This window comes from Balaenoptera physalus, assembly GCF_965194825.1.
Source record: "Balaenoptera physalus genome assembly, chromosome: 8".
NCBI lineage: Eukaryota > Metazoa > Chordata > Mammalia > Artiodactyla > Balaenopteridae > Balaenoptera > Balaenoptera physalus.
The window spans coordinates 91319733-91438964 of NC_138887.1; the positions used below are offsets into that span (position 1 = coordinate 91319733).

Below are 119232 nucleotides of genomic sequence, written 5' to 3' on the forward strand. Positions count from 1 at the left end.
TGCATGTGGCTGTCTAGTTTTCCCAACACCATTATTGAAGAGACTATCCTTTCCCCATTTTATATTCTTGGCTCCTTTGTGGCAAAGTAATTGACCATATGTGCATGGGCTTATTTCTGGGCTGTCTATTCTGTTCCATTGGTCTATGTGTCTGTTTTTATGACAGTACTATACTGTTTTGATTAGTATATCTTTGTAGTATAGTTTGAAATCAGGAAGTGTGACGCCTCCAGCTTTTTCTTTCTCAAGATTGCCTTGGCTATTCAGTGCCTTTGTGGTTCCATACAAATTTTAGGATTGTATGTTCTATTTTTGTGAAAAATGCCATTGAAATTATGATAGGGGTTACATTGAATCTATCAATTGCTTTGGGTAGTAGAGACATTTTAACAATGTTAATTCTTCCAATTAATGAGCATGGAATATCTTTCCATTTATTTGTGTCTTCAAATTCTTTCATCAATGTCTTACAGTTTTCAGTGTGTATGTATTTCACCTCCTTGGTTAAATTTATTTCTAGGTATTTTATTCTTTTGCAATTGTAAATGTGACTGTTTTCTTAATTTCTCTTTCTTTTTTTTTTTTTTTTTTAAAACTTTTTATTTTTTTTTTTAATTTTTATTTATTTATTTATTTTTAATTTATGGCTATGTTGGGTCTTCGTTTCTGTGCGAGGGCCTTCACCAGTTGTGGCAAGTGGGGGTCACTCTTCATCGCTGTGCGCGGGCCTCTCACTATCGCGGCCTCTCTTGTTGCGGAGCACAGGCTCCAGACACGCAGGCTCAGTAATTGTGGCTCACGGGCCCAGCCGCTCCGCGGCATGTGGGATCCTCCCAGACCAGGGCTCGAACCCGTGTTCCCTGCATTAGCAGGCAGATTCTCAACCACTGCGCCACCAGGGAAGCCCAAATTTCTCTTTCTGATAGTTCATTATTAGTGTATAGAAATGCAACTAACTTTTGTATATTGATTTTATATCCTTCAAGTTTACTGAACTCATTTATTAGTTCTAACAGTTGTTTTTTTTGGTGGAGTTTTTAGGGTTTTCTATATATAATATCATGTCACCTGCAAATAGATGCAAATGTCATGTTCCTTTTCAATTTGGATGCCTTTTTTTTTTCTTGACTATTACTCTGGCTAGCACTTTCACTGTTGAGTAAAAGTGGCAAGAGTTGGCATCTTTGTCTTGTTCCTGATCTTAGAAGCAAAGCTTTCTTTCTTTCTTTCTTTTTTTAAACCATTGAGTACAGTGTTTGCTGTGGGCTTGTAATATATGGCCTTTATTGTGTTGAGGTACATTCCCTTTATACTCAGTTTGTTGAGCATTTTTATCAGGGATAGATGTTAAATTTTGTCAAGTGCTTTTTCTGCATCTATTGAGACGATCATATGATTTTATCCTTCATTTTGTTAATGTGGTGTATCACACATTGATTTGAAGGCATTGAACCATCATTACATGCCTGGAATAAATCATACTTGATCATGGTATAAGTTTATGATAACAGTATACTTAATCATGTATTGTTGAATTTGGTTAGCTAATATTTGTTGAGGAGTTTTTGTTTGTTTTTAAAGCAGCAGAGTATTTTATTTTTTTTAAATCATCATTCAGTAAATGTTGTTACACTATGAAATATTACATTTTAATCTCTTTTTCAATAGAAAGGTTTTCTAAAGAAATGACTTGGAGCCTTCCACATTTATCAGATGTCTTTTCATTATTCTTTTCCATTTTTGCAATTCTGGATCCAAATTGCATGCCCCATTTTGGCAGAAGAGCAGAGGTTGTAAGACTGAGTTCCACTGCTGCAAGATGCAAAACTAGTTTTTCACCAATTCTATGGGATAAAGTCAAATTTGCCCTTTCCCAAACTGGTAGGAAATTTAGAAAGGAGACATTTTCATGCGGGAAAGGAAATCTTCCTTCTTTTCCATGATCACCAATAACTGTCATCACGACCAAGATTTCTAGAAGAAATTCAACCCAGTTCCATCTCAATTTCCTTATTCATTCCTCTGGCCCGTGTGTTCTTGAAGCAGGCACGATGACGAGAATAACCTGCAAGCTGCTCATCTGCACCGATTCCAGTAAGGACTACCTTTGCACTGCTCTAATATGGTTTTGCTTCATCCTGGGTCACTAACCAACCAAATCCTCCAGAAGCAAACCAGACTGCACAGCCAATGCTATCATCCAACACTGTATCCAAAGGCTGAATGAAGTGGGATATTCGAGTTCTTCTTAATCTTTGCAGTTCTTCTAGAGAAACATTAATTTCAACAAAATTCCACATCCGAAAAGGGTTGGCAGCTTGTAGTTCCTTTAGTCCTGTTCTTCCTGTGATTCGATCTGGTATGTTGAATTGTTCACCAGGAGTAGCAGCAGCAACGACATTTTTAGAGGATTCTTCAGAGGGTATTTCACAATGATTTTCCGTTTTCTCCCTTTTTTGTTAAAACTAGCTGGTATGGTCTTTTCTTTAGTCATGAAAGCCACATTAAAAAGATCAATTGGTTCATCTAAGGGAATGTGATGGTCAGCAAGGGCTGCAATAACCATGGACTCAATCCCCCCAGAAAATAGGATTGCAACATTTGCTTTTCTATTACTAGTTTTCAAAACTTTGTTTGATGTCAGGTTTTCATCCCTAGGTAAACACAAGACACGTCTGTTGACTGCAACACTCAGGACATCGATGAACTGCTGAACTACTTCCTTCATGTGTCCATCAATAAGAAAGACCTGAAGGGTCTCTCTTGTCAGTGGGACGCTGGAAATTCTACTGCAATGGATCTCAAATGCAGCTTGTGGCAACGTCATATTTAAAGGGACAACAGGTTCTTTAAGATACAGTTTGGCTTCTTTTGCTACCACTGATACAAATGTTGACAAGTCTGCTGAAATTTGAGTCAGGCTATTAACACATTCTTTGATAGCATCCTCCCTAGAGTTATTTCCAAGGATACAAATTTAAAACAACAGATTTGGAAATGGAAGTATTCTTGAGATCAATTCTGAAAATTCCAGATACTGGAACTTCTTGCCACTGATTGGCCACTCCAAATGATTGGGTGCCAACTGAAGAGAGAACGGAATTCTTGCCCAAATTACTAAAATGCCAAAGGAAGCTAGAACGACCAAAAAAAATCCCTACCAAACCATAAAGAATGACTAGATGCTTGATAATATATAAAAGACCAAGGACCTTGGACTTCTGAGAAGACTGACAAAATATCAGATTCATTCTTACAAGAGGAAAGATAATTAAACATTATTTGAGTATCATTCTCTTCAGCTTCAACCTTTATTCCACTAAAGACTTCTCCATTCCACAGGAATACATAGCCTCTTTCATCTTTCACAGGCTGGGTGGTCAACACACCTCTTAAGTGAAGGACATGACCAGAAAATAAACACTGGTAATTAACATTAGACTTTAACAACTGTTTACTACTATTGGGTCCCCACCGTTTAAGATTACACAGTAAATCCACTTTCAAATCGTTGCTGAAATGCTCAACAGAAAAGCTTACTGCACAACAAATGCCACACATTTCTATGCAAAATTAAGTTTACTATTTCTTGATTTGGTCTTCTCTGAGTTTACTATTTCTTGGTATTCTTTCCTCAGCTCATCCAATATATTTTTGCTTTCAGAAAGCATTTCTGTTCAATATGCAAGAAAATATGTTGCTGTTCTGTTGCTGCCTATATACTTTCCTGTTCTTCTACAGGTTAGAAAGTTCATCCACAACAATTTTTTGTTCTGTAACCTCGCCGCCGAGGTCTTCCTTGTGCACAGCCGAGTTGTTGGTAAGGACCAGCCCCTCACCGTCCTTGGGTTGTACACCCTGGCTGGGCATCTCCACAGAGCATCAAATATGCAGTGTTGAGGATTTTTGCCTCTATGTTTATCAAGAATATTGGCCTGTAATTTCTTTTCTTGTTGTGTTCCTGTCTAGTTTTGATATCAGAGTAATGCTGGCCTTGTAAAATGAGTTTGGAAGTGTTCCCTCCTCGTCTATATTTTTTGGAAGAGTTTGAGATGGATTGTTATTAATTCTTCTTTAAATGTTTGGTAGAATTCACCAGTGAAGCCATCTGTTCCTGACTTTTGTTTGTTGGGAGATTTTTTTTATTACTAATTCCACCTCCTTCCTAGTAATAGATCTACTCAGATTTTCTATTTCTTCATGATTCAGTCTTGGTAGGTTGTATGTTTCTAGAAATGTATACATTTCTTCTAAGTTGTCCAATTTTTTGGTGTATAATTGTTCATAGTAGTCTCTTATGATCCTTTGTATTTCTTTTTTTTTTATTTAAAGATTTACTTATTAATTTATTTTTGGCTGTGTCAGATCTTAGTTGCGGCACACGGGATCTTTGTTGAGGCATGCGGGATCTTTCATTGTGGCATGCGGGCTCTTTGTTGTGGTGCGCAGGCTTCTCTCTAGTTGTGGCATGTGGGTTTTCTCTTCTCTAGTTGTGGTGTGCAGGCTCCAGGGCGCATAGGCTCTGTAGTTGTGGCGCGTGAGTTCCAGAGCACGTGGGCTCTGTAGTTTGCAGCATGTGGGCTCTAGTTGAGGCACACAAGCTCAGTAGTTGTGGCATGCGGGCTTAGTTGCCCCGCAGCATCTCAGTTCCCTGACCAGGGATGGAACCCATGTCCCCTGCACTGTAAGGCGGATTCTTTACCACTGGACCACAAGGGAAGCCCAGATCCTTTGTATTTCTGCTGTATAAGTTACCATGTCTCCTCTTTCATTTCTGATTTTGTTTGAGTCTTCTCTCTTTTATTCTTGGTGAGTCCAGCTAAAGGTTTGTCAATTTCGTTTATCTTTTCAAAGAACCAACTCTTAGTTTCATTGATTTTTTCTATTGTCTTTTTAGTCTCCAATCATTTATTTCCATTGTAATCTTTGTTATTTCTTTCTTTCTACGAACTTTGGATTTTATTTGTTCTTTTTCTGGTTTCTTGAGGTATAAAGTTATGTTGTTTATTTGAGGTTTTTCTTGTTTCTTAATGTAGGCATTTATCACCATGAACTTGTCTCAGAACTGTTTTTGCTGCATCCCATAAGTTTTGATATATTGTATTTCCATTTTCATTTATCTCAAGATATTTACTTTGCTTTTAATTTCTTCTTTGACCCATCAGTTTTTCAGTAGGATGATGTTTAATATCCATATATTTGTGTATTTTCAAGTTTTCTTATTGTAATTAATCTCTACTTTTATACCATTGTGGCTGGAAAAGATGCTTGATATGATTTCATATTTCAAACTTCTTATATTTATCAAGACTTGTTTTGTGGCTAACATATGATGTATCTTGGAGAATGTTCCATGTGTGTTGGAGAAGAATGTGTATTATACTGCTTTTGGATGGAATGTTCTGGAAATGTCTATTAAGTCCATCTGGTCTAACATGTTATTTAAATCCAGTGTTTTCTCATCAATTTTCTGTCTGAATGCTCTATCTACTGATGAAAGTGTGGTATTGAAATCTCCTACTATTACTGTTTTGCTGTCTATTTCTCCCTTTAAGTTTGTTAATATCTACTTTATATATTTAAGTGCTCATATTGGGGGTGAATAAATATTTACAGATGTTATACCCTGTTGGATTGACCCTTTTGTCATTATACAGTGACCTTCTTTGTCTCTTATTGCAGTCTTGTCTTAAAGTCTATTTTGTCTGATGTAACTATAGGTACCCCAGAATTTTTTTTTTGGTTTGCATTGCATCCATTCCTTCATTTGCAGTCTTTGTGTGTCCTTAAGCATGAAGTGAATTTTTTCTAAGCAGCATATAGTTGGGTCTTTTTCTTTTTCTTTTCTTTTTTAAATTAATTTTTATTGGTGTATAGTTGCTTTACAATGTTGTGTTAGTTTCTGCTGTACAGCAGAGTGAATCAGCTATACATATACATATATCCCCTCTTTTTGGGATTTCCTTCCCAATTAGGTCACCACAAAGCACTGAGTAGAGTTCCCTGTGCTATACAGTATGTTCTCATTAGGTATCTATTTTATACATAGCATCAGTAGTGTATATATGTCAATCCCAATCTCCTAATTCATCCCACTCCCCCTTTCCCCCTGGGTATCCATACTTTTGTTCTCTACGTCTGTGTCTGTATTTCTGCTTTGCAAGTAAGATCATCTATACTATGTTTCTAGGTTCCACATATATGTGTTAATATACAATATTTGTTTTTCTCTTTCTGACTTACTTCACTCTGTATGACAGACTCTAGGTCCATCCACCTCACTACAAATAACTCAATTTCGTTTCTTTTTATTGCTGAGTAACATTCCATTGTATATATGTGCCACATCTTCTTTATTCATTCATCTGTCGATGAGCACTTAGGTTGCTTCTATGTCCGGTCTATTGTAAATAGTACTGCAGTGAACATTGTGGTACATGTCTCTATTTGAATTATGGTTTTCTCAGGGTATATGCCCAGTAGTGGGATTGCTGGTTGTATGGTAGTTCTATTTTTAGTTTTTTAAGGAACCTCCATACTGTTCTCCATAGTGTTCTCCATGTATCAATTTACATCCCCACCAACAGTGAAAGAGGGTTCCCTTTTCTCCACACCCTCTCCAGCATTTATTGTTTGTAGATTTTTTGATGATGGCCATTCTGACTGGTGTGAGCTGATACCTCATTGTAGTTTTGATTTGCATTTCTCTAATAATTAGTGATGTTGAGCATCTTTTCATGTATTTGTTGGCCATCTGTATGTCTTCTTTGGAGAAATGTCTATTTAGGTCTTCTGCCCATTCTTTGATTGGGTTGTTTGGGGTTTTTTTTTTTTTTGATATTGAGCTGCATGAGCTGTTTGTATATTTTGGAGATTAATCCTTTGTCAGTTGCTTCGTTTGCAAATATTTTCTCCCACTTTGGGGGTTGTCTTTTTGTCTTGTTTATGGTTTCCTTTTCTGTGCAAAAGCTTTGAAGTTTCATTAGGTCCCATTTGTTTATTTTTGTTTTAATTTTCATTACTCTAGGAGGTGGGTCAAAAAAGATGTTGCTGTGCTTTATGTCATAGAGTGTTCTGCCTGTGTTTTCCTCTAAGAGTTTTATAGTATCTGGCCTTACATTTAGGTCTTTAAGCCATTTTGAGTTTATTTTTGTGTATGGTGTTAGGGAGTGTTCTAATTTCATTCTTTTACATGTAGCTGTCCAGTTCTCCCAGCACCACTTATTGAAGAGACTGTCTTTTCTCCATTGTATATTATTGCCTCCTTTGTCATTGATTAGGTGACCATAGGTGCATGGATTTATCTCTGGGCTTTCTATCCTGGTTCATTGATCTATATTTCTGTTTTTGTACCAGTACCTTACTGTCTTGATTACTGTAGCTTTGTAGTATAGTGTGAAGCCAGGGAGCCTCATTCTTCCAGCTCCACTTTTCTTTCTCAAAATTGCTTTGGCTATTTGAGGTCTTTTGTGTTTCTGTACAAATTGTAAAATTTTTTGTTCTAATTCTTTGAAAAATGCCATTGGTAATTTGATAGGGATTGCATTGAATCTGTAGATTGCTTTGGGTAGTATAGTCATTTTCACAATATTGATTCTTGCAATCCAAGAACATGGATTGGAACATCTATCTGTTTGTGTCATCTTTTATTTCTTTCATCAATATCTTACAGTTTTCTGCATACAGATCTTTTGCCTCCTTAGGTAGATTTATTCCTAGGTATTTTATTCTTTTTATTGCAATGGTAAATGGGATTTTTTTCCCTTAACTTCTGTTTCTGTTCTTTTGTTGTTTGTGTATAGGAATGCAAGAAATTTCTGTGTATAAATTTTGTATCCTGCAACTTTACTAAATTCATTGATTAGCTTTAGTAGTTTTCTGGTGGCATCTTTAGGATTTTCTATGTATAGTATCATGTCATCTGCAGACAGTGACAGCTTTACTTCTTATTTTCTGATTTGGATTCCTTTTATTTCTTTTTCTTCTCTGATTGCCATGGCTAGGACTTCCAAAACTATGTTGAATAATAATGATGAGAGTGGACACTTTTATCTTGTTCTTAATCTTAGAAGAAATGCTTTCAGTTTTTCACCATTGAGAATGATGTTTGCTGTGGGTTTGTTGTATATGGTCTTTATTATCTTGAGGTAGGTTCCCTCTATACCCATTTTCTGGAGAGTTTTTTTATCATAAATGGGTGTAGTTGGGTCTTTTTCTTTAAATCCATTCAGCCACTCTGTTTCTTTTGATTGGAGAATTTAGCCCATTTACATTAAAAGTAATTATTGATAGATATATATTTATTGCCATTTTGTTCATTGTTTTCTGGCTGTTTTTAAATTTTTTTGTTTTTTCTTCTCTTGCTCTCTTCCTTTGTGACTTAATGATTTTCTGAAGTTACATGCTTAGATTCCTTTCTCTTTCTTTTTTGTGTATCTACTATAGGTTTTTGCTTTGTGGTTACCATGAAGTGTACATAATACCTCTTATATTTTTAAAAGTCTATTTTTAGTTGATACCAACTTAAGTACAAATGCATTCTAAAGCTCTACATTTTTACTCTCCCCTCCCCGTTTTATGTTTCTGATATCATGATTTATATCTTTTTATCTTCTGTACTCATTAAAAAATTATTGTAGGTGTAGTTTTTTTTACTACTTTGCTTTAACCTTCATACTAGATTTATAACTAATTAACCCACCAATATTACATTATTCTAAATTTAACTGTATACAAAACTTTACCTGTGATATTTATACTTTCATGTTTTCCTGTTACTAATTAGCACCCTTTCATTTCAGCTTCAAGAAGTCCCTTTAACATTTCTGGTAAGGCCAGTCTAGTGGTACAGAACTCCTTCAGATTTGCTTGTCTGGGAAACCTTCTCTCCTCCAATTGTGAAGGACAGCTTTGCTGGGGAGATAATTTTGGTTGGCCATGTTTATCTTTCAGCATTTTGAATATATTGTACTCCCTTCTGGCCTGCAAAGTGTCTGCTGAAAAATCTGCTGATAGTCCTCTAAGGGCTACCTTGTATGTAACACATTATTTCTTTCTTGCTGCTATTTATTTATTTATTATTAGTTATAAAAAATACTTATTTATTATTAGTTTGATAAATATACTTTTTATTCATGTATAGTTGATTTACAATATTATATTAGTTTTAGGTGTAAAACATGATTCAAAAGTTTTATAGGTTATAGACCATTTATTGTTATTATAAAATATTGGCTATATTGCCTGTGGTATACAATATACCCCTGTAGCTTATTTATTTTATACGTAGTAGTCTGTACCTCTTAATCCCCTTCTCCTATCTTTCTACACACTCCTCCCCTCTCCCCATTGGTAACCACTAGTTTGTGCTCTATATCTGTAAGTCTGTTTCTTTTTGTTGTATTCACTAGTTTGTTTTATTGTTTAGATTCCACATGTAAGTGATAATATACAGTTCTTGTATTTTTCTGTCTGACTTATTTCACTAAGCATAATACCCTCCAGGTCCATCCATGTTGCTGCAAAATGGCAAAATTTCATTCATTTTTATGGCTGAGTAGTATTCCATTGTGTGTGGATATATATATGTGTGTGTGTGTGTGTGTGGGTGTGTATGCCACATCTTATTTATCCATTCAACTGTTGATGGACACCTAGGTTGCTTCCGCATCTTGGCTATTGTAAATAATGCTGCTATGAACATTGGGGTTCATGAATCTTTTCAACTTAGTGTTTTCGTTTTCTTCAGATGTATGGACTGGAATTGCTGGATCATATGGTAATTCTATTTTTAGTTTTTTGAGAAACACCCATACCGTCTTCCAGAGTGGCTACACCAACTTACCTTTCCACCAATAGGGACCTAGGGTTCCCTTATCTCCACATACTCACCAACATTTATTATTTGTTGTCTTTCTGATGATACCCATTCTGACAGGTGTGTGGTGATACCTCATTGTGGTTTTATTTGTATTTCCTGGATGTAGTGATGTGGAGCATCTTTTCATGTGCCTGTTGGCCATCTGTATATCTTCTTTGGAAAAATATCTATTCATGTATCCTGCCCATTTTTTAATTGGATTTTTTCACATTGAGTTGTATGAACTGTTTATATTTTTTGGATATTAACTCCTTGGTCATATCATTTGCAAATATTTTCTCCCATTCAGCAGGTTGCCTTTTCATTTTGTTGATGGTTTCCTGTGCTGTTCAAAAGCTTTAAGGTTAGTTAGGTCCCATTTGTTTATTTTTGCTTTTGTTTCCTTTGCCTTAGGAGACAGATCCGAAAAAATATTGCTACAATTTATGTCAAAGAGTGTTCCACCTATGTATTCTTCTAGGAGTTTTATGGTTTCCAGTGTTACATTTAGGTCTTTAATCTATTTTGAGTTTATTGTTGTATGTAAGAAAATGTTCTAATATCGTTCTTTTACATGTAACTGTACAGTTTTCCCAGCACCACTTATTGAAGAGACTGTCTTTTCTCCATTGTATATTCTTGCCTCCTTTGTCATAGATTAATTGACCATAAATGTGTGGGTTTATTTCTGGGCTCTCTATTCTGTTCCATTAATATATGTGTCTGTTTTTGTGCCAGTATGATACTGTTTTGATAACTGTAGCTTTGTAGTATCATCTGAAGTTGGGGAGCATGATACCTCCAGCTATGTTTTTCATTCTCAAGATTATTTTTGCTTTTCAGGGTCTTTTATGTTTCCATACAAATTTTAAAATTATTTGTTCTAGTTCTGTGAAAAATGCCATTGGTCATTTTAACAATATGAATTCCTCCAATTCGTGAACACAATGTATCCTTCCATCTGTTGATGTTATCTTTAGTTTCTTTCATCAGCATCCTATAGTTGTCCTAGTACAGGTCTTTTACCTCCTTAGGCAGGTTAATTTTTAGGTATTTTATTCTTTTTGATGCAATCGTGAATGGAATTGTTTCCTTAATTTCTCTTTCTGAGAATTCTTCCTTAGAATATAGAAATGCAACAGACTGCTTATTAATTTTGTATCCTGCAACTTTACTGAATTCATTGATGAACTCTAGTATATTTTTATTGGCATCTTTAGGATTTTCTATGTATAGTAATCATGTCATCTGCAAATAGTAACAGTTTTACTTTTTCATTTCCAATTTGAATTACTTTTAATTCTTTTCTTGTCTGATTGCTATGGATAGGACTTCCGATACTATGTTCAGTAAAAGTGGTGAGAGTAGGCATCCTTGTCTTGTTCCTGGTCTTAGAGGAAATGCTTTCAGCTTTTCACCATTGAGTATGATGTTAGCTCTGGACTTAACATGTATGGCCTTTATTGTGTTGAGGTATATTCCCTCTATACCCACTTTCTGGAGAGTTTTTATCATAAATGGTTGTTAAATTTTGTCTGAAGCTTTTTTTTTTTTTTTTTTTTGCAGCTATTGAAATGATCATTTGATTTTTACTCTTCAGTTTGGTGTATGACATTGATTGATTCGTGGATATTGAACCATCCTTGTATCCCTGGGATAAATCCCACATGATTACGGTGTATGATCCTTTTAATGTATGGTTGGATTTAGTTTGCTAATATTTTGTCGAGGATTTTTGCATCTTTGTTCATTAGTGATATTGTGATATTGGCCTGTAATTTTCTTCTTCTGTGATATCTTTGTCTGGTTTTGGTAGAAGGGTGATGCTGGCCTCATAGAATCAGTTTGGAAGTATTCCTTCTGCAATTTTTTGGAATAGTTTGAGAAGGATAGGTGTTAACTCTTCTCTAAATGTTTCATAGAATTCACCTGTGAAGCCATCTGGTCCTGAACTTTTGTTTGTTGGGAGTTTTTATTACTGATTCAATTTCATCACTGGTACTTGGTCTGTTCATATTTTTTATTTCTTCTTGCTTCAGTCTTGAGAAATTGTACCTTTCTAAGAATTTGTCCATTTCTTCTAGGTTGTCCATTTTATTGGTATATAATTATTCATAGAAATCATTGTGTTTCTGTGGTGCTGGTTGTAATTCTCCTTTTTCACTTCTGATTTTATTGTGCTGTCAATTTCTTTCTTTATGCATGTTAATATTTGCTTTATGTATTTAGGTAGTACTATGTTGGGTGCATATATATTTATAATTGTTATATCTTTTTCTTGGATTTATCCCTTGATCATTATGTAATATCCTTCTTTGTTTCTCGTAACAGTCTTTGTTTTAAAGTCTATTTTTGTCTGATATAAGTATTGCTACCCCAGCTTTCTTTTGATTTCTATTTGCATGGAATACCTTTTTCTATCCTCTCATTTTTAGTCTGTGTGTCTTTAGATCTTAAATGAGTCTCTTGTATATAGCATATATACAGTTCTTTTTCTTTTTTTTTTATTCATTTAGCCACTCTCTGTCTTTTGATTGGAACATTTAGTTCATTTACATTTAGGGTATTTATTGATATGTATTTTGTTAATTGCTTGTTGGGTTGTTTTTATAGTTCTGTTTTGTTCATTTCTTCTTTTGTTCTCTTCCTTGGTGACTTGATTGGTATCTTTAGTGGTATGTTTGGATTCCTTTTTCTTTTTCATACGTGTATCTATTTGAGATTTTTAATTTGTGGTTACCATGAGGTGTGTGTGTGTGTGTGTGTGTGAGACCAGAGTTATATGCTCTAGGGGTGCCCCCTGTGTGGGCTTTGTGGGTCCTTCTGTTGTGGTGAGCTGAGTACTGTGGGCAGTGTGGTAGGCATGGCTGGCCCCCAGTCTGGTTGTTGTCAGGCCATGCCTTGTGTAGAGGCTACTGGCCACTGGTGGCAGGGCCAGGTCACGAGGTGGCTGGCTACAGAACCACTGGTGCCTGGTTCACTGGTGGGTGGAGTCAGGGTCCAGGATATCATGGGGCTGGTTCCCGCCCACCAGTAGGTGAAGCTAGGTCCTGGGGCTAGTGCCACCTCACTGGCAGGCAGAGCTGGGTCCTGGGGTCTGGCTGCATGGTCCTGGGGGTCTTGGGTCTAGTGTGTGTGCATTGGTGAGTGGGGCCAGGGCCATGTCCAGGGGCAGCTGTGGGCTCAGGTGATCTTAAGGCAGCCTATCTGCTGATGGATGGGGCTGTGTCCCCCCCAGTTAATTGTGTGGCCTGAGGTATCCCAGCACTGGTGCCTACAGGCTGGTGGTCTGTGGCAGGACTTGGTCCTGAGGCTAATAAACTAGAGGAAGGATTCAAAAATGGTGCGTGCCAGCACCACTGTCCACGTAGTAGAATGAACTCCCCAAAATGGCTGCTGCCAGTGTCTATGTCCTCAGCGTGAGCTGCAGTTTCCTCCTGCCTCTTTGGAAGACTCTCTAAGATCAGCAGGTAGGTCTCACCTAGGCTCCTTTCAAATTAGTGCTTCTGCCCTGGGTCCCAGAGCATGTGAAATTTTGTGTGCACTGTTTAAGAGTGGAGTCTCTATTTCCCACAGCCCTCTGGGTCTCCTGGAAGTAAACCCCACTGGCCCTCAAAGCCAAACATTCTGGGGGCTTGTCTTCATGGCATGGTACTTCCAAGCTGAGGATCCCAATGTGGGGCTCAGACCCCTCATTCCTTGGGGAGAACCTCTGCAATTGTAATTAATCTCTCAATTGTGTGTCACCCACCTGGGGGTGTAGGTCTTAACTATACTGTGATTCTGAACCTCCAACCCATCTCTTTTTGTAGTTCCTTCTTTATATCTTTAGTTGTACAAAGTCTTTTCTGGAAGCTCTGGTCTTTTTCATTGATAGCAGTTCTGTAAATACTTGTAATTTTGGTGTGCCCATGAGAGGAGGTGAGCTCAGGGTCTTTCTACTCTGTTGTATTGGCAGTGTCCCTCTCTTGCTGCATTTTAGAATCTCTCCTTGTCTTTAACTTTTGACAGTTTAGTTATAATATGTCTTGGTGTGGGTCTTTTGGGATTCTTCTTATTTGAAACATTCTAGTCTTCCTCGATCTGGATGTCTGTCTCCTTCCCCAGGTTAGGCAAGTTTTCAGTAAATATTTCTTCAAAAAGTGTTCTGCCCCTTTCTCTTTCATTTCTCCTTCTCAGATTCCTATAATGTGAACATTGGTCCTCTTGATGTTGTCCCACAGGTCCTTTGAGCTATCTCCACTCTTTTTGTTTTTTTCTTTATGTTCCTCTAACTGGATGAATTAGAAGCCTATCCCTCAGGCTGAAGGTTTTAAAATAAGCAAATAAGCCTCTTTTAGTGAAAGACTGGGTGTTTCAGTCTACTGCCTCTGCTCTGTGCTCTGAGGGGTAGCCACAGTGAGTCTGAGTGAGCCCTTTAAGAATCGTCTCTTCATTCACTATAGTCTTGTAGATCTCATGGATGCAAGCCCTGTTGGCTTTCAAAGCTAGATGTTTTGGGGGCTCATCTTGAGGGTAACAAGGTAATGCAGAAAAACATGTAACATAGGAGATATAGTTGTGGCCATCTCTGGAAAATATAATCTCCCACAGTCTTCCCTCTGGACACAACAACTCACATTCCTTCTGCATGCACAAAACCTTCACTCTCTCCCACACTTGTCTTATTCCAATATGGTATTGGCTTGAAGTCTAGGACCTTGTTATCTAAATTAGTTCTAGTATAGATAAGTCTCCTCAGGTAATGATTCTAAAATGTATATGAAAATGCAGCAGGCTTAGAACAGTCATGATTATTTTGAAGAAGAGCCAAGTTGAAAGATTTATACTATGGGCTATCAAGCTTACTTAATATAAAGCTATAATAATTAGGGCAAGGTGATATAGTGCAAGAATAGTCAAGTAGACAAATTAAAAATAATAGAGCCCCAAAATAGGGCCCTACATATAGAACCAACTTGTTTTTCAGCAAAGGTGCAAAGCAATTTAATGCGGAAGAAAGCTTCTTTAAATATTTGGTAATAGAGGAAATGGATTGCTGAATGACAAAATTAATCTTTAGCCCTACCTCCTATAATACAAAAAAATATTGATATGGATCATAAATCTCGATCTGAAAGCTAAAAACAATCAAGCTTCAAGAATAAAACACAGGACACCTTAATGACTTTTGTATAAGCACAGATTTCTTAAACAGAACATAAAAAGCAGTGTGAGGGAAAAGAGAAAGATGTTGAACTTAATTAAAATTAAGAACTTCTGTTCATCAAAATATGCCATTAAGAAAGATTGAAAAGCAAACCCCAGACTGAGAGAAGATATTTGCAATACATATATCTAATAAAGGACTTTTCTTCTGAATATTAAAAGAATTCCTACCAGTCAAAAAGAAAAAGGTAGACAATTCAATTATAAAATGGGCTAAAAACTTGAATAGTCATTTCACAAAGAAGATAGCCAAACGTCTAACAAGTATATGAACAAGGCCAAGTAAAACAAAAGGAGAATGATCAGAGTTAAAGTTTTCTGGTTTATAATTTTAAGGGGAAGGGAGAGTTACTGGTTCTCCTTAGACTTTCCATCTGTTGTTAAGTTAAAAATTTAAGGATAATTGCTAAAAGGAATAAAAAAGAATATATAATTTACAGTATGGTTGGAAAAAGAGGGGGGTTAAAAAAACTTCATAAATCAGTGTGAAGTAGGAAGGAGAAAAGCTTAATAAAAGCCGAAGGGACAGTGGAAATAAATACAAATACAAGTACACCAATAATCACAATAGATGTAAATTAGCTAAACTTTCCATCTCTTTTTAAGGACAGGATTGGCAGATTTATTTCCTTTTAGGACACAGAAAGAATGAAAGCATAAGAATGGTAAAGGGCATACCAGGAAAATAATCTTTTTTTAAAAAGTATACCTCTATTAGTATCAGACAAATTATATTTTAAGGCAGAAACATTAGTTAGGGATAAAAAAGGTTAATCGCATAATGATAAAAGATACAATCCACCTGTAAAACAACAATAATTTTAAGGTTAAATTCATCTAACATTACAGTCTCAAATCTTCATAGCAAAAACTAACAGAAGTACTAGGTTAAACTGAAAATCTTAGCAAGAGATTTTAACCCATCTCTCTCAATTGACTATATCAATTTGCTTTTGCCACATAACACATAGCTTAAAACCACCACCAAAATTTCGACACTTAAAATAACAGCCATGTATTAGCTATTTTGTGGATCAGAAATTTAAACAGTGTTCAGCTGGACAATTTTTCTGCTGGTCTCAACTGGGGTCACACATGTTTGATGGCCTCACTCACATGTCTATGAGTTTGCTAGAGTGAAGGATAACTGGGCCGTGATTATCTCATTATATTAAGTTATCCTGAACTTGTTAATGTAATGGAAGATCAGAAAAGCAGCGAGAGTGAAAACCCTAATGCACAAGCACCATTCAAGCCTTTGCTTCCATCCCTTTTGCTAATGTCCCATTGGCCGAAAAAAGTCAAATGGCCAATATGGATACTGGGGGTTAGGAAAGAGACTCCACATATTGCAAGGGCATGGATGCAAGGAATAAATATTAGAAATAGTCCCCAAAGTAACAAGAACATCCATTATCACCACTATTATTAACTATGGGACTGAGGTCCTAAAATGTTCTGGTAAGATAAAGAAATAAGAAGTACAAGAAATAGAAAGAAAGAGGTAAAACTTTCATTATTTGCAGATCTACATAGAAAACCTAAAACAATCAATGGACAAAACTATTAGGATGAATAAGACAGTTCAGATTCTTGTTCTGGATTCAAGATCAAATACAGAAGTAACTTACATTTCTCAGCTAGCAATAAACAAATTAAAATGTAGTAGTAAATTACTGTTGTGCTACTAGATGTTAAGACATATTATAAAAGCCTTAGTATCAATTCTTATAACAGTGTGGTATTGGCAGCAAATAGATGAATGGAATAAAACATAAAATTCAGACCCGTAAGTCATTAAAAATTAGGCATGGAAGTAGGCACCATTTCAAATCAAGGAGGAAAAGACAGATTATTTAATAATGGTGGTGTGAAAATTGGCTCACTATGAGGAAAAAAATGTTATTAGATTTCTATTTCACACTGTGCACAAAAATAATTTTCAGCTATGTTAAAGTCCGAAACATGAAAAGTAAAACTTTAAGACAGAAGAAAATACAGGTAGATTTTTAAAATGTTTGGGCAACAAAGAACATCATAAGCAAGAGATAAACAGTAGATAGAAGAAAGTCCAGCACATGTTACAGATAAAGGATTAATATTTCAAATATTTAAAGGATTAAAAGCCAACAAGAAACAGTCCAGTAGACAGATAGGCAAATGATAGTAGAAAGTAATTTATAGGGAGAAAAATGGCCTATAAACCTAAAGAGATGCTCAATTTCACTAGTAATCAGAGAAGCACAAAATAAAACAAAAACAATCAACTTTATTGAATCTATAAGATAGGAGAAAACGTAAGTCAGTTAATATTAAGTGTCGGTGTGGCTGTGGGGTAACGAACACTCTCCTGCACTGCTGGTAGGTCTGTAAATTAACACGGGCTCCTTGAAGAGCAGTACAGGAGGGATGCAGTCATGTTCTCACCTGGAAACAGATGGCAGAATGATTTGAGATTTGCTTTACAAAGAGACTATTTTTGAAGGTGTGGGCAGAGGAGCTGTTACCAGCCCCCAGACCAGAAAGGATGTGGGAGGGAGTCAAGGTTCCAGGAACCCAGAAGGAGTGAATCTTGTAGAGGTTGTCTTGAGAGGAAGCCTTCAGTTGAGGGGCAAAGGTAGCAATCTCACAGGGAGTACAGCCAGGTGGATGAATATCTAGATTTACCCTCCCTCAGATATTCTGCCATTGGAAAAGCCCCATCAGGAGTTGAAAGGTCCTTTGATGTATTTTGTATTGATAGACTCAGCTTCCCAGGGTAGGGTGGAGTAGAGGGAGGATTGTGAGGGGCAAACAGAAATACCTGGCAACATCAATAGTTAATGAAATAGAAATTGAAAATATTTGTGCCCTACAACTAGCTATTCCACTGCTAAATGTAGTTAAAGAAACTTTGTCTTATTTACACAGGGACACATGTACAAGTACGTACAGTACAGTACTGTTGAGAAGAATAAGTTAGATATAACTCAAAATTTTATCAGTAGGGGAACAAGTAGAAAATGTGGGATGGACATATGATGGAATACTATAGGGCAGTTTAAAGGAATTAATTACATCTTTACTTTTTAACATGGATGCATCTGAAATGAAATGTTGATGGAAAAAGCAAATTGCAGAATGAGGCAACACAGGCATAACCCTGTATTATTTGGGAATGCCTTTGGCACCATTAACAGAAAACCCACACAGTGGTTTAATAAAAGATGGGTTTCTTTTTCTCACATCCAGAGCTGGTGCACCTGCTCCAGGATCTATACAAGGAGAGTTCTTGCACCGTTCTTAGTGTGGGGCTCCATCTTATGCCTTTCAGGTATTTGGTAATAGCCCCACATCTGTGCTTAAAATGGAATCATTTAATGTTATTTATCAATGCAGTTAGCCCAGATTTTACCATGTCTTTAGTATTCGTTTTCAAGTAGACATAAAGTGGGTAAATATTTTAAAAATCAAGCGAAGTTAATAAAAAGCTGAGAAAATGTGTACCTCTCAGGTGGATAAACTGGTGCCCTCATGGTGTACAAAACACTTCAGGGAGAAGAGGTCCTCTCTGTGGCTTGAGGAGGTGAAAGTGTATTAGGGTGTCATTATCAAGCTGACAGTCTGAGCGGGATTGAATTACACACCTTCTCACACCACCACCAGTCCTCATCTATGGAACGATAAGAATGCAGATTCTAGCTCTCGCCATCATCACAAGAGGGTTTAATAAACTTGGTTTTATAGACAAATGGTCTCTGCTTTTGAATACAGTACCACCTGTTAAAAACGGAGAGGGGAAATAGAGGGAGTCTTCTCTGATAATTTATTATCTGCTTGGCCTATTAACTGTTGTCTTGTGGATTGTGAATATATCTGTGTTAGCTTAGACGATTTAAGTATTTTTAATTCTATGTCACTACATGATAGAAAATATTTCTCTCAAACAAAAATATGGTCCTGGCAATTATAAAAATCTGATTTTTGGTACAAGTCACTGTAATAAATGCTTTATGATGAATTATAACAGTAGAAATTATACTGGCTACCATTTATTTATGTATGCTATAAACGCACGCATTGGAGAAAACTCTCTATTGCCTTAGTTCACTTAATCCTTACAACAACCTTATAGGTTTAATTAAATACATTTATTAAAATATAGGTTTTTAAAAATTAGCTGAATGACTGGCATATAGTAAATGCTGAATTAAAGCAATGATTTTAAGTCTGACTATTACTGTTATTCTCATGTTATAGATGAGAATAAATGCTGAATTAATGCAATATTTTAAGTCTGATTATTACTGTTACATGCATGTTATAGCCAGAGACTTGGAGACCTTTGGTAGTGTTCTAAAAGTTGCATGGCTAGTAAGAGGCAGAGCTGAAATTGGAACTCATGTCTGTTTGGCCACAAGTCTGCATTAGTTATAAAACTCTACAACCACTTGTATGTTACTCCATTTAACACTCCAACAACAACCCTAGTTCAGGATGATCTTTATTTTTCAGATTAGGAAACTAAGTTCTGGAGAAGATAATTATTAATAATGACCATATATTTCATGACTTATGCAAGGCTCTGCTGGTCAGTGACAAAATTGGGTTCCCTGGAAAGTGAACACTGAGGTCAAGATTAGCATACAGGACATTTATTAGGAAGGGCTCTGGAGAGCAACACCTGTGCAAGGGAAGGGAAAGAAGCAGCACGGGACAGAGGGAGAAGATGGGCTGTGATACACTCTTAATGAAAGCCTCGGCCAGCCCCACCAGGAGCTCTGAAAGTGGGATGGTCCTTCAGAGTTATCTTGATTTGGGATGAGGGCCCTTGAAATTGGGGCCTTTAAATCCCTATGTTGATTAGTCATTCCTGGGACTAGGACATGCTTTTGGGAATGCATCTTTCTTTAGCAGAGAAAACTCCTAAAGAGGCCTTTCTGCTAGCTACATTCCCAGCAGCTGTGGGAATAAGTTCTTTATTCCTAAAGGGAGATCTGGGAGCCACATAACAGCATATATTTCAGGAAACCAAACCTTATTAAGAACAAAATCCACAATTTTTCTTTCATTCTATGATGCTATTCCTATTTTATCTAGAAACTGAAGAACTTTGCATAATAACTCTAATCTTTCGTTTCTACATTTTAAGTTCAATTTTCATTCGCCACAGGTAACCACAGTGTTAATGTAATATTGCCACTATTTTAGTTCTACCACTAACTACAGTTAATTGTTATATTACCACGAACTGGATAGTTAATAGTATTACTACTGAAGATTCTAGGTGTCTTATTTTAATACCTTACACTGAGGGCAGGGGAAATTGTACATAGGCAACTCCAAAAATTGGTTTAGCACTAAGGTACCTTGAATCCACAATGAATAGAAACTTACTTTAAATCTAGTCTAAATCTCTTCTAAAAGATTTCACACGCTGGGACTTCACCGATTTTCCCTCTGTAGCTGTTTTTTTGTAGGAAGGCATTGATTGAGGTTGAGCCCTTCTCCCATAAGGAAAGATAAGTCTATCACACCACATTCTCAACTGTGGAAATTTAAAACAAAACAAAACGCTCAACCACACCCTTTCCTATGAAACAGTTTTACAAAGTGGGTTTGTAAAACATCCATAAAACAGCAGTAACGGGGCTTCCCTAGTGGCGCAGTTGTTGAGAATCTGCCTGCTAATGCAGGGGACACGGGTTTGAGCCCTGGTCTGGGAAGATCCCACATGCCGTGGAGCAACTAGGCCCGTGAGCCACAACTACTGAGCCTGCACGTCTGGAGCCTGTGCTCCGCAACAAGAGAGGCCGCGATAGTGAGAGGCCCGCGCACCGCGATGAGGAGTGGCCCCCGCTTGCCGCAACTAGAGAAAGCCCTTGCACAGAAACGAAGACCCAACACAGCCAAAAATAAAATAAATTAATTAAAAAAAAAAACAAAAAAACCCCCAAACATTGGTCAGCAGATCATTTAACTGAGTTGCACAATCATAATATTCATTTAAAAAAAACAAAAAAACAGTAACCTCAATGTCTCTCTTAATAATAGCAAACATATTTAGGTTTTCTGATCTCATATAAAATATGTAATGTATGGGTGTATTGTTTTACACATACTAAGCACTCAGTAATTATATAATGAATTGAAATGTAATTACTAGTAATTTTCCCCAAAATATTATAAAATATTGGCAACAACCAAATGTTAAGATCAATTCTCATATCAGATCCCTGGATGTGAGCTCAAAAAGCAAAACCACTTATGAGGGGTTCACTTAGTCTAGGAAGCATTGATTCTCTTACATAAAGCCCCTAAGATTTAGTTCTAATTTCAGAACTCCAAATTGGACCTATTAACAAGGAGGCATTGTTCTGATTCATTTAGTCTTTAGAATCTATTTTACAGATGAGAAAACCAAGACTCGGAGAATGTACTAGATAAAGTGACAGGGCTAGGAACCTGGGCTACCTTCTGCTTTATCTGTCAACAGAAAAGTGAAGGTTAGGGGTTGAGAGGGAAGAGGGAGCATGTCACAGTAGACATGGACTTCAAAAGGAAAGAAAATACAGAAGATTAAAGTGTTAGAAAGATTCCAGGAAGGAAGAAAATTCATGGAAACAGTTATGAAAGATCAGTTGGGAAGAGAAACGTGAATAATACTGCCTTACAGAGATAAGTCCAGAGATGGTGACACTTCTGAAAATGTCATTTTATTTACTCTCTCTCCAAGATTGTTATGCAGTATAAAAATTTATTCATTTTGTTTAGAATATTGATAAGATAATCTGAATTTACAGATAGAGGAATATAATAGAACGTCGCTCAAATAGTTTTGAATTAGTTCCTCTAATAATGAACAAATGTGTCACGTACGTCCAGTATACCGTTTTTATTGGCACTTGAAATAAACGTACTACTCACTAGTTGAAGTGCCAGAAAGAACCCCACCCTATGTCCACCCCCCCAGAGCTACAAACGATTATTTACGAAGCAGTGACAGAGTGACCTGGAGTACAAAACAGAAGTCATTGTGGTAACCTGTGTTCTTAAAGATTAACTTCTGCATAATGTTAAGATCAAAAAAGGCTGGCAGTGTAAAAAGTCCCATTAAAAAATCAACTCAGTTTCAATTCTGGGGCTTGCAATTGTAGCTGGTTTCTTTATACTTTTACATATCCTGTTTCCCATATTTAATACATATAATTACTTTAGATTAGGTATTAGCTTAAATACCTTCCGCAGGATTTTTAATTTTTTTTTTTTTTTAAGATTGATTGATTGATTGAGTGATTGAGTGATTGCTATGTTGGGTCTTCGTTTCTGTGCGAGGGCTTTCTCTAGTTGCGGCAAGCGGGAGCCTCTCTTCATCGCGGTGCGCGGGCCTCTCACTATCGCGGCCTCTCTTCTTGCGGAGCACAGGCTCCAGACATGCAGGCTCAGTAATTGTGGCTCACGGGCCTAGTTGCTCCGCGGCATGTGGGATCTTCCTAGACCAGGGCTCGAACCCATGTCCCGTGCATTGGCAGGCAGACTCTCAACCACTGCGCCACCAGGGAAGCCCCAGGATTTTTAATTTTTAATTTCAATTTTTAATTTCAAAATTGAGAGTGTAGTCTTGCTCTGCCCATCATTTATCTAGTCCTAATGTATCCTGGTCAAACCAAGGTGGTCTTTCCCTTTTGCTTCCAACAGAAGTGCTCTTTAGGTGCCCTTAGAATTTTCAGCATCCTATGATATTACCCTAGGGCTAGGTAAACCTTACGTGAGAATTATTTAGCTAATGTTTCTGGCTTAAAAAAAAATTCTTTCACACTGTTCTGGGCCATATTTCTAGGGTATCTGCTATATTAAAGGACTTGGCAGATACCCTAGAAATACCGGTTTAGGAGTTTCACTGCCAGGATGGAAGTGTGAAGAGCAGCATGGACATACACCCCAAAGAAACAAGCAAAGTTAGACTAGAAAGCTATAAACATACAACCTTTATTTAAAGTCTTTGCAGAGTCCTAAGAGCTCAGAACAAGTGAAAAAACATTTATTCAAGAAAACCTACTAAAACTCAGTAAGAACACTGAGCCACTGATCCAGTCTCTCCCTTACCACCTGCCTCCCGGCAACCCCAAGTCATCTCAGCTTAGCAAAAGCTCCACTCTGGGTGGATGTGGCCAAGAAGATGGGGCTCCCTCTCCCCTCAGCTCCCAAATAAGAGTTATCATATCTCATCTGAAGGGCAATCCTCCAGCTTTTCTAATGCCCTCCAACTCCAGGCTTGAGCAACTAAATTCTGATGAGTGTAGCTGAGAGGTAGAGGGCTCTCTCCTTCCGTCGAGCCTCACAGGATGAGAACTCTACCCCAGGAATGGCAGGCCAGAACACTAAGGCTGCCATCTTCCTTTTGCCAGCTCACTTATAGGGCAGAAGTGTAAGAAGCAAACGCAGAAGACCAGAGGCTACTGCCCCACCCAGCACTCAGAGGAGTGGCTCAGAGATTTTGTCCAGGGGGGAGAAGCAGTCCATAAGAAAGAGAGTTTCAAAGTTCTCCCCAAAGGAACTGACTTCATTTGAAAGAGAATGTGGAGAAAATCAAGCCTAAGGGCACTCCTGAAGACAACAGCTCCTGTTAATTAGGAGCAAGAAGCTAAACTGTAGGCCAGCTAGTTCACCAGAGAGAACCAGGGCAAGAGACAGCTGAGAAGGACCCTTCCCTGATCAGAATAAGCCTCAAAAGCTGGCCTCAAAAATTACCCCTGTCCAAATTTAATTCTATCAGACTGCTGAGCAATTCATGCCCCAGGGCAGGTCAAAACAGTAGAGCAATCAACCAGTAATTAGTGGCGCCTAAGGGTTGGGTGTAATACCAAATGAGGCAGACAGCCTATGGGAGAGATTAGAGAGAGACAGTCAAAAAGAGCACTGCTAAAACCACTGTTATCCCAGTTTTAGATCAACTGCATCTGTTCTAAGTATGGTACTAAGTCAAGCAAGATTTAACTACTATATTGCCTGCTAAATTAGGCCTGCCTTTTTATTACCCTCACTTTTAAAATCTGAATATCATTATTTTGATTTTGAAAAAAAAAAAACCCACAAAGAAATCGTGCATTACTTCTTTAGATTGGTGTAAGAAATTACACGCCAAATGCCATTCACTTTCATACCATCCTCAAGAATGTTACACATACTACATGTCATATGTTCCCAAAAGTATATTACATAAAAAATTCTAATGTGCTTTAGGCTTTCCACACTACTCTCTGAATTTTCTGCTTTTAAAAATTTACATTTAAAATATTTTTCCTAGGTTTTAATCCATAATTCAAAAATTTTACTTTTTTTTTTTAATTATTAGCACCTTTAATTATTTATTTATTTATTTATTTATTTGGCTGTGTTGGGTCTTCGTTTCTGTGCGAGGGTTTCCGCTAGTTGTGGCAAGCGGGGGCCACTCTTCATTGCGGTGCGTGGGCCTCTCACTATCGTGGCCTCTCTTGTTGCGGAGCACAGGCTCCAGAGGTGCAGGCTCAGTAGTTGTGGCCCACGGGCCCAGTTGCTCCACGGCATGTGGGATCTTCCCAGACCAGGGCTCGAACCCGTGTCCCCTGCATTAGCAGGCAGATTCTCAACCACTGCGCCACCAGGGAAGCCCCAAAATTTTACATTTTATCTTTATACTTTGCATTCTCTAAACTACTCTCATGTTAATAATTTCCTTATAATAATATATAACTATAAAAACTAAATGACAAATTCCTTATTACATAATAATGGAAGGGAAAAATAAGAACTAAAAGAAAGCTACTGATTTATGAACACTTTACAGATAGTGTAAGATTCACTGTGACAAATGAACACACTTTTATAAATGTCAGAGAATATTAGATAAAACTTTTATTTATTTTAAATGTGATTTATTAGAGTCATAGGATAGGATGAAACTTAAGAATCACTTATAATTTACTGCTTGATCAAAGTTAACATAAAAATATAACAAACTATATTGTCAACTCAAACTGACAAAACATTTTCTAAAGAAAAACATTCTGCAGTAAGCTATCATAATTTTTCCTATGGAGTGTTGGCAAAGAATGTAGTTATACTGTGCCACAAACAGTTAAAAGCAACATTTTTAGGTAATTTGAGTAAGATATACATAATTACTCAAAACAAATATTAGGGTTATTTCCTCTGAAAAGTTAGCTTGCAAATGAAAAGAAGAAACCCAAATCCGCATACTGTAATAGCCGTCCTCTTCAAAATTCTACTATTCCATGTAGATACTTCTTCCATTAACGGTATACGAGTTGGATCATTTTCTCGTTCATTTTGCAACTAATGTTTAGTATGGGAAAAAGGAAAAAGTTAATGTGCAGTACAGTGAAAATAAAAATATCTTTGATTTTAAAGAATATCAAAATATCCATGTTAATCACTTGATTTAGATGTAGCCTAAATGCAAGATTCCCATGGAAGATTTAAAGTAAGGATTCAAAATCTTAAAAGACAGTCTTTCTTTCAACCAGGATCCCACTGTAGTAGATTATTAGTTTTACATTAAAAATAAATGCTTCTATAGATTATTACATTTTAAAAACATGTTTTTATGTCAGGAGATAAAGTTCCTTTAATGTTAAAGTTTCTATTTCTACCTATAAGGAACGAGAGTCATTGTTTCCTTTGTATTAAATATCAACTGATTTCTTACAAAAAAAGTGAACCTTATAAAAAAAAGTATTGTTATGGCATACCTACAGTACATGAAATTCAACAAAAACTAGAAGATTCGATGCTAACACTAGAAGTATAATCCTTTATTTAAATATATTTGCAGGAACAAATGTTAACAAAAATTTCAGTGGTTCTTTTTGCACTTCTCAACAATGAAAGTACATGACCCAGTCAGTTTCTAAATTCCTATACATAGAACTTTCTTGCTAAAGAAGGCCTCTCAACTCGTGTGTGTGTGTGTGTGTGTGTGTGTGTGTGTGTGTGTGTGTGTGTGTGTGTGTGTGAGAGAGAGAGAGAGAGAGGGAGAGGGGGAGGAGGGAGGGAGAGGGAGGAGATAGTTGCTGGGGAGAGGCAGAAGAGGGAGAACCAGCAGAAACCAAAAGATCCTTGAAAGATAAAAAGAATCAGGCACATTTACAGAGTGATATTTACTAGAAACATCCTGTGCTGGAGTGGTGACATACTTTCAACATTAGCAAAAATAACTACTTCTCAAATCTACAGTGTAAATATTTAATTAAAAAACCCTGCAAAATTAATTTCAAATTTATAGTAGAAGATGGACTTCAATGCCAATCTCATTAATACTGTATTCTTGGTCTAACTTCCAAATGGCTTCATTCAGCAACAGATTCCTTTTTGACACTGATGCTCCATTTACTGAATCCTGAGACAGTCATTCCTTTTATTAACCAATTACTTAGAATGACCCTTTCTGACAGGAGCCTGTCAGTGTGTTGGTTTGAAAGAGAATGATGTGGTGTTAGAGTCTGGCCTTGACCTCTCCCACCCTCTCTCTTTGTTACCTCCATATACTTATCTATGATAGCTCATATGTTTCTTTTAAAAAATCCCTTCTGTTATTATTGGTAAACTCTAAAATATCATAAGCTTAAGAGGCATGATACCATACTCCCAAATCTGGAAGCCTCATAGTTCTCTAAATAAAATCTTATTTGGTGATTATTACTTGTTTAAGACTAATCCAAAGAAAACCCAATGCACAGGCTTGCTGCAAAATTAAGATGTTCCTGCCCAAAAAACTATATCTGCTGTTATTATGAACCAATAAATATGTTTTCAAGGCCAGTCTTTACATAGAAATATATAGATTCAAGGTAGAAAAGACCAAAGAAAAACAACCTTCCATTTAGCTAAAGAAAGCTGAAATTTTTCTCTATAGGTATACTTTATTAAAATAAATATTATGGTACCTGATTGAATTGTTCATGTTTTCGAGTCAAAGTTACACTCTGAAAGCAGTGTTTCTTAATTTCATCTCTTTAAGAAAAATCTGGGTGTTCTCTCTAATTTCATCTTAATCCTCCACCCCACCTCCCCAAATGTTTTTAGTTCATCTTGGAGAAAACAAATAATTACCAATCCTGAGACAAAGATGTCTTAGGGAATTTCTTACACTAAACATTAAAGGTTGATGCTTTGCAGGAAGTATCTTTACACAAATCCTTCCAAATTTCTCTTGCATCCCCATGAAAAACACCATGCTAATAAGTAAAATCAATACCATTTCCCTTCAATTCTTCTAGATGATGGATATAGTGAAGATGAATGGTGCTATAATTTTCATGTTGTCAGCAAGTTCAGAAAGTATAAAATCATATTTTTGCATGAGAAAGTTCATTTGGGGAGTGGTGTGTATTAAAGGAACACAAAGTGGAAGTAGAGAGAATAGTTAGGAAACTAATGTGTAGCACAGTTGCCTGACATACAGGAGGCACTCTTAGGTTTGTTGAATGAATAAATGTCAGAGATAATACAACTTCTAAGACGCCTTTCTCTGGAAAGGAGTTATCGTCTACAAAAAATGTGAAATATATTGCTCATTTGCCCTATTTTAAATGTCTTTATCCCCCTATAATTTTGTAGAATTTGCTTCACAATTTTCTGCTCATTTTAAAAAAGACTCCTTTTGACTGAACATATGTTAATAGCTAGAATGACAAATTACCTGGAACATGTATAAAGTTTATTTTGAAGAAAATAACTTTTTTGATAAAATACTAATGAAAATATTAAATGACATATGGGTTGATGCTATAAAAATTTAACGCCTAATCTAATGTTCACATCAGATATTTCACAAAAACTTTATCGATATCAAATATATTTATTAGACGTGGAGACTCATAAATGAGTTCTTTAGTCAAGTGAAAGTGTTGCCCTTTATTATCTACCTTCAACAGAGTTCTCTATTTTAGCAGCTTAGATTTTGTTATAGCCAGTTTTCTTGAGGGAAAAAATCACCTGTCCTTAAACCAAATACATACTTCTATATGAGTATAGGAACAAGAACCAAAAAAGCCCATACTCTTTTAAAAAGTTAAATTATAAAAGATACTATAAAAAGTCTAGAAGGGGCTTCCTTGGTGGCGCATTGGTTAAGAATCCACCTGCCAATGCAGGGGACACAGGTTCGAGCCCTGGTCTGGGAAGATCCCACATGACGCAGAGCAACTAAATCCGTGTGCCACAACTATTGAAGCCCACGCACCTAGAGCCCGTGCTCTGCAACAAGAGAAGCCACCACAATGAGAAGCCCGTGCACCACAACGAAGAGTAGCCCCCGCTCGTCGCAACTAAAGAAAGCCCGTGTGCCCCAACGAAGACCCAATGCAGCCAAAAAAAAAAAAAAAAAAAAGTCAAAAAATAGAAAGAATATTTTATCCACAACCCTACCTCATTAACAGAGCTAATCACATTTCATTTTTGGTAGTTTTTTTATATTCACATTTATATATGTAAATAAAAATTAGAAATAGAACTTCTTATCTTTAACAAGTTGATATATACTTTTCATTATATTTTTCAACTGGCTGCATATCATTATACGAAACGGTTATACCATAATTTATTAAATCATTCTCGTATAGGACATTTATGTACATATAATTTTGGAATCATTAAACTAGTACTATTAAAGATACAAATATTTTTATGGTCCTTGACAAACTGTTTTTGAAAGTGGTTTAGACATCACTCTCACATGAAAATACTAGTTTGGTGAATATAACCAGTGATGGGTAGGCTAATACACTCCCTGCTAATTTATAGGATGAAAATGATACATCACTGTTCTTTCAGTATGCATTTCATTAATGACCAACAAAGTTTGTTTCCTATGTATATTTCTTCCTTTGGAAACTGTCCTTTCTCCACCTGTCTAGTGGGAGCTTAAGTTGCTCTTGTCAGAACTGCTTCATTGTCTAACATATTATGCTGTAAATAATCTTCCCCCTTTTTAATTTTAAATATTTAAATACCTTCTGAATTAAGTCTTTTAGTTTGCAGACCTCTTCATTCAAGTCTTCAACATTACTAACCAGGTCTTCACAAACTGAAGTAAAATTCCGGGGAGAAGCCCATTCTAGTACTATCTGTTAATATTTTCAAAAGTTACATTTTAAAGAATGGAAAGCAACTTTTCACAACTTTATATCCACAAAAAGTATACAACATTATCAAACATTAAATTAAATTATATAACTGAAAAGCATTTTTTTATTCAGGATAAATCCTGACACCAAAAGAACTCAGTATTTTTATATAAATAGTCAAATCAGTTTCCTGAATGCATTTATTAAATATACATATATATCACTATGGAGACTAATATTAGTAATAAAAATATTTATGGTGAATAAAGTCATGAAGGTTTTAAGAATGACATGATTCCCATATTAGTGTTATATAAAAATCATAGGAAAACAAGTGCATTAAATATTTTTCACTGTATACAAATAGCTAAAACCAAATCACATGAAAAACTTTACAAAACAAGTTTGCTTTTACAGGTCACTTACACTTTCTCTATTTAAAATTTCCTTCATTAAAAAATCCTTATATTGATATGGTTTTTAATAACACTCAACACACTGTTTTGTTTCAGCTTTCACTTGGTTCTCCTGTCACTTTATATTTTAAACAATTAAATTCCCTTTAAGAACAAATGGTAAGTTCAATACACAGATCAGTTTAACTTTTGGTCTGACTCATTTTCCTTTTCTTGAGGGCTAGAACACAAAGTTTTTCAATTAATTAGTATAAAAAAGTAATATTAAATAAGTTGACTTATTTAGATCTTAGGTGATTTTACAGAAGATATAGTTTTACCGGATCATTACAGTTTATTGAGTTATCATTAACTTATCTGGAATGTTCTCCAGCATTCATACTTTTCTTCATTTAATAACTTTTGTAGAATACCTTCTGAGAATTTGCAGGCAACTCAGTAATAATGTTCTGTACAGCTGTTATTAAATGGCCACACTGTTTGTTTAATTTCAGAAGAAAGCTGAGGAACTCATCACCACTAAAGAGAGGAAATAAAAAGGAATCACTAATATGAACAATTTACTCCATTTTACTTGGCTAGTTATTCAATGTCTAGTCATAACATTTATTAGATTCTTTAAAAAAATATTTGTAGAATAGTTAATTTGTATTAGCAAGTGAAATAGACTTTGAGCATACAAAGAAAACAAAGCGTCCAATCTTGAGGATCTCCAAGTTCAGGATGAGAAGCAGACATAGAATTATAACATTGTTATTCACAGAGACATATGAAGAAGGAACATAAAAGTGCCAATATTTGAATGTCTATTATGCGAAGGCACTGCACTAGTTATTTTACATTTATTATTTTTTATATTCTTCCCAACAACTCCTGTAAGGTAGATGTTATTAACAGTAGTTTATAGTTGAGACATCTAAAACTCAGACATAATGAACCTAGTATAATGGGAGTTCATACTTGAACTGAGTTCATACTTGAACTGAGTCTGGAGCTTAAAAATAAGTTTGTCAAGTAGGTAAGGAAGAAAAGAGATTCTGGACAGAGAGAATAGCAGGTGCGAAAGAACAGGGGTAGGAGGTCTCCAAGGTATAACTAAAGCACAATTATGTGAAAGTCGTAAGAAAAGAGGCTGTACGGGATCACTTGTTTAAGGAACTTTTGTGACATGCTAAGGAATGGAATATTATCTTTTGGATAATGTACAGTTACTAAAGAATTTTAAACAGGAAAGTAGAAAATCAGATTTTCGTATGAGAAAGTTTATTTGGGGAGTGGTGTGGATTAAAGGAAAACAAAAAGTGGAAATAGAATAATTAGGAGACTAGTTTAAGAAATGTTTAGGAGAATAAACTGAAAAAGTTGGTGATGGATTGTACGGAAAAGAAAAGGAAAGGTCTACGGTTATTCTAAGTTCTTTGGTTTCAGTGGAAGATGGCACTACCAAGCAGGGAAGTGAATTTGGGGGTGGGTGGTGGAGAAAGAAGTGGGGTGAAGGGAAAGCAATATAGCATAATAATTAAGAACACAGACTCTAGTGTCAGGAAGACCTGAGTCTGAATTCAGCTTCCACAGCTTTATGATCTTGGGCAAACCTAATCTTCAGCCAAATATTTCCGTATCTCTAGAACTGAGGTAACAGGAGTGTCAGGAGGACTGAAGGAGATAACATATGAAAAGCACCTAGCATTTTGTCTAGTACATATATGGCATTTAAACAAACTTAATAATGATGATGATGGCAATGATATGAGACATGGAGGTGGCAATGACCAGTAAGTAGTAGAAAATGTCAGTCTTGTAGGTACTTATCCTGGTGTCCACAGCCTCATGAGGCTACACAGAATTTGGGGAGTTGGTGAACTTACATGGGGAAAAATTACATCTTTATTTTCACTAACCTCTAACAGAATTTCAGTCTTTCCTTCAATTGTGAATATAGGCACAAACCACAGAAGTATTAGAAATGTTTATAATTTTGGTCACCAGTAGAAATCAAAACAATGGTCATGGAGAGGACCACAAAGAAAAAAGATACATATTGTGAAGAGGGGAGAGTTGATAGGGGTAGAAGAAAAAAGCTATCAAAGGAAAAGTAGCCTGAGAAAAAGAAAAGCAGGAGTTAAGGTCTGTTATGAAAGGTAATGAAGGGAATAGATTCAAGAAGGAGGAAAAAAGTCAAGCATGTTAAATAATTAGGATTAGTCCAGTGATTCCGACAATGAAGAGATACTGCTGACTAGATTAGTTTCAAAGACAGAAGCCAATTTACTGTGAAAGCTACAAAGAAACTAACACAGCCAAATAGAAAAGGGGACCAAGGATAAGAATAGGTAACTCAGAGGAAAAGAAAAAAGAAAATTTTAAATGGATAATAAACATGGGATTAAAATAAGACATTATATTCTAGTGGAATGACAAAAATTAGGTAGATCATTAGTATCAAGAATTGACAAATTTGTGAGATGACCTTTCTGGAGAGTTATTTAGCAGTATCTATTATAATAAAAATTCACACAAAAACTAATACAATGGGACCAAAAGCTACTTCTGAGTCCAAATGAAATTCTTATAGGTAGAAGTTTTGACTATACACTGTACAAAGTTTCTTTCATGCTGTTTCTAGGAGGAAAGGTTATAAAAAGCAAGCAAGGACAACCTCTAATGAAACTTAATAGCAAACTTTTCTCTAAGACATGACTTTAATATAGTATTTTAATTTAAAAGAAATCTTTTTTCTTAGCTATTAGATTGAAAAATAAAGTTTATATAAAATAAAGACTTTAAACTTTACAAATATAATATAATCAAGTCACCAACTATGAAAAGTATCTGATGACTGCTTTATAAAAGCAAATTGAAATAAAAAAATTTAGATAAGCTCTTGTTCTATCTAGCAAAAGCGGTATTTATAAAAACATTTCCAAATAAATATAATTCTTCTTTATTACATTTTCTTTCTGCTCTTTGCTCGAGAAAGAACAGAACTTGAACATATTTTTCTGTCGAAACAACAGCAGTCATTACTTGTATTAATTTTTCTGTTTCCATGTAGTGTTTATATAAGGTATACTTAAAACTTATATTTTAGTGCTCTTTACTCAAATTTTATTTATTATCAATGAAAGAATAGGTACTTGAATGAGTAATTCATTAATGCCCTATATATTTTTCATGTAATGATTCTTAAGGAAATTAAGATCCATTGAGAACTGTCATTCAAAATGACAGCAGGTATATTATTCTAGATAGTCAAAGCACACATATATATGTGGAATATAAACTTATAAGCTCTTATTCTCAAGGAAGACTAAGTTAACAACTCAGTTCGATTAAGCAAATACTATTATTAACAAAATTAACTAGTCTTAATGGATGAAAGGAAAATATATACCTTTCTTGTGATGTATAATTTTCAGGGCCACTGAATATGGATAGGCAAGTTGTAAAAAACACAACTCAAAAGTGTGCCTTTCATCATACACTGTGTGACTGGCTGCCCAGCCCCCACCCCAGAGCTGTACAACCTACATACCTTTACATGGCAGCCCTGATAATTTTGTACTTATTTAAGGATTTCAAAATAAGCAAATATGGCATAGGTATGGTAGACTATATTATTTGATCAAATTGTCATGTCTTTTCTACTGAGCCAAATACTACCAGGCCTCTCTCTGCCAGAGGATTACACTTCATGCCCCAAAGACAAGAGGCTTGGCCATATGACTTGCTTTGGCAAATAAAATATGACTGGAAGTGACTATGTAACTTTTGAACAGTCCGAGGTGGGGCTATTTCTCCAGCCTGTTTTCAGAATAATAAGGAGGAGATTCACTGCAGCTGATCCATGATACAGGCGATCAAGAAATAAACTTTGTTTCTGTAAGTCATTTAGATTTAGAAGTTATTTGTTACTGCAGCACAACATAGTGTAAGTTGACTGAAACAACAGGCCATATTTTAAAAATGTGAAGTTAAGTATTAGGATAAAATTTATACTTTAAATAAAGGTACTCCAAACAGAAGTACTATGTGCTCACTGTAGACTATCTGGAAAAACTAAAATTACCAATACTTTTATCACCCAAAGATAATGACTGGTACTATTTTCTTACAGAATATTTTCTTATAGTACACATTTTCTTCTAGTATTTTTCATATGCATATATACAACTGGCATTATACCTCACACTCCGTTTTATATTTGCCTTTTATATTATTATGAGTATTTTTCCATGACATTAAGTCTCAAAATAATTTAAACGACAGAATAAAATAATTATACTGATGTAATATAATCCAACCATTCACCTTAAGTTAAATATTCAGAGTTTCCAAGTTTAGAATATTTATAAATAGTAGATGTGAACAATGTATTTTTTATGTGAAAATTTGCATCTATACAGATTTCTTTTGGAGGAGAAATCATTTCCTAAGTAGACATAATTTTGAGATGCTTTTGATACATTTAAGTAGATATCAGAGAGGCTCAGAGAAAAGGTCTGGGCAGAAACTGCTGAAAATGTCAAGACATGGGTGAAACTTAATATTTGTGTTCAAAATATCTCAAAGTAGTAATGAAATGGTTATTAGTATTTTTAGATTGCATTCTCTAATTCTGAAAACATACTAAGGCTAACTGTAGAAAAAAGTAAATGTACTGTGCATGTGTGTTCCTGTAACAGACTACTTTATAAAACTGAACACATAGAAGAAAAGTTTCTTAAAATAAATCAGTAGCAAAATTTTTGAAGTCACATTACCAGAAGATTATAATCAATCAGTTCAACTTTTCCTGCTGTTAGTTTTCTTATGACTTAATGACTAATTTCTTCTTTAAAGAATGACTTTGAACAAATGGGAAGTAAAACCTTTTCCATAACAGCATGTAAACAAAGTCTGTGATTTAATAATAAGGTCAAATTCCTGAAATATATGTCTGCCAGTTTTATTTTTTAAAAAATTCAGCAGTTTTAATAAGTGAACCATTGAGGATTCTGTACATTCTTTAAGCCTATTAAATCTCAACAATGAAAATTCATAGAGGCAACTCTGACATCATACAAATAAGTTATATTAAAAAATTTAATTTGCAATTCAGTCATGTAGAACTCAGAATATTCTTTCATAGAAGCAATAAATTAGAAAAGTAAAGAAAATGAACAAAGAGACTCAAAGTTTGCTGATTTAAGTCCTCACAACTGAAATCCTTTACAATGTACTTAAATATTTAAGAGATGCAATGTTATTTTGAAACAATGATGAGGCATTATTTTGAATATAGATCATCTTGTTAAAAGGAGATATTGTTAGAGAAAGGGAAATAATTTTGCAATAACATTTTTAAAGAAATCTGGATCATCTAAATTATCCCCTAGAAGACTTATCTAAATTTTAAAATGGTGTGGAAACTTATTATTCCTATGTTTAATTAATGTTTCTCATAGTTGCAATGTTAGTGTTAGGCAGGCTACACTATACTACTGCACTTGTAAGTATTATATTTTATAGACTATAACTTGGATGAACTTCAAGGAAATTAGGCTGACTGAAAAAAGCCAATCAAAAATGGATACATACTGTACGACTGCATTTATGTAACATTCATGAAATAACATTATAAAGATGGATAGCAAATTATCGATTGCTAGTTTTAGAGATGGGGGAGGGGTGGTGGGAGCTATGAAGGGGTAGTATGTGGTAGCATTGTGGTGATGGTATGTTAAGTATATTGATTGTGGCAGTGGTTATGAGAAGCTACACACATGACAAAATTGCATAGAGCTATACACACACAGACAAATGAGCACATGTATAACTGATGAAATACAAATACAAACCAGAAAAATGTCAGTTTTCTGGTTTTGATATTGTACTATAGTTATGCAAGATAACTGGGTACACTGGGTGAAGGGTACATAGAACCTTTCTGTACGTCTCTGCAATTTCTTGTGAATCTAAAATTATTTCAAATAAAAAGTTAAAAAAATCATTTACTGTTCCACAATATGTTTAAAAAATCAAATACCATTATTTTCAAAATAAATTTTAGATTACTAATATTGCTACTAATCAGTGTTTGACAAGTTTATAATATTGAAAATGAACTTTATATATTGATAACATAATTTCATAAAGAATAAGGCTGAAAATAGAGCTGAGCTACATGAGAAATGCTTTCTTATTGCCCTAAGCAAAAATATTACCCTTTGAATCTTCAATCTGACATTTATATGATTTAAAGAGTAAGAGCTACACTATGAAAAGCATAGGATCTTTTAATTAACTCATTTAACAAAATGCAATGAAAAAATAAAACAAAAATATTTCTATGTGAGTTAAGAAGATGCATTGTTTTGCTTCTTGGTAAAAACTGACTTTATAAAGTACTTTCTATTTCAGAACACAGTATATTGCAAAATGAACTATCTATATCCCTGGCAAAATGATGGTATTAAGTAAAATAACTTGGACATTATCAAAATTCAACTAAAAAAGAAAGTTGGTTCTAAACAGTATTAATGTAAACCAGTAAGTTAATTTTACCTGATTTCCACCTTTGCCACTTCAGGTAATTCTCCAAATTTTATCTCTTCTACCTCTAGTTCTTTAAGAGCAGCCATAATTTTCTGCTGATCTCTACTGGTAATTCCATTCTAAGTAGAAATGATTTTAAAGTACAATAAGGTAGTCATACTTGAATAATATTCAAAATTACTGAAGAAGTTTTCTACTTGATTAATTCACATCTTGAAAAAAATAGATACATATTAGAAAAAAACCATACTGAAAAATATACAAGTTTGCTTGTAACTGGACTGACAAGGTTACATCACTAAAATATTTAGATATATAGTGACTATAGTCAATTTTCATTATATAACAATTGTGATGGATTCTAAAAACAAATTACTAGATTTTAATATATAATCTTTCCAGAAAACCAGAGTAAAACAATTTTTCCTTCAAAATATTATTTAAAATGTTATCACTGATTAAGTGAGAATTAAGTCTTCTTTTTGTCTATGTTCTACCTTTAGTATTAACTAAATTTTCTATCCTGGATTTAGCTAAGTAGTAGTATGGTTTGATTTTCAGTGATGCTAAAGATTTCAAGTTTCCAATGTGCTCATACAGGAAGATCATTCCTTTTTATGTATCCTGCTTATTAAAGTATCTCTGATATTTCCCACAGCTATTTTCAAATTGTTACTTAATAATACTCATTAGCAAAATAATAAGTTTTGGTCATTTTGAGAACCTAGTAAAAGGCAATATTTGAAGAACACGTTTATACCCACATGTACAAAAAACCACCACTTATTTCTAAGTAACCTGTTTTATGCTGTTTTATAAATCTATTTCATATTTAGAAATAAACCACCAGTTTTAGTTGAGATGTCATAACTAATCTGAAGGAACAAAAACCAACTCTAAGTCTTTAAGTATTCTTTTTTTTTTTTTAACATCTTTACTGGAGTATAGTTGCTTTACAATGGTGTGTTAGTTTCTGCTTTATAACAAAGTGAATCAGCTATACATATACATATATCCCCATATCTCTTCCCTCTTGGGTCTCCCTCCCTCCCACACTCCTTATCCCACCCCTCTAGGTGGTCACAAAGCACTGAGCTGATCTCCCTGTGCTATGTGGCTGCTTCCCACTAGCTATCTATTTTACATTTGGTAGTGTATATATGTCCATGCCACTCTCTCACTTTGTCCCAGCTTACCCTTCCGCCTCCCCGTGTCCTCAAGTCCATTCTCTAGTAGGTCTGTGTCTTTATTCCCATCCTGCCCCTAGGTTCTTCATAACCATTTTTTTTTTTTAGATTCCATATATATGTGTTAGCATACGGTATTTGTTTTTCTCTTTCTGACTTACTTCACTCTGAATGACAGACTCTAGGTCCATCCACCTCACTACAAATAACTCAATTTCGTTTCTTTTTATGGCTGAGTAATATTCCATTGTATATATGTGCCACATCTTCTTTATCCATTCATCTGTCGATGGACACTTAGGTTGCTTCCATGTCCTGGATATTGTAAATAGAGCTGCAATGAACATTGTGGTACATGACTCTTTCTGAATTATGGTTTTCTCAGGGTATATGCCCTGTAGTGGGATTGCTGGGTCATATGGTAGTTCTATTTTTAGTTTTTTAAGGAACCTCCATACTGTTGTCCATAGTGGCTGTATCAATTTACATCCCCACCACCAGTGCAAGAGGGTTCCCTTTTCTCCACACCCTCTCCAGCATTTATTGTCTGTAGATTTTTTGATGATGGCCATTCTGAATGGTGTGAGCTGGTATGTCATTGTAGTTTTGATTTGCATTTCTCTAATGATTAATGATGTTGAGCATTCTTTCATGTGTTTGTTGGCAATCTGTATATCTTCTTTGGAGAAATGTCTATTTAGGTCTTCTGCCCATTTTTGGATTGGTTTGTTTGTTTTTTTGATATTGAGCTGTATGAGCTGCTTGTAAATTTTGGAGATTAATCCTTGGTCAGTTGCTTCATTTGCAAATATTTTCTCCCATTCTGAGGGGTGTCTTTTCGTCTTGTTTATGGTTTCCTTTGCTGTGCAAAAGCTTTTAAGTAAGTCTTTAAATATTCTTAAGGCAACTGAATATTGTAATGGAAGATTTCAGATGTGGTTATCCATAATCATATCTAATGAGGAACCTAGCAAAAGATCACTCACAGTCTATAGCTGTAGGATTTTTAAAATAGAAAATAAAAGCATTCAAAATATTAAAAATATGAAAGATAATGTCTGGAGTTTTTGAAACTGATACTAACCTTTGTAAACTCATCTTTCCTCATGGTCAAAAGATGTCTTAAAGTTATATCCCTTTCCTGTAGAAAAGAAAAAAATGCCACCTTTCAATATAAATGAAATAGTAGAAGCGGAAGGAGGCAACTGTACATATATAGTCAGTTATATGCTACCCTCCTAAAAACTTTCAACTACTGGGTAGATAGTAATGAGTATAATAATATGTATAATTACCTAAAAAAATATACACATAGCTAGTTTCCCAGATTCAAAGAAAAGTATTACAACTTATATTTGCTTACATAAAAAGAAAACAGCTCTATAAAATTTGACAGAAATTGTTTTATGAATTTTTAAAATTTATAATTGTATAATATTAATAACATTTGGTTTTACTGAATATTTCTCAAATAGGAAGTTTCACGATTGTACAATGAAACCCAATTCTAAACTGCCTAAACGAATGTGCATGTTCCTAAGGAGAGCCTGTCTTAAATAGTGCTTTACTGCTGCAGTATCAGCTAAATGGCTGATAACTGTCATCTGCTCAAATCCCATAATGCATGCCTAAAATACCTACAACAGTGCTTCACATATGATCTAATTTAATATTTATGACAATCCTACACTAGGTATTACCATCCTTATGAGAAAAAAGGAGATTTAAGTGACATATTTCAGTTAATAATTATTAGAGCAAGAATCTGATACCTGGTTTGTTTGGTTTAAAATCATGCTTCTCCTAATATTCTATACAGGAAGATCAGCAACTGCAAAAACACACTAAGGGCTTAGATGTACAAGGAGTTCTGTGATGTTTTGGGCAGTGGGTAAAAGCCAGATTCTAATTTATGTAAATTTCTATAATAATAAATTTTCAAAATGCTTATAATTTTAAAATGGGATGTATCAATACTACAAATTATGGAGAAAAGTGCATCTGTCACCCCTTCATAAGCATGCTTATGAGTTAATATTTAATGTTATGTTAACCAACAAATAAACATGCATACATAACTCACCATAGCTTAAACAAAAGCTTACCTTCAGTAAATCTGTCATATGTTCAAGTCCAAGACCATGTAAAAATATTTCCAGATCTCCAAATGCTGTATATGAACTATACATATTTATAGCAATGTCAATTTCAGAACAGACTATCAGTGCACAAATAATAAATATATATTTATGATGCAGAGAGAGAATGAGAATAAGAATGAGTAAGAATGAGTCTATGTAGAATATACAGGCATACATCATTTTACTGTGCTTTACTTTATTGCTTTATCTGCAGACATTGTTTTTTACAAATTGAAGGTTTGTGACAACCCTATGTCAACCAAGTCTATTGGTGTCATTTCTCCAACGGTATCTGCTCACTTCGTGTCTCTGTGTCACACTTTGGTAATTCTTGAAATATTTCAAACTTTCTCATTATTATATTTGTTATGGTGATTCTTGATGTTGCTATTACAACTTGCTGAAGGCTCAGATGATGGCTACCATTTTTTAGCAATAAAGTATTTTTTAGTTAATATATGTACATTGTTTTTGTAGACAGAATGCTATTGCACACTTAATAGACTACAGTATGGTGTAAACATAACTTTTAAATTTGCATAACTCACTTTATTGTGATATTTGCTTTATTGTGGTGGTCTGGAACTGAACACCAATATCTCTGAGGTATGCCTATATTTGCAAATTTACCCACTAGACCTATGTTATACAAAGGAATAAGAAAGGTTTCCTGAGTGAAGATTTAAGTAAACAGAGAAAATGGTGATAGTAAAATGAAGCTCATTTTTCCTAAGAAGGAAAATATTTGCCAATATTTATACAACTGACCCCTGAACAACACAGTTTGAACTGTGCAGGTCCACTTACACATGGGTTTTTTTCAATAGTAAATACTATAGTACTACACAATCGTGGTTAGTTGAATCCACAGATGTGGAACAGCAGAGATGGAGGAACCTTGGACAGAGATTTTCCAAGGGCAGGGTCAGCGCCCCTAACCCCCGGAATTGTTCAAGGGTCAACTGTATTCCTTCTGAGAGGTCTGTACGTGAACATCTCTTTAATTGCAGGAAGTAAAAATTTACTAACTATTTTAAATGTAGGTAAGTAGAGGATAATGTTGTGGTCATGTACTGAACAACTGTGTTCAGGGGAAGAAATGTATTTTTATTTTTAGCTTATAAAATCAGAAATCTGCTATAAAGAATTAGAGAGCAAGATGCAATCTAGTTTGAACACTAACAAAAATATAATCTTAGAACCTTTTAGAAATAAACTGTATTGTTGATATTTTATTTAAAGTAAAAAATTATTCTCATTACTGTTAGTACATGTATATCAAATTTTTCTAAAATTCTGGAGAACAAAGCACTTAAAATTCAGACATTTCTAAGTAATATTTTTAAATGCTCGTAAAAGTTTAAAATATATATTTTAAATAAGTCATCACATTTACTATAAGTAATAAAAAACATGCACAATTTTTACTCATTTATAGGTATTGTGTTGAACAGAAACATGCTATGTTACCTAAATATGTGATCTTTTTCTTGATCAGAATCTGTTCTCAGTAGTTTACAAATAGTCTCTTCTTTAGTTAGCTGTTGAAGCTTTCCTCCCCAAGGATTTAAAGTCAAGGAAAGAAAGTTGAAGATCTGAAAAAAGTTACAGTAAAAATTAAAGCAAGATAGTAATTAATAATATTTTCAACAAGATATAAAACAAAACTAAAAATTCCATTTTGGTAAGTGAATCAGAAAAACTAAGTTAGTATTTTAAATACATTTTTAAATAGAGAAAGAGTAAGAAGCATGACTAAGGTATACAAATCTCAACTGTACACCTTAAAGAGATGTGAAATTTCTTAGTTTTCAAACTTCCTAGTTCTAACTTTTTAGCAACTCAAGTTTAAGTCATATAATCAGCCAAGATACAAAATCAAATCTCACTTCAAGAAACAATTTATGACTCAAAATAATCTTTGATGTTCATAAATTTCTTAGTATGTCAACTACCCTAAATTTAATGATGCAGTATATTAATTAAACATTTTCAAATTTCCAAAGCTTAGGAGAAAAACTGTTAATTTCTTTTTAAAGTTTCACAGGGCTTCAGGGATTAGCATTTACACTAGAATAATTTTGGAAATGTAGATCTGAGTTATAAAATGATAGGCATGTTTATAGGCTGCTTAAAAATAGAGGAAGTTATTTTACATGCAACAGAAATGGCATGGTCTGAGTATTATATGATGGAACCTTCGGAATGTTACAAGTTTTCAAATTCAGAAACTCAGTTTTAGAAGATCTTGAACTATGTAACTTAGATTTACAGTTGTACTATATTTGATCCTTGCTTAGAAATTACACACCTTTGGCTGAAAGCTTTAATATTCAGACCAAAAGTTTATATCAATAAAATAATTTAATGTATGGCAAATATTTATTATTGACCTTAACATCTGAATGATAGTAAATCATATACCCAAGCATGTTATCAATTTATTACATACCTTGTCAAATGTACAGAGGTAAATGTAGCTTAAAGGATTTAATTTTTAAATTAATATGTATTAATTAAAATTTAAAAACAGTAGTTTAATTACATGTGCAAATTTTGAAATTTTACTAGCTATGTCAATACACTAATTAATTTTTGAAAATCTGAACCAGTTGGAAATGTTTAAACAGTCTATTACAATTTTATTTCTAGGGCTAGATAAGACTTTATTATCCCTTTATATAGTTTTTAAATTACCATATTATAAATGCCTCTTATTTAGTGAAAGATAAATACTCTAGTAAAATAAAGTTTTCATTACCTGGCTGGAAGAAAATTACACATTGAAACATTTAATAATAGCCAGATATACTATTATTTTAGTAGTGAGTTCTAACAAAACAAAAGTTTTACAAACAATAATGTAGACTAAGAAAAATTAGTTTAATAACAGGATACCTCTAGATGTTTATTTCTTTTTGCAATCTCACTTGGTGTCTTTCCATCTTTGGTTTGTATCATTTTATTAGCTCCAAGTTCAAGCAACTTCAAAACTACATTTTTATGACCCTGACATGCTGCCCATGTTAAAGCCTGTAAGTGGGGGAAAAAGAAGACTGTTTAAAGAGAGGGAGTGTATATGACACAGAGGGGAAAACTTTTCAACAGTATTTATGGCACAATAAAAAAGTGAACATGGTTAATTAATGGAATGATGCAATCTCATCATTTCACAGTATAATGTAAACCTATCTCCAAAGTTGTAATTGCAAAGCAGACTGCCGTGTTCACTGATTTTATAAGACCAAATAATGTTTTACACAGACAAGTGATGTTAAAGAATAAAACGATTTATCTGCCAATCACAGAACTGTTTTCTACAAAAAAGAATTCTATTTGTATTCCAGAATCCAGGCTTTGTTGTGTGTTACAATTTCTTGTGTCAAGGGTGAGGACCAAGAGAAGCAGATAATTTCTTTTTTCCCATTTAAGCTGTTGCTTTTCTTCACTGAACAGCAATTACATCCCAGCCCTTCTATAATTTTACTTATTAAAAAACCTTCCTTGTGGACTACTGATAATAAGATATCAATGTCCTAGAGATAAAAAGGAACACTGTACAATCGGTTCTCACAGTATAGCCATTCTCATCCTGGGTATTAACTTCTGCTCCATGAGCAACAAGGAGAGCAACAACCTGAGGGTGACCATTCCGTGCAGCATACATGATGGGAGTCATAAGTCTCCTACAGAGGAGGAAGAAAAGAAACTGTGTCAATGCTGCCCTTAACAGTTCTTCAAAGCCATGAACTTTACCATACACAATACCATCAGTGTTGTTTTGAAAGTAAAGAAACATGAAAGCTTTTCATAAATCAGGGGATCTGAAAATCCAATTTTCCAGCAAATAAATAAATATAAGGGAGATTACACTCTTAAAAGTATTGAATGCTTACACAGCACCCTCTAGTGAAGAAATGTGGGGTTTTTAAAAAATTCTTCAATTTTTATACAGCAGATTCTTATTAGTCATCAATTTTATACACATCAGTGTATACATGTCAATCCCAATCGCTCAATTCATACCACCACCACCACCACCTCACCGCCGCTTTCCCCACTTGGTGTCCATACGTTTGTTCTCTACATCTGTGTCTCAATTTCTGCTCTGCAAACTGGTTCATCTGTACCATTTTTCTAGGTTCCACATATATGCGTTAATATATGATATTTCTTTTTCTCCTCCTGACTTACTTCACTCTGTATGATAGTCTCTAGATCCATCCACGTCTCAACAAATGACCCAATTTCGTTCCTTTTTATGGCTGAGTAATATTCCATTGTATATATGTACCACAACTTCTTTATCCATTCGCCTGTTGATGGGCATTTAGGTTGCTTCCATGACCTGGCTATTGTAAATAGTGCTGCAATGAACATTGGGGTGCATGTGTCTTTTGGAATTATGGTTTTCTCTGGGTATATGCCCAGTAGTGGGATTACTGGGTCATATGGTAGTTCTATTTTTAGTTTTTTAAGGAACCTCCATACTGTTGTCCATAGTGGCTGCATCAATTTACATTCCCACCAACAGTGCAAGAGGGTTCCCTTTTCTCCACAGCCTCTCCAGCGTTTGTTGTTTGTAGATTTTCTGATGCTGCCCATTCTTACTGGTGTGAGGTGATACCTCATTGTAGTTTTGATTTGCATTTCTCTAATGATCAGTGATGTTGAGCAGCTTTTCATGTGCTTCTTGGCCATCTGTATGTCTTCTTTGGAGAAATGTCTATTTAGGTCTTGCCCATTTTTGGATTGGGTTGTTTGTTTTTTTAATATTGAGCTGCATGAGCTGTTTATATATTTTGGAGATTAATCCTTTGTCCATTGATTCGTTTGCAACTATTTTCTCCCATTCTGAGGGTTGTCTTTTCGTCTTGTTTATGGTTTCCTTTGCTGTGCAAAAGCTTTGAAGTTTCATTAGGTCCCATTTGTTTATTTTTGTTTTTATTTCCATTACTCTAGGAGGTGGATCAAAAAAGATCTTGCTGTGATTTATGTCAAGGAGTGTTGTTCCTATGTTTTCCTCTAAGAGTTTTATAGTGTCTGGTCTTATATTTAGGTCTCTAATCCATTTTGACTTTATTTTTGTGTATGGTGTTAGGGAATGTTCTAATTTCATTCTTTTACATGTACCTGTCCAGTTTTCCCAGCACCACTTATTGAAGAGGCTGTCTTTTCTCCATTGTATATCCTTGCCTCCTTTGTCATAGATTAGTTGACCATAGGTGCGTGGGTTTATCTCTGGGCTTTCTATCTTGTTCCATTGATCTATATTTCGGTTTTTGCGCCAGTACCATATTGTCTTGATTACTGTAGCTTTGTAGTATATTTTGAAGTTAGGGAGTCTGATTCCTCCAGCTCCGTTCTTTGCCCTCAAGACTGCTTTGGCTATCTGGGGTCTTTTGTGTCTCCATACAAATTTTAAGATTTTTTGTTCTAGTTCTGTAAAAAATGCCATTGGTAATTTGATAGGGATTGCATTGAATCTGTAGATTGCTTTGGGTAGTACAGGCATTTTCACAATGTTGATTCTTCCAATCCAAGAACATGGTATATCTCTCCATCTGTTGGTATCATCTTTAATTTCTTTCATCAGTGTCTTATAGTTTTCTGCATACTGGTCTTTTGTCTCCCTAGGTAGGTTTATTCCTAGGTATTTTATTCTTTTTGTTGCAGTGGTAAATGGGAGTGTTTCCTTAATTTCTCTTTCAGGTATTTCATCATTAGTGTATAGGAATGCAAGAGATTTCTGTGCATTAATTTTGTATCCTGCAACTTTACCAAATTCATTGTTTAGCTCTAGTAGTTTTCTGGTGGCATCTTTAGGATTCTCTATGTATAGTATCATGTCATCTGCAAACAATGACAGTTTTACCTTTTCTTTTCCAATTTGTATTCCTTTTATTTTTTTCTTCTCTGATTGCCGTGGCTAGGACTTCCAAAACTATGTTGAATAATAGTGGTGAGAGTGGACATCCTTGTCTTGTTCCTGATTTTAGAGGAAATGCTTTCAGTTATTCACCATTGAGAATGATGTTTGCTGTGGCTTTGTCATATATGGCATTTATTACGTTGAGGTAGGTTCCCTCTATGCCCACTTTCTGGAGAGTTTTTATCATAAATCGGTGTTGAATTTTGTCAAAAGCTTCTTCTGCATCTATTGAGATGATCATACAGTTTTTATTCTTCAGTTTGTTAACATGGTGTATCACATTGATTGATTTGCTATACTGAAGAATCCTTGCATCCCTGGGATAAATCCCACTTGATTATCGTGTATGATCCTTTTAATGTGTTTTTGGATTCTGTTTGCTAGTATTTTGTTGAGGATTTTTGCATCTATATTCATCAGTGATATTGGTCTGTAATTTTCTTTTTTTGTAGTATCTTTGTCTGGTTTTGGTATCAGGGTGATGGTGGCCTCATAGAATGAGTTTCAGAGTGTTCCTTCCTCCACAATTTTTTGGAAGAGTTTGAGAAGGATGGATGTTAGCTCTTCTCTAAATGTTTGATAGAATTCACCTGTGAAGCCATCTGGTCCTGGACTTTTGTTTGTCGGAAGATTTTTAATCACAATTTCAATTTCATTACTTGTGACTGGTCTGTTCATATTTTCTATATCTTCCTGGTTCAGTCTTGGAAGGTTATACCTTTCTAAGAATTTGTCCATTTCTTCCAGGTTGTCCATTTTATTGGCATAGAGTTGCTTGTAGTAGTCTCTTCGGATGCTTTGTGTTTCTGCAGTGTCTGTTGTAACTTCTCCTTTTTCATTTCTAATTTTATTGATTTGAGTCCTCTCCCTCTTTTTCTTGATGAGTCTGGCTAATGGTTTGTCAATTTTGTTTATCTTCTCAAAGAACCAGCTTTTAGTTTTACTGAGCTTTGCTATCGTTTTCTTTGTTTCTATTTCATTTTTTTCTGCTCTGATCTTTATGATTTCCTTCCTTCTGCTAACTTTGGGTTTTGTTTGTTCTTCTTTCTCTAGTTCCTCTGGGTGTAAGGTTAGATTGTTTGAGATTTTTCTTGTTCCTTGAGGTAGGCTTGTATAGCTATAAACTTTCCTCTTAGAACTGCTTTTGCTGCATCCCATAGGTTTTGGATCATCGTGTTTTCATTGTCATTCGTCTCTATGTATTTTTTGATTTCCTCTTTGATTTCTTCAGTGATCTCTTGGTTATTTAGTAACATACTGTTTAGCCTCCATCTGTTTTCGTTTCTTACGTTTTTTTCCCTGTAATTCATTTCTAATCTCATAGCATTGTGGTCGGAAAAGATACTTCATACGATTTCAATTTTATTAAATTTACCAAGGCTTGATTTGTGACCCAAGATATGATCTATCCTGGAGAATGTTCCATGAGCACTTGAGAAAAATGTGTATTCTGTTGTTTTTGCGTGGAATGTCCTATAAATATCAATTAAGTCCATCTTGTTTAATGTATCATTTAAAGCTTGTGTTTCCTTATTTATTTTCATTTTGGATGATCTGTCCATTGGTGAAAGTGGGGTGTTAAAGTCCCCTACTATGATTGTGTTACTGTCCATTTCCCCTTTTATGGCTGTTAGTATTTGCCTTATGTATTGAGGTGCTCCTATGTTGGGTGAATAAATATTTACAATTGTTATACCTTCTTCTTGAATCGATCCCTTGATCATTATATAGTGTCTTTCTTTGTCTCTTGTAATAGTCTGTATTTTAAAGTCTATTTTTTCTGATATGAGAATTGCTACTCCAGCTTTCTTTTGATTTCCATTTGCATGGAATATCTTTTTCCATCCCCTCACTTTCAGTCTGTATGTGTTCCTAGGTCTGAAGTGGGTCTCTTGTAGACAGCATATACACAGGTCTTGTTTTTGTATCCATTCAGTCACTCTGTGTTTTTTGGTGGGAGCATTTAATCCATTTACATTTAAGGTAATTATCGATATGTATGTTCCTATTCCCATTTTCTTAAATGTTTTGAGTTTGTTATTGTAGGTGTATTCCTTCTCTTGTGTTTCTTGCCTAGAGAAGTTCCTTTAGCATTTGTTGTAAAGCTGTTTGGTGGTGCTGAACTCTCTCAGCCTTTGATTGTCTGTAAATGTTTTAATTTCTCCATCAAATCTGAATGAGATCCTTGCTGGGTAGAGTAATCTTGGTTGCAGGTTTTTCTTTTTCATCACTTTAAATATGTCCTGCCACTCCCTTCTGGCTTGCAGAGTTTGTGCTGAAAGATCAGCTGTTAACCTTATGGGGATTCCCTTGTGTGTTATTTGTTGTTTTTCCCTTGCTGCTTTTAATATGTTTTCTTTATATTTAATTTTTGATAGTTTGATTAATATGTGTCTTGGCGTGTTTCTCCTTGGATTTATCCTGTATGGGACTCTCTGTGCTTCCTGGACCTGACTGACTATTTCCTTTCCCATATTAGGGAAGTTTTCAACTATAATCTCTTCAAATATTTTCTCAGTCCCTTTCTTTTTCTCTTCGTCTTCTGGGACCCCTATAATTAGAATGTTGGTGCGTTTAATGTTGTCCCAGAGGTCTCTGAGATTGTCCTCAGTTCTTTTCATTCTTTTTTCTTTATTCTGCTCTGCAGTAGTTATTTCCACTATTTTATCTTCCAGGTCACTTATCCGTTCTTCTGCCTCAGTTATTCTGCTATTGATCCCTTCTAGAGTATTTTTAATTTCATTTATTGTGTTGTTCATCGTTGCTTGGTTCCTCTTTAGTTCTTCTAGGTCCTTGTTAAATGTTTCTTGCATTTTGTCTATTCTATTTCCAAGATTTTGGATCATCTTTACTATAATTATTCTGAATTGTTTTTCAGGTAGACTGCCTATTTCCTCTTCATTTGTTAGGTCTGGTGTGTTTTTACCTTGCTCCTTCATCTGCTGTGTGTTTTTCTGTCTTCTCATTTTGCTTATCTTACTGTGTTTGGGGTCTCCTTTTCGCAGGCTGCAGGTTCGTAGTTCCTGTTGTTTTTGGTATCTGTCCCCAGTGGCTAAGGTTGGTTCAGTGGGTTGTGTAGGCTTCCTGGTGGAGGGGACTAGTGCCTGTGTTCTGGTGGATGAGGCTGGATCTTGTCTTTCTGGTGGGCAGGTCCACGTCTGGTGGTGGATTTGGGGTGTCTGTGGCCTTATTATGATTTTAGGTAGCCTCCTTGCTAATGGATGGGGCTGTGTTCCTGTCTTGGTAGTTGTTTGGTATAGGGTGTCCAGCACTATAGCTTGCTGGTCGTTGAGTGAAGCTGGGTCTTGGTGTTGAGATGGAGATCTCTGGGAGATTTTCATCATTTGGTATTACGTGGAGCTGGGAGGTCTCTTGTGGACCAGTGTCCTGAAGTTGGCTCTCCCACCTCAGAGGCACAGCCCTGATGCCTGGCTGGAGCACCAAGAGCCTTCCATCCACACGGCTGCTAGTGTTGGAAGGTCTCCTGCAGAGGCAGGGGGTGGCTCTGTTTCACCATGGGGACAAGGACACTGGCAGCAGAAGTTTTGGGAAGTACTCCTTGGCGTGAGCCCTCCCAGAGTCTGTCATTAGCCACACCAAAGAGCCCAGGTAGGCTCCAGTGCTGGGTTGCCTCAGGCAAAACAACCTGGCTCTATTTTCATCGTAGTTTTTTAAAGATTTTTTTTTTGATGTGGGCCATTTTTAAAGTCTTTATTGAATTTGTTATATATTGCTTCTGTTTTATGCCTTTGTTTTTTGGCCACGAGGCATGTGGGATCCTAGCTCCCTGACCAGGGATCGAACCCACACCCCCTGCGTTGGAAGGTGAGATCTCAACCACTGGACCTCCAGGGAAGTCCCTCATATTTTGAATCTAACCACTTCTCACAACCTTGTTAGCCACTGTAAGCAGTTCAAACCATCATTATATTTCTCTGATTTATATTTTTGCAATAGCCTCATAACTGCTCTCCATGCTTCTACTCTGGCCACTTACAGTTTATTCTTTTTGGAAATGCCAAGTTCTTCCCCTTGCCGAGACTGTGCAAGTGCTGTTCCCTCCACCTTTCCCTAGACCTTCATATTGTGCACTCCTTCATCTTAATCAGAAAAGGTAACATGAAAGTGTGAGTGTCCCATTTGCTAGAAACTTATTACTGAAAATCATAAGTGAAATTTTCTGAATCTGTACTGAAATCTGTTCTCAAATTGTACTGAAAATTGAGGTTCTTCTAAGTATCAGTTTCTCTTAGAATCTCAGAAACCAGCAGTGATATAATTTTCAGTATGTAAACTTACATGGACATAAAATGTCTTCTTAGAGATGCTTATTTCATCCTAGATAATAAAACTACTAGACTAGTATAGTTTGCTGACTAAGAAGCTTCAGATCACTACTGGAAAATGTGTTATTAAAAATGTTGCATTGGCTTCTAACTTCTAAGAAAAGTGGAACAGCAAACTCCTATAAAAGTGTCTAGATTACCTAGACGGTATATTACTCAGCTTCTAAAAGTTATTAAAGTTACTGATACCATGAATAGTGTTGCATGACAATTCTGAGAGCGGAGAGAACAATTCTTCCAGTGGTTTTATATCTACAGAAACTTGTAATATCTGTTGTTTCCTGCCTGTTATAGATTAATGAAATCTAACTCTTCAATCTTATAAACTCTTATAAACAATTTTATAAACTTTTCAGGGAAGTTATAAAACTTTAAAATAACTGGTTTACCCAAGTGACATGGTAACTCTGTGCTACTGATAACTTTACTTTCAATATTAATTTCCATCTTATTTATTTCCTGAGATTTAATATAAAGAATTACTTCCCATTCTCTCTTTAAATCACTGCAATTTTGTTCTGCCTGCTCCTTCTAACACACAACTGCTTTGGCAAAGGTCAGGAGTTACTTGGACTCCTTTTATTTTTCTGGCACTTAAAGGTATGTATTTCAGAGGCTTCTGTCCTCAATATTCTTCCCTTTTCACTACATAAACACCATACCTGTATGATCTCACCTACTCTCATGACTATTGTTAACACACTGATGGCTGCTGAGTCTCTATCTCTAGCCCAGGCCTTGCTCCTGAGCTCCGGATCATAACTGTCACTTCTACCTGGGTACCCCAACAAAACTCAAAATCAACACATACCCAAATCTTAAGTCACCATCTTCCCGCCAACACACAATACTCTCTGTTATTACCTATCTCTGTGAACAGCATCAGAGTCCAAGCATGGCCCAACCCAGAAACCTGGAATTTATCCATGACTCCTTGTGCCTTCATGTCTAAGCCAGCACTCTTGCCAGTGTTACCTCCTTCCCATCATTTGCATCTGTACTTTACACTCTCCTTCTTGTGTTCAAGTCCTCGTCACTTCTTACATGGATTACTGCATGCAACAGCATAACTAGCCTCCTTGTCTCCAGTCTTTCCTCCACATCTGTAAATCTCATCAAATCAATTCACTGTTTAACGTTTTCAAGGTTACACCTATGAGAATCTTCATGATAAGTCCTCTGTCCACCTCTCTACCATTTTAGCACCTGCAATCCTACTCCATCCTATTAAGAAACTTCAGTCATATCTGCAGGTATGAATTTGCCTCTCTCCTCTGGATGTCCTCTTTTCAGAGTACTTTCTGGTTGAAATGTCTTTTCACTTTTCTCTTCAACACATGTATTCATAATCTACCTCTGGGGTTTTATCTTAGAAGCCAACATGTCCCCCAATTTTTTGATGCCCTATCTCATCTTAGGTAGCAATCCCCCTCTCCTGTATGTTCTCATAGCACTCTGTACTTATTTTTATCAGTTCACCTTTCAGGCCAAAACGTATTTGTTCAATTCATCTAGGTTCTCAGCCAGATTATCAGTTCTTTGAGGATAATGATCCTGACCTGCCTCTATATCCACCCCCAACAACCCATGCGGTGACTAGTATAATGCTCTACTTCTGTGTTTTGTGTCATGCGTATATTTAACACAGGCAGGGTTTTCTCCTTATCTATTACATCATCACATGTCTATTGATTGTGTTAGTCAATGCATCTATACCCTTACTCTATATCCTTAGATTTGCCTAATGAGGGATACATGTTGAAATTTCCTGCTATAATTGTATTTTGATCTACTTCTCCCAGAATTTTAATAGGTTTCGATTTACGGATTTATTAGCCATGTAGTTTAGTGTGTACAGGTTTGTGCTTGTTATATTTTCGTTGATTTTGCCTTTTTTCATAGTATAAAGTTCTTTATTCTGTGTATTGCTTTTAATAGTAGTAATATCTGATATTGATAATCCTAATTTCTATGGGTTTACCTTTACCTGTAAAGGGATTTAAAAAAAATTTTTATTTATTTATTTTTGCCTGCATTGGGTCTTCATTGCTATGCGCAGGCTTTCTCTAGTTGCGGCGAGTGGGGGCTACTCTTCCTTTCAGTGCGCGGGCTTCTCATTGTGGTGGCCTCTCTTGTTGCGGAGCACGGGCTCTAGGGCGCGCGGGCTTCAGCAGTTGTGGCTGACGGGCTCTAGAGTGCAGGCTCAGTAGTTGTGGTGCACAGGCTTAGCTGTTCTGCGGCATGTGGGATCTTCCCAGACCAGGGCTCGAATCTGTGTTCCCTGCCTTGGCAGGCGGATTCTTAACCACTGCGCCACCAGGGAAGTCCCTGTAAAGGGATTTTTCATACCCCTTTTTCTCCAAATTTTCTTGTTATAGCGTTTAGCTGTCTTTTGTTTTTTAAGTCAGTATCTCAGTTGAAAAATTCAGTCCATTCTCATTTAGCATAATGACTGATATAATTGACAATATTTCTTCTCTTTTGTTTTTGTTGGTGCAACAAAACTGCCATTCACTACATTTTTCCCCTTGAAAATCTGATGATTCTGATTTGCCTTTTTTTAAAAACAATGCCATTAAACATTACCCTGTTTCTCTGCTCTTAGTAAAACACATATGACTCTCCTATAGGTAAGCAAGGTAAGACCTATTTCTCCTAATGAGACTATGGTTTCTGCCTCCACCATGCCACCTTCTCCCTGTTTACACTCAAATAGGATAAGACCTTTTGAATACCCTTAGTCCCCTTTCTTCTCTTAGGTGTCCCCCAACTCTCTGCAAACTATAGCTCTTAGATTTTGTTGGCATCATTTAGTATTTATTAGACTTTTACTTGCATTTTGTCTTGTCTGTTTCCAGAATCCTTATTTAGCACTCATATTTCACATTCCCAGTCTAATATAATCCATTAAATACACGTTTATCTAAGTTCATCCCTCTTCACTGCTTTCTCTTCACCCTCCTCCTTCATGAGGTCTCTGGTTCTTTTTGGTTTGGTTAGTCTTTCCTCAGCTGGGGTGCTTGGGTAATGTATTTTCTGAGTTCCTGCATATCCTTGGCCATCTTTCTTTCACCCTGACAGGGTTAGCTTGGTTGAGAATAAGATCTTTAGGTTGCAGGCCTTTGTCTAAATGAAAATATAATTTCATTCTTTTCTAGTTTCAGCTGTGCACATGGGAAAACTGATGTCACTCTAATCTTTTTACTTTCCTTTGTTAAACACTTAATTCTTTCTGCCTGGAAACTTGTAAAAATTTCCTCTTTGTTTTTAGAGTTTACACATTTTAACCAGAATTTATGCCTAGGAGTGTCTTTTTTTTTTTTTTTTTTCCCACTCATCAGTCCAAACTAAAGTTCAGGAACTTTTCCAAAATGCAGTCTTTTTTTTTTTTGACATTCAGTCTTGATAGAGTTTTTCAGCTTAGGAACCATTTCTTTTTTCTAGAATGTGTTTATTATTACCAATCTTCCATGTTCCTTTTTCTTCCCTGAATTTTGGATTCAAACACCACATTTTTTTAAGTTCCAAGAGATCTTTCTTCATGCTGCATTTAGATCTCATGTGCTCTTAATTTTTAGTCCAGGTTTTTGCCTTTCTCTGTCAGCAATTTTATTGTACTAGGCAAATATTTTAGTTGTCAATCTTTTCTCTACCTGCCGGGAAGTTTTTTATTTCCTATTGCCTCTTTAGGGCTCAGGTCCCGTACTTGTAATATTCTTAATGGCAGAAATCCTTACAGATTTTGAAAATCAAAGAAGTTGCTTATGCAGTGGGTCTATAGTTTAAGGGCAGGCTGTTAGCTCCCTCCAGAAGTACCTTGAGAATTCTCTCAGCTTTCCTATCTTCCTGAATTTGCCCAACCTCATGGACAGAGACAACTCAGCCCATTTGTTTAGCTCCAAGTCTTTAAGAGTCTGGAAACCTAAGGCATTCATGCCGGATCAGCTTTACCCCAGGTCCACAGATCTCCTAATGTCAAACTTTTGCGGGATCAGCTGCTCTCCATCTAGGCTTACGCCTGATAATTTCCTTCCCTTGGGGAAAGGAGTTTGTCTGTTTTGCAGGGATAGGAACACAAGCCTGAATCCTTATCAACACCCAGCTCCCTTAAGGTCTCAGCAGCCCAAGGCTTGGGAAAGGCATAGCTTGGAGTTGAGAACACACAGGATGAGAATGATGTTCTGGCAGCCAAGTTCCCAGATATGCTGTGTCATGTTTATAAGGGCCATTGCCAATCCAACATATATTCATCCACATTTTTATCTTGTAATTTTTTTATTAAGCATCTGTGTGACTTTTTTAATATTTAAATATTTTGAGGCATATGAAATAACTTTTGTGTGAGGTTGGAACTCAGCATTTTTTTTTATCCCTCTCCCACCCCCTCCCCCTTGGCAACCACCAATCCATTCTCTATGTTCGTGATTCTGTTTCTGTTTCACAGATAGGTTCATTTGTATCATATTTTAGATTCCACATATAAGTGATATCATACGGTATTTGTCTTTCTCTTTCTGACTTACTTCACTTAGTATGATAATCTCTAGGACCACCCATGTTGCTGCAAATGGCATTATTTCATTCTTTTTTTATGGCTGTGTGGTATTCCATTGTATATATGTTCCACATCTTCTTTATCCATTCATCTGTTGATGGACATCTAGGTTGTTTCCATGTCTTGGCTGTTATGAATAGTGCTGCTATGAACATAGGGGTACATGTATCTTTCTGGATTAGAGTTTTGTCTGGATATATGCCCAGGAGTGGGATTGCTGGATCTTATGGTAATTATATTTTTAGTTTTCTGAGGAACCTCCTTTCTGTTTTTCACAGTGGCTGCACCAACTTACATTCCCACCAACAGTGTAGGAGGGTTCCCTTTTCTCCACATCCTCTACAGCATTTGTTATTTGTAGACTTTTTAATGATGGCCATTCTGACCAGCGTGAGGTGGTACCTCATTGTAGTTTTGACAAATTTCTCTAATAATTAGCAATGTTGAGCATTTTTTCATGTGCCATTTGGAGAAATGTCTCTAAGTCTCCTGCCTGTTTTTCAATTGGGTTGTTTGGTTTTTTTTTGTTGTTGAGTTGTATGAGCTGATTGTATATTTTGGAAATTAAGCCCTTGTCAGTTGCATCGTTTGCAAATATTTTCTCCCATTCTGTAGGTTGTCCTTTCGTTTTGTTTATGGTTTCCTTTGCTGTGCAAAAGCTTGTAAGTTTGATTAGGTCCCATTTGTTTATTTTTGTTTTTATTTCTATTGCCTTGGGAAACTGACCTAAGAAAACATTGATACAAGTTATGTCAGAGAATGTTATGCCTATGATCTCTTCTGGGAGTTTTATGGTGTTATGTCATATGTTTAAGTCTTTAAGCCATTTTGAGTTTATTTTTGTGTATGGTGTGAGGGTATGTCCTAACTTCGTTGATTTACATGCAGGTGTCCAACTTTCCCAACACAACTTGCTGAAGAGACTGTCTTTTTCCCATTGTGTATTCTTGCCTTCTTTGTCGGAGATTAATTGACCATAGGTGTATGGGTTTATTTCTGGGCTCTCTGTTCTGTTCTACTGATCCATATGTCTGTTTTTGTGCCAATACCACGCTGTTTTGATTACTTTAGCTTTGTAGTACTGTCTGAAGTCTGGGATGGTTATGCCTCCTGCTTTCTTCTTTTTCCTCAGGATTGCTTTGGCAATTCTGGATCTTTTATGGTTCCATATGAATTTTAGGATCGTTTGTTCTAGTTCTGTGAAAAATGTCATAGGTAATTTGATAGAGATCACATTAAATCTGCAGATTGCTTTGGGTAGTATGGTCATTTTAACAGTATTAAGTTTTCCAATCCAAGAGTATGGCTATTTTTCCATTTCTTTGAATCATCTTCAGTTTCCTTCACTGTTTTATAGTTCTCAGCATATAATTCTTTCACCTTCTTGATCAGGTTTATTCCTAAGTGTTTTATTTTGGGGGGTACAATTTTAAAAGGTTTTTTTTTTTTTTTTTTTTACATTCCCTTTCTGATATTTCATTGTTGGTATAAAGAAATGCAAGCGATTTCTGTATGTTAATCTTGCATCCTGCTACCTTGCTGAATATGTTTATCAGTTCTAGTAGTTTTTGTGTGGTCTTTAGGGTTTCCAATATAGAGTATCATAACATCTGCATATAATGACAATTTTACCTCTTCCCTTCCAATGTGGGTATCTTTTATTTCTTTTTCTTGTCTGATTGCTGTGACTAGGACTTCCAATACTATGTTGAATAGAAGAAGTGAGAGTGGGCATCCTTATCTTGTTCCAGATTTTAGTGGGAAGGCTTTCAGCTTTTCACCATTGAGTGTTATACTGGCTGTGGGGAACCCAGCATTTTTTACTCCTTCAAATAGCTATCCAAATCCCCAGCACCAAAATGATGATCCATTTTCTCCCTGCTAGTTTGAAATGCCACATTAATCATATATAATAATTTCATGTATTCTTGGATTTCATCCTAGATTTTCTTTTCTCTTTTACTTTTAGCAATCAGCAATTGAGAGCTTTCCACCAATACCACACAGTTTAATTACTGTGATTTATTTATTTTTTAACATCTTTATTGAAGTATAATTGCTTTACAATGTTGTGTTAGTTTCTGCTGTATAACAAAGTGAATCAGCTATATGTATACATATATCCCCATATCCCCTCCCTCTTGTGTCTCCCTCCCACCCTCCCTATCCCACTCCTCTAGGTGGTCACAAAGCACTGAGCTGATCTCCCTGTGCTATGCGGCTGCTTCCCACTAGCTATCTATTTTACATTTGGTAGTGTACATATGTCCATGCCACTCTGTCACTTTGTCCCAGCTTACCCTTCCCCCTCCCCCTCCCCATGTCCTCAAGTCCATTCTCTAGTAGGTCTGCATCTTTATTCCTGTCTTGCCCCTAGGTTCTTCATAACCTTATTTTATTTTTTTAGATTCCATATATATGTGTTAGCATACGGTATTTGTTTTCCTCTCTCTGACTTACTTCACTCTATATGACAGACTCTAGGTCCATCCACCTCACTACAAATAACTCAATTTCGTTTCTTTTTATGGTTGAGTAATATTCCATTGTATATATGTGCCACATCTTCTTTATCCATTCATCTGCCGATGGACCCTTAGGGTGATTTACTTTTGACATAAGGCAAGATATATATCGTTACTCTTCTTTTAAAAAAGACGTATTGATTTTTTTAAATTACTTAATTCACACATATGTATTAATACTTTTCCCTTAGAATACTACTGATAATCGCTGATAAGAGTTGGGTATCGTTCCAGATCTTAGCAAACAAAACGAGCAAATTTTACATATATAAACATATGTGTGCAGAAAAAGAAGACATTTTAAAATATAAATAATATCATGCTATTTATGTAATGTCTTGCCAATAAATAAATTGAAAACTCTTTAAGTTCCCTTTGAATATTACTTTGTGTGAATCACACAGGTTTTGATACCAAGGCTTTAATTGTTGTTCAATTCTAAGTTTTACCACTTTTCTTTTCAGTTCCTCTTTAATCCAGAAGTTACTAAAATGTATAATTTAAATACCCAATTTTATGCATTGAGGAGGCTTTTGGTTGTTAAAGTCTAAATTCATTACATTGTAGTTAATGAAAGTGTTCTACAAGACATCACTTTTTAAAAAGGAATTTATTAAAGCTTCCTTTATGGCCTAGAACATAACTGTATTTTAAAAATAATCCATGTACAGTTGAAAAGAATTTATATATATAAATTATGTTAGCGTCAGAATTCTAAATAAATATCAATTAGATACACTTTTTAAGTGTTATTTGAATCTCCTATACCTTTAATTTTTGTCTAATACATTTATACTAAAGTCTTCAAATATAATTATAGATTTTCCATTTCTGTTTCAGTTCTATAATTTTCATTTTATATATTTTAAAGCCATTTATATTAAAATTATCTTAAATTTTTGCTTTTATCAAAATGACCACTTCCTCTTTGTTCCCTTAAATAATTTATTACCCCAGAAGGTTTTTTGTTTCGTTTTGTTTTGTCTTGGTATCTACCAGGTATAAGTACTTTCTAAATGAACAACATTTTCTTATCATTTTATTTTCAACCATTATTATTGTATTTTAGTTGTGATTTTATTGGATTGTGGCTTTAGCCATATGTGAGTTACTATATTTTAATCAGTGAGCTTTCCCAATTAGTTTTCTTTTTTATTAATATGGTTAGACTTATTTCTGACATTATATTTTTGCAGTTTTTATTTATCACGCTTCCATGGTAAATATATGCATTTACATCTCCTTTTTAGTCTTGTTAGACTGATCAAGTTCTATTTGTTCTATCCACCCTCTACCTCCCCCAACCCCGCTCCTTTATCTAAAAGCTTGTAACGTCCTTCTTTTCTTCTAGGACAACAGTCCCTCCTTATCCACAGGGGATATGTTCCAAAACACCCAGTGGATGCCTGAACCGTAGACAGTACCAAACCCTATATATACTATGTTTTTTCCTATACTAACAGAAAAAACGGGTAGCATAAACAGTGTGGATATGCAGGACAAAGGGATGATTCATGTCCTGGGTGAGACAGCAAGAGATTTAATAACATTACACAGAATGGCATGCAATTTAAAACTTACGAATTGCTTACTTCTGGAATTTTCCATTTAATATTTTCAGACTGCAGTTGACCGTGGGTAAGTGAAACCACAGAAAGCAAAACAGCAGATAAGGAGGGGAAACTACTGTGCTTACTTTTAAATCCTTTTCACCACCTTCCTAACACCCTTCACCTTACCATTCAACAAAAACTAAAGTTAATCAATAACTTTGATCTCATCTGAAGAGAGAAGTTTACTTTTATTTTGCTTCATTCTCTCCTCAGCCACCCAAATTCCAAACTTGGTATCATGGAAATTTAGTATAACACTGTCTTATAACCACATACTCTTTTTATTTTACAGCCAGTAATTATTTAGATTTACCAATATGCTTACTAATTTCTTTGTTCAACATTATATCTTGCATCCCATTGCCTCTGGGTTTATTTTTCTTTTTGTAGCAAACTTTTTAGATGTTATTTTTAAGTCAGTTGAATAGCAGTTCTTGACTGGGAACACTTTTCTATGAAATATGTGGGAGGTATTTTAGTTTATCAAAATGACTGCACAGAGCTTGTGGCATTTAATGGGTGAGGGCGAGGGTTGCTAAATATCTTGCAATACACAGTACAATCTCACTCAAAACGTCAGTTGTACCTATGCTGAAGATGATAACTTTAAGTTCTTGTATATATGAAAATGTCTTTATTTTGCCTTCACTCTTGAATGACAGAATGGCTAAACAAAGAAGTACAGTTCCAAGTTTATTCCTCAGACCATTTGTCTTCTTCCATATACAGTTGTTATTAAGAAGTCTAACGTCAGAAGGTCATTTCATGATAGGAATTGTCTTGATAAATTGTCTTTTCTATAGGTAACTTTTAGGAATTTTGCCTTTATTCTTGATATTTTGAAGGTTATTGTGATGTGTCTCTATATTTTAATTTTAAATTAAAATATATGTTCTATATCTTTATCACTTTATATGTATAAATTTTATTTTGCACTTGGTAGATCTTTCAATCCTAAGGATTTGTGTGTTCAGTTTAGGAACATTCTTGGACATTACTGCTTCAAATACAGTCTATCTTCCATTTTCTCCTTCTGGAACTCTTATTAGACAAATGTTATAACTTCTGGCGAGGTTCTCCATGTCCCTTACCTTTTCCTTTGTAACTCTTTGTGTTGTACATTCCAGGAGATTTCCTCACATTTATCTTCCAGTCCACTCATTAGCTCTTCAGTTGAGTCCCATCTTCTATTCTTTACATGTACTTAGGTTTAATATTCAATAATAGTTTCTTTTTTCATAATGCACTCTGCTTGTTTCATAATTCCTGTTTGTTATGCTGTGGAAGCAAATCCTTCTTTTATTGCTTAGAGGAATACAGTCCTTTTTAGATTCTTCTGTTTTTTCTACTTTATCTCATCTAAGACACCTTTTGTTGGATTTGTTGCCCTTGTTTTGTGATCCTTACGTTCTCTAGGTTTTGGTGATCTGTGGTTATGCACCCATTTTCTGGCCTATAAAGACCCCTCAAGCATGGAAAACTCAAGCCAGCAACCCTGGCCTGGACTATCAGTAATGCAGTTCTTAGGGATTGCCAGAGAGGGTTCCCATTTGTTTCTTTCTTTACTCCTTTTCCATTCCAGAAATAAGTCCCTTTCCTGTTTCAAATAGAAGTTTATTAAAACTTTAAGGATGTCTAAAGTTTGCTGTGGAAGGGCAAAACTTTAGCATATGTTCAGTTTAACATCTTGAAGTCATAAACCTATTTTTCAGAAAATTCCTGGTCTTTTCTGGGTCATGTTTTTCTTTCAGAATTTTTAGAACCATCTCATCAAATTAAAACAATTCCCTTGGCACTCTAAATAAGATGTTTAATTTTACAAACTAATTTAGATAAAAAACAAATGTCTTTTTTTAATGCTGAGTCATCCCAGCCAAGAACATGACATGTCTATTTATTCAATCTTTTGTTTTAGTCAGTATAGTTTTAAACTTCTCTTCATTTGGATCCTTCACATTTCTTTTACATTTACCTTGGATATTTATGGGTTTTTGCTCTTGAGACTGGGATCTATTACCTAATTGTATTCTCAAGCTGGCTGTTATTTGAAAATTGGAAACCAACTGAATTTTGCATATTAGTTAAAAGAAAGCTATCTCACTTTATGATTACTATTTCTAACAGTTTCTCAGTTCATGCTTGGGTTTACCAAGCATATATTCATATAATCTAAAATATAAATTTGTCCCCTCTTTCTTAATAAAAAAGGCCTAATAGTTTGATCAAAGGTAACATAGTTCAGTGGTTTAGAACAGTGATTGGCTGGTTTTTTTCTGTAAAGGGCAAGAAAATAAATATTTTAGGCTTAATGGGGCATACACGTCTGTGTCATAACCACTCAACTCTGCTACTGTAGCACACAGTAGCCACAGACAATACATAAAGGAATGAGCATGGCTCTGTTCCAATCACACTTTAAAGGTTTGCAAAAATCCTAGCTTAGAATATAAGAAGTATACTTATAAGTGTAAGTCAGTCAGTCTGCCTCAGTTAAAATCTAGTCTTCAGTATTTATTGGCCATGTAACATTAGGTAAGTTTGTTAAACTCTCATTGCCTCAGTTTCCACAACTTTATATGGGCATAATAATAGTTTCTGCATTTGTGGCACCTATTTGTGATATTATCATAATATGTGGTAAAGAAATAATAATGTTCAATAACTAGAATAGTACTAGGCATAAAATAAATGCTCTGTCATTATTAGCTATTTTTATTATTATTGTGTCTCTTGTTTTCTTCTCTTACATAACTAAATTGCCTTACAGTTCCCAAAACAATGTAAGACAAAAAAGAGCTTATAGTAAGCATCCTTATTTTGTTCTTGACATTAATGCAAATGCTGTTAGTGTTTCTCTGATAAGGATATGACTTGTTTTGGGTTCAGATATATGTGTATGAAATTAAGAACTATTCACCTAATCAAATTTTACTAAGGTTACAAAAATCAGAATAAGAGTTTAACTTCTATAAAAACACCCTTCTGGCATCTATTATAATGATAACCTCCTTTTAAAAAAGCTCTTGACATATTTATAAAATTTATTTCCCTAATATTGAACCATTTTCCTATGAAATAGAAATCCTGACATGAATCCCATTTGATTATTGTATATTACTCATTTATTTTGCAGATAACATTCACCCCACTGATACTTCATTAAGGGATTTTTGTATTTATAGTCATAACTGAGATTGATTTATAAAGTTTGTTGGACTGGATAATTTTTTTTACTCACTTTCAAAATTAGAATTATGTTTGCTTTATAAAAAAGAACTGAAAGGCTTCTCTCTCTCCCTTTTTTTATACTCTGGAACTCCTCAAATTGTATTAGTGTAATCTATTCTTTGGAAGTTTAAAAGAAATGACCTTTAAACTCTCTGAGTCCAGGACTTTTTTTGGAAGTTGGCTTTATGATAATTTTTCTCAAAAGACAGATGAAAATCACAACATAAAAATTAAGAAAAACAACAACCAAAAACAGCATAAATTAAAAAAAACAAACTAGAAATAGCATCTTCAACACATGTAACAATAAAAATCTAAGAGATCCAATATACAAAAAGGTCTTATAAATCAGTAAGACACATGTAGACCACCAAATAGAAAACTGGTCAAAAAAGGTCAAATGCAATTAACAGAAATACATATAAGCCACTAACAAAAATGTGGAAGACTAACCAATTAAGTATTATTGAAGAGCATGAAAACTAAAATGAAGTATTATTTACAAATCAGATTAGAAAATTCAGAACACCAAATATCTGGTGATATCACTGTGTGGGTTCTTTCAAATACTGTGGGAGGTAATCTAGAGTGATTCCACTTTTTCAGAAAACAATTTGGCAGCATCTATCACAATTCTAAATATACATATATGAGTCAGAAACTCCACTTTACAAATGTATTCTATAGAAAACCTACCCAAGTTGCCAGAGATGTGCACTGTAGCACTTTTTGTAATATTAAAAAACTGAAAACAATCCAAACGTTCTTCAATAAAATATTAGGTTAATTAATGATACCATATCCATAGAGTGGAATATTATGCAGCCATTATAAACAGAGAACTATATCTATACATACTGGCAGATATAGTGTCCATGAAACACTGTCCAGTTAAATAAGCCAATTGCAATACAGCATATAGCACAAAATCCCATTTAAAAACAAAGGGGGGAGGGGACCTTCAAGATGGCAGAGGAGTAAGATGTGGAGATCACCTTCCTCCCCACAAATACATCAAAAATACATCTACATGTGGAACAACTCCTACAGAACACCTACTGAATGCTGGCAGAAGACCTCAGACTTCCCAAAAGGCAAGAAACTCCCCACGTACCTGGGTAGGACAACAGAATAAGAAAGAGAGACAAAAGAATAGGGATGGGACCTGCACCTCTGGAAAGGAACTGTGAAGGAGGAAAAGTTTCCACACACTAGGAAGCCCCTTCACTGGTGGAGACTGGGGGTGGCGGGGGGGAAACTTCAGAGCCACAGAGGAGAGTGCAGCAACAGGGGTGCAGAGGGCAAAGCAGAGAGATTCCCGCACAGAGGATCAGTGCCGATCAGCACTCACCAGCCTGAGAGGCTTATCTGCTCACCTGCCGGGGCAGGTGGGGGTTGAGAGCTGAGGCTCGGGGTTCAGAGGTCAGATCCCAGGGAGAGGACTGGGGTTGGCTGTGTGGACACAGCCTGAAGGGGGCTAGTGCCCCAGAGCTAGCTGGGAGGGAGTCCGGGAAAAGGTCTGGAGCTGCCGAAGAGGCAAGAGACTTTTTCTTGCCTCTCTGTTTCCTGGTGCACAAGAAGAGGGGATTAAGAGCGCCGCTTAAAGGAGCTCCAGAGACCGGCACGAATCACGGCGATCAGCGCAGACCCCAGAGACGGGCATGAGATGCTAAGGCTGCTGCAGCAGCCACCAAGAGCCTGTGTGCAAGCACAGGTCACTATCCACACCGCCCCTCCCAGGAGCCTGTGCAGCCCGCCACTGCCAGGGTCCGGTGATCCAGGGACAACTTCCCCGGGAGAACACACGGCGTGCCTCAAGCCAGTGCAACGTCGCGCTGGCCTCTGCTGCCACAGGCTCGCCCCGCATTCCGTACCCCTACCTCCCCCCAGCCTGAGTGAGCCAGAGCTCCCTAATCAGCTGCTACTTTAACCCCATCCTGTCTGGGCGAAGAACAGACGCCAGAGGGTGACCTACATGCAGAGGCGGGGCCAAATCCAAAGCTGAAACCTGGGAGCTGTGCAAACAAAGAAGACAAAGGGAAATTTCTCCTGGCAGCCTCAGGAGCAGCGGATTAAATCTCCACAATCAACTTGATGTACCCTGCATGTGCGGAATACCTGAATAGACAACTAATCATCCCAAAATTGAGGCGGTGGACTTTGGGAGCAACTGTAGACTTGGGGTTTCCTTTCTGATCTAATTTGTTTCTGGTTTTATGTTTATCTCAGTTTAGTATTTAGATCCTATTATCACTGGTAGATTTGTTTATTGATTTGGTTGCTCTCTTCCTTTTTTTTTATATATATATATATATATATAATTTTTTTTCTTTTTTCCCTTTTTGTGAATGTGTATATGCATGCTTCTTTGCGTGAGTTCTGTCTCTATTGGTTTGCTTTTACCATTTGTCCTAGGGTTCTGTCTGTCCGTTTTTTTTGTTTGTTTCTTTGTTTTTTAAGTATAGTTTTTAGTGCTTGCTATCACTGGTGGATTTGTTTATTGGCTTGGTTGCTCTCTTCTTTTCTTTTTATTATTACTTTTTTATTTATTTAATTTTAATAACTTTATTTCTTTTTCTTTTTCTTTCTCTTTTCTTTTTTTCTCCCTTTTCTTCTGAGCCGTGTGGCTGAGGGGATCTTGGTGCTCTGGTGGGTGTCAGGCCTGTGCCTCTGAGGTTAGAGAGCTGAGTTCAGGATACTGGACCACCAAAGACCTCCTGATCCCATGTAATATCAATCAGTGAGAGCTTTCCCAGAGATCTCCGTCTCAACGCTAAGACCCAGCTCCACTCAATGATCAGCAAGCTCCAGTGCTGGAAACCCCATGACAAACAACTAGCAAGACAGGAACACAACCCCACTGATTAGCAGAGAGGCTGCCTAAAATCCTAATAAGGTCACAGACAACCCAAACCCACCACTGGACGTGGCCCTGCCCAACAGAAAGACAAGATTCAGCCTCATCCACCAGAAAACAGGCACCAGTCCCCTCCACCAGGAAGCCTACACAACCCACGAAACCAACCTTACCCACTGGAGGCAGACACCAAAAACAATGGGAACTACGAACCTGCAGCCTGCAAAAAGGAGACCCCAAACACAGTAAGTTAAGCAAAATGAGAAGACAGAGAAATACACAGTAGAGGAAGGAGCAAGGTAAAAACCCACCAGACGAAACAAATGAAGAGGAAATAGACAGTGTATCTGAAAAAGAATTCAGAGTAATGACAGTAAAGATGATCCAAAATCTTGGAAATAGAATGGAGAAAATACAAGAAACAAACATTTACCCAGGACTTAGAAGAATTAAAGTGCAAACAATGATAAACAACACAATAAATGAAATTTAAAATTCTCTAGAAGGAATCAGTAACAGAATAACAGGCAGAAGAACAGATATGTGACCTGGAAGATAAAATAGTGGAAATAACTACCACAGAGCAGAATAAAGAAAAAAGAATGAAAAGAATTGAGGACAGTCTCAGAGACCTCTGGGATAACATTAAACGCACCAACATTCAAATTATAGGGTTCGCAGAAGAAGAAGAGGAAAAGAAATGGACTGAGAAAATATTTGAAGACATTACAGATGAAAACTTCCCTAATATGGGAAAGGAAATAGTCAAGTCCAGTAATCGCAGAGAGTCCCATACAGGATAAATCCAAGGACAAACACGCCAAGACACATATTAATCAAACTATCAAAAATTAAATACAAAGAAAAAATATTAAAACAAGCAAAGGAAAAACAACAAATAACATACAAGTGTTCCTCATAAGGTTAACAGCAGATCTTTCAGCAGAAACTCTGCAAGCCAGAAGGGAATGGCAGGACATATTTAAAGTGATGAAAAAGAAAAACCTACAACCAAGATTACTCTACCCAGCAAGGATCTCATTCATTTTCGACGGAGAAATTAAATCCTTTACAGACAAGCAAATGCTAAGAGAATTCAGCACCACCAAACCAGCTTTACAACAAATGCTAAAGGAACTTCTCTAGGCAGGAAACACAAGAGAAGGAAAAGACTGACAATAACAAACCCAAAACAATTAAGAAAATGGTAATAGGAACATACATATCAATAATTACCTTAAATGTAACTGGATTAAATGCTCCCACCAAAAGACACAGACTGGCTGAATGGATACAAAAACAAGACCCATATATATGCTGTCTACAAGAGACCCACTTCAGACCTAGGGACACATACAGACTGAAAGTGAGGGGATGGAAAAGGATATTCCATGCAAATGGAAATCAAAAGAAAGCTGGAGTAGCAATTCTCATATCAGAAAAAATAGACTTTAAAATGAAGACTATTACAAGAGACAAAGAAGGACACTACATAATGATCAAGGGATCAATCCAAGAAGAAGATATAACAATTGTAAATATTTATACACCCAACACAGGAGCACCTCAATACATAAGGCAAATGCTAACAGCCATAAAAGGGGAAATCGACAGTAACACAATCATAGTAAGGGACTTTAACACCCCACTTTGACCAATGGACAGATCATCCAAAATGAAAATAAGGAAACATAAGCTTTAAATGATACATTAAACAAGATGGACTTAATTGATATTTATAGGACATTCCATCCCAAAAAAACAGAATACACTTTCTTCTCAAGTGCTCATGGAACATTCTCCAGGATAGATCATATCTTCGGTCACAAATCAAGCCTTGGTAAATTTAAGAAAATTGAAATCATATCAAGTATCTTTTCCAACCACAATGCTACGAGACTAGATTATCAATTACAGGAAAAACTCTGTAAAAAACACAAACACATGGAGGCTAAACAATACACTACTAAATAACCAAGAGATCACTGAAGAAATCAAACAGGAAATCAAAAATACCTAGAAACAAGTGACAATGAAAACACAACGACCCAAAACCTATGGGATGCAGCAAAAGCAGTTCTAAGAGGGAAGTTTATAGCAATACCATCCTACCTCAAGAAACAAGAAACATCTCAAATAAACAACCTAACCTTACACCTAAAGCAATCAGAGAAAGAGAACAAAAAAACCCCCCAAAGTCAGCAGGAGGAAAGAAATCATAAAAATCAGATAAGAAATAAATGAAAGGGCTTCCTTGGTGGCACAGTGGTTGAGAATCTGCCTGCTAATGCAGGGGACACGGGTTCGAGCCCTGGTCTGGGAAGATCCCACATGCCGCAGAGCAACTAGGCCCGCTGAGCCACAGTTACTGAGCCTGTGCGTCTGGAGCTTGTGCTCTGCAACAAGAGAGGCCGCGATAGTGAGAGGCCCGCGCACCGCGATGAAGAGTGGCCCCCGCTTGCCGCAACTAGCGGAAGCCCTCGCACAGGAACTAAGACCCAACACAGCCATTAAAAAAAAAAAAAAGAAATAAATGAAAAAGAAATGAAGGAAACAATAGTAAATATCAATAAAACTAAAAGCTGGTTCTCTTTGAGAAGATAAACAAAATTGATAAACCTTTAGCCACGACTCATCAAGAAAAAAAGGGAGAAGATTCAAATCAATAGAATTGGAAATGAAAAAGGAGAAGTAACAGCTGACACTGCAGAAATACAAAGGATCATGAGAGATTACTACAAGCAACTCTATGCCAATAAATGGACAACCTGGAAGAAATGGACAAACTCGTAGAAAAGCACAACCTTCTGAAACTGAACCAGGAAGAAATAGAAAATAGAAACAGACCAATCACAAGCACTGAAATTGAGACTGTGATTAAAAATCTTCCAACAAACAAAAGCCTAGAACCAGATGGCTTCACAGGGGAATTTTATCAAACATTTAGAGAAGAGCTAACACCTATCCTTCTCAAACCGTTCCAAAATATAGCAGAGGGAGGAACACTCCCAAACTCATTCTATGAGGCCACCATCACCCTGATACCAAAGTCAGACAAAGATGTCACAAAAATGAAAACTACAGGCCTATATCACTGATGAGCATAGATGCAAAAACCCTCAACAAAATACTAGCAAACAGAATCCAACAGCACATGAAAAGGATCATACACCATGATCAAGTGGGGTTTATCCCAGGAATGCAAGGATTCTTCAATATACACAAATCAAACAATATGGTACACCATATTAACAAATTGAAAGAGAAAAACCATATGATCATCTCAATAGATGCAGAAAAAGCTTTTGACAAAATTCAACACCCATTTATGATAAAAACCCTCCAGAAAGTAGGCACAGGGGGAACTTACCTCAACATAATAAAGGCCATATATGACAAACCCACAGTCAACATCATTCTCAATGGTGAAAAACTGAAACCATTTCCACTAAGATCAGGAACAAGACAAGGTTGCCCACTCTCACCACTATTATTCAACATAGTTTTGGAAGTTTTAGTCACAGCAATCAGAGAAGAAAAAGAAATAAAAGGAATCCAAGTCGGAAAAGAAGAAGTAAAACTGTCACTGTTTGCAGATGACATGATACTATACATAGAGAATCCTAAATATGCTACCAGGAAACTACTAGAGCTAATCAATGAATTGGTAAAGTAGCAGGATACAAAATTAATGCACAGAAATCTCTTGCATTCCTATACACTACAATGAAAAATCTGAAAGAAAAATTAAGGAAACACTCCCATTTACCATTGTAACAAAAAGAATAAAATACCTAGGAATAACCCTACCTAAGGAGACAAAAGACCTGTATGCAGAAAACCATAAGACACTGATGAACAAAATTAAAGATGATACAAACAGATGGAGAGATATACCATGTTCTTGGATTGGAAGAATCAACATTGTGAAAATGCCTGTACTACCCAAAGCAATCTACAGATTCAGTGCAATCCCTATCAAACTACCAATGCCATTTTTCACAGAAGTAGAACAAAAAATTTCATAATTTGTATGGAAACACAGAAGACCCCAAATAGCCAAAGCAATCTTGAGAAAGAAAAATGGAGCTGGAGGAATCAGGCTCCCTGACTTCAGGCTATACTACAAAGTTACAGTAATCAAGACAGTATGGTACTGGCACAAAAACAGAAATATAGATCAATGGAACAGGATAGAAAGCCCAGAGATAAACCCACACACATATGGTCACGTTATTTTTGATAAAGGAGGCAAGAATATACAATGGAGAAAAGACAGCCTCTTCAATAAGTAGTGTTGGGAAAACTAGACAGCTACATGTAAAAGAATGAAATTAGAACACTCCCTAACACCATACACAAAAATAAACACGAAATGGATTAAAGATCTCAATGTAACGCCAGACACTATCAAACTCTTAGAGGAAAACATAGGCAGAACACTCTATGAAATAATCCTTTTTGATCCACCTCCTAGAGAAATGGAAATAAAAACAAAAAGAAACAAATGGGACCTAATGAAACTTAAAAGCTTTTGCACAGAAAAGGAAACCATAAAAAAGACGAAAAGACAACCGTCAGAGTGGGAGAAAATATTTGCAAACAAAGCAACTGACAAAGGATTAATATCCAAAATATACAAGCAGCTCATGCAACTCAGTATCAAAAAAACAAACAACCCAATCCAAAAATGGGCAGAAGGGGCTTCCCTGGTGACGCAGTGGTTAAGAATCTGCCTGCCAATGCAGGGGACATGGGTTCGAGCCCTGGCCCAGGAAGATCCCACATGCCGCAGAGCTACTGAGCCTGCACTCTAGAGCTCACGTGCCACAACTACTGAAGCCCATGCGCCTAGAGCCCTTGCTCCACAACAAGAGAAGCCACTGCAATGAGAAGCCCGTGCACTGCAACGAAGACTTGCCCCCGCTCGCGGCAACTAGAGAAAAGCCCGCGTACAGTAATGGAGACCCAGTGCAGCCAAAAACGAAATAAATAAATACATTAATTAATTTAAAAAAAACGGGCAGAAGACCTAAATAGACATTTCTCCAAAGAAGATATACAGATTGCCAACAAACACATGAAAGGATGCTCAACATCACTAATCATTAGAGAAATGAAAATCAAAACTACAATGAGGTATCACCTCACACCATTCAGAACGGCCATCATCAAAAAATGCACAAAGAATAAATGCTGGAGAGGGTATGGAGAAAAGGGAACCCTCTTGCACTCTTGTTGGGAATGTAAATTGATACAGCCACTATGGACAACAGTATGGAGGTTCCTTAAAAAACTAAAAATAGAACTACCATACAACCCAGCAATCCCACTACTGGACATATACCCTGAGAAAACTATAATTCAAAAAGAGTCATGTACCACAATGTTCATTGCAGCTCTATTTAGAACAGCCAGGACATGGAAGCAACCGAAATGTCCATCGACAGATGCATGGATAAAGAAGATGTGGTACGTATATACAATGGAATATTACTCAGCCATAAAAGAAACGAAATTGAGTTATTTGTAGTGAGGTGGATGGACCTAGAGACCGTCATACAGAGTGAAGTAAGTCAGAAAGAAAAACAAATACCATATGCTAATGCATATACATGGAATCTTTAAAAAAAAAAAACAAGGTTCTGAGCAACCTAGGGGTAGGACAGGGATAAAGATGCAGACGTAGAGAATGGACTTGAGGGCATGGGGAGGGGGAAGGGTAAACTGGGACGAAATGAGAGAGTGGCTTGGACATATATACACTACCAAATGTAAAATAGATAGCTAGTGGGAAGCAGCCGCATAGCACAAGGAGATCAGCTCGGTGCTTTGTGACCACCTAGAGGGGCGGGATAGGGAGGGAGGGAGGGAGATGCAAGAGGGAGGGGATATGGGGATATATGTATATGTATAGTTGATTCACTTTGTTATACAGCAGAAACTAACACACCATTGTAAAGCAGTTATATTCCAATAAAGATGTTAAAAAACAGAAAACAAAACAAAAATGCTAACACGTGTAAGAAGTTCTGCAAGAATACATAATAACCAACTATATTATAGGGAAAACAGAAGACTTCTCACTTCCTAAGTCAAATATTGTTTAAAAAATTTAATAGGAACCTTTTATGACCAAAATTTTAAATAAAAATAAAATTTGAAATATATCTTTAGGTATACTGGAACTAGTGTTCTTCAAATTCAGGCAAAATTACTTGCTAATGTTAATTTTGAATACATAGCCCCTGGCTTTGGCAAGAGCAAGCCTTTTAGCTGGACAGCTTGCCTCCAATTCATCCTCAACTGCTGACAGAATAACCTTTATAAAATACTAATATGTTCAGTCTTAACGTTGTTCAATAGCTTTCAGGATGAAATTCGTATATTTTAGCATGGATTACATAGGTTATTATCTAGCCACTGCTGAATTCTGATTCATTTTCTACTCTAATATCATATGATCTGCTTACATAACTTATAATTGGCTGAATGAAATGTGCTTTCTCATCCTTCTCGGCCTACACATGTACCATCCTCTACACTGAATATTCTTTACTGCCATCTTCAGTTGGCTAAATCCGATTCATTCTTCAAACCTCAGTTCAAAAGATAAACCTCTGGGAAGCTTTCACTTGTCATCTTCATCTCAGTTAAATTCTAATTTATATTCCTAGAGACACGCTCTACTATCTCTAATCTTACAATCTTGTAAAATGCCTATAGTATTATAATCTCTTCTACCATACTATCAAATATAATAGAGGCAGGGACTGGGTCTTTTATCTTGTGTCTCCTAGTACTTAGCATATATTGTTAACAACACCCAGTTGAATTTACTAGTGATATTAAGTCGGCTTTTTAATTCATCTACCAAACCTTCTCAAAATTGTTAACGATCAAGAGTTGGTTAACAAGAATAAAGTTTATGTACAAGTTTTTTTCTCTGGATGATAGAGAGCCTTTTATTCATCTCACTTTCTAAATATTTCATTTCAATAAAACCTCCACTAGAGGGCATACAAGGAAAAGTATTGATAGAACCAAAACTCAGTCTGACCGGGAAAAAAATAAATGTACCTTCTTAGTGATTTATTACTTCTCTGTACCAAGGGGAAGATGGCTAGTTTGCCTTCCTGTCACATTTTTACTGTACAGGTCAGTATTATCTACTGTTTTTAGTGTGCTTTAAACAATTAGGTTTTAGCTAGGAGATTAATGAAATAACCATGATAAAGGAGATTTTGAAAATGATAAAAGGCTGTGAATTGAACATCCATTTCTAGTTATTACAGTAGTTTTATTAGATCAACCCTTCCACTAACAAAGGCTATAAAAGCTGATAAAATGCAAAATATGTTTGAAGGCATTGTAGTAGACCAAGGCAGCTAAAACATGAGAAGTCAAGATCCTGGGGAGAAAAGAAGCATCTGTTGAATTGAGTCCTACATTCTCTGACACGTTTTCCCTTGAGACATTTGCCAATTCCTGGGTGGCACAAGTAGAAAGCAGCACCTCTAGGCCTTTTTTTTTTTTTTTTTTTGCTAGAGACACAAAAATTGAAGTTAAGGGCTACCAACCAAGAACTTCAAGGACTAATAGTCTGGAAAAAAGGGAATAGCAGAAAAGCAGCCCTGCAGAGAAGGGATCTTCTGCTGGGCTTTTCCCTTCAAGGCATTTGCATATTCCTAAAATACACAAAATATGCACGGGGAGGGAGTGAGGAAGTCTACAAATTAGCTGCTAAAAGACTGAAAAGCTAAGAGGGGCTTTTAGCATTCCTATAAAACTCAGGAGACAAAATTTGGCATTCATGACCCTCAAAGGAAGAGTGGCTCAAGTAAACACCCAAGTTTCAGTTGCGACCACTGAAGGGCTATAAGGGAAATAGACTAAACGCAACACCCAGACTTGAACCACTGTAATCCTTGATTAGATCAAGGTTCTAACTGCCAGTCAGAAGAAAATTAAATATTTCTGGAAGCAAACAGACCTATACAAATGTTCATACATAATATCCATTATTCAATCAAAAATTACTAGGCATTTTAGGAGACAGAACCAAGTGACCAAAAGAAAAGAGAAAGAAATAATAAAAACAGATCTATAGATGTTATCAGAAACACACTTTAAAAATAAGTGTGATTAATATGCTCCAGAAAATAGAAAAGCAAGTGAAAATTTAATTAGAGACCTGAATTTTAAGGAAAAAACAGAAGCAAGCAGAAATTCTGGACGGAAAATTAGGATTACTGAAATTAAGAAGGTAATAGATGGGTTTAATAGCAGGTTAGCTATAGCAGAAGAGGATTAGTCACCTGGAAGCTAGGCCAGGAGAAGTTACTCAGGAACTACTGTAATAAATGGAGAGGAAAAAGGACGGAAAATAAAGAAAAGAATGTTGACATATGTGATATGGGTGTAATGGCCTAAATCCCAGCAAAAGAGAAGACGGAGGATGAGGCAAAAGCAGTATCTGAAGAAATACTAGAAATATGATGAAATATATCAAACAACAGATTCAAGTTCTATGAACCCCAAGCTGAACATATTTAAAGAAAACCAAACCTAGGGTTATCATAGCAAAGTTGCCCAAAACAAGAGACAAATAGAAAATCTCAAAAAACTGTCACAGGATAAAATCAATACCTTCAAAAGATCAATAAGACTAACAGCTGGCTTTTCAATAGAAACAATGGAGGCCAGGAGATAACCATAATAGATTTAACATACCAAAAGGAAGTTAACTCCTAACCTAGAAATCTATGCTCAATGAAAATAACTTTCAAAATTAAAGTAAAATAAAAAGGTTTCAAACAAGAAGACTTGGTCACCAGCAAATACACTAAAGAAAGGTTTTCAGAAGAAAAGTGACTCCTGATTGAAACATGAAAATATAGGATGAAATGAAGAGCACCTGAAAGGATGAATATAGGAGTAAAACTAAATAAAAGTAGATAATAATAACAACATAATTGATGACAATAAAATGATGATAATAATGTATTGTCAGGTTTAAGATACATATAGGTTAGGAATATATGACAACAATAGCACAAAGGCAGGGGTGGCATGGGCAAATGGAGTTAAAATATTCTAAGATTCTTGCCGCTGTCCAGGAATTGGAAAAAGTACTAATTTATAATAGACTCTAGGAAGCAGACACTACATGTTATAATCTCTAGAGTAGCCATTCAAAGAATAATAGAAAAATGAGTAACTAGCAAGATAGGAAACTGAATAATAAAAAGATTAATCTAAAAACAATATTGGAAAAGAGCACTAATTAAATGGAACAGATATATCAGTACATACCCTAAATGCAAATGGATTAAATATTCCAGTTAAAAGGAAACTATTATTAATCAATCTGGATCAAAAAAGAACTATATGTTGCTTACTTTACATAAAAATACATAGAAAGGTTGAAAGCAAAAGGATGGAAAAAGATATATAAACACTAACTAAAAGAAAGCTGATATAACCACATTAATATTACACAGAGTATATTATAATAAAGAAGAATTACTAGACATACATAGCATATATGTATGGTGTTAGGGAGTGTTCTAATTTCATTCTTCTACGTGTAGCTGTCCAGTTTTCCCAGCACCACTTATTGAAAAGGCTGTCTTTTCTCCATTGTATATTCTTGCCTCCTTTAACAAAAATAACGTGACCATGTGTGTGGGTATATCTCTGGGCTTTCTATCCTGTTCCATTGATCTATATTTCTGTTTTTGTGCCAGTACCATACTGTCTTGATTACTGTAACTTTGTAGTATAGCCTGAAGTCAGGGAGCCTGATTCCTCCAGCTCCATTTTTCTTTCTCAAGATTGCTTTGGCTATTTGGGGTCTTCTGTGTTTCCATACAAATTATGAAATTTTTTGTTCTACTTCTGTGAAAAATGGCATTGGTAGTTTGATAGGGATTGCACTGAATCTGTAGATTGCTTTGGGTAGTACAGGCATTTTCACAATGTTGATTCTTCCAATCCAAGAACATGGTATATCTCTCCATCTGTTTGTATCATCTTTAATTTCTTTCATCAGTGTCTTATAGTTTTCTGCATACAGGTCTTTTGTCTCCTTAGGTAGGTTTATTCCTAGGTATTTTATTCTATTTGTTGAAGTGATAAATGGGAGTGTTTCCTTAATTTCTCTTTCAGATTTTTCATCATTAGTGTACAGGAATGCAAGAGATTTCTGTGCATTAATTTTGTATCCTGCTACTTTACCAAATTCATTGATTAGCTCTAGTAGTTTTCTGGTAGCATCTTTAGGATTCTCTATGCATAGTATCATGTCACCTGCAAACAGTGACAGTTTTACTTCTTTTCCGACTTGGATTCCTTTTATTTCTTTTTCTTCTCTGATTGCTGTGACTAAAACTTCCAACACTATGTTGAATAATAGTGGTGAGAGTGGGCAACCTTGTCTCGTTCCTGATCTTAGTGGAAATGGTTTCAGTTTTTCAACATTGAGAACGATGTTGACTGTGGGTTTGTCATATATGGCCTTTATTATGTTGAGGTAAGTTCCCCCTGTGCCTACTTTCTGGAGGATTTTTATCATAAATGGGTGTTGAATTTTGTCAAAAGCTTTTTCTGCATCTATTGAGATGATCATATGGTTTTTCTCTTTCAATTTGTTAATATGGTGTACCATATTGTTTGATTTGTGTATATTGAAGAATCCTTGCATTCCTGGGATAAACCCCACTTGATCATGGTGTATGATCCTATTCATGTGCTGTTGGATTCTGTTTGATAGTATTTTGTTGAGGAGTTTTGCATCTATGTTCACCAGTGATATAGACCTGTAGTCTTCTTTCTTTGTGACATCTTTGTCTGGTTTTGATGTCAGGGTGATGGTGGCCTCATAGAATGAGTTTGGGAGTGTTCCTCCCTCTGCTATATTTTGTAAGAGTTTGAGAAGGATAGGTGTTAGCTCTTCTCTAAATGTTTGATAGAATTCGCCTGTGAAGCCATCTGGTCCTGGGCTTTTGTTTGTTGGAAGATTTTTAATCACAGTTTCAATTTCAGTGCTTGTGATTGGTCTGTTTATATTTTCTATTTCTTCCTGGTTCAGTCTCAGAAGTTTGTGCTTTTCTAAGAATTTGTCCATTTCTTCCAGGTTGTCCATTTTATTGGCATAGAGTTGCTTATAGTAATCTTTCATGAGCCTTTGTATTTCTGCAGTGTCAGTTGTTACTTCTCCTTTTTCATTTCTAATTCTATTGATTTGAGTCTTCTCCCTTTTTCTCTTGGTGAGTCTGGTTAAAGGTTTATCAATTTTGTTTATCTTCTCAAAGAACCAGCTTTTAGTTTTGATATTTACTACTGTTTCCTTCATTTCTTTTTCCTTTATTTCTGATCTGATCTTTATGATTTCTTTCCTTCTGCTAACTTTGGGGGTTTTTTGTTCTTCTTCCTCTGATTACTTTAGGTGTTAGGTTAGGTTGTTTATTTGAGATGTTTCTTTTTTCTTGAGGTAGGATTGTATTGCTATAAACGTCCCTCTTAGAACTCCTTTTGCTGCATCCCATAGGTCTGGGGTCATTGTGTTTTCATTGTCATTTGTTTCTAGGTATTTTTTGAGTTCCTGTTTGATTTCTTCAGTGATCTCTTGGTTATTAAGTAGTGTATTGTTTAGCCTCCACGTGTTTGTATTTTTTACAGATTTTTTCCTGTAATTGATATCTAGTCTCACAGGGTTGTGGTTGGAAAAGATACTTGATACAATTTCAGTTTTCTTAAAATTACCAAGGCTTGATTTGTGACCTAAGGTATGATCTATCCTGGAGAATGTTCCATGAGCACTTGAGAAGAAAGTGTATTCTGTTGTTTTTGGATGGAATGTCCTATAAATATCAATTAAGTCCATCTTGTTTAATGTATCATTTAAAGCTTATGTTTCCTTATTTTCATTTTGGATGATCTGTCCATTGGTGAAAGTGGGGTGTTAAAGTCCCCTACTATGACTGTGTTACTGTCGATTTCCCCATTTATGGCTGTTAGCATTTGCGTTCTGTATTGAGGTGCTCCTATGTTGGGTGCATAAATATTTACAATTGTTATATCTTCTTCTTGGATTGATCCCTTGATCATTATGTACTGTCCTTCTTTGTCTCTTGTAATAGTCTTCATTTTAAAGTCTATTTTTTCTGATATGAGAATTGCTACTCCAGCTTTCTTTTGATTTCCATTTGCATGGAATATCTTTTTCCATCCCCTCACTTTCAGTCTGTATGTGTCCCTAGGTCTGAAGTGGGTCTCTTGTAGACAGCATATATATGGGTCATGTTTTTATATCCATTCAGCCAGTCTGTGTCTTTTGGTGGGAGCATTTAATCCAGTTACATTTAAGGTAATTATTGATATGTATGTTCCTATTACCATTTTCTTAATTGTTTTGGGTTTGTTATTGTAGGTCTTTTCCTTCTCTTGTGTTTCCTGCCTAGAGAAGTTCCTTTAGCATTTGTTGTAAAGCTGGTTTGATGGTGCTGAATTCTCTTAGCTTTTGCTTGTCTGTAAAGGTTTTAATTTCTCCGTCGAAAATGAATGAGATCCTTGATGGATAGGATAATCTTGGTTGTAGGTTTTTCCCTTTCATCACTTTAAGTATGTCCTGCCACTCCCTTCTGGCTTGCAGAGTTTCTGCTGAAAGCTCAGCTGTTAACCTTATGGGGATTCCCTTGTATGTTATTTGTTGTTTTTCCCTTGCTGCTTTTAATATTTTTCTTTGTACTTAAATTTTGATAGTTTGATTAATATGTGTCCTAAAAATAGAACTACCATACGACCCAGCAATCCCACTACTGGGCATATACCCTGAGAAAACCATACTTCAAAGAGTCATGTACCACAGTGTTCATTGCAGCTCTATTTACAGTAGCCAGGATTGGAAGCAACCTAAGTGTCCATCAACAGATGAATGGATAAATGGAATGCATATATATGGAATCTAAAAAAAAAAACAAGAAAAAGGTTTGGAAGAACCTGGGGCAGGACAGGAGTAAAGACGCAGATGTAGAGAATGGACTTGAGGACATGGGGAGGGGGAAGGGTAAGCTGGGACGAAGTGAGAGAGTGGCATTGACATATATGCACTACCAAATGTAAAACAGATAGCTAGTGGGAAGCAGCCGCATAGCACAGGGAGATCAGCTCGGTGCTTTGTGACCACCTAGAGGGGTGTGATAGGGAGGGTGGGACGGAGATGCAAGAGGGAGGAGATATGGGGATATATGTGTATGTATAGCTGATTCACTTTGTTATAAAGCAGAAACTAACACATTATTGTAACGCAATTATAGTCCAATAAAGATGTTAAAAAAAGAAAGAAACTGCAATAAATTTGATTGGTTGGAGCTAATGTCTGGGTGTGAGGGAGCAGTGAGAGATAAGGCGTGTACATCATGTTAAAAAATTTAAACTTACTCTGGAGATGATGGTAAGCTATTTAAGGATGTTTAAGGATTTTTTTGAGCAGGGGAATAACATGATTGGGCTGCATTTTGGATAGATCATTCTGTAGCAATATGGAAGCAAGAGTTCTCTTGCTTTATGTTAGGCAAAACTGGAAGCCAGAAGTAAAATGAGTAGCTCAGTGCAATGATCCTGACAAGAAACAATAAGGATCTGAATCAAGACAAGAGCACTAAGGATAAAAATATGATGTAGAGTGAACTTGAGAAATGTTTAGTAAGAATAGACAGGATTTGGGTGGGTAGTTAGAGTAGAAAGTAAAGGATTAGAGGAGTCAAGGATGGCACTCAGGTGTCTGTTTTGTGCTAGATTGTGGCATCATTAGCTGATATAACAAGAGGAAAAGAAACATGCTTCAAGGTAGATGTAGTTTTAGAGTTAGATGCACTGTGATGCAGTTTTTGCACCAAGGGAAAAAGTGCGATAGAGCAGGCCAGGTTAAACATATAAGTTAAATACAGAGGAGAGAGACCTTAGCAAAATTAAAAACTTCTGCTCCACCAAAGACTCTGTGAAGAGTATGAAAAGACAGGCCTTGTATCTAGAATATACAAAGAACTCTCATAATTTATTAGTCAACAAACAAACAATCCAAACAGAGACTGGGCAAGATACTTCACCAAAGACAGGAAAAGATGCATCACCAAAGAGGATATATGGCAAATAAGCACATGAAAAGTTGTTCAGCATCATTAACCATGTTAACAAAAATTAAAGAGAAACGAAAATTAAGACCACAATAAGATATCACCATACACCTAATAAAATGGTTAAAATTAAAAATAGTAGTGGGACTTCCCTGGTGGCACAGTAGATAAGAATCTGCCTGCCAATGCAGGGGACATGAGTTCCATCCCTGGTCCGGGAAGATCCCACATGCCACGGAGCAACTAAGCCCGTGCGCCACAACTACTGAGCCTGCGCTCTAGAGCCCGTGAGCTACAACTACTCAGCCCACCTGCCACAACTACTGAAGCCCACGCACCTAGAGCCTGTGCTCTGGAACAAGAGAAGCCACTGCAGTGAGAAGCCCACGCACTGCAACGAGGAGTAGCCCCCACTCACCACAACTAGGGAAAGCCCGCGAGCATGAACGAAGACCCAATGCAGCCAAAAATAAATAAAATTCTTTAAAAAATAAAAATGTGTCTTGGTGTGTTTCTCCTTGGATTTATCCTATATGGGACTTTCTGCGCTTCCTGGACCTGACTATTTCCTTTCCCATATTAGGGAAGTTTTCAACTATAATTCCTTCAAATATTTTCTCAGTCCCTTTCTTTTTCTCTTCTTCTTCTGGGACCCCTATAATTCTAATGTTGGTGCATTTAATGTTGTCCCAGAGGTCTCTGAGAGTGTCCTTAATTCTTTTCATTCTTTTTTCTTTATTTTGGTCTGTGGTAGTTATTTCCACTATTTTATCTTCCAGGTCACTTATCCGTTCTTTTGCCTCAGTTATTCTGCTATTGATTCCTTCTAGAGAATTTTAAATTTCATTTATTGTGTTGTTCATCATTGTTTGTTTGTTCTTTAGTTCTTCTAGGTCCTTGTAAAACATTTCCTGTATTTTCTCCATTCTATTTCCAAGATTTTGGATCATGTTTACTATCATTACTCTGAATTCTTTTTCAGGTAGACTGCCTATTTCCTAGATTTGTTTGGTCTGGTGGGTTTTTACCTTGTTCCTTCATCTGCTGTGTGTTCCTCTGTCTTCTCATTTTGCTTAACTTACTGTGTTTGGGGTCTCCTGCTCACAGGCTGCAGGTTCTTATTTCCCATTGTTTTTGGTGTCTGCCCCCAGTGGGTAAGGTTGGTTCAGTGGGTTGTGTAGGCTTCCTGGTGGAGGGAACTAGTGCCTGTGTTCTGGTGGATGAGGCTGGATCTTGTCTTTGTGGTGGGCAGGACCACGTCTGGTGGTGTGTTTTGGGGTGTCTGTGTACTTATGATTTTAGGCAGCCTCTCTGCTAATGGGTGGAGTTGTGTTCCTGTCTTGCTAGTTGTTTCACATAGGGTTTCCAGCACTGTAGCTTGCTGGTCGTTGTGTGGAGCTGGGTCTTAGCTTTGAGATGGAGATCTCTGGGAGAGCTTTCGCCGTTTGATATTACATGGAGCCGGGAGGTCTCTGGTGGACCAGTATCCTGAACTCGGCCCTCCCACCTCAGAGGCACAGGCCTGACATCCGGCCAGTGCACCAAGACCCTGTCAGCCACACTTTTGGGAATTCTGAGGTCTTCTGCCAGCATTCAGTAGGTGTTCTGTAGGAGTTGTTCCACATGTAGATGTATTTCTGATGTATTTGTGGGAAGCAAGGTGATCTCCACATCTTACTCCTCTGCCATCTTAAAGATCTCTGGAGGCGGCCTGGGGCAGGTTTTCCCAGAGGGGGTGGACTCCTAAGAGGCAACAACACAGGAGCTAATTGCTTCCCTCTAACGTTGCACCCGATCCACCTCAAGCTCTCCCTCTCCAAGTCTTCAGCCTGCTGGGATCTTCAGGAAAAGGGTTCCAAGATCCAGTAAATTTTTGACTAAATAAAGGTCCTTATAATTGCACAGTTCCACAGAGACATATTAAGAGGTGATATTAAGCTTTCCCAGCAAGAATGGATTCATTTCTATATATTCATGAAGTTACTGCTATAAAACTGGAATGTGGGAAAATTGTCCAAAAGGAAATATAATTGTAGCACTATGCTTCCTATTAATGAAAACATCATCTATATTTGTATACAAGGTGGTATAATGAAAAAATATATTAATTCTTTATATCTGATGCTTCACTTGCATCAGCAATCATCCTTCTCCTAAAATTCTTTAGCACAGACCATTAATATATAGAAAGTAACTTATTCTGGTGGGAAAATGCTGAAATAGAGTATATTTAAGTAAGAAAAAAATTTTAATTTTTGAAAGCTATGAAATCATGAGAGAAAATGTTTAATGTTATTTTTACACTATTCACTTTTCCCAGGACTTCTAATATCACTGGACATTCCTGAATACAGAAAGTACAAACTAAGATAAAACTACTAAAATATGTAAGTAACAAATTACTATATTTCATTGGATCTAAGATATCAATTTTAGGAAGCATACTAATTTCAGAGATGCTAATATGTGAAAAAATATGTATCATAAAACATGAAATATGGTTGGGTTTTATTTCAAATTAATTATTTTGTGAAAATGTATCTGGTGGTCTAAACATAATCAATTCCAAAGTTCAAAGAGAGACTTCTGAAGAGGATGGATTATAATTTCTAATCACAAAGCATTTGAAATAATTATATTCACTACCTGGGTAATCTTTTTGAGAAGTGTTAGGCAAACTCCAGATTAACTTTAAAAAATTCATTCGTTTAACAGAACACAGTTAAAAGACTAACTGTTAAAGTCAGTAATGTACTTGACATTCCCATTTAGACAGCATCCTATATCTCTTCTCTCTTTCTTGCTAAGTTACAAGAAAGGTAGTTTATATCCATTCTTTCCACATCCCCAACTCTCATTTATTCCTGACCCACCATAATAATAGTCCAGATTTTTCTCCTATTGAAATACATAATCATTTTAATGTTCAGTCATAACAGATAAGAATTAATATACTCATGCATTTATGTGTATTTTATTAAAATGATAACAAATGTTTAAAGAAAAATAGTACCTATACTTATTTAGTTTTATAAAGCAATCAGAAACATTTTAGAAATTATGGCGCTCATAACACAGCACAGGAAGCATTCCCAATTTAAGTAAATGTAACATTTGGTAAGCACCAGAACTATCAAACGGCAGCATGTTAAGTACTTTCATATTCATTATCTTGTTTTAATTCTCATAGTCATCCTGCTAGTTAGCCAGATATCATATCTCTCAATGAGAGAAGAAACTGAGCCTCAAAGATTTCAAAAAGACTTAATAGTCATATTAGCTTGGATAAGTCATCGAGATAGTATATGGACCCAGACTTTCAGGCTCTAAGTCATGCTTCATACTTTCTGTGGTATAAATGGATTAATATATTAATTACTTCACATAACATATCATGTGAAACATATCATTTGTTTCAGTTTCAGTTAAGTTTTATGTTTCAGTTAAGTTTTGTTTCAGTTAAGTTTTATAAATAGATAAATGATCATTCTATATCAAATATATTAAATTCAATAAAAAACTTGACATGATGAATTGGGCGATTGGGATTGACATGTATACACTGATGTGCATAAAATTGGTGACTAATAAGAACCTGCTGTATAAAAAAATAAATAAAATAAAATTCAAAAATTCAAAAAAAAAAAACTAACCCTAAAAAAACAAAAACAAACAAAAAAACTTGACAAGTATCACATGAAAGAATTGTGAAGGAGCCGAAAAATACATATGGTGCCATGGTAATCAAGTGGCTTACAGTAAAATCAAGACTTTCATATATTAAACAATGAGAAAACAAAGAGAACAGCACACGACATGTATAAAAATGTGCTAAACAAGATAATCACCCACCCAAAATCATAGCTTATGAACAAAAAGCACTCTTGTGGGTTGTAATAACATAGGGAAATTTAACAGACTATTAATCTGGCCCTCGAAGGCATAATGTGAATGCACAATGAGGGGAGGAGAGGACATTCCAAACTGAAGACTAACAAAAGCAAAAACACAGAGGCAGGAATGATTACGTATCTGAGGAACATTGCTGAAATTGTATAAATAAAATAAAGTTAGATATTAGGGAGTAGCAGAAATAGGTGGGATCAAACGATGGAGAGTTTTGGATTTCACCTAATAGACAACAGGAAGTGTGTTCTACAGGTAACAGCATATAGGACTGACTAAAGTACAGAAATAGTGCAGTTAGAAATATCAATTAGGAGGCTATTAAAGTTGCCCCTAACGTGGGATGATAAATATAAAAACTGCAATAACTCTAAGAGAGATCACAAAGAAAGATAAATTATACATAAAAGTGAATGGCAAAGTCTGAGATAAATATCAGTTTTTCTTGTTATAAATTTATGTCCAAAATTCAAAATTAACTATTGCTTTAAGCATACGGTAAAAAGGAAATACAATTATTATGGCCATGAAGAAAATACATTTAGGGTGACATGGTAAATCATGAGGGCCGTCCACCCAATATTGCTGATTCTCCTTCTGTGAACACTTCCTTACTCCCTTGAAGTTAGATATGGCCATGTGACCATACTTAAATAGAAGAAATGGCATGGGTCTCTTCCAGGTGGAAGCTTTAGTAGCCAGCACACAATATACCATTGGTGCCAGACACAAGTAAGACAAAGTCAAGTCAGAATTTGAAAGGGTTTTGTTCCTGTTTTTTTTGTCTTGGTTTCTGTGTATGTGTTTTGAGAGATGAGCGTCAAGTGCTTTCATTAGCTAGCTTTTCTCACCTCTATCCTCTCCATTCTGTGCTTTCAAAAGGACCAAGCAGATTTCCACGTATATGAATAGCAATATTAATCCTATGCCCTGTATATGCAAGGTAACACTAAGATATTTGTCACCTTTTGCATACATGGGAAACTGATGACAAAGATAAGATCAGCTCCTATATGCAGATAAAGAAAAGACAGGTAAATGAAAAGATGAGTATAGGATATGGACAGGCAATTTATAAAAAAAAAAGAAAGAAAATCACAAAATAACAATTTCTAGTAATATTTTCTAAATAAGTTATTTAAAAAATTTTTTTCTGAAAATATTCTTGTGACTTCGGCCTATGTTTTCAGAGCAAAGATATGTCATATCATTACTTACAACTAGAACACAAGTTAATATTTTAATTGAAAATTACACCTCAATCTACCAAACTGTTCCAGTGACATTTACAACTAAATTTATATTGTGATAAAGAAAGCAACATTTTTCCCAGAGTATTTTCTGTATAGGCAATAACACTGAGCAAGTTAACAATCACACAATGATTACGTCAAAACCTTGGACATTAGTTAATGTGTGCTCTCTTATCAATGGTAATAAAACATCTATTGAAAATAAAATGTCACATCATTTTACAAAACCCTTATCTCATGACTAAGCGATGTGAATATAACAAACTCCCCTGCCAGAAAAATTGCCTACTAAATGTAAAGAAAATATATATTTTTTAATATAAGAAAATGTTTTAGCAAACTGGGGGAAAAACACACAAGTCCTAAAAACAGAAATGTTAATTATATGTAGTTTTTAAAGGCTTATTATTACTCAAACAATAAAAATACCAACTGCAAATTTAAGGCTAGATTGAAGAGGGTTTCAAATTTTATCATGTATCCAATAGTCTAATATAGACCTTTTAGACTTTAATAATTTACAGTATCATCTGTTACTGCATTATCAATATAAAAAAATAAAGAATGATAAAATCCATACTATGGCACAGCTGCCAAGTTCCAATCAGTTTAGTCACAGGCCACCTTGTTTTCAGAGCTACATACAATTATGCTGAATTAAGGTGATAATATTTTTCTGTTCACATACTTCCCTTTGCAATCTGTGGACTTTTCAAGTAAGAACATTCAAGTACCAACAATAATTTAGGGAAAGAGAGGAAAAACCCAAAGATACAAGGCAAATTTAAGACGTGTTTTGCAACAATTAGAAAAGACATGCTGTTTAAACTGGTTGTCTTGAAAAATCCTCAACCTAGACAAGACGGGGAATATAAATACATCCCCAATGGTGGATCCTATTCACATCAAACTTGTGAATTCCCTTACCAAACCTTTGCTACATTCAAAGGCTTAAACACTTGATTGCCAACTTTCTGTTCTGTAAAAATAACATACCATCTACCACTGAGCAGTAAGGATTATATTAGACAACATATTTAAGAGCAATTAACACAGTGCCTGGTACACAGGAAACATTGAATAAATGTTTCATTAAAAAACAAAATAAAACCTAACCCCAGAAACCCCAGAAATTCTAAAGCTAAAATAAATAAATCAGTATTAAATTGTTGTATTTGCTAGACACAGTACACTAAGTATTGTCAGTGGTAAGATCCAAGAGAAACATAAAACATGATTTGTGTTAATTTAAAAATGGCTTTCAAGTTGTCAGGTTTTTTCCCATTAGTCCTACAGGAAGGAAAATAAAAAGAATTTTTAAAATTAAGAAAAACTAATAAAAGAACAAGGTAGATCTATATGTACTCACACTTAACTGATCATTAAATAATAAATCAATGCTGTTTTCAACAAGATTTTTAAAAGTCTGCAAGGAATACAAAGAGTTAAAGAGATAACAGAAGACATATAAATAAAACAATTAAAAAATTTAGAAGATGCTGATTTCTACTTCCAGTAATGGCAAGCTAAATTTGGATCAAAATTGTGAAGGCTTTTAAAATAGCTAGATAAAATTTTTTTTTAAATTTCTTAGAGACTGAATAAGATATCAAAGAACTACTAACTGAAGTGGCAAAAACCCAAAGAGGTAAACAGTTGCTTTTGCCTTGAGGGCATCTGGCAGTGCATAAGAACCCAATGAGAAATTGAGCTGTGGCTTTGGTGGCTTCAAACTTCAAGATAAACAAAATTCAAAGCACTGGGCTTATACAAAGTAGAGAGTTTACTAAACCATACTCAAGACACATTAATCTGGGACTCTAAGTACCTTTAGGGTAAGGATGAACCAGAAATAAACCAGCTGTTTAGGTTTAATTTACATCACCAAAATGGTCCAGGGAACTTCAACCCCTGAACTTAGATTACATGAGTCCTGGACTGATAGTGCCCTAGGCACCTGTAAGAAATATACAAAATCCTCTCTGATGGATCATCCGAGGCCTCATATTATTCCAACAAGTAAGTTTTAAAATCTAATGACTAGCACCTAGTCATGAGTGAGAAGCATAAGAAACTACTGCTAACAGAGACAAACCCACAAAGATCCCAAATACTGTAACTGTTACATCTAGACTATATGTTTACCATATTAAAGAAGTTTTATTTAGAGCCTGAAAATATTTTCAGGGAACAAGAAGCTATAAACTTCTTTATAACACTTAATAATACTTTATAACTTCTTTATAACACTGCCAATTTTAAAAAGAATCAAATAGAATTTCTAGAAATAAAAAAAGTAACTGAAATTATGAACTCAACTGATGAGTTTAACAATAAATTAGAAGCAAGTGAAATGAGATTCAATGACCTACAAGGCAGATTAGAAGCTATTACCCAGAATGTGGCACAGTGAAAAAAAAGATGGAGAATAAAGAAGACAGACATTGAGGATACAGTGAGAAGGTCTAACAGATATACAATCAGAGACCCAGAAAGAGAGAAAAGAACAGGGCAGAGGTAATATTTAAAGAGATAATGGATGAGACTTCTCCAGAACTGAGGCACCAACCCCACATTTAGAAGCTTGTCATAATAATGCTTGAAGTGGCAGATGGAGATACCTTAATAATACCTACCACATTAAATTGGTGTTTTGTTCATTAGCCATTTTCAAGATGAAACAGAGAAATGTTAGAAGAAACTAGGAAAAATTTGCCAAAATACATGGACACCTAGGAATCAAATGTACTAGCAGATTTGAAAGTCTACTCTGTATACAAAATTTGGGAACAACATAAAACTTCAAAGTAGATGAGAGTTGCTCTTTTAAATAACCTTTATCTAATAAATTTGAATATTATTAAATGTTCACCATAACAATGAACTAGAATGGCTAAGGAAATAAAAGAAACGCTGAAAATGATATAAGAGCAATTAGTGATACTGACATTCAGCACATATACACAAATGGCTTGCTGAACCAAATCAAACAACGAACACCAATAAGCATTCAGCAGGTAAAACAAAGAAGCAGACAGTCACAGCTATCTGAAGAATTGACAAGATGCTCGTCTCTATTTAGTTTAACTCACAACTCAATCTAGAAAAGCGGGCATCGCTCAAAAAGACTGCAAAGCTTCAAATAACTGGGGCAACGTTTAGTCAAAAAATACACTAAACTGTACACTTAAAAATGGTTAAAATGGCAAATTTCATGTTATAAATATTTTACCACAATTTTAAAAATTAAAAAAAAAAAGAAAAGGGGGCGATAGGTAGGACTCAATAGTTTAAACTTTAGAGGAAAAGACACAGGAATATGGGGAGAGTTGAAGAAAGGAGTGAGATCAAAAAACACTGTGGAAAGACAAGCTAAGGGACTGGCTACAGGTGCTTGGACCTAATACCAGGAGCTGCTAGGGATACAGAATCATGCACTATGTTGTCTGCATTCATGCTGCCTTAGCACAGAGCAAGCCATAATATGCTTTCAATTCTGCCTACTGAAGTATTTTAACAATTTCACAGTCTTTTAAATATACTATTCCGTCTTTTCTTTCAATTCCAAGCCAATCAATTTTCTGCCTGATTGAGTCAGCTATTTTTGTCAGGCCATAAAGACTTCATCACATCTCTTTAAACTAGTACAGAATTTCCATACAGTGGAAACTCAGCAATAAAAAGGAATGTTACAATAACAAAGTGAATCAACTATATGTATACATATATCCCCATATCCCCTCCCTCTTACATCTCCCTCCCACCCTCCTTATCCCACCCCTCTAGGTGGTCACAAAGCACCCAGCTGATCTCCCTGATCTCCCAGCTGCTTCCCACTAGCTATCTATTTTACATTTGGTAGTGTATATATGTTAATGCTACTCTCTCACTTCATCCCAGCCTACCCTTCCCCCTCCCTGTGTCCTCAAGTCCGTTCTCTACATCTGTGTCTTTATTCCTGTCCTGCCCCTAGGTTCATCAGAACTTTTTTTTTTTTAGATTCCATATATATGTGTTAGCATACGGTATTTGTTTTTCTCTTCCTGACTTACTTCACTCTGTATGACAGACTCTAGGTCCATCCACCTCACTACAAATAACTCAATTTCGTTTCTTTTTATGGCTAATATTCCATTGTATATATGTGCCACATCTTCTTTATCCATTCATCTGTCAATGGACACTTAGGTTGCTTCCATGTCCTGGCTATTGTAAATAGTGCTACAATGAACATTGTGGTACATGCTTCTTTTTGAATTATGGTTTTTGCATGGTATATGCCCAGTAGTGGGATTGCTGGGTCGTATGGTAGTTCTATTTTTAGTTTTTAAAGGAACATCCATACTGTTCTCCATAGTGGCTGTATCAATTTACATTCCCACCAACAGTGCAAGAGGGTTCAAAAAGGAACAAATTTCTGATACACACAACATGGATGAATCTTTAAAACATTATCCTGAGTGAAAATATTCTGTATAATTATATTTATGTAACATTTTAGAATAGCAAAAAATAATTTATAGTGATAGACGTAAGTTCCAGGGACTTCCCTGGTGGTCCAGTGGTAAAGAATCCGCCTTCCAATGCAGGGGACGTGGGTTTAATCACTGGTCGGGCAACTAAGCCCACGTGCCACAACTGCTGAGCTCAGGCACCTCAGCAAGAGAGCCCACATGCAGCAAACTACAGATCCCATGCGCCCTGGAGCCTGAGCACCACAAGTAGAGAGAGAAAACCCGCATGCCACAAGTAGAGAGAAGCTCGCTCTGCAACAAAGAGCCCGCATGCCTCAACGAAGAGACCACCTGCCGCAACTAAGACCCAATGCAGCAAAATATAAAAAAGAAGAAGTAAGGTCCAGAGCACTGTGAAGGGGCATGAAGGAACTTTCTGGGATGATAGAAATGTTCCATGTTGGGGTGTGAGTTACACAAATGTGTGTTTGTCAAAACTGATCCAACTGTGTACTGAAAATCTGAATATTTCACTGTATGTAAATTACATACAATAAAAAACTTTACTATAGAATTTCCTCAGTACCATTCAGCAAGACCTCTAATTAATTAAGTATAGGGAATTCAACAGTTTCTTCTTAAATTTTATTCTTCTATTCACTTTTAGTGCAAACAGAACCAAGTGGTATATTTGATTTAAGTGATTCACTTCCATTATAAGATCTAGAATTATTTTCCTGCTTCTAATACTGGTAAAACCCTCCTTTTCTTTTTTCCATATTCTATGCAAACTAAGACTGTCTTTTATGTTATATCCATAGAATACAGAAGGGCTTCCATGCTACTTTATATATCGAAAATGAGACTTCTGTCTTCTAGATTAGAGGCTGATCTCTAAGACTTTTCTGTTACTTTAACTTCATGAAACAAGACTACTGATCTCATTTTAGTTAAAAAAAAAAAGTAGTTACAGGTCAACTTCCTTTGCAACTGTCAAGTATATGACCGTCAAGCTTTCACAAAAACGATCCATTTATGTTTTATGGCTGACTCTTCCCCCTCTTTTTCTTGAGAGGTAATTTCTGTCAGTTCAACAAAACAGGCTATGTCAACAGCTTGAAAGTAAATTCACCTAAACATGTTTTAACTGAACAGGAGTTCCCTCACATATCCCTTATATTTTCTGGCATTTTGTACATGAGACTAAAACTCGCAATCTTCTAATAGGTTTCAATTTTTTCCACTGCTATGAATTACCTATAAAATTACCTATAAAATTCCCCCAAATCTCACTGCACTCTCCTGTGTCCTGAGATTTTTTTCTTTTACACTGCCAGCATGCTATCCCTGTAGGTCCACTAATGCTATCCATATAAAATCTGCAGCCTAAAAGCACTATTTGCCATGACTTATTCTCTATTTAGCTCTATCAAGATCCTTTTTCTGCAAGAAAACACAATTTAATCATTTTACTGCTTTATTTGAGCATTAAAATAAAAGCAGTTGAATAGTTTGTTTTTTCAGATATTTCTCACAGTTGTTAATTAGATGCAGACTGCTCTTTTCTTCAGCCATGCTGTAGAATTCTCTATTTATTTTAGTTGAGCACATACCAATCTAAATCTTATACTCTTTCAAATTCAGCAAATTCTCTAGAGTTTGAGTTTTGAAATTGTGTGGTTGCCTTATAGTATTACCTTCAGATTCTAACCTTGTGTTATTTTAATTCAAATAAAATATGTTTTTTCCAAATATTCCCTATGTATCTAGAAGACACCTTCTAGTTCTTAAGGAAATAGAATAGTCTGACACTGATTTGCTTGACTTCTCCTTCAATGTGTTTACAAGATGGTAAGTGACTGGGAGGGTTAAAGACTTCAATATCTATAGTATCTTGCAGAAGTAGGAACAAAAATTGAAGAGCACCAACAAAAAACAATTTTCCAATGAATCCAGAGAGACAAGTCTTATCATAAGCCATTGCTAAAAGTACAAATCAAAATTACAGCACCTCAGAGGGCAGACAGCAAAAGCAAGAAGAACTACAATCCTGCAGCCTGTGGAACAAAAACCACATTCACAGAAAGATAGACAAGATGAAAAGGCAGAGAGCTATGTACCAGATCCAGGAACAAGATAAAACCCCAGAAAAACAACTAAATGAAGTGGAGATAGGCAACCTTCCAGAAAAAGAATTCAGAATAATGATAGTGAAGATGATCCAGGACTTCGGAATAAGAATGGAGGCAAAGATCGAGAAGATGCAAGAAATGATTAACAAACACCTAGAAGAATTAAAGAGCAAACAGAGATGAGCAATACAATAACTGAAATGAAAACTACACTAGAAGGAATCAATATCAGAATAACTGAGGCAGAAGAACGGATAAGTGACCTGGAAGACAAAATGCTGGAATTCACTGCTGTGGAACACTCTAAAGAAAAAAGAATGAAAAGAAATGAAGACAGCCTAAGAGACCTCTGGGACAACATTAAACACAACAACATTCGCATTATAGGGGTCCCAGAAGGAGAAGAGAGAGAGAAAGGACCAGAGAAAATATTTGAAGAGATTATAGTTGAAAACTTCCCTAACATGGGAAAGGAAATAGCCACCCAAGTCCAGGAAGCGCAGAGAGTCCCATACAGGATAAACCCAAGGAGAAACACGCCGAGACACATAGTAATCAAAGTGGCAAAAATTAAAGACAAAGAAAAATTATTGAAAGCAGCAAGGGAAAAACGACAAATAACATACAAGGGAATTCCCATAAGGTTAACAGCTGATTTCTCAGCAGAAACTCTACAAGCCAGAAGGGAGTGGCGTGACATACTTAAAGTAATGAAAGAGAAGAACCTACAACCAAGATTACTCTACCCGGCAAGGATCTCATTCAGATTCAATGGAGAAATCAAAAGCTTTACAGACAAGCAAAAGCTAAGAGAATTCAGCACCACCAAACCAGCTCTACAACAAATGCTAAAGGAACTTCTCTAAGTGGGAAACACAATAGAAGAAAAGGACATACAAAAACAAACCCAAAACAATTAAGAAAATGGTCATAGGAACATACATATTGATAATTACCTTAAATGTGAATGGATTAAATGCTCCAACCAAAAGACACAGGCTTCCTGAATGGATACAAAAACAAGACCCATATATATGCTGTCTACAAGAGACCCACTTCAGACCTAGGGACACATACAGACTGAAAGTGAGGGGATGGAAAAGATATTCCACACAAGTGGAAATCAAAAGAAACGTGGAGTAGCAGTACTCATGTCAGATAAAATAGACTTCAAAATAAAGAATGTTACAAGAGACAAGGAAGGACACTACATAATGATCAAGGGATCAATCCGAGAAGAAGATACAACAATTATAAATATATATGCACCCAACATAGGAGCACCTCAATACTTAAGGCAACTGCTAACAGCTATAAAAGAGGAAATCGACAGTAACACAATAATAGTGGAGGACTTTAACACCTCACTTACACCAATGGACACATCATCCAAACAGAAAATAAATAAGGAAACAGAAGCTTTAAATGACACAATAGACCAGATAGATGTAATTGATATTTATAGGACATTCCATCCAAAAGAGCAGATTCTACTTTCTTCTCAAGTGCGCACGGAACATTCTCCAGGATAGATCACATCTTGGGTCACAAATCAAGCCTCAGTAAATCTAAGAAAATTTAAATCATATCAAGCATCTTTTCTGACCACAATGGTATGAGATTAGAAATGAATTACAGGGGAAAAAAACGTAAAAACCACAAACACATGGAGGCTAAACAATACGTTACTAAATAACCAAGAGATCACTGAAGAAATCAAAGAGGAATTCAAAAAATACCTAGAGACAAATGACAATAAAAACACAACCATCCAAAACCTATGGGATGCAGCAAAAGCAGTTCTAAGATGGAAGTTTATAGCTATACAAGCCTAACTCAAGAAACAAGAAAAATCTCAAATAAACAATCTAACCTTACACCTAAAGGAACTAGAGAAAGAAGAACAAACAAAACCCAAAGTTAGCAGAAGGAAAGAAATCATAAAGACCAGAGCAGAAATAAATGAAAAAGAAACAAAGAAAACCATAGCAAAGATCAATAAAACTAAAAGCTGGTTCTTTGAGAAGATAAACCATTAGCCAGACTCATCAAGAAAAAGAGGGAGAGGACTCAAATCAATAAAATTAGAAATGAAAATGGAGAAGTTACAACAGACACTGCAGAAATACAAAGCATCCTAAGAGACTACTACAAGCAACTCTGTGCCAATAAAATGGACAACCTGGAAGAAATGGACAAATTCTTAGAAAGGTATAACCTTCCAAGACTGAATCAGGAAGATATAGAAAATATGAACAGACCAATCACAAGTAATGAAATTGAAACTGTGATTAAAAATCTTCCAACAAACAAAAGTCCAGGACCAGATGCCTTCACAGGTGAATTCTATCAAACATTTAGAGAAGAGCTAACACCCATCCTTCTCAAACTCCTTCAAAAAATTGCAGAGGAAGGAACACTCCCAAACTCATTCCAAGAGGCCACCATCACCCTGATACCAAAACCAGACAAAGATACTACAAAAAAAGGAAATTACAGACTAATATCACTGATGAATATAGATGCAAAAATCCTCAACAAAATACTAGCAAACAGAATCCAACAATATATTAAACGGATCATACACCATAATCAAGTGGGATTTATCCCAGGGATGCAAGGATTCTTCAATATATGCAAATCAATCAATGTGATACACCATATTAACAAATTGAAGAAGAAAAACCATATGATCATCTCAATAGATGCAGAAAAAGCTTTTGACAAAATTCAACACCCATTTATGATAAAAACTCTCCAGAAAGTGGGCATCTACCTCAACATAATAAAGGCCATATATGACAAACCCACAGCACACATCATTCTCAATGGTGAAAAACTGAAAGCATTTCCTCTAAGATCAGGAATGAGACAAGGATATCCACTCTCACCACTATTATTCAACATAGTTTTGGAAGTCCTAGCCACAGCAATCAGAGAAGAAAAAGAGATAAAAGGAATACATATTGGAAAAGAAAGGTAAAACTGTCACTGTTTGCAGATGACATGATAATATACATAGAGAATCCTAAAGATGCCACCAGAAAACTACTAGAGCTAGTCAATCAATATGGTAAAGTTGCAGGATACAAAATTAATGCACAGAAATCTCTTGCATTCCTATACACTAATGATGAGAAACCTGAAAGAGAAATTAAGGAAACACTCCCATTGACCACTGCAACAAAAAGAATAAAATACCTAGGAATACACCTACCTAGGGAGACAAAACACCTGTATGCAGAAAACTATAAGACACTGATGAAGGAAATTAAAGATGATACCAACAGATGGAGAGATATACCATGTTCTTGGATTGGAAGAATCAATATTGTGAAAATGACTATACTACCCAAAGCAATCTACAGATTCAATGCAATCCCTATCAAATTACCAATGGCATTTTTTACAGAACTAGAACAAAACATCTTAAAATTTGTATGGAGACACAAAAGACCCCAAATAGCCAAAGCAGTCTTGAGGGAAAAAAACGGAGCTGGAGGAATCAGCCTCCCTGACTTCAGAATATACTACAAAGCTACAGTAATCAAGACAATATGGTACTGGCACAAAAACAGAAGCATAGATCAATGGAACAAGATAGAAAGCCCAAAGATAAACCCACGCACCTATGGTCAACTAATCTATGACAAAGGAGGCAAGGATATACAATGGAGAAAAGACAGCCTCTTCAATAAGTGGTGCTGGGAAAACTGGACAATTACATGTAAAAGAATGAAATCAGAACACTCCCTAACACCATACACAAAAATAAACTCAAAATGGCATCAAGACCTAAATGTAAGACCAGACACTATAAAACTCTTAGAGGAAAACATAGGAACAACACTCTTTGACATAAATCACAGCAAGCTCTTTTTTGATCCACCTCCTAGAGTAATGGAAATAAAAACAAAAATAAACAAATGGGACCTAATGAAACTTCAAAGCTTTTGCACAGCAAAGGAAACCATAAACAAGACGAAAAGACAACTGTCAGAATGGAAGAAAATATTTGCAAATGAATCAACGGACAAAGGATTAATCTCCAAAATACATAAACAGCTCATGCAGCTCAATATTAAAAAAACCAACAACCCAATCCAAAAATGGGCAGAAGACCTAGATAGACATTTCTCCAAAGAAGACATACAGATGGCCAAGAAGCTCATGAAAAGCTGCTCAACATCACTAATCATTAGAGAAATGCAAATCAAAACCACAATGAGGTGTCACCTCACACCAGTAAGAATGGGCATCATCAGAAAATCTACAAACAACAAATGCTGGAGAGGGTGTGGAGAAAAGGGAACCCTCTTGCACTGTGCGTGGGAATGTAAATTGATGCAGCGACTATGGAGAACAGTATGGAGGTTCCTTAAAAAACGAAAAATAGAATTACCATTACCATGACCCAGCAATCCCACTCCTGGGCATATACCCAGAGAAAACCGTAATTCAAAAAGACTCATGCACCCCAATGTCCCCTGCAGCACTACTTACAATAGCCAGGTCATGGAAGCAACCTAAATGCCCATCAACAGAAGAATGGATAAAGAAGAAGTGGTACATATATACAATGGAATATTACTCAGCCATAAAAAGGAACGAAATTGAGTCATTTGTTAAGATGTGGATGGATCTAGAGACTGTCATACAGAGTGAAGTAAGTCAGAAAGAGAAAAACAAATATCATATATTAATGCATGTATGTGGAACCTAGAAAAATGGTACAGATGAACCGGTTTGCAGGGCAGAAGTTGAGACACAGATGTAAAGAACAAACGTATGGACACCAAGGGGGGAAAGCCACGGGGGGGTGGGGATGGTGGTGTGCTGAATTGGGCCATTGGGATTGACATGTATACACTGATGTGTATAAAATCAATGACTAATAAGAACCTGCTGTATGAAAAAATAAATTCAAAAAAAAAATTACAGCACCTGTTGAAGTTTACTTCAGTAAGGTATCCTGGAGTTCCTAATTTCAAGGTACAATCAGATTCAAAAGGTATACCTAACTAGGGATTATACTGTAAATGACAGAATAAAAGTTCCTGTGAATTGATTTGCTAAGAATTCGCAGGTAGTTTCTTTCCCAGTTCTTTTTAAATCTTTATTTGTTAAATACTGATTATCCACTCCATAAGCTTTGACTTTTCTCACACTAGATTTTTCAACCTTGGCACTTTTGACATTTTGGGATGGGCAATTCTTTGTTTTAAGGGGCTGTCCTACACACTGTAGGATGTTTAGTAGCATCCCTGGCCTCTATCCATTAGATGCCAGTAGCGTCTCCCAGATGTGACAATCAAAAATGTCTCCAGGGACTTCCCTCGTGGCACAGTGGTTAAGAATCCGCCTGCCAATGCAGGGGACACGGGTTTGAGCCCTGGTAAGGGAAGATCCCACATGCCAAGGAGCAGCTAAGCCCGTGTGCCACAGCTACTGAACCTGCACTCTAGAGCCCGCGTGCTGGAACTACTGAGCCTGCGTGCTGCAACTACTGAAGCCCGTGTGTGTAGAGCCCATGCTCTGCAACAAGAGAAGCCACCGCAATGAGAAGCCTGCGTCCCCACCACGATGAGTAGCCCCCATTTGCCACAACTACAGAAAGCCCGCGTGCAGCAACGAAGACCCAATGCAGCCAAAAAAAAAAAAAGTCTGTAGGCTTTGCCAAAAATCCACTGGAAGACCAAATAGACCTTGCTTGAACCGCTCTACTAAATCAAAATCTCTGCCTCTCAGAAAAGATCTGGGAATTATCTACAGCTGTACAGTACTTTCCAAAGCTGCTATACAGGTCACAGAAACTAAGCTAAATTAGAAAAAAACTTCTAGAGTAAAGCCTAGTTACTTCTATATATCAGGCATTATAATTCTTTTCACACTAGACATTTTCTATGGGATGGGCTACTTCCCACTTGCTTCATTTTGAAGATTAAATAAAACAGAAAGAGCTTTAATAGGAAATTGGAGCCAGACAAGAAGGAAGTCAGTGATAGGAATTTGAAACAATCTGATTCATTTTTTTTTATTATTGACATTTTAACAGATGCAAGATACATTCACTGCATATCTTCTATGCATCTAGGTGCTATTACATATACAATATAGTTAACTGGAAAAGTCTTAGGAAAATGGAAACATTTTGATATATTATTTTGGAATTCATAGTATCTGTGTAAATTGTTTAGTGGGTCTGTGTTTTATAGAGAGAATACTAAGAGGCTTTACTATTATAGCTCAATTATCATATTCTTTTGAGTGTGTAATTCAAAGGAAAATGATACAGTTTATTGTCATACTTTCCCTCTCATTCAACTTCTTAGGACATTCCTCTAAATATTAAAAATAGAAAGACTACTTTGATGACATGCCCTTCCTTTGATACTCTTATACAATTGGAACCATGACCTTATGACTTATTTTCATTCATCAGCTTTATGGCCAAGTAAACACACACTGCTCATGATGTTTAAAAAATCATGCTGTCAAGTGTTTAACATAATCAAACAAAAGGCTGATAATCAAAGAAAAGTATCTTCATCATTTTTGAACAAATAGTAAGGTTCTTACCTACAAGCAACATTTGGATCAGCATTTCTTGAAAGTAGTAGCTCTACACACTTCAAGATCTGTTCCTCTGAGCCACGAGCAGAACATGCAGTTATCAAAATAGTTTGCTTATCTATAGTGAAAGGAAAGGTGAGGAAAAGCCCATACACATCAGAAAGTGTATCTAATTAACTTCTTTTACCATTCAAAAGATTCTAAATATTTATTGCATTCTTAAAATTCTATAACCTATTTCCAAATCTCTTGTTCTTAGCAGGTAACTTTGTATTCCTTCACCAAAAAATGAGCTCAGGGATGAACTATCAATTTCCAAAGTATATCTACAATTCATTTACTAATTTCCTTTCCCTATTCTCATTTCTTCAAGAGAATAGGAAAGTGGTTCAGAGTATGGGCTCTGTGCAGATTTACTGCCTGGAGTTGAATAGTTTTTGATTGATTAAAGTATGCCTTGAACACATGGTTAAAAAACAATGATTGATATTCTCTGATTTCACTTCTTTAGCTCTCACTGATTTGACCACTCACTGAAATCTGGCTTATGCCCAAACTATCCTACTGAAGATGTCCTAACTGCTACATGTATTGGTTTCTTTTTAGTCCTTTTGTACTTGATCTCTCTTAGCCCATCCCATTTCCTAAAACTCTTCTTCCCTTGGCTCCTATGGCATCAGTGGAGATCAGGGTAAATTAAAAACCAAAACAAAACAAAAAACAATTCTCAAGTAAGAATTGGGGAATTAAAAATAGGTCATGCCAGCCACGGTTTACATTTGTGGTTCAATATTGACCAAATATAGAAATATAGATTCTGGTCCCAGTTCTGTCACTGATAAACTGTGATTCCAGTGATATCTTAGTAGACCTAACTTACATATAAGAAGCTAAAGTCTGCCCTCTACCTGAGGGGGCCCGTGGGATACATAAAATAATTTATGTGAACATGCTGGGCAAAATATAAAGTATTTTATAACTGAAAGGTATTCCTCTTATTACAAGAAGCAGAGAAAGAAAACTATTAATCAGTTTTTTGAGCACAACATTTTATACACTTTCAAAAATCTCATTTCTAAGTATAGCTTTCATTGGGAGATTTTTTTTTTTTTCTTTTTAGGCCACGCCATGTGGCATGTGGGATCTTAGTTCCCCAACCAGGGATTGAACCTGTGCCCCCTGCATTGGGAGAGGAGTCTTAACCACTGGACCACCAGGGAAGTCCCTGGGTGATATTTTTCTTTTTTTCCCCTGGGTGATATTTTTAAATGACACAATAAGAAAAACCTACTACAGCAGCAGATTAAACATAAAATTGTCAATAAGACAAGAATTTATATAAAATATATAAATGAGAAAAAAATAGAAATGATTTTACAAATATCTAATGTAGTGCAAAATTAATATGAAAATTAATTCTAAAATGAAACCTATACCTGAATTATGAAATGAACTGTCTATTGGAAACATATAAAAAATAATCAGTAATTCAATATAATAATTAAATAGCATTTGCACATATACTCTTATTCTTCAAAAGCAATCAAAGCACTACTGACAAAGACAGAAACAAATGGATTTAATAAATTATCTTTGAAACAACTTTAAGTGATATAATTCAGAGTTGAGTTGTAAATTCCAAAGACTGATTTTCAAGCAATTTTCCACTAAATTATCAGCTTTTCAGTGTTTTCTTTCAATGCATTTTACCTTAAAAATAACCAAAACTCTCTAGCATAGAAGTTAAAGGTACATAGTAAGAACACAACCATTTATAACAATAATATAAATGGAATATATCTCTTTGGATAGAAGGTTTTTCAAAATATCTATGGTTTCTAATTTGGTTTTTTATGTTGTTTATAGAAGATTTTTTAAAAAAACTAATTTTTTTTCACTTTGTATAATAGCTGCTTGGGAATCAAGAAAATCACAGTAAAGATAATCAGTTAAGTTACCTCAAATATCTTAACCTTATTTCGATTTTTTTCAAGAGCAAAGGTTTATTTTAAAGTGAATATAGGAAAACAGAGCCTGGAAAGTATATATCACCACCCCCAAACAGAATATAATTAGGCTTCTAAACAGAAAAATATACAAAGTACATTTTCACATATTTAAATATTTAAAACATCTTACCCTTATCAAAGCTTGCATTAGCACCTCTGTCCAAAAGGACCCGAAGCAGCGCTACGTTGGAAACACTGGCAGCATACATAAGGGGAGTCCACCCATAGCGAAAGCTGAACTCTACACTGATGCCTGTCAATATAAAGACAAGGTTTTAAAACCTCCGCCACCAAAAAAAAAATCACTGTCACCTTAATATGTTTAAAGTACTTCACATAGTGACATACACTGTGTACTTTATAATGGAAGGGAATTTCTTGGTAATAATGGGCTTCAGAAAAATAGAAAATTATATGAACTTTGATAAAAAAAGCTAACTTCAGTTTCACTATAGTTCACTTCAGGTTCACTATTTTCCAAGAGATTGAATCTGTCAAATGTTTTTTCATATAATATATATTTATATTAGAACAGGTTTTTACATGCTGCCTTTTTCTCTCTAGGGCAGTTGGAAAAAGTTTCACAGATATAAACTGTCTTTTTAGTTAGAATATTATCATACATCTCTATGGTGGCAAATACCAAATATATTCCTTATTAAAACTCTTTTACCTTCCTTCCCAACACAAAATTTAACCATGGGTTACTGGCCAAACATAAGGTTAAAAAGGTAGGTTAGGGCTAAGAAATGTAGACTATAGTTTGTGATCCAGGGATTTACATAATTATATTCGTATTATAAAGAAAATGTAGGTACCACTGCTGAGAGTGGGATAGGAGGCAGGGAGAACCGGTTATGAGGCTGGAAGTCCATGCAAAAGTCAGAGCAAGGGCAGCAGAGAAAAAGAAGAAGAAATCCAAAAGGACATTTCAAAGGCAGGGTTATTGGAATTTAAAATTACTTTGAGGAAGAGGAGTGTTGGAAAAGAACAAATAGAAAATAACTTTCAAGTTCTGCTTTGGACAAATGAATGAAACAGTGAGCTAGAATAAGGAGAGGCACAGAAGAGATATCAGGCCTGAGGAGCAGGATAAAGTTTTAAATAGCCACCATCCAGAATCAGACAGGAAGGGATGGATAGTAACTGTTAAGAAACGATGAGAGCCAGCTGACCTTAAAATCCTCAAATCAATCATTAACGGTACAAATCCCTGAAGTCATCTGATTTCCACACCACCCCCACCCCCGCCACCAATAGCACTGATTGGTTTACTCACATAAAAAAGAAAAAAAAATGGTTGAACTAATCTAGATTTGGATCTAAGACTGGGGAGGAGCATAGAAGATATGATACAAGGACAAGATTATAAAAAGGCAGCGAACATAACCCATTAAATTTATGTAAAGCCTTTGCTATAAAGAGATCAAGATATAAGTGGCAAACTCTCTTCAACCTAAGAAATATCTGCTAATCTTAAGAAAAGAAAAAAAAAACAGAACGTTTTTCTGTTTCAAAGAAGGAAAACTTGTATGTGAAAACCACTGAATATAGGCTTCCTTTAATACCTTATAATTTACAGGTTGTAGTCTCTGGCTCTAAAGTGTTCCATCTGCAAAGATGAAGGTCATATCACTGAAGGAATGCAAACTTGTTAGGGAGAACTCACTTTTTTTCTGTAGGAACACTAAGTTATTGAAAGACTATATTTGTCAAATTCCCAATTGTCTAACTTTAATTGATATAAGGTGCATGATAATTCCTAGGAGAAAACAACAGAAAACTATCTTAGTACATATATATATATACTGCTGGCCCAACTTGTCTTCTCTAACAAATTTTCCTCTTTAAATTGCTGCAACTGAAAGCATATGAATGAGATCAGAGAAAAGATCATTTTGTTTTCTCATTATTCTTTCCTTATTGACATTACTGCTCAAACTGTGACAGCAAAAGTAAAAAGGAAAAGATGTGACGATAAAGCTAAGCAAATGTGGCATTTTAGTATAAAAATTCTTAATAATCATCACCTCTAAGCTAAAAAAAGTAAATTATTAAGCACATATTATGTTCTAAGCATAATGCAAAAAAGATAAGTTTAAAAGGATTGACACAATATATTTTTATAGCTCAAAAACATTCAAAATAACACTAAATTGTTTGGGGGTATATACATATAGTAAAAGTATAAAGACGTACATAGGAATAATAAATACCAGCTATAGGAGAGTGGTAATCTCCAGGGGGAAAAAGATAAGTCGCCATACATTTTTTGAATGTCTAAAATATTTAATAATTTAAAGAGAACTGAAAATGTTAGTGCATAGCAGAAGAACAAAAACCAAAGACTGCTAAAAATGGCTGACTCAAAAGGAGGTTTCATTTTTTTTATTAAACTTCCAACTGGTGCAGGAATATGTATGGCTTTAAAAGGCAAACAAGTAAAAATATTTTTTAAAGTGTTAAATAATGACATGTGGAAGGAAATCAGGAAGTACTAAAACAAGAGTTACGTGTGAAAATGAGACTTCAGAGGTAATACGGGTGAAAGTGGGGACAAAGGTGTTTCTCTACTTATACCTACTTGTTAGTGTTTTTTTAAAAGGAAGTTAAAATTTTTTTGTAATTAAAGACAAATTTTAAAAGGCTGACGAAATACTTTACCAGTAGGCTCTTTTCAAGTCCTTTCAAGAGCCTCCGACACTTCATTGCACCTAGTACCACTACTCCGAAGGCAAACTCGCTTTTCTAAAACAAATTTCTGCTTATTCCATCCCATCCAACACTATGCACACTCCTGCATGTGTTCATATCCTAGTATTAGGCCTCTTTCAGTTATTCCAATTTGATTCAATTTAATTTTTTAATTATAAATTCAAGTTCCATTGTCCACAAAGTTACAGGATCCTTCTTACTTGTTAACAACAGCTAATATTTATATAATGCCTATATGTTCTAAGACCTGTATATAGTCTCTCATTTTAATCACCTCCCCCAAAAAAACCCTTTGATACAGTGCATCCCGGTTTTTAAAAGGGGGTAATTGAAGTTTAGGAAGTTTCCTAACTTGGTCAAGATTACAGAGCCATCAGGTGGCAGGGCTAATAATCAAACCCAGAACTGTACTGTTTCCAAAATGATTTACTTTCCAATAAACCATGCATCTCTAGCATAGAAGGAAAACATTTTGCTATATACAATTTTGTGTGTGAATGTTTTGTATTTACAGGTAGACAGTAGATGCTTGTTACTCCTTTGATAATTTCAGTCATTATCAACAACTCACATTTCCATGTCAAGGTAATTTAAAAAAATAATATTTAATTTAATACACAGAAAAATGTCATGGGACCCAAGACAGAATTATAATGTTTTTATAAAGAAATAGATGCTCTGGAAGTTCAAATGACTTTCCCAAGGAAGCACACTGAGTAGGCGATAGGCTGGAAGAGGTATCCAGATAGATTCCTACTTCATTCTCATTCACACACTGACACAACCAACACAGGCAAAGAACATTAACTAAAATGTACATAACTAGAAACAATTCTTGAGAAACACATAATAATAATTATAGACAAGTAAATGCTGAGCAAAGTAAGTAAGGATTATCAAAGTGGGGTAGGATTAGTCTGACTAGACCTTTTGAAGGAGGTGGAACAACTGATGGACGGTGTCAGTGTGGCATTCCAAATTCGTGTTAGAGGAAGAAAATAAGGCAGAGAGAACTGAGTCAAGTAAGACATGTAGGACACTTGAGATACTAACATTCACTGTACTTCCATTAGAAAAACAACTCAAACCTTTTAAAATAAGGAATCCTTGTGAACTGAGACAACTGTGTTAGGCTGAAACTGTCCCTTAATTCTCACCAGAATCCAGGAGCTCCTCGACCAATGAAACATCTCCTGTGGTCAAAGCTTTCTTAAATGTTTCATGCTTTTCTTCAATGGGTAACGGTCCTTTTAATTTCTAAAAAAGCAGAAAGTTAAAAAATTTTCCTGTTACACATACTTTCATTTCCACTGCATCCGGAAACAATAATGATCGGGTTTTGGTACATCTTTTTTTGGGGGGGTGGGGGGGAGGTAACATCCAAAGTTTGTGACTAACTCATAACTAAAATTATCTTTGCGTTATGATGGGTCCAAACCTAAGTAAAGAGCTACATCGACAACCTAAAGAAGCGCATTTTAGGGAAACTGCGAATTGGTTTGCAGTCCAAAAGCCTGTATTTACACTGGAAAAAAAGTTAGGGAAACACAGGCGAGGAAGTATGAGGTTTCATGGCCAGGGAAGGCCGATCCAGGTGCGGCCAAGACAAGTCCTCCTTTGCTACCTGAGCTGCCCGGTCGAGATACCCAATCTCCCAGCCGTCATCCTCGCTCTCGCTACTCTCGCCTCCACCGGCCACTGCCAGACCGCGGAAGGGGCCTGCAGCCATGCCCGCCGGCCAGGTCCCTACAGAATCGGCCGCACGCCCGCCCACACGCCCGCTCTCTCTGCGCCTGCGCACTGGGGAGCGCGTAAGGCTGCGCGGGAAGGCTGTGCGGGCAAGCGCGACGCGCTAGCGTTGGGGCCTTGGGCCCTCGGGCGCAGGCGCGTGAGCGCGCGCAGTGCCCCGGGTTCGTTCCCGCCAGTCGTAAGCCCTTGGGAGAGGAAAAGTGGCCCGTGTGGCGGGGTGAGCGGAGCTGACCTCCTGGCCAGCGCTTCCAATTCCTTTCGGGGGTCTTACCCTACATTCTGTTTAGGGTATTTGCTTAATGAAATTCTTGCTCTTTAAGGAATGCCCCACTTGTGGCAGGAGCAGAATGGGGATTTAAATGACGCGTAAGACTAGGCTTTCGCTTCCATTCCCTTTACCTGTCCCCCTGCCAAATCCACTGTGAAACATGCGTCCCCTGGCCAATGCTGTTGGCCAGAATATACCTCCCTGAGAAGCATCACCCATACGTTCAAGGAGCCGGCAGATAAATGGGAGCCGACAAAGGAAACAGGAGAATTCTTTAAATTTCATGTGATCTCGGATCTCATCGTAGATTTAGAAACTTCGGAACATCAAACACTCTCCCAGATGGGTAGTGTAGATGCCTTAAAGGAAATAATCGAGGAAGGGGAGGAGTGGGGAAGAGAGTGCATCAAAACAGCTGGGAAAAAGAAATGATTTAAACTTTCGGAAAGTAAACACAAACAACTCCAGGTGAAAGCGGCCCAAACTCACTTTTCTGCGTCTGTTCCAGCTTCTAGATGAAATATTGGTAACACAGTGATTATCTTTGCTACCAGAGGAAAGTAGACCTATCAACGAGTAGGGCACATGTATGTACCTAAAGATAATTTTAAAAGAATGTAGCCATGCACCATTCTTAGAAAGTTTTACAGTATTTTTTTCCCCTTAAGAGGTCTTTGGTGTAAGATTTTGAAATTATTTACTTCAGAGATTTTCACGGATAAGTATTTTTAAGTAGTGTGGTTATTCGGGGGCAAGGTCTGTCTTTCTAAATGCATTCATTCCATAAATGTTATGGATCACTGAGCACAGCCAGGCATAACTAAGTTAGGGGAGAAAACATCAAAGACAAACCAAGCTGCCTCATGGAACTAACATTTTAACGAATAAAGGCAGTAAGCAAGTAAACAAACAGGATTATTGCAGATTGTAAGTGACCCAAGGAAATAAACAAGTGCTGTTTCTGGAATTGCATCACTTCGGGTGTTTCCCAGCCAAATCACTTACTATCAGGAGCTGTGTGCTGTTGGGCAATGTACTTAGCATCTTTCTTCATCAGTTCCCTTATCTGTAAAATGGAGATTATGATGGTACCCATCATATAGAGTTGTTTGGAAGATTAAATAAAGTAGTGGGCTTGGAATAGAGCCAGTCTCAGTGTAAGAGGTAAATAAATCTTAGCTATACTATTATTATTATCTTAAATAGGGTAGTTGACCTGAGCAGAGTCATGAATGACAAGAAGGAGCCGGCCATAAAAAGTGAGAGAGCAGAGCTTTCTTGGTGGAGGAGATGGCTAGTACCAAGGCCCTAAGGCAGGAAAAACCTTGGACCAAGGCCTGGGACTAGGGTGGGGCAAGTGAAGACCCTAGGGAGAAAAATTTAAGAGACACTTTTAAGAGCCTGTAAGTTCTTCTATTTTGCACTCTAGGTGTCTCATTTACTTTACCTTGTCCCTGCCCTGCTTGGACCAGAAAGGCCTGAGGCTGGAGCTTCGCTGAAGGAAGGGGTATGTGATGAGAGGACCTGTTGGCCTTAAGCAAGGATTTTTAGATTTTACTGTAAGAGCAATTGGACACTGAAATATTTTTAAACTGATAAAAGTCATGTTCTGGTGTGTGTGTATGTATATATGTGTCTATTTAAAGATACTCAAATTCTTTTGTAGGAAGGTTTTTGGTTTGAGCATCTGGCTAAACAGTGGTGCCATTTACTAAGATGGGGGAAGATCATAGGATAAACGTGAAGATGGAATGAGCATCCCAAAATTAACATATTCAATATCAAACACTGAAATGTAGCTGTCAGGTGGGTAGTTGGGTGTTCAACTATGGAGCTCAGGAGAAAGGCTGATCTTGGAGATATAAATTATGGAGTTATCTACACATAATTGATTTTTAAAACTTTGGGAATTTATCCAGCAAGAGTTTTTGTAAATATAGATGCTATAGAGTAAATGTTTGTGTTCCCCAGCCCCGCCTCCCCCCCCCCCGGCCCCACAAAATTCATACGTTGAAACCTGATCCCCCAAATGATAGTATTTGGAAGTGGGACCTTTGGGAGGTGATTAGCTCATGAGGGTGGAGCCCTCACGAATGGGATTAGTGCCATGAAAGAGACCCCAGAGAACTCTCTTGTCCTACCATGTGAAGACACAAGAAGAAGGTGCCCTATGAATGAGGTAGTAAGCTCTCACCAGGCACTGAATCTGCCAGTGCCTTGGTCTTGGACTTCTCAGCCTCCAGAACTGTGAGAAATAAATTTCTGTTATTTTAAACTACCCAATCTATGGTATTCTGTTATAGCAGCCTGAACAGACTATAACAATAGATAAGATTAATCTAAAACTTATGTGGAAAGGCAAAGGAACTAGACAGCTTAAACATTCTGAGAAAGATGAATAAAGTAGGAGGAATTATCCTACTTGATTTTAAGACTTATCATGTAGCTAGCTACAGTAATCAGGACTATGCTGTATTGGAGAAGGAATAGAATGGAACAGAGAACCTGGAAATAGACCCATGTAAATAAGACCAAATGTTTTTTGACAAAGGTGAAAGAGCAGTTCAGTGGAGGAAGGATGGTCTTCAACAGATGATGCTGGATCAACTGAATATCCATAGGTAAAAAAAGTGGACTTAATTTTGAAAACCTCACTTCTTTTTAAAAATTAACTCAGAATGGATCACAGATGTACACAAATGTTCATAGCAGCATTATTCCTATTAGCCAAAAATTGGAAACAACCCAAATGTCCTTCAACTGATGAATGGATAAACAAAATGTGGTATATCCATACTATATATATTAGTTTCCCAGGACTACCATAACAAATTACTACAAATTGAGTGGCTTATAACAACAGAAATTTATTCTCTGACCATTCTGGAGGTTAGTCTGAAATCAAAGTGTCAGCAGCACCATGTTCCCTCAGAAGGCTCTGGAGGGGGCTCCTTCCTTGCCTTCTCATAGCTTCTGGTGGTTGCTAGCAATCCTTGACATTCCTTGGCTTGTAGATGCATCACTTTAATCTCTGCCTCTTTATTTACAAGGTATTCTTTTCTGTGTGTCTGTGTCTCTGAGGGCCTGTGTATCTAAATTCCCCTCTCCTTGTAAGGATATCAGTCATATTGGATTTAGGACTCACCCTAATTCACTGTGACCTCATCTTAACTTGATTATATCTGCAAAGACCTTGTTTCCAAACATGGTCACATTCATAGGTTTTGGGTGGACATGAATTTTAGGGGGTCACAGTTCAACCCAATATACCATATATATCACTTAGCATAATGTTTTCAAGATCCACATTGTGACATATATCTGTACTTCATTCCCTTTTATGCTGAATAAGGTGTGGTACTGATTTCAAAAGGTGATTTCAGGAGGTGGCAGGACCCATTAAAAGACTGCTATAATTGTGAGCTGGAGAAGTGGCAGGAAACATGGAGAGAAGAGGATGCATTCAAAATTTATTGTGAATTAGAATCACAATGGTGATTATATGAAGGACAAGGGGACAGAGAAGTCAAAGCTAATGTGACAAGGACATTAGAAGAGGAAAATGAAAATGGAGATTAATTTTGTTTTGCACAAAGACAGTCTGAAATGTCTGAGGAACGTCCATGTTCAGATAAGGTGTAGAGCTCCCAGAGAGGGCTGGGCTATCAATTCAGCTTTAGAAACCATCTTCCTAAGAGGTGATAATGAATACATTAAAGCAACGATATTGCTGAGGGAGAATGGATAGGATGAAGAGATCAGTGGGCCAGAAATACATCCTTGTGGAATGACTGTTCTTTTAGAAATAATGATCAAAGAAGCAGAAGACTTGGAAGAGATCAATGTCTCAAAAATCTTGCACTGAATTATAACCTCAGATAATAACAACAGCAATAATAATGATACTAAATTCATTTTATAGTACTTCCTATATTCCAGTCACAGTTCTCAGGACTTTACCTATATTAAGTCAATACTTACACAACTCTGTTGAGGTAAATATGATCTCAGTTTTACAGAAGGGGAAATGGAGACACAGAAAGGTAAAGTCACCTGCCCAAGGTCATCTACCTTGGCAGGGATGGAATTCAAATGCAGAAAACAGTCGGCTCTGAAATCCATGCTTTTAGTCATCACTTTTTAACACTTATGGAGAACTTTCCTGTGCCCTGACACTTTTCTAAGCACCTTACATCCATTAATTCATGTAATCCTCACTATAACTTTTTGAGGTAAGCGCTATTATTATCTCCATTTTACAGGTGAAGAAACTGAAGTACAGAAAGGTTAGGTAAATAGCCCAAGATTATACAGCTGCTAGGTGGGATGGTCAGAATTCACAGCAGACTCTCTGGCTCCAGGATGGGGCTCAGGTTTAACTCAGGGAAGTGTGATGCCCACAAAAGCACTCAAAAGCACACAAAAGCACAAGAGGGATCCTTGTTTCTAACAAGTGTTTCACCGTCACACTGTAGCCCTGTCTCTAAAGCACTCTTTTCCAAAGCAGATTTCATCTTCTGACCAGTAAACCAGACTCAGAATAAACGTTGATTCATTTACAGGTTAATCACAAGCTTCATTCCTGGACAGATAAGAAATGGGTAATTTGGTTTTGTCGGAAAAGATTTGGAAATTCCCCCAGGGTGACTTCCTGGAGTGGGTCAGAAAGCCACCTACCCTCTTTGTTAATGACCGCAGTGTTCTGCTTAGTTAACTGATGATAGGAGACTGGTAAAACAAAGAGGGCAAGAAAACAGCAGTATCTGGGAAATAAATATTACTCAAATTTAGACTTTCCTTAGTTCCTGGGTGTTTTTTTTTTTGTTTTGTTTTGCTTTGTTTTAACTTTTAAGCTTTGACTCAGAGATTAGTAATGATTAGCTAATACAGTTTATTTTACCAGTACCTCTGATGATGCTGTATTTGTGGGGAACTTGTTTTAAAGTTAATGTTATCATGCAGTTATAATTCTTGCTTATTTTCTAGAGTAATATATGTGGTCTCATTTTCATTCATTTAAAAAAATTCCATTGGGATCCTTAATACTTAATCCTGTCTGGGATCCAGTTGGGGTAACTGCTTCTTTTAGAGATAATTTTGGAAGCATAAAAATGGTAATTGAAAATGGTTTTTTTCAATTATTAAAATTTATATGCTCAAGACAGTCAAGGGGAGAGATAAGCATTAAAAAAAATAACATTAATTGATTCCACAATATGTTCTGTGCTCCTACTATACATAGGCATGGAGGATGAAGTTGTAAGAAAGGCAAGATTCTTGACCTCAGAGTGTTTATAGTCTAGTAAGAAAAAGAAACAAATATATAATCAAATATCAGGTAATAATAAGTTCTATAAAGAAAAATTAACTAGGTAAAGGGAATAGAGATTAGTGGAGGCAAATGGGAATTTGAAATAGGGATTTCAGAGAAGGCCTCTCTGAAGTGTTATAGGGAGTTCCTAGGGTTTGATTTCCCATTTTAAAAGGTCATTCTGGCTAAAGGGGGGAAAACACTGTATGCAGGGGGAGCAAGAGTAGAAGCAGGAATGCCAATTAAGAATCTACTACAATAGTCTAGTTTCTCAACCCCACCTGCATATTAGTATCCTCTGGAGTTGATTCTAGCCAGCCCCAGTCTAAAGCAATTATATCAAAATCTCTGGGAGTAGGGCCCTGGAGTTGATATTTCTCAAGGCTCCTATGGTGATTTTAATGTGTAGCCAGGGTTGGATAAGGTTGTAGAAGAAAGATGTGGGGCTGGATCTAGGGCAGTTCTCTACATCCAGTGGGAGAATGTAAAAATCCAAAATGATGAGGTTAAATTATTAAAACAGGAGTGGATTCTTATGTGGATTTGTTTTCTTCCTTAAGGAGCATGGTTAGATCAGAGAACTAAACCAATCCAACCAATTAAACAAAGAGGAAAACAATCATCAGGAAATGATGAAAATGGGTGTTAAAAGAAGCATTAACCAATATAATACAAGGAAGTAATGGTTAATGAAAATGTTTGTTTGTGTCATGTTTATTTCTTCAAATATTCTAACATGTAGCCCAGGTTTGAAAATGATCATAGAAGGATAGGTCAAGAGCAGTTATCTTTGGAGGTGGCTAGATGCCAGAGTCAAGGTATATATGTTTTTTAGAGATAGCAGATAAAAACTGCTAATAGGTGGGAAGTGAGATGAGAAGGAAAGAGGGGGTCAGGGATGACATTCAAGTTTTAAGCCTGAAAAATTGGGTAAATGGTGGTTGAATTCACTCCAGTGAAAGAAAATGTGTGGAAAAGCAGGGATGTGTGTGTGGATGTGGATGTGTGTTTGGGGGCTGGGTATTGAAATCAAGAGTGTTGGTTTATTCTTCATAATATAGGGAGTGCTAATAAACTCTAAAATGGGCTGTTACATAGAGTTGGATACAGGTTCACAATTGAATGATTAGTTTCCTGGAAATGATTAGTTTCTTTGACTTGATATCTGTTTTTTGTTTGCATTAGCTAGGAAATTTACTCAATCATTTACTTAACTTGTAAAGTAAATTTTAGAACTTGTAGTTTTTTTATTGCTGTCTTAATTTAATTTAATTTTTTCTTTCCAGATTTTTAATGTATATCCATAAATCTACTGCATTTCAGATAGGCATGGTGGAAGAAAGTGCCTTAAGAGTAGTTAGCCCTTACTTCCAACAGAACGTTATAGTTGTATACTGCTAGGAAATAGTAGAAGCTCATAAGTGCCTCAACATTTTTATGTTGAAAATGTTGCAAAAAAATAGAAGTTCTAAAACAATGGATAAAAGGTAGCAAATGATGAAATTCCAGAGCATCTTTTCCAAAACTTTTAAATTAGTGACATATTAATGAATAACAAGAAAAGCTCAACAGATATATTGGGCTCTTGAATTAAAGAAGATAGCAAAAAAATGGGCATTTAGACAGATTAATTGCTCCAAGAAATGACCACATTTATCATGTATTTAAACTACTGTGAATTTTAAATAATATTTAAATAATATTACAACTCTATGTTGAAACTATCAGACAAGATACATAAACCACAAAAATACATATCACACATTGATGAATATAAAATTGATGACATACAACACATGATCAACTAGAAAATAATACTTATAGCTAAAATTTATTAAGCATTAATCATGGCTAAGAACTATTCCAAGCATTCCACATGTATTAACTCTGAATCAGTTAGGAATAGTTATAGCTGCAAGTAAAAATATTCAGTATCAGTCAGTTAAAAAATTACAGTTCACTTTTTCATATTAAAAGGCTTCTGGCAACTGGCATTGGTTCAGTGACATAGTGGTTTCTGACAGCATCCCATTCCCTTGACCTTGTTCTCCTATTTGTAAGATGTCTCTCCCAACACCAAGCAGCATGTTTGTGTTGAAGGAAAAAAGAAGGAAGGAAAGGATGGTCTCAGCTACATCTCTCCCCTTTTATCCCAGCTAAATCTGTCTCCTTTTATCAGGGAAGGCAAAGCTTTCCTAGAAGCTCCAACAGTATTCTGCTTTTGTCTCCTTGGCTTGCACTGTCACCTAGCACCCCAATTTGCAAGGGAGATTGGGAAATCAAGTTTTACACTTTTTCAGACTTTATAGTGGAGCAGGAGAAGAGAAAAGAAGGTTGAGAATGGGTGTTGCATTAGACAGTCAAGAATGACTGCTGCAAATCCGTGTCATCCTTATGAAAACCCTACCAAATTGGTACTGTTGTTTATCCGCATTTTGCAAATAAGGAACTCAGACAGAGAAGTTACAAAACTTGACCAAGGTCAAACAACTAAAAGATAACAGAATCAGGAGTCAACTCAGGTGGTCAGTCCTCAGAGTTCACCCTCTTCTCAGCCACTCCACTACGATATGGAAACTAAGCCTTAGACGGGTTTCACATTCTGCCTTCTTGTAAGAGTGATCTTTCATATAACTTCCTAACATTCTCATGATGACACATTGTTTATCATAATAGGCAAAGTATTACCTAAAAATCAAATAAATGTTTGCTATTGATATTATATTTTCTTATTTAACTACTAATAATAAATAGTTAATTTGAATTTGTCAAGTCATTTCAAAGAATTCTAAGTGTTTTCATACCTGTGATTTGTTCATAAATCCTGTGCAAAATAGGCAAAGGTAAATGTGATCATTTGCATGACAGTTCAGAGTACTAGATCCAGGTTGTGTCAAAGAGATCTGAGACCTAAACTCAGATTTACATGGTCTGTCCATTCTTACTCCTTTTTTTTTTTTTAAATTTTTATTACAGTGTAGTTGATTTATAATGTTGTGTTAGTTTCAGGTATACAGCAAAGTCATTCTTACTTCTTTAGGCACCAGCAAATATAGATGTTTTTACTTAAGGATAAATTTTAATTAAATTTACAGAAGAATCAAAACCAGTATTACATTACAAATTTTCCCACCTAGGCAAAGGTTTAAAACTTTAAAACCGAACATTTTAATATATCTTAATTTATTTTCTTAACAATGGACTTGGAGGTACCATATTTTATGAAAGTTATTTCCATTGGTTACTTGAAATTTTGACACGTTTTTTGGCTCTATTTTATAAACTGTATTACCCTGAGTAATTGTAATACTCTATGTAATACATAGAGTAATACTCTATGCAGGAAATAAATTGTACACTTTGTTATTATTTGAAAGAAACTAAAATCTCACTGTCATTTATATCAAGTATTTTTTCTATTGGAACTAATCTTTTATTTTGTTTCTTTTAATCAAATTAAATCGTTTTCTTCCTTACTAATTTTTTTCATGTTCTAATAGGCAACACGGATTTTTAAATTTCCACAATTTTTTTATTGAAGTATGGTTGATTTACAATACTTTATTCATTTCAGGTGTATAACAGTGATTCAATATTTTAATAGATTATATTCCATTTAAAGTTATTACAAAATATTGGCTCTATTTCCCTGTGCTCTGCAATGTATCCTTGTTGCTTATTTATTTTATGCTTAGTAGTTTGTACCTCTTAATCCCATACTCCTATCTCTCCCTTCCCGCCTCCCCTCTCCCCACTGGTAACCACTGGTTTGTTCTCTATATCTGTGAGTCTGTTTCTGTTTTGTTATATACATTCATTTGTTTTATTTTTTTAAATTTCACACATAAGTGATAATATAGAGCAGAGAGTATTTGTCTTTCTCTGTCTGACTTATTTCGCTAAGTATAATATTCTCTAGGTCCATCCATAATATTGCAAATGGCAGAATTTCATTCTTTTTATGTCTGAGTAATACTCCATTATATATATAATATATGTATATATCACATTATATATGTGTGTGTGTGTGTGTGTGTGTATATATATATATATATATATATATATATATATATATATATCACTAATTCTCTATCCATTCATCTGTTGATGGGCATTTAGGTTGCTTCCTTATCTTGGCTGTTATAAATAAAGCTGCTATGAACATTGGGGTGCATGTATCTTTTTAAATTCTTTTTGAATTTGGTTTTTATTTTCTTCAGATATATACCTAGAAGTGGAATTGCTGGATCATGTGGTAGTTCTGTGTTTAGTGTTTTGAGGCCCTTCCCTACTGTTTTCCATAGTGGCAACAACAACTTACATTCCCACCAGCAGTGTACTAGGGTTCCCTTTTTTCCCACATCCTCTCCACCATTTGTTATTTGTTGCCTTTTTTTTTTTTTGACTTAAAAGTTTCTTTCTTTCTGGTCCTTGTTTCTTCTCCTCTGAGTAGGATACAGTGACATTTTATGTTTACAAAGAAAACTTTATACAACTACAAAGTGTTAGGTGCTTTATTCTTTTTCAAATTTGAAAATCCATAGACTACTAAATAGGAAATGTGGATTACATGTATAATTTTTTTTTGAATTTTTGAATTTTATTTTATTTAATTTTTTATACAACAGGTTCTTATTAGTTATCCATTTTATACATATTACTGTATATATGTCAATACCAATCTCCGAATTCATCCCACATACAACCCCCCTGCCACTTTCCCCCCTTGGTGTCCATACATTTGTTCTCTACATCTGTGTCTCAATTTCTGCCCTGAAAACGGGTTCATCTGTACCATTTTTCTAGGTTCCACATATATGCATTAATATATGATATTTGTTTTTCTCTTTCTGACTTACTTCACTCTGTATGACAGTCTCTAGATTCATCCATGTCTCTACAAATGACCCAATTTCATTCCTTTTTATGGCTGAGTAATATTCCATTGTATATATGTACCACTTCTTTATCCATTCATGTGTTGATGGGCATTTAGGTTGCTTCCATGACCTGGCTATTGTAAATAGTGCTGCAATGAACATTGGGGTGCATGTATCTTTTTGAATTATGGTTTTCTCTGGGTATATGCCCAGTAGTGGGATTGCTGGGTCATGTGGTAATTCTATTTTTTGTTTTTTAAGGAACCTCCATACTGTTGTCCATAGTGGCTGCATCAATTTACATTCCCACCAACAGTGCAAGAGGGTTCTCTTTTCTCCGCACCCTCTCCAGTATTTGTTGTTTGTACATTTTCTGATGATGCCCATTCTAACTGGGGTGAGGTGATACCTCATTGTAGTTTTGATTTGCATTTCTCTAATAATTAGTGATGTTGAGCAGCTTTTCATGTGCTTCTTGGCCATCTGTATGTCTTCTTTAGAGAAAGGTCTATTTAGGTCTTTGGCCCATTTTTGGATTAGGTTGTGTGTTTTTTTAATATTGAGCTGCATGAGCTGTTTATATATTTTGGAGATTAATCCTTTGTCCTTTGATTCGTTTGCAAATAATTTCTCCCATTTTGAGGGTTGTCTTTTCATCTTGTTTGTAGTTTCCTTTGCTTTGCAAAAGATTTTAAGTTTCATTAGGTCCCATGTGTTAATTTTTGTTTTTCTTTCCATTACTCTAGGAGGTGGATCAAAAAAGACCTTGCTGTGATTTATGTCAAAGAGTGTTCTCCCTATGTGTTCCTCTAAGAGTTTTATAGTGTCCGGTCTTACATTTAGGTCTCTAATCCATTTTGAGTTTATTTTTGTGTATGGTGTCAGGGAGTGTTCTAATTTCATTCTTTTACATGTAGGTGTCCAATTTTCCCAGCACCACTTATTGAAGAGAATGTCTTTTCTCCATTGTATATCCTTGCCTCCTTTGTCATAGATTAGTTGACCATAGGTGCATGGGTTTATCTCTGGGCTTTCTATCCTGTTCCATTGAGCTATATTTCTGTTTTTGTGCCAGTACCATATTGTCTTGATTACTGTAGCTTTGTAGTATAGTCTGAAGTCAAGGAGTCTGATTCCTCCAGCTCCGTTTTTTTGCCTCAAGACTGCTTTGGCTATTTGGGGTCTTTTGTGTCTCCATACAAATTTTAAGATGTTTTGTTCTAGTTCTGTAAAAAATGCCATTGGTAATTTGATAGGGATTGCACTGAATCTGTAGATTGCTTTGGGTAGTATAGTCATTTTCACAATATTGATTCTTCCAATCTGAGAACATGGTATATCTCTCTATCTGTTGGTATCATCTATAATTTCTTTCATCAGTGTCTTATAGTTTTCTGCATACAGGTGTTTTGTCTCCTGAGGTAGGTTTATTCCTGGGTGTTTCATTCTTTTTGTTGCAATGATAATGGGATTGTTTCCTTAATTTCTCTTTCACATTTTTCATCATTAGTGTATAGAAATGCAAGAGATTTCTGTGCATTAATTTTGTATCCTGCTATTTTACTGAATTCGTTGATTAGCTCTAGTAGTTTTCTGGTAGCGTCTTTAGGATTCTCTATGTATAGTATCATGTCATCTGCAAACAGTGACAGCTTTACTTCTTCTTTTCCGATTTGGATTCCTTTTATTTCTTTTTCTTCTCTGATTGCTGTGGCAAAAACTTCCAAAACTATGATGAATAATAGTTGTGAGTGTGGGCAACCTTGTCTTGTTCCTGATCTTAGTGGAAATGGTTTCAGTTTTTCACCATTGAGAATAATGTTGGCTATGGGTTTGTCATATATGGCCTTTATTATGTTGAGGTAAGTTCCCTCTATGCCTAGTTTCTGGAGGGTTTTTATCATAAATGGGTATTGAATTTTGTCAAAAGCTTTTTCTCCATCTATTGAGATGATCATATGGTTTTTATCCTTCACTTTTTTAATATGGTGTATCACATTGATTGTTTTGCATATATTGAAGAATCCTTGCATTCCTGGGATAAATACACTTGATCATGGTCTATGATCTATTTAATGTGCTGTTGGATTCTGTTTGCTGGTATTCTGTTGAGGAGTTTTACATCTATGTTCATCAGTGATATAGGCCTGTAGTCTTCTTTCTTTGTGACATCTTTGTCTGGTTTTGGTATCAGGGTGATGGTGGCCTCATAGAATGAGTTTGGGAGTGTTCCTCCCTCTGCTATATTTTGGAACAGTTTGAGAAGGATAAGTGTTAGCTCTTCTCTAAATGTTTGATAAAATTCCCCTGTGAAGCCATCTGGTTCTAGGCTTTTGTTTGTTGGAAGATTTTTAATCACAGTCTCAATTTCAGTGCTTGTGATTGGTCTGTTTATATTTTCTATTTCTTCCTGGTTCAGTCTCTGAAAGTTGTGCATTTCTAAGAATTTGTCCATTTCTTCCAGGTTGTCCATTTTATTGGCATATAGTTGCTTGTAGTAATCTCTCATGATCCTTTGTATTTCTGCAGTGTCAGTTGTTACTTCTCCTTTTTCATTTCTAATTCCATTGATTTGAGTCTTCTCCCTTTTTCTCTTGATGAGTCTGGCTAATGGTTTATCAATTTTGTTTATCTTCTCAAAGAACCAGCTTTTAGTTTTATTGATCTTTGCTACTGTTTTCTCCATTTCTTTTTCATTTATTTCTGATCTGATCATTATGAGTTCTTTCCTTCTGCTAACTTTGGGGGTTTTTTGTTCCTCTTTCTCTGATTACTTTAGGTGTTAGGTTAGGTTGTTTATTTGAGATGTTTCTTTTTTCTTGAGGTAGGATTGTATTGCTATAAACTTCCCTCTTAGAACTCCTTTTGCTGCATCCCATAGGTCTGGGGTCATCGTGTTTTCATTGTCATTTGTTTCTAGGTATTTTTTGAGTTCCTATTTGATTTCTTCAGTGATCTCTTGGTTATTAAGTAGTGTATTGTTTAGCCTCCACGTGTTTGTATTTTTTACAGATTTTTTCCTGTAATTGATATCTAGTCTCATAGGGTTGTGGTTGGAAAAGATACTTGATACAATTTCAGTTTTCTTAAAATTACCAAGGCTTGATTTGTGACCTAAGGTATGATCTATCCTGGAGAATGTTCCATGAGCACTTGAGAAGAAAGTGTATTCTGTTGTTTTTGGATGGAATGTCCTATAAATATCAATTAAGTCCATCTTGTCTAATGTGTCATTTAAAACTTGTGTTTCCTTATTTATTTTCATTTTGGATGATCTGTCCATTGTTGAAAGTGGGGTAATGAAGTCCCCTACTATGGTTGTGCTACTGTCGATTTCCCCTTTTATGGCTGTTAGCATTTGCCTTATGTATTGAGTTGCTCCTATGTTGGGTGCATAAATATTTATAATTGTTGTATCTTCTTCTTGGGTTGATCCCTTGATCATTATGTACTGTCCTTCTTTGTCTCTTGTAATAGTCTTTGTTTTAAAGTCTATTTTGTCTGATATGAGAATTGCTACTCCAGCTTTCTTTTGATTTCCATTTGCATGGAATATCTTTTTCCATCCCCTCACTTTCAGTCTGTATGTGTCCCTAGGTCTGAAGTGGGTCTCTTGTAGACAGCATATATATGGGTCTTGTTTTTGGATCCATTCAGCCAGTCTATGTCTTTTGATTGGAGCATTTAATCCATTTACATTTAAGGTAATTATTGATATCGATATTCCTATTACCATTTTCTTAATTGTTTTGGGTTTGTTATTGTAGATCTTTTCCTTGTCTTGTGTTTCCTGCCTAGAGAAGTTCCTTTAGCATTTGTTGTAAAGCTGGTTTGGCGGTGCTGAATTCTCTTAGCTTTTGCTTGTCTGTAAACCTTTAAATTTCTCCGTCGAATGTGAATGAGATCCTTGCTGGGTAGAGTAATCTTGGTTGTAGGTTTTTCCCTTTCATCACTTTAAATATGTCCTGCCATTGCCTTCTGGCTTGCAGAGTTTCTGCTGAAAGATCAGCTGTTAACCTTATGGGGATTCCCTTGTATGTTATTTGTTGCTTTTCCCTTGCTGGTTTTAATAATTTTTCTTTGTATTTAATTTTTGATAGTTTGATTAATATGTGTCTCGGTGTTTTTCTCCTTGATTTTATCCTGTATGGGACTCTCTGCACTTCCTGGACTTGATTAACTATTTCCTTTCCCATGTTAGGGAAGTTTTCAAGTATAATCTCTTCAAATATTTTCTCAGTCCCTTTCTTTTTCTCTTCTTCTTCTGGGATCCCTATAATTCAAATGTTGGTGCATTTAATGTTGTCCCAGAGGTCTCTGAGACTGTCTGCAATTATTTTCATTCTTTTTTCTTTATTCTCCTCTGTGGTAGTTATTTCCACTATTTTACCTTCCAAGTCACTTATCTGTTCTTCTGCCTCTATTATTCTGCTATTGGTTCCTTCTAGAGAATTTTTAATTTCATTTATTGTGTTGTTCATGATTGTTTGTTTGCTCTTTAGTTCTTCTCGGTCCTTGTTAAACGTTTCTTGTATTTTCTCCATTCTATTTCCAAGATTTTGGATCATGTTTACTATTATTACTCTGAATTCTTTTTCAGGTAGACTTCCTATTTCCTAGATTTGTTTGGTCTGGTGGGTTTTTACCTTGCTCATTCATCTGCTCTGTGTTTCTCTGTCTTCTCATTTTGCTTAACTTACTGTGTTTGGGGTCTCCTTTTCGCAGGGTGCAGGTTCTTAGTTCCCGTTGTTTTTGGTGTGTGCCCCCAGTGGCTAAGGTTGGTTCAATGGGTTGTGTAGGCTTCTTGCTGGAGGGGACTAGTGCCTGTGTTCTGGTGGATGAGGCTGGATCTTGTCTTTGTGGTGGGCAGTACCACGTCTGGTGGTGTGTTTTGGGGTGTCTGTGACCTTATTATTATTTTAGGCATCCTCTCTGCTAATGGGTGGGGTTGTGTTCCTGTCTTGCTAGTTGTTTGCCATAGGGTGTCCAGCACTGTAGCTTGCTGGTCTTTGAGTGGAGCTGGGTCTTAGCGTTGTAATTGAGGTCTCTGGTTAGCTTTCACCGTTTGATATTACATGGAGCCGGGAGGTCTCTGGTGGCCGAATGTCCTGAACTCGGCTCGTCCACCTTAGAGGCACAGGCCTGACACCTGGCCACCATACCAAGACCGTGTCAGCCACATGGCTCAGAAGAAAAGGGAAGAAAAAAGAATGAAAGAAAGAAAATAAAGTTATTAAAATAAAAAATAAAATATAATTATTAAAAATAAAAATATTACAAAGTAATTTAAAAACAAGAAAAAAAATAGAAAGAAAGAAAGAAGTGAGCAACCAAA

The 119232-nt window shown here is 35.9% G+C and overlaps 1 protein-coding gene and 1 pseudogene across 2 annotated transcripts; both read right to left on the reverse strand.

Annotated features, from left to right (window-relative positions):
- Positions 1 to 908: 908 nt before the first annotated feature.
- Positions 909 to 6544, reverse strand: LOC309665668 (asparagine synthetase domain-containing protein 1 pseudogene; annotated as a pseudogene). Its single transcript has one exon. The product of its transcript is annotated as an asparagine synthetase domain-containing protein 1 pseudogene (transcript).
- A 17417-nt stretch (positions 6545 to 23961) lies between these two features.
- Positions 23962 to 105664, reverse strand: ASZ1 (ankyrin repeat, SAM and basic leucine zipper domain containing 1). Its single transcript, XM_082472460.1, has 13 exons — positions 103314 to 105664; positions 102847 to 102946; positions 99105 to 99227; positions 96972 to 97083; positions 43028 to 43139; positions 42352 to 42486; positions 40924 to 41048; positions 39418 to 39493; positions 38397 to 38453; positions 36135 to 36244; positions 30002 to 30107; positions 29059 to 29172; positions 23962 to 25381 (listed from the first exon to the last, which is right to left on the reverse strand). Exons 1-13 carry the CDS (start codon positions 103416 to 103418, stop codon positions 25229 to 25231), a joined length of 1428 nt encoding a protein of 475 aa, XP_082328586.1. The 5' UTR covers positions 103419 to 105664; the 3' UTR covers positions 23962 to 25228.
- Positions 105665 to 119232: the final 13568 nt, after the last annotated feature.

Bases quoted from the DNA above. Each gene is read 5' to 3' on its own strand.
- ASZ1 (XM_082472460.1), bottom strand. From the start codon at position 103,418: ATGGCTGCAGGCCCCTTCCGCGGTCTGGCAGTGGCCGGTGGAGGCGAG. The intron at 36,245-38,396 runs GTTAGTATCAGT...ATTTCTACTTAG, and splicing joins GGAAAGATGAGTTTACAAAG to AATGGAATTACCAGTAGAGA. The intron at 30,108-36,134 runs GTAAAATTAACT...TCCTCTCTTTAG, and splicing joins GTGGCAAAGGTGGAAATCAG to TGGTGATGAGTTCCTCAGCT.